Source organism: Trachypithecus francoisi, unplaced genomic scaffold (assembly GCF_009764315.1).
Source record: "Trachypithecus francoisi isolate TF-2019V2 unplaced genomic scaffold, Tfra_2.0 Lachesis_group3, whole genome shotgun sequence".
Classification (NCBI taxonomy): domain Eukaryota; kingdom Metazoa; phylum Chordata; class Mammalia; order Primates; family Cercopithecidae; genus Trachypithecus; species Trachypithecus francoisi.
The window spans coordinates 30,976,076-31,108,360 of NW_022681468.1; the positions used below are offsets into that span (position 1 = coordinate 30,976,076).

The 132,285-nt window shown below is 42.8% G+C and overlaps 1 protein-coding gene across 5 annotated transcripts; it reads right to left on the reverse strand.

The window, feature by feature from the left end:
* Positions 1-12,529: 12,529 nt before the first annotated feature.
* Positions 12,530-73,168, reverse strand: GPATCH2L (G-patch domain containing 2 like). Of its 5 annotated transcripts, XR_004431490.1 has the most exons (11): positions 73,051-73,168; positions 70,009-70,680; positions 57,758-57,822; positions 52,465-52,641; positions 50,895-50,974; positions 47,786-47,853; positions 46,444-46,498; positions 43,608-43,693; positions 28,491-28,585; positions 25,825-25,941; positions 22,578-22,713 (listed from the first exon to the last, which is right to left on the reverse strand). XR_004431490.1 is itself a non-coding variant. In XM_033187337.1 (10 exons), the coding sequence occupies exons 2-10, from the start codon at positions 70,668-70,670 to the stop codon at positions 22,556-22,558; spliced, it is 1,446 nt and encodes a 481-aa protein (XP_033043228.1). In that variant the 5' UTR covers positions 70,671-70,680; positions 73,051-73,168; the 3' UTR covers positions 12,530-22,555. The 5 variants fall into 5 exon arrangements, 4 of the variants coding, with proteins under 4 accessions (XP_033043228.1, XP_033043229.1, XP_033043232.1 ...); XM_033187337.1 differs by lacking the exon at positions 25,825-25,941 and having other exon boundaries at positions 12,530-22,713; XM_033187338.1 differs by lacking the exons at positions 25,825-25,941; positions 46,444-46,498 and adding an exon at positions 46,555-46,594 and having other exon boundaries at positions 12,530-22,713.
* Between the last annotated feature and the right edge of the window lie 59,117 nt (positions 73,169-132,285).

Below are 132,285 nucleotides of genomic sequence, written 5' to 3' on the forward strand. Positions count from 1 at the left end.
CTTTTTTATACTTTGATGTTTATTATGCAATCTATATGGACTTGGCTTTTTTCAAGCTGTGAAAACAGGGATCAAGATGTATATTACCTGTGGACATCCAACTGAGTCAGCACCATATATCGAACAGCTCACCCATTCCTTGCTGCACTACATCATTACCTTTGTCCTTAGTTAAGTGACTACGTGTCTGGATCAGCTTCTAGACTCTGTTCTGTTTCACTGTTGTTTGTTTATTCTTGCACCAATACCACATGGTATTAATTACTGTAACTTTATAAGACGTCTTGATAGCTAGCAGTATGTCTTCCAGCTGTGTTCTTTAAACACTCTCTTCCCTATTCTTGGTCTCTAATGTTTCCATATGTTTCAGAATCAGCTTAATTTCCCCCAAGAAATCTGCTGTGATTTGGACTGGACTTGCATTAACTCTGTAGACCAGTTTGAAAATAACTGACATCTTTACAATACTGAGGCTTTTAATTCATGAACACCGCAGATCTCTCCCTTTATTTAGACCTTATTTATTTTTCCTCTGTAATGCTTTCCATATAAAGATTTTTTTCTCTTTCATTAGATTTATTCTCAGTTTATGTCTTTGATGCTATTGTAAATATTTTAAAATTTCATTTTTGAACTGAATATTGCAGATATGTAAAAATATCATTGATTTTTATATAGTAAACTTGAATCCAGTAGCCTTGCTAAATTTACTTATTTCTAATAAATTTATTGACCATAGATTCTTTTGGATGTTCTACATAAACAATCATATGCTTTGCAGTCTGTAACTTTTTTTCCTTGCCTTATTGCAATGGTTAAGATCTCTAGTACAATGTTTAATAGAAATAGTATTAGGAAATATTCCTAATCTCAGGGTGAAAGCTTTTAATATTTCACTATTAACTATAATATTTCCTGTAAGATTTTTACTGATGATCTTTGCCAATTTAAAGATGTTTCCTTCCAGTCCTGGTGTGTTAAGTGTTAACTATGAATACGTATTTGATTTTATCAAATGCTTTTTCTGCATCATTCTATTGAGATATGTTTTCTGCCTTATGATGCTAATATAGTGAAATACACTAATATTTAAATGGAAACATAATTCATATATCTTAAAAATCATTTTAAAGAGTACAATTCAGTGGTTTTTAGTATATTCACAAAGTTGTGAACTATTACCATCATATAACTCCAGAACATTTTCATCACTCCAGAAAGAAACCTCATACCTACTAGCAGTCCTTCCCCATTCCCCTTTTCCCCTTGGCAGCTACTAATCTACTGTCTGTCTCCAATATCTATCTCTATGGATTTGCCTATTCTGAACATTTCATGTGAGTGGAATATGGCCTTTTGTGTCTGGCGGTTTTCAACTAGCATAATATTCTCAAAGTTAATCCATGTTACCACATGAATCAGTACTTCAGTTCTTTTCATGGCAGAATGATGTTTTACTGTACAGATATACCACATTTTGTTTACCATTCATCAGTTGATAGGTACTTGGGTTGTTTTCACTTTTAGTCTATTGTAAATAAAGCTATAATGAACATTTGTGTACAAGCTTTTGGGGGTACATAAGTTTTTAACTATCTAGGAGTGGGTGTAAAGTGGCATCTTGTAGTTCTAGTATTTCTTCAGTGACTAATGATGTTCAGCATCTTTTCATGTGCTTGTTGGCCATGCATACATCTTCTTTGGAGAAATGCTTACTCGAGTCTTTTTGCCCATTTTTAAATTGGATTGTTTACCTTTTGGTTGTTGAGTCATAAGAGTTCTTTATATATTCTGGATATCAGACCCTTATCTGATATATGATTTGCAAATATTTTCTCCCATTCTGTGGTCATTGTTTCATCTTCTTGACAGTGTCTTTTTGAAGGACAAAATTTTAAATTTTGACAAAGTCTTATTTATCTATTTTTTTTTCAATTGCCTGTGTGTGTGGTGTCATATCTAATAAACCGTTACCTCATCCAAGGTCATGAAGATTTATGTGTTTGTTTTCTTCTCAATGTTTTCTAGTTTTAGCCCTTACATGTAGGTCTTTGATATGTTTTGAGTTAATTATGCATATTGTATAAAGAGGGATCCAACTTCATTATTTTGCATGTGGATATCCAGTTGTCCCAGGTAGTTGTTGAAAATAAATCCAGTTGAATGGGTTTAAAACACTGATTTTGTGATGTTAAGCCAAAATCTTGCATTCCTAAAATAAATAGTTCACTTAACTTTACTTTCTAATATTTTCTTTAAAATATTTATAAGTATGTTCATTAGATATAGTGACCTATAATTTTCCTTTCTTGTAATGAACCTGCCACCCTTTGGTATTAAAATTATGGTAGCCTCAAAGTGAATTGGGAATTATTTTTCTTTTTCTATTATTTCAAACAGTTTGTATAAGACTAGTGTCAATTCTTTAAATGTTTAAAAGAATTTGCTGGTGAAGCAAAAATCTGGACTGGGGATTTGTTTATGGGAAAGTTATAGTTACAGATTCAACTTTTTTTTTTCTTTTTACTCTTTTTTCTCTGAAACACAGTCTCACTCTGTCGCCCAGGCTGGAGTGCAGTGGTGTGATCTCGGCTCACTGCAATCTTCACCTCCCAGGTTCAAGCGATTCTCATGCCTCAGCCTCCTGAGTAGCTAGGATTACAGGAGCATGCCACCACGACCAGCTAATTTTTGTATTTTAGTAGAGATGGGGTTTCACCATGTTGGCCAGGCTGGTCTTGAGCTCCTGACCTTAAGTGATCCACCTGTCTCAGCCTCCCAAAGTACTGGGATTACAAGGGTGGGCCACTGCACCCAGCCCAGATTCAACTTCTTAAACAGATATAGACAATTCAAATTTTCTATTTATTCTTTTGGGTGGTTGTTGTTGTTGTTTTTGTTACAGGGTCTCACTCTGGTTGCCCAGGCTGGAGTGCAGTGGCAGCATCTCAGCTTATTGCAGTCTCGACCTCCTGGGCTCAGGTGATTCTCCCACCTCAGCCTCCTGAGTAGCTGGGATCACAGGTGCACGCCACCACGCTCAGCTAATTATTTGTATTTTTAGTAGAGACGGGGTTTCACATATTGGCCAGGCTGGTCTTGAACTCCTGGACTTAAATGAGCCACCCACTTTGGCCTCCCAAAAAGCTGGGATTACAGGCATGAGCCACCATGCCCAGCCTTCTATTTACTCATGAGCTGGTAAACTGTATTTTCCTAGAAGTTCCATTTCATGTGGATTTTCTGATTTGCTGACATAAAGTTCTTCATATTATATTCTTAGAATACGAAGATTTGGGGTTTTTAAAAACCCCGGGCTTTTTCTAGGGTTTTATATTGGTAATTTGTGCCTTTTTTCTATTTTTAAAATAGAGTTTAGAGTAGTTTTAGATTCACAGCTAAATTGAGCAGAAGGTACAGAGAGTTCCCATATACCTTCTTCCCCCACACATGCACAGCCTTCCTCACCAGAGTGATACATTTGTTACAGTCAATACATTATCATAACACAGTGACACATCTTTATCATCCAAAGTCCATAGTTGATACGCTAACGTTCACTATTAGTGTTGTACATTCTATGGGTTTTGATAAATGTATAATGGCATTTATCCATTATTGTAGTATCATACAAAGTATTTTCACTGACCTAAAAGTCTTCTGTGCTCTGCTTATTCATCTCTCCTTCCCCTCTAACCCTTGGCAACAATTCATCTTTTTACTGTCCCTATAATTTTGCCTTTTCATATAGATGAAATCATACTATATGTCTCCTTTTCAGATTGGCTTCTTTCACTTAGCAATATGCATTTAAATTTCCTCTATGTCTTTTCATGGCTGGATAGATCATTTCTTTTTAGAGCTAAAAATAATATTCCATTGTCTGTATGTACCAGATTGTTTATCCATTTACCTGCTGAAAGACATCGTGGGCAATTACAAATAAGTCTGCTATAAACATCTGTCTGCAGTCTTTCTGTGGACATAAGTATTCAGCTCATTTGGATAAACACCAGGAAGCATGGTTGCTAGATTTTCTGGTAAGAGTATGCTTAGCTTTGCAAGAAACTGCCAAACTGTCTTTCATCATAGCTGTGCCATTTTTCATACCCATTAGCTAATTCCCATTAGCGTTCCTGTTGCTCCACATGCTCACCAGCATTCAGTGTTGTCAGTGTTTTGGAAAATCACCATTGTAATAGGTATCTCATGATATCTCGTTATTATTTTATTCTGCAGTTCCCTAATGACATGATGAGCATCTTTTCATATGCTTATTTTCCATCTGTATATCTTCTTTGGTGAGGTGTCTGTTCAGATCTTTTGTCCACTTTTTAATTGGGTGCTTTTTTTTTTTTCTTCTTATTGAGTTTTAAGAGTTCTTTTTACAGTTTGGATAACAGTCCTTTGTCAGATGTGTCTTTTGTAAACATTTTATCCCAGCCTGGGGCTTATGTTCTCATTTTTTTTTTTTTTTTAGATCAGTCTTGCTAGGGGTTTATCAATATTATTAGTCTTTTCAGAGAACCAATCTCTGGGTTTGTTGCTATCTTTTTTATACTTTTTGAGATGCGTACTTAGACTGCCTTTAGGCTTTTTAACACAAGTTTTGATGTCATTTAAAAATTGCCCTAGTTCAAAATACTGTCTAATATCTATTGTAATTTATTTTTGAACTGTCAGTTATTTAGAAGTATAATGCTTACTTTCTAAATATTTCAGGCTTTTCTGGGGTTTTTAAAAAATTGATTTTTAGAGTAATTTTACTTTGGTCAGAGAACATATTTTAGATGATTTACCCTTTGGAATTCGTTGGGACTTAAAGACCAGCATATGATAAATTTTGGTAAAAATTCAGTGGGTACTTGGAAAGAATACCTCTTCTGACACTGCTGGTTATAGTATTCTACAGATATCAGTTAGGTTAAATTTATTATTCATTTTGTTGTAATCGTCCATATTATTAATGACTACTTGTACTATCAGGTACTTCTAGGTCTGTAATTTTGTTTTCTATATTTGGAAGCTATATTATTAGTTGCATTAAAATACAAACTACATCTTTCTGGTAAATTTAGCTTTTTATCTCTATGAAATGTTCCTCTGTGTCCTTAGTAATGCTTCTTGACTTAGATTTATCTCAACTGATATTTGTATAGCTATATCAGCCTTTTTTGGTTGGTATGTTTTTATCGTCCTTTTACTTTCACATCTTTCTCTTAACACTCAAAGTATGCCCCTTGAAAGCCAGATATAGTTAGGTTTTTAAAATATTTACTCATGTGTTAGGCAGCCTCTAACCTCTAATAATGAGGTCATTAAGATGACCTCAAATGACCAACCTCTTGGTATTAAAGCCTTTTGTAATCGCCTTCCTTGTGTGAGGACTGAACCTGACTAGCCTCTAGTGAATTCTGATGGTTAGTTTTGCTCATGCAAAATGGAGTCACTTGTGTCAAACCCTGACAAAATGGAGCCAGGGAAGGCTATGAAAGGAGGGATTTTGTGCACGATTTGCCTGATAACAGAAGCGAATCAAAGCTTACCATTTAAGTCACACAAAGACAGCAGGACAGCTAATCACTTTTGTAAGAACACTTGCCCGACACACTGACTCGTATGCAAGGCCAATCGAACAAAATATAATTTTAAGATTACAAATTTCAGCCAACAACTGCGGCCACTGACAAATCACCACTTGCCAGCTCCCAAAAGACACTATCCCCAATGACTTTCTTTCAAAACGACTTGTATAACCTCCTCTTTTCCCCATAAAACCCTAACATTTTCCTTTCCTCTGGACATACTGGAGGACACCTTGGTCTGTATGTATGACCTGGTTTGCAATCCCACATCTTGTGTATTATTCCCCAATAAAACCTTTTTACTTAGAGATTCATCGTTCTATACATTTTTATGTTGACACACGTTATTTTGCATATATAGATACAATTCTATCTGTAGGACAAATTCCTAGGATTGATGGGTTTAAAAATGTAATGCACCTTTGTAATTTTAATAAGATACTGCCAACCCTTTATAGTTTGCACTAGTTTATACAATGTATGAGACAATCTAACTACACACTTGCCATTATAGTGTATTAACAAACTTTATTATTTTTGGTAGGTGAAAAGCTTCTATTATTAAGTATTTTAGTATGCTTTAAAGTCATTTGTATTTTCTCCTCTATTAAACATCTCTGTTCATCTCCTTTGCCCATTTTTATACTGGATTGCTCATCTGTTTTCTTTTTTATTGATAGGGACTCTTTCTATTTTAGATAACTTAGTCCCTCATCTTGGCAGAGTTACACATTTCTTGGCCAGGTTCTCATTTGCATTTGCTTATGGTGCTACTGTCACGATGAAATTTTTTATGTCTATGAAGTCTAATCTAGCAGTCTTTTCTTTTATGGCTTCTGGGTTTTGTGTCATACTTAGAAAGGCCTTCCCCACTCTTAGGTTATAAAATAACCTTCCTTTTTTTCTTTTTTACTTTTAGAAAAAGTATTTTTTTAATGTTTAAATCTTCAGACTGTCTGTAATTTGTCCTGGTATAAGAGGTGAAGTATAGATCCAACTTAATTATTTTCAACAGAGCCCTACCTAGTAGTTCCCACCCCACTTGCTGACTAATCTTTTTTCCACTGATTGAAAAGCCACCTTTATCATCTTCTCAATTCTCGTATTTAGATCTATTTCTGAACTGTTCTGTTCCACTCATCTGTATGACTACTCACAAATTACTACCACTGTTTTAATTGCTGTAGATGTATAAATTTTAATATCTAGTAGTCTCCCTCTATCACTATTGCTTTTGAATACGAACTTTAGAATCAATTTATGTGATTTTTTTCAATTCTATCGGTATTTTTATTGAAGATCACATTAGATTTGTAAATTGAGAGAAGTGGCATCTTTATGATGCTGCGTATTTCTATGCAAGAACGTGGTATATCTTCCCATTTGTTTGGGTCTTGTTTCATCTCTCATTAGCATTTTAACCTTTTCTACAAATAACATGTCTTGTGTTTATTCCTAAGTGTGTTATCATTTATGTTTTGTGCTGTTATAAAATGGGTCTTTTCTTCCCTTAGAGTTTGAAATTAGACATTGTATCTATAAAAGCTATTGATTTCTGAAAATTAATTTATTCTTATTTTGTAAGGTCTGGTTAGTCTTTAGTTTCTAAGTAAAAAACTCAGTATCATCTGAAAATTACAATTTTCTCTTCTCTTCTAATTTCTGTATCTTTCTTTCACTTGTCTAATTGTTTCGCCTACGTCCTACAGAACATTTTTAAATAATAGTGCTAATTAGTGGACATCTTTTTCTTGTTCCTGACTTTAATGAAATTGCTTCTGGTATTCTCAATTAAGCACGACGCAGGTTTTGGATTGAGATAAATATATTTTATCATATTAAGGAAACACCCAGCTATTCCTAATATTAAATGATCCTTGAATTCCTGAAATAAGCCTCATTTAGTCATGGTAAATTAGTCTTTCATCTAGAGCCAGCCTGACTGGGTTCAAATCCCGGCACCATTACTTCTTGGCTTTTTGTGTTCAAGCATAATACTTCACAACTTTATGACTCAGTTTCTTTGTCTCTTAAATGGGGATAAGAATATCTACTCATTAGGTTGCTGTGAAAATCAATTGACTATATGGAAAGTCGAGCATCTTTTCGTATGTTTGAGAGACATTTGCATTTTTTTCGGTGAACCGTCTGCTCATATCTCTTCCACAGTGGTCTACAGGAAATTCTCTATTTTTGTGTTATTTATAAATTAGGAGTATTAGCCTTTAATCTGTGATGTAAGTTGCAACCATGTTTCTGGGTTATCACTTGTATTTTAGTTTGCTTATTGTGTACATGCATACAAGATTTTTTTTAAACAGTCAAATATATCTTATTGCATCTAAATTTTTAGTAGTAAGTTAGTGTGGAAGAGTACATTATTGGTTCCAAAACTTTTCAGTTCCCTATATCCCCATCCTTTGCCATGTGGATTTACATTCCCTTCTACCAAAGAAGTGGAGTGTATTTTTGTACTGGTCCAAGGAGATGAGAGACACTTAGAGCAGATATACCCCAGCTGAGTTCAGTGGCATTATTATGCAATAGCTAACCCAGGTTACAAAGCAAGGGTCCACAGTCTTTTTTTAAATAAAAGTTTGGATAGTGAATATTTTAGAGTTTGCGACCGCATAAAGTCTTTGTTCCAAGGTCTCCTCTTTTTGTTATTGAACACTTTAAAGGTAGAAGAAAAAACAAAACAAAACACCATTCTTAGCTTGCAGCAGCCCAAAACTAGGCCTTGGGTCAGTCAGATTTGGCCTACAGGCTATGTAGCTTGCTGACCCCTGTCACAGAGGAATTCATCTTTTTTTTTTCTTCTAGTAGTTGTATAGTTTAAATTGTACAATTAAATCTCTCATCAATTTTAAAATTATCCTGGCATAGTGTGAGAAACAGATCCACTTTTTCCTGTATGGTTATATATTTATATGTAGCCATATAACTATATCCAGTTATCTCAACACCATTCATTTTTATAATCCATCTTTCCCCCCCCCACACTGACTTAGGGCACCACCTTTATTGTATCCTGAATTGTCGTATGTGATTGGGCCTGTTTCAGAATTTTCTATATTGTTCCACTGACCTATGCATGCACTTATACCACACTTTCAGAGTTGAGGCTTTATGTTTTAATACGTAGTGGGACTAGCCCTCCTCCTACCAAGTGCTCTCTTAAAAGGGTTTCCTTGGGCTGCTCTTGTGCATTTGTTCTTCTACATGAACTTTACAATCAATGTGTCAAGCTGCAGAAAAAAAACCGATGGCATTTTGGGGGTCCCACAACATCTTTCTGCAGAGTACACAGGCCCAGATTTTAAACTACTTACTAAATGTAATGTTAAAGAACTAATCAAGTTTTCTATTTCCCCTGAATGAGTTTTGTGAAATTATTTTCTCTAGGAATTTTGTCTAAGCTTTCAAATTTATTGGCTTAAGTTGTACATATTCATAACTTTATCTGTGAGAGTTCTTTGATAACTGGATTGAAGGTCCATTCCTCCAGAGAGAATTTGTGGTTGCTTCTAGTAGTTACCTGGGGTTACAATTGGCTTGGGTCTGCGGTAAATTAAATTTCCTCATGCAGTATTCTGCACCGTACAAGTAGTATAAATTTGAGCCCCAGCCCTCTATATAAGGGACAACTCGTTCAACAATTGTAGGTTGGTAGGTGAGGAACACCTTTTCCTTCACCCAGGGCCAAAGTCAGGAAAGTTTTGTCTTACTTGCTTTCCTAGGTTTAAGCTTTCATGTCATTTTTTACTTCTATAGATTTTTTTCATTTCTCATCATTCTTCTGGTTATTTAGAAACAATTTTTGTTTTTTGTGTTTGTTTTTCTAGAAGAGCAATGATAAAACTAACTTCAAAAGTAAAAGAATTCTGTAAGGATGCTCAGTACCTGGGTGACAGGTCATTCATACCCCAAACCTCAGCACCACGCAATATACCAGGTAACAAACCTGCACATGTACCCCTCAAATCTAAAATAAAAGCTAGAAAAAGAAAAAAAAAACCTTTTCCATGCATTTCATGGCTTTAGGGCTTAGATTATACTAAGCTAAGAAGATAAAAATTGACTGACCTTTGGCTGCAAAACAAAAAGAGTTTGCTACTGACTGCTATGGTATAAATGCTTGTGTCCCCCGAAAACAGTGGAAATCCTAATCCCCAAAGTGTTGGTATTGGAGACAGGGCCTTTGGGAGGTCATTAGATTAGGAGGGTGGAGCCCTACTGACTGGGATTTATGCCCTTATACAAGAGACCCCAGAGAGCTAACTAGTCCCCTTCACCATGTGAGGACACAACTAGAAGGTGACATCTATGAACCAGAAGGCAAGCTCTCACCAGACATTGAATCAGCCAGCACCTTGATCCTGGACTTCCCAGACTGTGAAATCATAAGAAATAAATTTCTGTTGTTTATTTTTAAAAAAAATTAAGTAAGGCAGCAAGATATATTAGCATACAAAATCAGTAGCTTTTATATAGAGAGCAATAACCAGTTAGAAGACAATAACGGCAGAGGAAATCTCACTTACTAGCAAATAAATTAAATACTTAGGGAAAAGCTTAGCCAGAAACGCACAAAACCTACACAAGGATAATTTTAAAACACTGCTGAAAAGGCACAAAATAGACTTGAATAAATGGAAATACATCCTCTGTTCTTGGATAGGATGACTCCACATTTTAAAGATGTTAGTTCTCCCTAAATCAGTTAATATCATATAATATCAATAAAATACCAATGTACCTTAAAAAATGAATTTAGACAAGTTGATACTAAAGTTCATATGGAAAAACAAACATGTTTGAATAGCTAGAAGCACAACAAATAGGAAAAATTATAAAGGGGACTAGCCTTGCCAGTCATTAAAACATACTATAAAGTCTCTATAATTAAAACAGTGTGGTACCATGCACAAGTAGACCAGTGGAATGGAACAGAAAACCCAGAAAGACCCAAGTACATATGGATCCTGGATTGAATACCAAACCAGAAAAACAACATTACTGAGAAAACTGCTATAATTCAAATAAAGTATGTAGTTAATAGGATTGTGCCAATGTTAATTTCCTAGTTTCAATAATTGTACCATTGGTATGTAAGTTAACATTAGGAGAAGCTGAGAGAAGGGCACACAGGAAGTCTATTTTTGCAGCTTTTCTGTTAAGTCTAATTTTTTTTTTTTAAAGGTTTTGGATCAAGAGCCCCTGAAAATGTGGAAAAGGAGCTCTGTGTCAGGCTAACATGGAACACCAGAGGGAAAAAATCACCACTGCTCACATTCCCTGAGTTGGTCTCACTTTATCTCTGGCTGGTCAGCTTTTGCTTGGATTCTATAAAATACATGTCTTTTCAATAAATTCCATGTCATGCTTTAAAATGTAAAATAAAAAATTGGTGTTATAAAAAGTTTTTAATCCTCCAAATGCATTTCTTTGTTTTCATTGGTAGGGTCTTTAAAAATACTTAGTCATGCTAATTGAAATTATCCATTTAATCCAAGTTTTTAAATTGTTTGCGTACAGTTGAGCAAAGTATATTTTATGGCTCTTATATATTATCTGGTAATTTTTATTTTGTGTTTGTCGTCTCTTGTAATGGTAGCTAAAATGTTACATATTTTACTACGTATTTTAAAAATTAGCTCTTTAATTCTGTTTCCCCATTTTTCTAATTAATTTTTCTGGATTCTTTTAGTCTGCTTTTAAAAGATTCCTTTTCCTAATATTTTGAGTTATACAACATTTATCTTAGTTTTTAATACACAAATTTTAGGGCAATGAATTTTCCTCTGAGCAGTTTTATGTGTATCTCAGAAGAACAAGTTTATAGTCTAGATATGAAATGCTTTTTTAACGCTTTGCATGTCCTAATCAACCCAAGAATAGTTGAAGAGCTTAAAAACATTTTAGATTGCAGATGAGCAATGTTTTCTGGCTTTAATTTATTGCATTCTTTTTTTTTCTGACCACTTATCCTCAAATTCTAAGTTTATTGCATTTTTTTCAGCAAATGCCATCTGTTGTTCCTTTCCTCTGTTGTGAAACTTATGTTTTCTGTATGCTCTAATACACAGTCAAATGGGTAAATGTTTTACGGGTAAAGTGTAGTTACCATTTTTAGGGTAAAGTCTAATATGTATCAACTAGATCTTCTGTATCTTATTTAAATCATCCCATGTCCTAGGTTTTATCCATTGATTTGTCATGAACTGACAGAATTGAATTAAAATATCCAACTAACACTGTATTTCTGTTTCTTCCTGTGTCTCCCATGGCTTCCAATACATAAATGGTTTTCCATTATTTGGTACAGATATCGAGAAAACATTATATCTCGTGAGTCACACCCTTTAGTATTATGTAGTGTTTTTCTTTTTCTTTCAATTCTTTTTCCCGAAGTTCAACCTTGCCTGATATGCAGACTACAACTCATTTTCTTGTTTGTGTTTGCTTGGTTTACTTTTGCTCAACCTTTCTGAATCTTATAACATGAAATTAGTGTTTGCTGACATTTGCCTTTTATCTACAGCTAAGTTTACTTTTATTAATATGACAGGTACATTTGTTCCTATTCTATTGTTTTAGAAATCTTTAATTTTTGTGATTTGTTTGGTTGTGCATACATGTTTTTTCTCATAATTAGCAGTCTGAATTTTTCTTCTAGTGATAATCTCTTTAATATTTTCATATGATCCCCATAATCCTCTATTTCATTAGTCAATATACCTTAATTCTCTAGTATGAGCAATGAAAAATTAGTATATTTACCTGTCCTCCCTATACTATTTTAATAATGGAACATAAAAGTCACTTTCTTATTTCTATGTACAAAAGCTAGACTATATCACCTAATTTAAAATGCTGGTCAGTCAGAAGCTGTTCAGGAAAAATGTTGGCCCAAAACTTGCAATTATTTCACTTTTATGCAGTTTCAAAAGGTTTAGCTAACTTTATTTATAGCATGGTATTAATGAGACCAAAATCATGGGATCAGAACTTAGTGTGAGCCAGCAGATTGGTTTTATCCCATGGGCACTTTCTGTAAGCTTAAAATATCAAAGATTGCTAAGGTGTTCAGTCCAAAAGGTGTAAACAGATCAACACAAATTTACTGTCACTACTGAGAAACAAAGCCCAAAAAACTTAACTGGCAGTTGAACAACTTTGTTGCTTAAGAACAGTACAAGGAACTAAGACCATCACATCGTGCATTAAACTCTACTAAGTTGGTGGTTCAAGGGGAATAACCTCAGACTGGTATCATGCTAGAACATGTAATGGAATCAGTCAGCCATGATTCCAAATAAAGCATTACTTCCAATTCAGTTTAACCTAGTTGTAACATGTCAGTAGCTCCTACCAATAAGTGGGCCTAGCTATATTTCCCACGGAAGGTGACCAAGGCAATGCAAACCTGTTCACATCTCAGTTCCAGCTTTGTATGCACAATGGGCCAGTTGCAGTAGGGTTTCCATGAACGCACCCTGAGCTTAGCAGAGGAATACGGCAATAGTTCTCCAACTCAACAAGTAAGCCAGTATACACAGGACCCTTCACTTCCTGTCTCCTGCCTTCCTCTCTCTGTTCCTCTATAAGCTTTATATGTGGGCCATACGAAAACACTTGCAGTGCTCTGAACAAACCATGCTCTTACCCTTGGAGAGCTTGATCCACTCTTCTTAACTCCTGCTCATCCTTCAGGATTTCGTTCTGTGTTTTTTTTTTACTTCTTCCACTGCCCAGTTTGAGTTAAAGTGCCCTCTTCCTTGCTGCCAAAATACCCTGTCATTCTTATCTCATTCTACACCGTAATACTTGCTTTTCTTGTCTCTTCCTCAGAAGACCATGAACATCACGAGAGCAGGAATGCCTTTCTTCTCTGTATACCCAGCTCCTAGCAGAGTGCTTGGCATAAAATGTGTTCTATACACATCTACTGAATGAAGGGACATTTCTAAAAGTCAAGACTGCTCAGGCAGCTTTTGCTAGCAGTCAAAGAAATGTTTACCAAGGTGTTGAAAACAGTCTATCACTAACATTATGATCTCATAACACAGATCCTCCTCGCTTAGGAATCAGTTGTGCCTTGGTACACAAAGGACAATACCTTTTTATTGCCATAGGTTTGCAAGATCTGCAAGATCTTGACTTTTCTCTCGCTCTGGTCACTCTCAAGAACAAAACTAGGTTGTTATAAGAGGATGTCACAGAAACCAGCTATCTCCATTCAATCATGTACGCACCGAGAAGGGATGAGCCCATTCAGTTGCCTGGTAGAGAAACAGCCCACCAAGAGAAACAATAAAGAGGTCTCATCAGACACTGGCCCAGGGCCTAGTGGCCCACAGCTTATGCATACGTACATGCCCTCTGACAGTTCAGTTTGTCAAAAGAGGCAGCAGAGGTATTGGTTGGGAACAGACACTCTTTAACATCAAATAGACTTGAATCTGAATCTTCACTGACGCTTAATAGATGTGACTTGAGCAAGTTTGTCTGTAAGTGTATTTCATTGTTTTAAAATGGAGATAAAAGTACCTACCCTTAGAGTTGTTGAGTGAGATGTTGTTTCCAAATGGCAGACCACTAAGTACATATTTGCCATTATTACTATTATTAGGTATTCTGGACAGGCGCCTAATAGTCTCAAGGATAGTATATCTAAGGCGCCCAGGAGTATCCTGCTTTAGGGCAGTTATCCTCTTCCCTAAGAGGTCCCTGAGGAAGACTTGGCTTAATCAGTGTTCAGTAAATGTTTGTTGAATCAGTAACTAAGGCAATGGCTCTGGTGGACCTTTGTCATTCTTATTGGCTGTCCAGCATCTGAAGTACCTTCCCACATGTGAGGAAGCTCAACTTTCCAGATAACCTCACTCTGACTTCCTAGCCAGGACACAGGCATATGACTATTAATCAGATCCATCTACCCCGTATTTTGAATCAGAAACTAGTGATTCAAAGACATCAGGAACACACAGCATCACTTCTGATGAAAGTGGAACCCATATATCCAGTTCCAGGGGCAGCATGCAATGGTAACAGTAGACTGGGAAATCAAATTTCACTGTATTCATAGGGCTAGTGCTGATGCCCCAATAAAAAGTTCCTTGATAAAGATCAACATGAAACTCAAGGTCAAAAAGGGATGAGGCAGCCCAATTAAAATCTTAACCAGCAACAGAAAGCCACAGATTGAAGACAGCATTAGGTGGAGGAGCCTCTTTTGGGCACGGGCCCCCTTACCAGGCCAAGACCCCGAAGAGGAGAAAGCAGAAGAGGGACCACAGTCCAGGTCATCTTTTCATAAACAGCAACTCATAAGTAAACAAGAGTGATCCACCTTAGAGTCTCACTAATCTAATCAGCAATTCCTCCTACCTCACTGGGCTTGGAGGAGGAACAAGGGAGGTAAAAGAAGGACCAGAGTCCTTTAGTATGCTTTCCTAGAAGCCTGCAGTGATTAGTGAATGTGAGCGCTTCCCTCTAATCTGTGCTTTTAAGTTGGTGCATTTAGGTGGTACGGCAACGGAACTCACTGGCACACAGGTGTTCACTTAAGTAACGGAGGTGGTGGCAGAGACTGGCATCCAGTCTGTGCTAGACTGACCTACCAAACAACCCAGAGAAACTGAGAAAGAGCGAAGAAGTGGGAGAAAAATCAGGAAAGCAGGGTCAGGAAAGGGAGCATTCCAAAGAAGGAAGTGGTTATATAGCATCAGTATCATAAAAATCAACCTATGGGCTAAATTTTGACAGCAGAAGTCACTGGTGAATCCAGCAAGAAGTTTTAATGGTAGCAAGGGTAGCAGCCAGGTTTTAGAGTGGTGGTTCTCAGCCTCAGCTACACTTCTTTTTAAAGACTGAAACCCGTCCCACCTCCCCATGCTGATTTAATGTGTCTGTCATCCAGTCCAGAATTAGGATGTTTTAAAGCTTCCCAGGTGATGCTAACATGCAGCCAGGGTTAAAATCCACTGCCTCAGTGGACTGCAGAATGGACAGAGTGCAGATAAGGGCAGTATACTTTAGTGGTAGTTAGGATTTCAAAGGGTTGAGGAAAGGTATTTTTGTTTGAAGCAGGAGTATCTGAACATGTTTAAATGCAAAGCTGTATGTGCCAGGAGTGTGAGGCTGTATCTAGATCAAGTCATTTATCAAGGGAGAGGGCTTAGGGCACATCTTGGGCAGGACAGGCACTGGCAAGAAGGTAAGGGTGTGTGTGAGGGTGTCTAAGCGGGAAGTTCTGCCCGAGGCTGTTACGTGGTGGGGGAGGGCTGAGATTAACTGCTGAGATTGAGAGGTGGGGGTAGAAAGGGTTTATAATAGCCAGTTTGCAGTAGGTGCTGACAACAGGAGGGAGTTTGAGATCAATATTGAGAGCAATTCAAATCGTTACTATGATTTTGGGGTGGCATCAGTTTGCATGGTCATGAGATTTTTTTTCATGGCCCGCTTGAGGAAGCAAGGTGTAAGACCTATACATGATGAAATGTGTTGATTTTGAGTCAAAGTCACAACGGCCATCTTTAAGTTCTCTGATATTTTCTTACCCCTTTCAATTAAAAACATTTGAATGAGAGGTCAGCAAGGGTCAGAACTTTCAGAGAAATAAAACATTAACTTATATAATTTACATCTTAAAGCCTTCTAACTTTTTAGTCTCACACCTTGATAATATCTAGTAACACTAACATTTGTGGCCAGAGGTAGTTTTAACTGGTCTTTAAGATGGAAAAGAAAAATTGTGTGGTGTTTTAAAAGACTGCAAAAATTGAAATGAGAGCTTAACAGCCTACACACATGAGCATCTGAGGAAATGAGAACTCCTAGTGTACCTTTGCAAATACAATGAACTCTTTAGCTATGCATACGCCCTGAAAAGACAGAACCTGGATTTCCGGGCTCTGGCAACCAATTAGGACCCAGCCCAATTAACACAAGTAAAATATAAAGAAAAAATGGCCACGGTTTTTTTTTTTTCAAAGCCTTAAGATTAGAGTACCATATTCTGAAATGCTGAATCCACGAGTCAGACAATAACAACAACAAAGCATGAGATTGCTATTGGTCTCCAACCCCTGCAGAATCGCTAGCTGAAATCTAAAAAAAAGAGAACATGGTGTGATTAAGTGGGATCACAGAAAATTGATTTTTACATGCTCTGAAGTACTGAGATTCAGTCCTAGCAAGAGATTACCAGTAACTCAACAGCTATTTATTACACACCTATGCACCCAAGGTGGTTTTTTCTTCCAATATATTTTTTTCATTTTTATGAGCCATACTTTAAATGATTCATCATTATCATGCTAGAAAATACATGATACTTTCCCTTGCAACTAAGATCTTATGAACAAATGTGGTAAACTCATACCTTAGACAAATCATATTTTTACTGCCAATTGTGAAAAATGACTTTCATAGACTAACAATTCATTGTTACATTTTTATCCATTTTTATTTGATTATTCATTTTTTTGATACAGGGTCTCGCTCTGTCACCCAGGCTGGAGTGCAGCGGCCAGATCATGGCTCACGGCACCCTCAACCTCCTGGGCTCGAGTGATCCTCTTGCCTCTGCCTCCCAAGCAGCTGGGACCACGGGCATGCACCACCACAGCCAGCTAATTTTTAGAAGTTTTTGTAGAGACAAGGTCTCACTATGCTGCATAGGCTGGTTTTCATATCCTGCGATAAAGCAATCCTCCTGCCCTGGCCTCCCAAAGTGTTGGGATTATGGGCGTGAGTCACCACACCCAGGCGTTATCCATTTTCAAGGTTATTTCCATCCATCTAAACATAGCCCTTGATAGCATCCTTTGTCAATTTTTCAAAAAGATCTTTCAGGAGCTTGTAGGGGAAAAAATATGAGAAATAAAGACATTAACAGTTTCTGCAAAGAATTATACAAAAAAAACCATCTCTTTACTTATGGCGGGAATATTAGCGCATCTCAGAGCTTAGAAGGAGATCAGTCCATTAAAACATCTTTTTAACTGTGGCAAAGTCTATGGTTCTCAAACTTGAGCATGCACCAGAGGCCCCTGGAGGGCTTATGGAAAGACTGCTGGGCCTTGCACTGGCAGTTTCTGATTCAGTAGGTCTGGTGTGGGCAAGGTGTGCTGGTGTTGTTGGCCTAGGGACCACACGCTGAGAATTCCTGCTGGGCAGCTCCCTTTCTCTCCACGTTGCTTCCCGCTTCTCCACCTTGCCAAGATTGCTTCTTTGCTGAATGTCTTCAGGATATGCCCCCATTCTTCAATACTGTACTTGAAAATTTTTTTATTCCCTAAATCTGGCAATTTTACCAAGCATTATGATGTCTACTTGCAGTGATAGAAAAATGTCTTCTTTTGGCCATAAGTTTGTTTTGCTGGACTTGTTAAAAACCCTGTAGTCCATACTCTTCAACAATACTTCTCATCTTTCTTCTTTTTGATGTTGCTGTTTCTGGGCATTTGATGTTCATCTTTTGGAGACGTTAACACAGGAGAAAGCGTCTCTGTGCCACTTGCATTTAGTTCTGAGTGATGGAATTCACCATTTTCCTCACCCTTTCCCTCTGTACCAGATTTCTTCTAAGGGGAGAAATTGCTGCCAGTGACAGTAACTCTGTGACCTTTCACAACAGGAGTGGGAGATAAGGAAACACTGACAGACAAAATTGGCAGCTCAAGCACTAGCAGAGGGAAGCAGCTGACAAGAGCTAACTGCTTTTACCATCCCTCCAACCATCGCATGAACCATGATGTCCTCCAAGCCATGCTTCCAACTAGACTGCATCCACAGCTGCTAGAGTGAGCCACTCTGCTCTCAGTCCAGCTCAGATAAGCTTCACAAGACATACAGGGCACTGAACACAGCTGCTAACGCTGAGGTTTTTACAGTCTTCTCCCCAGGGGGAGAAACCTGTGTGGCTCAGAACCACAGTAATGAAGCCAAAATGAAACAAAGGCCTGAAATGAATCATGTATCACCACCAGGAGCCTATGCCTGGAGCCAAAGTGGAGAACCCATCGCATCAGCAATGACTGTGCCAGCCTAGTTCCTTTGTCTCAACACTCCGTATCTTCTTCAATTCCAAGTGACTTTAATGATAACTCTGCAGCAACAGAACTTCCCAGGCTATATTACAGGTATATAGATACAGCTACAGTGTCTCTAACTCCAAAATGCAAGGCTCTATCAATTTATTTGGAAGTCATAACTAGTTTAGTTACTTGTCCTAGGTGTTGTGCTTTACTTAACAAAGGATGCTCTACAAGCATCACAGACTAAGAAGATTTATTTCAGCTTTTGGCCATTTTGCTACAAAAATAGCCCTGTTAGTAGCCTATTTCATAGCCCAGCAATGTCCTCTAAAATTTCGAATCGCATTTGATTTCTAAACAATTCAAGGCTAATGTGGCCTATTTTCCAACCACATACCACTCAGTAAAAACTATACTCAGCCCCCTCCAAATCCGGTACCAGGTAAACAAGCTACTAATTTCCTTTTATTAGTTCTTACCAAGAGGCAACACAAGGCTGGGCATGGTGGCTCACACCTATTACTACAACACTTAGGGAGGCCGAGGCAGGAAGATTGCTTGAGGTTAGGAGTTCAAGATCAGCATAGGCAACAGAGCAAGACCCCATCTCTACAAAAACTTAAAAAATTAGCCAGGTGTAATGGCACACTTCTGTAGTTCTCACGACTCAGGAGGCTGAGGCAGGAGGATGGCTTGAGCTTATGAGTTCAAGGTTACAGTGAGCTATGAACACATCACTTCACTCTAGCCTGAGTGACAGATCAAGAACCTGCCTCTAGGAAACAACAACAACAACAACAAAAGGCAACATGAGAGTTTTGTTCCTTTCAAATACTGCATCTGAAAAATCATCTAAAATTCCCTTAAACTTGTCATTAAAACCAACTTTTTATTAATGATCCTCACAGAAGCAGATAATGTTTTGACTTCTGCCCATCGTGGAAAACACACAAAATTAGGATTCAGACAAGCCATCTGTGTAGCCAGCTGGGAAAAATCAGAACCTTAAAATAAATAAAAACTGTTTAACTCAGCTTTAGTTATTACTTTTGAGCAGATCAAATACATGAGCTCAAGGATCATCCTCAAAGTAAGTCGTGTTTCCGAGTTTTTCAACACTGATTACAAAACCTGATTTTTGAAACTAGGTAATTTCTTTGAAAGATAATAGATTTTTCTTAACTTATGACATTATACACTGTGCCGCATATAAAGAAACTTTAAGTTTTAAGATTCAAAATACACTCATTTCTAAGGCTATCCTCTGGAACTGGTTAATACAGAAAGCAAGCAGAATACATTGATTAATAATTCCTTAAACATGCACATACAGCACCTTAAAATGAGGAGCACAATTTACAACCCTGTGTTGGAAAGTATTTGTGTGCTTAATATTCTATTCTCTCAGGCAACTAACTTTCTCCCCATTTATTACAGGTAGATGTTGCATTCTTGGGTAATCCCTGTTGAAAGTATTCAAAATGGGTAGAAAAGCATGCCCAAGAAGATAATAAATATTCACGGTATACTGTTTCATAAATAAGCATCTCAGACTGACTCAGGTCTATCACTGAAAAACAAGAGATTATAACCCAGGGCAGAAAAAATCTGAAAGTCTGGGATTCTAGTCCTGGCTTAGTTCTGTGATTTGGAGCAAGTCACTCAACTCTGTGACTGTTTTCATCTCCTTAAAATGGCATGACTTTGTAGAGATGTTTGAAATGTAAATAATGTTGTATATAAAAATTATTTTTAATCATAGGTAGAAAGGTGGACTATCAGGCAATAAGTTATATAGAAAAAATGTGGGAACACCTTGGCCACCTGACCTTTGGCGGTTTTCACTAATAGGCCATGATCATGGGACCAATCACTGCATGAGTCATACAGCTTGACACAAACAAAAAATTATGTCCACAGATTTCTCTCAAACCCAACCAAGTATGTTAAAAATATATGCCACAGGTCACTATAGTGACAATGCACATGACAACAAAATCTAACCTCATCATTAAAACAATTCAGTGGTACCAATTTATATGCAACAGACATATTTTCTATACTTCTGTGGGTGCAGCCCACAGGGAAAGGAAGTGCAGCCTGGGAAATCCCTGTAAGCACACACACTGCTGCATGAGAGCCACGGGTGACTCCGAGGTCTGCTGGGCCAGTTTCAGCATTCTCCCGTCCCATCATCTCCACTCCTGTTAAGCACACACACTGCTGCATGAGAACCAGAGGCAACTCAGGGGCATGCTGGGCCGGCTTCAGCACTCTCCCACACTGCTGCATGAGAACCAAGGGTGGAACACCCCTGTAAGCACACACACTGCTGCATGAGAACCAAGGGCGACTCAGAGGCATGCTGGGCTGGTTTCAACACTTTCCCGTCCCATCATCTCCACCTGCTCTCCCTCTACCATACTCCTGATTTGAACAACTGACATGTTCTCAGTCTTAAAGTGCCATGTAAACTTAGCTTCAAGTCCCCTTTTCCAACTAGATTCATGCCCACCCACCTCCCCACTTCATCGATAAAGAAATCTGGAGTTTCCATTGATAAGGACTATAATTGTTAAAAGGGAGTATGATAAAGCAACCCATCATTACACTTTGTATGGGAAACACAGGCAATGGCATTTTGGGGGAAGGAGGTGCTGCCCCATCCAGCACCTGTTTAAGACAGAAAATAAGCAGGTGCATGAGTGGGAGTCCCCCTACAATGTGACCAGAGCAGGCAGCAATTCACCAAGAGCTTCTGTGTATTTCAGAGTAAATGCACTCATTGGTATTAAAAAAAGTCCTTCTGTCAGCCAGGCCCCTGAATGAATGACAGACACTCTTGATAATACTTTTTAGAAAGCGTGGCTTCTCTCCAGCAGCTCCAGGTCATCACTTATTTCTCATTTTGACAAAGTAGCATCCAACTTCAGGCACGACTATATATATAACTCCACATGCAGCTAAGCCATCATAAACACGCCAAATATAAAGGCATGTCAAAAAGACATTTTACCTCCCCAAAGCATGGCCCCAAGAAGCCATTATTATAATAGAGTATGAATTTCTGCTGCAGGTTATTAACCTATAATACTAACAATAAAGTTCTGCTTAGGACATAAAGGCTTACACTGGGACATGAAGTAGTAAGACACAATTCACTGACTATTTTAAATTTGCTGTACACCTAAACCATCTTCTCCATTACACCAAGCTGTGCGTGTGCGTGTGCATGTATACACACGTCCTCTTTCAGTAGAACATAAACTCTGAAGATGAGGTAAAATACAATACAGCTGCTGCTGCTGATGAGCTGTCTGAGTTTCTGCAGACAATCTGCAAAAAAATGGAAGTTCTCAAGGCCCAGTTGCTGGTGTCTCTTTTGAGGCTCCAAAATGAGAACCTCGTTGATTTATCTTATTGGCACTCTGCGTGAATCAAGAGTAGGCTCAAAGGCAAGCCTTATCTCCTGCAAACAATTCCATATAGGCCTCAACTCAGTATTTAAATTTGTTTGGAACTGGCTACAAATTTGGAACTTCCTCAAATGATATTAAAAGCTCTACACAAAACGTATGCAGAAGCAGTTACTGATTTTTCAAGAACAAAGACAACTGCAAAAAAGCAACAGCTCTGTAAATGGAGCTGTAGTAAATGTTGAGACAGCAATAACAAGGTAACAAATAGAGCAGAGGATGACCTTTTTGTAAAAAATTGCTGCCTCAATATTTTACTATTAAAAAAAAAAGACTCCCACAACATGATCTTCTGAGAGAGAGTCCACTGCTGTGTTTGAAAGAGGAGTTGGTTCTGGTGGTGAAAGGACTGGGAATGTCGATTAAGATATGCAAGACTATCTAACACAAAGTCCAACATTTGCTTCAGCAACACCCAGTCAGCTCCTGGAGGGTGAAGTCTTGCTCTCTAGCTGTATCCAGGGCTCTTTTCTTGTGGCATTTTAAAAAATGTAGTAGTTGCATCTGTGGCTTTCTCTGCTGCAGAGGTCCTGACCAACCACTCAGAGCTGGGTGATTTGGGGGCTTGTGACGCTGGTGTGGTTGGCTCCACTGCATCCATGTGAACTAGTAAGGTTACAATAGAGGGGAGCAAAAACATCAAGGGGAGATAAATTAGAATAAGACAAATTAGAATGAAAGACACTTAGAAACAAAATTTTCTTAATCCTTATACTTCATGTCCTAGTAACCTAAGGGGTGGCCACATGAGGTATCTCTTTTTTCTCTACAAAAAAGTAAAGACAAGATTTAAGTAAGATAGTATTTCCTAATCTGAGAAAATGGGTTCAATTGAACAAATAAATAAATTCAGTAGCACGCATTCATAATGTAGTAAAAATCACTTATAAAGTACTTACGTGCCTATTGCTTAAACAATGAATACTCATGATCTTAATTGTTAATACAAACCCTTACTCATAGATACTCGTAGAGATGACTCATAGTGATCTCCACTTTCTAGATCAGGGAACTGAGGTATAGAGAGATCAGACAAATTGTTCAGGGATAAAACAGAGCTGGTTAAATATCAAGATTCAAACACAGATACTGGACTCTAAACCCCACGCTCTTCCTGCCACAACCCATGCCTCTGACAGGGCAGTGTTACCAATAAATATATACCATACAACAAGGAAAATGGCAGAAAAAGAGCACAATCAGGCCCAATATTTTTCAATAAGATCACTAAAGACATTCTGGACAGGAGACATGGCTTGTGCAGGGCTGTCCTGTATACTTCAGAACACTCACCGATCTGGATCCTATCTGCCAAATGCCAGGAACATTCCCCAGTCATTGTGACAAACAAACATTTACTTCACATTTCCAAACACCCCTGAGTGGAGTGGCACAAACCATCATCTCCACCCACTCTGCTAAGAACAAATATATACTAAAATATGGCAAAACCTAGGAAAGTTTGGATTTTACCCTGTCACCCAATAATTCCACTCCCAGAAATGTAACCTAGAACAGTAATTTTCAAATTGTGGGTCAAAAATTCAATTTAGTGGGTCATGACCATTACTTTTTTTTCTCAGTGAAAAAAATAGAAAGTATCAGCATGCACCCAGGATTTATTTCAGATTTACATGTGCAACCAACACACATATTCAAACATGAATTTCTTATTGTGAGCTAATGTAAAAATATCTTGAAAGCTGTTACTCTAGATACAAGAGTTTCTTGAGGGCAAAAGCTTTCAAACATTTTGGAACTTCACCAGAGCAGGAGGAAATACATTTGACAACTCAAATCTCTCTCTTTTTTTCTCTCATACACACACACACTCACAACAAACTCAGGCACACATACTCACTCATATTTAACTGGTAATAAGTTTCAAAAAACTATACCTACATGGTCACCAAACTGCAGTGAAAAAAGCACTACCCTAGAAAAACTTTTTTTTTGTGCTATTTTTTATTACAGTAAAATATATATAAAATTTGCTGTCTTACCCATTTTTAAGTGTACAGTTCAGTCGCATTAAGTACATTCACACTGCTGTGTAACTATCACAACTATTTATCACCAGGACTTTTTCATCATCTCAAATGGAAACTCCATACCCATTAAACAATAACTCTCCCCATTTCCCTCTTTCCCTGGCCCCTGGCAACCACTATTTGTCTTTCTGTTTCTATGAATTTGACTATTCTAGGCAGCTTATAAAAGTGGAATCATACAATATTTCTCCTTTTATGTCTCACTTATTTCACTTAGCAAATGTCTTCATCCAATTTGTAGCTTGTAGCAGTTTCATTCTGAATAAGAAAGACTTTCAAGCTACATAATATTCCATTGTATGTATACAGCACATTTTGTTCATTCAGCAATGGACATGTGAGTTGTTTCCATCTTGCCGATTGCAAATAATGTTGCTGTAAACAGAGGTGTGCAAAAAATCTATTTTGAGTCTCTGCTTTTCATTCTTTTGGGTATATGCACAGAAACAGAATTGCTGGATCATATGGTAGTTTTATGTTTAATTTTTTGAGGAATTTTTTTTTACATACTGTTTTCCACAGCAATGCACAATTTTACCTTCCCACAAGTACTGCACAAGGGTTCCAATTTCTCCACATCCTCACCAACACCTGATGCTCTCTGTTTTTGATACAGCCATCCTAACGAGCGGGAAGTGGCCTCAAAGAATGTTTGCACTTGTTCTCTCAGAGAACAGTGCAGTATTTTCCATAATAGCATAAAACAGGAATACGGTCCAAATGTCCATCAAGAACATTTAATTATAGTATATTAATCATATTCATACAATGGAATACCATATACATGGCAGCTGAAAAAGATTTTGGCAGGACAAAGCATGACTGAATCTCAAAAACAGAACCGGGTGAAAGCTGCAACATAAAATATGACATACTTTGATTCCATATATACAAGGGTTCAAAAACACAAAACTAGACAATATATTGCTTGAAGATACATATGTCTGCTAAAACTACTTGAAAAAAAACAAAAGAATGACAAACGATAAAAAACAATCAGAATAACTTTTACCTCTGAGGAGAGCAGGGAGAAGACTTTTAAAGAAGATTTTAACTTTTTAAAAAAGAAAATTTTAACTTTTTCTTAAAGTGAATGGTAGGTACATGGATATTTGCTGTATTTTCTTTACTCCTTACATATCTGCTATAAACGTTCTTTTATACCCATTCAATATTTACTAAGAAACATGTTTAATTTTAAAAAACATTTAAACTTTAAAAAGACACAGTGGGCAGTAAGAATTTGCCCTATGACTCCCGAGAAAAGGGACATCCTAAAATGGAACTACTGAATCCAACCATGTGGTTAGAGTACATCAGGAATCACTCTGTTTCAACTTTAAGATTCTAATAATTTATTCTTACAACAAATAACTAGTGGGTTTGTTCCATGGGCTAGGTATTCATTTAGATGCTAGGGGTGCAGTAGTGAGCAAAACAGATAAGCAGTTCTGCTCTTGTGAATGCATCTGACAATCCATTTGATAATTCACATCTCTCTCTCTCTTTCTTTCTCTTATGTCACTGACCTAGTATTTGAAACCGATATAACTAATTAGCAGATTAACTATTAGGTATCCTTCTGAATGATACTCTAAGCACACATATCCTATCCCAGAAAGAGAAAGGTCAGAAAAAGTTTTGGGGATAGCTAAAATATACTCACACAAATAGCTGGGTTCTCAACAGAATTTCTGATCACCTCAAATCCGCTTTATCAAAAGCCATGTGTTTACTTTTTGAAGGATTGGAATCTGCATGCCGACGGCTCTGATCTACCATTCTGATGAAGAAAATCATTTCAAGAAAACGAAGTCTGGTTTTCATCTGGGCTTATTATGTTTTTTACAGCTACTTAGTCTCAAATTTTGGAGAAGATAATCCATTTTTTTTTTCTTTTCTGAGTACATTCTTTAAGAGCATATTCAGCTAGTTCACTTCAGCATGAGGGAGACACTTGCGGGAAAAGCCCTGTTCTGGTGTATCAAGTCTCAGAAGCAGGTTAGCATGCTTGCTCACTAAGATCCAGGATGTGGTTCTGTGCACTAGACACCTGCAGGCTAGAAAGCCATAAGGAGGGGAGAATGAAGATACAAAGAAAATAAAGGTGCTACACTTTCAAAATGGGTCTATTTAACAACCCTATGGTCATTTACGGTCTTTTTCCTTGGCCTTTTGTTACTATTACCACAAAAAGACAAGGAAGACATACTGTTTCTTCCTGCTCTTCACCTCTCTACCCTTATTAATATCTTTAAATTCAGTCAATTTCAACTCAAAACTTTCTACCAGTGGGGGAGGGGGAAAAAGGGAAAAGATTTGTGGCTGCATGTTTAAGAAAGAAGCTGAATTCATCACAGTGACAGGGGAGAGTGTTGGCAGAGATCTGAGCTATTTATTCTTTTAGGAAAATCCTATAAAGAATGACACAAGGAAGCCTCTATCTGCAGTCTTGTTCATCACACTGGTGAAGAGTCCGATAACAGATGTATGCAGTAGCGTGATTTAGTGCCAGGAGCTGGCCCCTGATGTGTATTAATACAGCGGCAAAGCGGAACGCACCTCTCTTCATCACTCATTCCTATAAAAGAGGTGGAATCCGAGATGGCCCGATGTTAGGCAGAGCAAGCCCATTTGTTCTACTGACTGATGGCACAGACTCAGGCTATGTCCTTCACCTCCATGGGGCACTCAGGTTGTGGGTAGAAAAAAAAGAAAATGCTCAGTGAAGCAGGGCTTAGTCAACAAGTGAGAGGAGAGGAGCTGGGCTCAGGAGGGGAAATGTTTAATGCTCAAGTCTTGTTTAACACCCAACCCCACACACACACATTTCCCAACCTGAATATGGAATAAGGATTTTAAACTCTTCCCAATGGTTCGTTCCTCTCTTATAAGCAATTAAAAGCTAAAACTAGAAGCTAGATATTAAGGAGAAAAAAAAAGAACAGAAAGATAAAAGAAGGGTGGTTTTCTTTTAATGCTTCCAATACCACAGACTGAATGAGGATCTGAGTTTTAATGCGGGGTCACAGTCTGGACTTGATCCTGTTGTATACAAAAAGAAGAACACCTGCAGTGCTCGAAAGGACAGCTCTAGAGTCACAGGGAAACTGGTCTGATCTTGGCTCTGCAATTTATCAACCATGTGGCCTCAGGGAAGTGATTTAAGCCTTGGTTTTCTCATGTGTAAATTGGGAATAAAAACAGCGTCTACCTTACAAGGCTGTTGCAAAGATTAGGTGAAATAATGTTTACAAAGTGTTCAGCTCAGGGCCTGGCCATGTGGAAAGCACTAAAAAAAAAAAAAAAAAAAAAAAAGTACTATAATCATCAGACCTGTGATGAAGACTGTCCAGTATGAACCACCATCAAGCAGACATCACAAACAGAAGCTCAAAGAGGACAATTTCACAGTTCACCAAAATTTACTAAGTCAAGGTAGAGGATAGGGCTCCCTCCCCATCTGTCTGAGGTTTACTCTCTATTCAGCTATCAACTGCTCTGATCTATATAATAGTAGCATTTTCTAAAGAAAATAAAATATTCAATGACATATTCAATATCCAGTTTTCTCACTGAAATATTAATAAATACATAACTCTCCCCTTTTTTTCATTGAAGGATAACATACACACAGTGAAGGACATCAATCCTAAGTGCACAGCTCCAGATTCTACCTATGTAAGCAGCCATACACCACACCAAGTTCATCATATGCAGCACTGCCAACAGCCCAGAAGGCTTCTTTGTGCCCCTCTCTTGGTCACTGCCCCCCTCCTCCCACCAAAGATAAGCACTATTTTGGCTTCTACCAATTAGTGTTAGTTTTGTTAAAAAAAAAAAAAAAAAAAAAAAAAACTGAAAACTTTTAGCCTAAAAAATTGTTTTGAATTAGGAATGTCATGACCAGTAAAATATTAGCAGTCCACTTATAAAAGCAGTGAGAATGTACTGTACTGTATGCAAAATAAGAAAGTAAATAACCCCGTGTGACTGCCTGACTGCTGACTGAACTGCCACCTCACCTGGACTTTCATTAACATGGACCTAATTTCCTGTCTGTGCTAAAACAAAAGCTCAGATGACTGGAGATTGCTGATAGTGGAGTATAGGGTTTCAAACTCTAGACAGTCATGTAACAGTGAAAAAGCATAGACTTCAGAATCAGCGAGAACTAGGCTAATTATTTCTTGTAGTCTCAGTTTTCCCATGTAAAGTGGGAATAAAATGATCTACACTATCACAAACATTACATGAAAAGGTATACGAAACACATAATTTAGTGCCTGACACACGGTACATGCTCAATAAATGATAACTGCATGTAATCACCTGCACTGGGGCTAGACAAAGATGCTGTGGCCACTGGTTTCCTCTTCCTCTTGATGTCACGTGAACATGGTGGTCCCCAATGTACATTTGCCTGTCTGCAGATTAAGAAGAGAAAAAAGGTTTGAACTTTTTAATTCTTATTGTAAGACATTACATGTAGTCCAGTTTAAATCCTTAACCCATTACAGACATAAATAAAATGGGCACCATCTTTTGCCATTAAGCATTGGGACAACATTATTCAGAATTAATAATAACTCACTCTTTATCCACAATACACACCCATTCTAAACTTTTTACCTGATTTCAGCGTAGGAGATATTCAAGACTAATTTCAATAAATATGTGTTGCATTACATGCTTATTTTTATACAATTATTTTTCATAAAAACTACAACCACAATTGTTCTAAACTCACTAATGAAATACTCCCAAGAGGTAATACATTGAAAAGTTTAATGCTGCATGAACACAGATATTTGCACAGAATTTTAATAGGAAGTTTAACCTCCTGCCATGTAAATCTGAATTTTTAATACTGTCTACATCACAAGTTAAGTAAGTTTGGCTTCTGTGACTTTTAAAAATACTAATTATGTTTTTTATTTTACAGGCAAAAAAAGAAAATAAAAATATTTTCTTTTTTTTTCTAATTATGTGACAATATGTTCCTTCATCTGAATATTCAGCTTATTTTAAAAGCAAATGATTCTGTGAAAGACAATGGGCTTAACACTGAACTAGCTGGTATGCTATTTTAGTTCACCACTGTTCCCCAAGAATGTATTGTACTGTATGCAAATTAAGAAGTAAAATAAAAATCTTTATGTATGTTACAAAGTGTTTAGCTCAGGACCTGGCCATGCAGAAAGCACTAAAAAAACTCTTTATGTATGTAAAGATTTTGTCCCTCTCAAACTGGACAGATTCTGCCCCTGAATAAAGACCAAAATGAGTCTCACCTTTACACAAAGTGTTCCCTTGAACATTTGGGGCCTCATCTACCATGAAGCAATGTTTAACTGGTGTGCATATATCTTGCTTCTCTGATGAAACACGAAGGCTTAATCTCTTTAAGAACAGGGATCTAGAGAACAAACTTTATTTACACTTCTTTGATAATTTTCCAATGATCTACCAACTTTGGCTCAAGGCACACAGGCGATCCTCATCAGCTGTTGATTAAAACTGCTATGAATGAATACAAGTTCTAAAAATCAAATGGCCAACTGAACACTTAAAAGTGGTTAAAATAGTAAATTTTATATTATGTACATTTCACAATTTTAAAAAACTAGCCAAAGTAAATAACATATAAAATTATACCAGATAAACTCCTAATCAGTAGTCCCAGCTGAGGATCAAGACCCTTAGTAGTCTTAAAACTGGAACCTCAGACAAACCTAAGAAAACCTGGTTAGCAAGGCAACAAGACAGCTGTTGAATGGACAAATTTTTTGACTCAGAAAGCCCCCAAAATAACTTGCACAGTTGAAAGGGGTGCATGCATGCACCGCGCGCACACACACACACACACTCTTTCACTTCTCTAAATAGCAAAAGTTTAAGAGTCAATTCAATTTATAAATAGGAAAACATAAGAATTTGACTAAAATCCTAAGAAACTAGGAATGTGAAGAATGTTACAGGCTGAGATTTATAATACAAAGCCAGTGGTTTGGAAAATTCCATCCAAAGCACCTTTTATTGATCACTCTGTCCTGTACAGAAAATTAAGTCAAATACCTCATGAATAATTAATTCTGAAAGCCCAAATAGTTAATTCTAAACAGCTAATTATAAATGTGTAAAGTAGAGAAAACACTTCCTTTTTCATACCTTGCATAAATCCTGGGAATAAGTCTAGGCAGCATGCTGATTTAATAACAAATTAACATAGATGACAACATCAAAGGTAGACAGGACTTCAGTCTGAATGGAGTGGTGGTAATTCCCTTTGAAGTCCAGACACAAGCAGAAAATAAAGTTGACATGACAAAATTGTGTTTCTCCTCAAAACAGAGAAATGTGGAACACATACAGCATCCATCTTTTCCACAAACATGGGACTTGAGTACAGACCTAAACTGAGACTATCCAAGCACTCTGATCTTATTCAATCATCCTTATCCTCAGGCATGATTCAGAAGGAGAAACAAAGTCAAACAAAGGCTAACAGTGTATAGTCATACTTCTTTCCTCTTTATCTGAAGCTCATTAAAGGAACTTCCAAAGCTTTTCAGAAAAAATGTTGACACCATTGCTTCAAGCTAAACCATGTTACTGTTAGACATCAGGATGGTGACGCTCTACAGCAGTGGCGAGAGGAAGACAGGCAGAGAAAGAGGCACAGGGAGCTTCTGGGGTTCTTTCTGATAACGCTCTTTGTCTTCATCTGGATGCTTGTTACTTGACTGTAACTTTGTGACTGTTCATTGAGTGTATATTTCTTTGTACTCTTCCCTGTATGTTTATCCTTCAATAAAAAGTTAATTAAAAACATTGCCTCTTCAAGATCACAGTTTACAATATGCTGAGTTTCATGAGATAGATGCAAAATGAGAAGCATAAGTACTCAAGAAGTATATTAAGATATGAATTCTTGGAGTATCAACTTGAGCTACACAAATACTGCCTTTTATTTGCCCCCATCCATCATTTTTACCATTTTGTATGTTTGACATATGTCGGTAACACGGGAAAAGGCCCATATTATCAACTCTTTTATGGATCTAGTCAGTACTACTTATCTCACACACTACCAAAATGATAGTGTCATTTTGGAAGTAAAAAAAAATATGCACTAAAATGTTTAAGTTTTTAACAACTTTTAATGGAAATGCTTATTTACTTTAGCAAACTGAGAGTAAGTATTACTTACCTATTATTACACACACAGGTTATTACACTGCAACTCTTAGGGTGTTATTGTGGGTTCAATGGCTCAGGTGGTCCTTCCACCACCCTGCTCCTCTAGGCGATATTGTTTAGCCTTCAGGTCAATTGTCTCTACATTAAGTGATCCTTGACTGTTATGCCTCCAGCATATTACTTCTCTCTGTGGTAAATGGTCTACTTCTACCACCCCATTCCTAAATCTAACTGTCGTCTTGAATATCCTAAATCCTTCAGATTTTGTAAATTCCTCTGGTTATAACAGGAAAGAACTGAAGACTTTCTAAGGAAATCAAGTAATGAAGCTTGTTAAGTGAATTATTTTATTGTAAAAGTATATACTTTTGTGGACTATTTCCTTTCTACTTAGCAGTTTTGTTGCTTCTTTCATTGTTCACTAAATTTTTACTGAGCACCTACTCTTGCCAAGCACTGTACTAAACACTAGGAATATAGTGATAAACAAGAGACAATCTCTGCCTTGATGGATCTTATAGCCAAGTTCTACCTGCAGCTGTGCAGCTTTTCAGGTTACAGAATACAAATAACAAAGAAACTAGGGTATCAATAAAGAGAAGGTATGTTCATTTTTAAAACTCAGTTTAAATGATTCTTCCCTCTTAAAACATTTCTCTTAAGACACATTTCGAGGTTGGAGAGCTATTTCATAGGAGGTAGAATAACATCATATCTTAGCAGTCAGTATACGAGGACATTTTTCTCTATGTCCCTTCCTAGACAAGATTTGGGGAGGGAAGAAGAAAAACGATCAAACTGTTATAATAGTACAGTAAGACATTTTGCTTCTTTCTTGGTTTTAAGTGAACATTAGTACTGCTAGAGTTCACAGCTTGGGAAAATCTATTTTCTTATGTGAAAGCCCCATCTACTTGGAAAGAACCCTAGAGGACAAAGAAGGAAGAGGACCCAGAACAAGCCTGCTACACAATGGAATACTATTTAGGCATTAAAAAAAAAAAAAAAAAAAAGTAAATCCAGTCATTCACAGCCACATGGATGGAACCAGAGGATATTAGGTTAAGTGAAAACAAGCCAGGAACAGAAAGTTAAACACCATCAGTTCTCACTCATAAGGGGAAGCTTAAAAAAGGTGATCTCATAGAAGTAAAAAGTAGAACAGAGGATACTTCCGGCTGGGGTATGGGAAGGGAGGGATAGAAAAGGATTTGTTAAAAGATATAAACTTAGAGCTAGATAGGAGGAATAAATTCTAGCTCTGCAGTACTGTACGGTGACTACAGTTAACAATTATATATTACACAGTTTCAAATAGCTAGGAGGATATTGAATGCTTCTAACAAAAAGAAATGATAAATGTTTGAGCAGATGTATATGCTAATGACCCTGATTTGATCACTACATATTGTATGTATTGAAATGCCACTGTGTACCCCATAAATACGTACAACCATTATGTGTCAGTTTTTTTTAAATAAAATAAAAATTTAAAAAGAAGAACTAAAAAAAAGAACAAGTCTGGGGAAAAGAAGAAGGAAGTTGGGTGCTTAGAGCAAGAGGATTTAGAGGCAGGAAACAGAAGCTGTCATGCAGCATGGCACATCCAGAATATTAGCACAGCCCTGCTCAGGAATAAAGAATACTACTACGTGTGGGGCTGGCAGGGCCGCCTGTATTATTTTGGGGAACCTTAGCATGTGGCTAAGGCAACTGCTACAGCTTCAGCTTCCTATCGAAGAGGTAGTTCCAGTTTTTTGTTTATCCCCAAATAATTCCAGACCATCAAGGGTTGCAGACATAAAAAATTAAAGAAGGGAAGGAAAAATAAAGAGGTTGACCACCTCCCCAACCCCATTTTCATTTATGGGTACTTAACAACCAGTTGGCTCCTTTTCTTGTTAACGTGTTATTTATTTAATGTGTGTTATTTTACTTGGAAAGCATCACTGTTTACTCTCAAAATGGAAACTAAAAGAGGGACAAAAGCACAAATGCGGTAACAAAAAGGATAAAAGAGTCTAAGTTTCTCTTTCTCATCAACACAGAGACCCTTCCTGCAAGTAGAAAGGGTAAAAGATTAACGAGATATTTCAAAACTATTTTTCAAGAGTAGTATATGGTTGTTCTTGGGTTGCAAACCATGTAATACGCTAGGGGAAGTGATCTTTCAATTAGGCATAGTGTATAAAAGGCTAAGTATTAAGTTAAAGTCTCCACCAAGTTAAAACTTAATTCTCAACTGGAGTGGCAAATGGTTATCAGAATTATATAAGGAGCTTTTACTAAATACACATGTCCCTATCAAGATCCTAATTTAGTAGGCTGGGCAGGAGTGGGAGGAGAATCAGTAACATAGTTATTTTTAAATTTTTCCCTGGGTAATTCTGATAAGCACCTACCTACTTTGAAAATTACTGAGTTGAAAAATCTACCAAATTCCCAGAGTCAACCTAGTCAATAATACAGATCTAACTATTCAACCTAAAGAATAATAGAATGATTAAATTAATATACACTTAGATAAAAATACTATTCCCCAGTATATACGCAATTAGAGAAAAGACAGGCTATGCCTTTTCTGTTTCATCTGATCAGGGCCTCAGGGACAATCTTCACTCAGGCCAGTAAAACCTGGGGCATATGCTTCTTTCACAGTGTAAGTGTGGGATCAGTACTTCCCCTAAGAGTGTGATAGTTTCCCTACTGTGGTGGCATTTGCCAGGGCAGAGTTGGAAGAAAGAGCACTAAAAGCAAAAAGTACACTCTTTTTAAAAAAATTCTTATCGCAGAAAAAGTCACTAAATTCTTATTACAAGTGTGAAGGTGAATGCTGAAGATTAACAATTAATGGAAAGAGGATTCTTTCTATCCAAGCATAAACACAACATTTCTGTTTTCTTTTTTACTGCAGGTAACTGAAAGATCAGGTGAGCTGTTAAAACTGCAGTGTTACTTAGGAAACTGGGCAGATCACTATGTCCTTGGGGCAGGAATGTACTTTTAGGGAAAAAAAATACTTTGAGAAATACATGCATGTTTAATAGAACCAATGTTGGCAAAAAAATAACTGAAGTGACTGCTTTAGATTTGGAACAAAGATGTTTAGAGTCACTCCTATGGAGAGCAAACAGTCTGTCTGCCAATGGCAAAGCTAGTTTAAGGAATAGTTCACCTTCAAAAATCACTCATTTTTAAAGTTAATGAAAAGTTCTTTTTTTTATATAGAATAAAAATCCTCAAAAAACTGGGTATAGAAGGAACATACCTCAACATAATAAAAGTCATACATGACAGGCCCACAGCTAGTATCATACTGAATGGGGAAAAACTGAAAGTCTCTCTTCTAAGATTAGGAACATGGTAAGGATGCCCGCCTTCACCACTGTTATTCAATTTAGGACTGAAAGTCCTAGCTAGAGTAATCAGACAAGAAAAAGAACTAAAGGGCATCCAAACTGAAAAGGAAGGAGTCAAAGTATCCTTGTTTGTAGATGATACGAACTTATATTTGGAAAAACCTAAAGACTGTACCACAAAACTATTAGTAGTGATAAACAAGTTCAGTAAAGTTGCAAGATACAAGATCAACACAAAAAAATCAGTAGCATTTCTATACGCCAAGAGTGAACAATCTGAAAAAGAAATTTAAAAATTAACCCCATTTATAGTAGCCACAAATAAAATTAAATACCTAGAAATTAACTTAAAGTAAAAGATCTCTATAATGAACATATAAAACATAGATAAAAAAATTGAAGACACCAAAAAAATGGAAAGATACTCCATGTTCATGGATTGAAAGAATCAATACTTTTAAAATGTCCATACTACCCAAAACAATCTACAGATTCAATGCAATTCCTATCAAAATACCAATGACATTCTTCACAGAAATAGAAAAAGGAATCCTAAAATTTATATGGAACCACAAGAGACCCAGAATAGCCAAAGCTATCCTAAACAAAAAGAACAAAACTGAAGGAACCACATTACCTGGCTTCAAATTATACTACAGAGCTATAGTAACTGAAACAGCATTGTAATGGCATAAAAACAGACACACAGACCAATGGAACAGAACAGAGAACCCAGAAACAAATCCACACATGCAGAGTGAACTCATTTTCAACAAAGGTGCCAAGAACATACACTGGGGAAAAGACAGTCTCTTCAATAAATGGTGCAGGGAAAACTGGATATCCATATGCAGAAGAATGAAACTAGACCCCTATCTCTCAGCATATACAAAATCAAATCAAGTAGATTAAAGACTTAAATTTGAAATCTCAAACTACTATAAGAAAACACTGGGAAAAATCTCCAGGACATTGGTCTGGGCAAAAATTTTTTTAGTAATATCCCACAATCACAGCAACCAAGGCAAAAATGGACAAATGGGATCACATTGAGTTAAAAACCTTCTGCACAGCAAAGGAAACAATCAACAAAGTGAACAGACAACCCACAGAATGGGAGAAAATACCTGCAAACTACCCATCTGACAAAGCGTTAATAATGAGAATATATAAGAAGCTCAAACAACTCTATAGAAAAAAAATCTAATAATTCAATAAAAAAATGGGCAAAAGATTTGAACAGATATTTCTCAAAAGACATATAAGTGGCAAACAGGCATATGAAAAGGTGCTCAATATCAGTGATCATCAGAGAAATGCAAATCAAAACTATAATGAGATATCATCTCACCCCAGTTAAATTGGTTTACATCCAAAATAGAACTAATAATGCTGGTGAGGATGCGGTGAAAAGGTAACCTTTGTACACTGTTGGTGGGAATGTAAATTAGTACAACCACTATGGAGAACAGTTTGGAGGTTCCCCAAAAAAACTAAAAATAGAGTCTTTTTTGACTCTATTTTATGATCCAGCAATCCCACTACTGGGTAAATACCCAAAAGAAAGGAAATCAGTATATCAAAGAGATATCTGTACCCACAAGTTTGCTGCAGCCCTGTTCACAATAGCCAATATCTGGAAGCAACCTAAGTGTCCATCAACTGATGAATGGATAAAGAAAATGTGGTGTATATATACAATGCAGTACTATTCAGCCATAAAAAAAGAATGAGATCCTGTTATTTGCAACAACATGGGCGAAAATGGAGATAATTATAATAAGCAAAATAGACCAGGCACAGAAAGTCAAAAATTACATGTTCTCACTTATTTGTGGGATCTAAAAATCAAAACAATTGAACTAATGGAGATAGAGAGTAGAAGGATGGTTACCAGAGGCTGGGAAGGGTAATGAGGCTGGTGGGGAATGTAGATGGTTAATATGTACAAAAAAAAATTGAAAGAATGAATAAGATCTACTCTTTGATAGCACAACAGGGTGGTTATAGTCAATAATAATCTAACTGTACGTTTTAAAAGAGTAAAATTGGTTTGTTCGTAACACAAAGGATAAATGCTTGAGGGGATGGATATCCCATTCTCCATGATGTAATTATTATGCATTACATGCCTATATCAAACCGTCTCTTGTACCCCAGAAGTATATACACCTACTATGTACCCACAAAAATTAAAAATTAGAAAGTTAATAAATTTCAATGTAAAAAGGGTATTTGTTTTCTATACCTTTTCTTTAACACAAACAAGTAACACCAGGAAAAAATTTGATGTTTCTAGGGACCAAAGGTCATATATATCATATATTCCAATTATTCTCCTTAATTACTAATCTGTTCACCTCAGTTATTTTTAACAAAAATTTATGGAGGCCTACCCAATGTAACATACTATGCTGGATGTGCAGAGGAAGAAAAAAGATGACCGAGCTGAGGTCCCGTCCCCAGGAGCTCACAACACAGTAGGAAGGCCAATTTCTCAAGAAAGAATTAATACTCTGAGACACTGAGTTGTCATCAGAGAACAAGTCAGTGCTAGGGTAAAAGGAGAAAAAGGAGGATTAAATCTAGGGATTTAATCCCTAGATTAAATGTGAGACTCCTTTCTTACATGCGATTTTACCTTTAGGGTTTACTGACATTTATTAAGCAGTCAGAGGGGGAAATATTTTCACAGACTTGCACCTGGGAAAAGATCTAGGCCTATGGCACTAGGAGCAGCTAGGAAGAAAAAAAAAACCACTTCACAATTATCATAGGAAACAGAGGAGGCTTATCTAACAGGAAGCGATCCTAGCAATTCCACTAATGGTTTTCACTTAAATCTAACCCTCAGTAGTCTGTGACAAACTGCTCACTGGCACCTGAAAATTCTCCCTAATCTAATTCCCTTAGCTGGGCTAAGGTAGGCATATCATGAAGCTGTTTCATGCCACCCATAAGAGTCGAATCATTTCACATCAGTTGGAAAGATGGGTATGTTACAATGGAAAAACAGAGAGAGAGAAAAAATGCTTTCATCATTCCACTTAGGCAGTAAGATGCCAGCCAGCTGACAGCCACTGTCAATGAGACCCTCCAATAGAGGACAAAAGATTCAAGAACTGTGTACTATACCATGGGCAGTTCCAATAGGCTTGGGCAACCTTATAGACAATACTACAGCAGAAACACTGCTTCACACATGGCCAAAACTGAGGTACTAAAGAGGTGAGAAAGCAATACTGTACTTCACAGCATCAACAGATACAGGACTAATAAAAGGTTCCTTCCCCCAAGCCCTGAGGTAAAACCTCAGGCTGTTTATTATGGCTCCAAAGGTCAAAATTAATAGCATGAAGTGAGTCTTCTTCTTACTCTTTGAAACTCCTTGTCAAGTGGCACAGCCAGCTGGGCACACAACTCTGATATGTAGATCATAACGTTTGTGAACACATAAAATGAATTACAAATGAGCACAGCCTATCCTATTTCAACTCTCTAATGGGCAGGAAGGTCTCTCTGTCTCTCTTTTTTTTTTAATCCCAACTCTGTCCAAATGCCTCCTCTTATAGACCATTTGAGGCCATTTAAGCACCTCAAGAATCTGTATTACATCTAATTAGCAAATGACTCTGGAAGCCAACTCAAAGTTTTTAAAATTGCAGTTATCCTAAGGACGGGGTAGGGCAGTAACTACATAACAAAAATTTACCAGGATGCTAAATATTTACATATATTATTTCATTTTGATCCCCACTCAACCAATTTAAAAAGCATTGATATTTCCATTTTAAAGATGTAGAAACTGAGGTATGGGAAGATTAAGTCATTTGCCTGGGTAAAGCCAGGATTCTCACCCAGGTCTGCCTGACACTAATATCCACACACAGGTGGTAGGAGTACCACCTATGCCAATGGTCTATGAAGAAAGTAGAAGCTATGAAACTTTTCATCCATTCATTAAGAAACATGTACAATATTTGCATACCAGGCTGATATCTGCCATCCTTACTGCAACTAAAAATAAGATTTCTCAAAGAAAAAATAGTTTATTTACAAAGGAAGCTGACTATATGAAAAGAAGGTATCAGTACTTTACTATGTCAGAGCTTAAAGAAAGAATAAATTACAATGGTAATGCATGACCAAATTATCTTCCAAAATAAAGGAAAGGTCACTACAAGTTGATCTTTCCTTGGAGTTGGAGAAAACTAAAACACTGCCATGAAAAGTTTTTGCACTCAAAAACTGCAATTGGTGACTTATGCATCACACAGATGCAACTGACCTGTATGTAGCAATTGATAAATCCTACTTATCATTTTCTTTGGTAATAATAGTAAGAAAAACTATCCTTCACAATCAACAAATCTCTCATTTTGGGAAAAACTACTTGCAGCACTAGTCTCCTTATTACAAGTTTGTGACTGTGCCCTTAACAATACCACTGCCTCTACTAGAACGCCAATCACACCATCTGCTGTTTGAGCAGCAGCAATTCTTAACACCACTACCAACTATTACACCTTTAACAGCAAATCCCAATACTAGCAACCAAAACAACCAAACCAAAACAGTTGGTTTATGGATTTCATCCACACGGCCAGCCAACAATCCAACTATCCATACAGCCACCTGACAAAACTCTGCCCCTCCATTTATTAAGAACTATGTGCTGGGCACTGTGCAGATACTAACACTCTTCTTTACCTGCAGTAGGTTCTCCAAAACTAAGAGAAGTCCAGGGGTCTACCTCCTATAAGGAATGGTGCATACCATACCAAAGTACAGAGTTCATGCCAATTATGAAATGGGAGCCCCTATTAAGCAAATTACAAAGCACCAGTCACAAAACCATATGCATTTAGGACAACAGTTCTTAACCCTGGTTGCATATTAATCACCTAGAGAGCTTTAAAATAATGCCAATGTCTAGGCCTCATTCCAGACCAGTTAAATCAGAATCTCTGGAAGTAGGGCCCAGCATGGATATATTTTCTTAAAGCTTCTTAGGTGATTCCAACTTGCAGCCAGGGTTGAAAACCACCAAGTTAACTATTTCCAGAGTGGTATTCCTGAAATCCATAAATCTATTAGATGGTACAAAGACCACAAACCTTCCCATCCACTGCACCTGTCATGTGGGCTGTATTAAAACGATACATCAATAAAATGTTATTTTATGATTATGGTCCAATTATTTATTTGTTTATAGCAATGAAATACTAAACAAGAGAGGATTTTAGGTCATGCGCCATCCTCCCAACGCCCCCCGCCCCCACCTATTCTGAGAACCAGAAAAGCATACGGTTCTAGCAGGGAGGAAACTGTTGAAAAGCCCTTCCTCTTGCTTGGGAGAATGGAATTGGCAGTGTCCAGGCAAGAAGCAGCCTCAGCTCAGTAACCTGACAGGAGAGAACCTTCATAGTTCAGGCATGATTATCGAACTCTTTGTACTCTTAAAGGAGAGTAATTATAGGCATGTGAAAAAAGGGAAGCACTCCCTGAGGAACTCTTCCTCACATGCTTCCCAAGAGGCAGTAGGGCCATTAAAAATTCCATGATGAAGAGGAAAAACAGCCTGGGAACAGCCAGGAGGCAATATAGCAAATTAATACACCAGCCCTCCTCAGGGAAAGCTGTGATAAAACAGGAAACACTTCTCTTTGCAAAATAAAATTATACCACTAATGATAACATAGTCACCCCCCTCCCCCCCACACACACCATGCTAATGATGCATGTGAAATTTCCAATGCTGTCCAGATGCTTTGAAATAAATGTTTCCCTACTACAAATAAAATGGGACAAGAAAAAGATACAATTTCCATTCGAAACAGTTTTTAGTACAGTCATTCACCTGCTTCTTCTGCCACTTACTCCTTCACACTCCTCCTTGGTGCCAGGCTTTTGCTAAATGATCCAGTCTTTGCAAAGCCCACTGCCCTGTTCTGAATCCAGTCTCATCAGTCTGCCACACTGGAGCTAAACGGTTCCATCCTCACTAACCCCCTGCTGGGGAGGAACTATTACAAAGGAGTGACCAGTTACCCTGAGAGCTCAGTATGTCATCATTCACATTTTCTAAACATTGCATAGAAGTCACTTGCACTGATCATTTCCTGTGGAGCAGTGGTTGCCAAGTTTTATTGATGTGTACCCCTCAAGAGTAAAAAATCTGAAAAAACATGATATGTGTAGTACATACACATAAAATATAAATACATGCTACTAGACCCATATGTACAATTTAAAACAAAAAAAAATTTGAAGGATCAGCTATAAATAAATGTAAGTTTAAAAATGTACTTCCCCTGTCCCAAAAAACCTTCATGTATGCAACCCACTTGGTATCTATTGCCCTGGGTATGATGTCTAGAAGGACAAAGAGGATGTATGATTGTCCACATTCTCTCTCCTTTGCTTTCAGCAATGGTCCAAAACAATAAGCATTATTACCCTAGGGCTGAGTACATAGAAGCACAGTAGAGACTTCCTTAGGTTTCCAAGTTCAGCCACAAACACTGACAGGCAAGAGAGTGAAGACAGTGATACAGATAATGACACACACAAAGAAACAAGAAGCTAATGCCTAGTCCAGCTGCAGGATAAGGCTTTTAAAAGAAACAGGACGCCTAACAAAAGTACGAATACTGATCTCAGCACAGCACAGCTCTAGGTAGCAGAGGTAAAGAGAGGAGGGAAAGTAATCCACTTTCAGCATTCTGACATGGTATCATGCTACTCAAATCATTTTCCCAAACAGTATACACAGACATTATTTTATTTGGTATTAAGACAAACAGCTGAAGGACTGTTTTCCTACGGATTAAAATCTTGTTGTCTTCTCTGACAGCTTGAGCACAACCTCTAAAAAGATCTCCCTGAGCCTCGAAGTTAGGGGCCCCTCCTCTGTGCTTTTTCAAATCTTTATTGTAATTGTCAACTTCCATACCTGACTTTCCCATGAGAACGTAAGCTCCTTGAGGGTGGTATCTAAACAAAGAGGCTGGCTCACAGCAGGATCCCAGCAAATGCTGAATGAATTAATGATGAATAAACATCATGCTACCGAAGGAAAGGCCTTACTACTAATAGTTTATATCACTCCACAATTTTCCACATTCTTTTTTTTTTTTTTGAGACAGGGTCTCACTCTGTCATCCAGGCTAGAGTGCAGTGGCATCATCACAGCTCACTAAAACCTTGACCTCCTGAGCTCAAGCGATCATCCCACCTCAGCCTCCCAAGTAGCTGAGACTACAGGTGTATGTCACCAGACACAACGGATTTTTTTTTTTTTTTTTTTTGAGACGGAGTCTCGCTCTGTCGCCCAGGCTGGAGTGCAGTGGCCGGATCTCAGCTCACTGCAAGCTCCACCTCCCAGGTTCACGCCATTCTCCTGCCTCAGCCTCCCAAGTAGCTGGGACTACAGGTGCCCGCCACCTCGCCCAGCTAGTTTTTTGTATTTTTTTAGTAGAGACGGGGTTTCACCGTGTTAGCCAGGATGGTCTCGATCTCCTGACCTCGTGATCCGCCCGTCTCGGCCTCCCAAAGTGCTGGGATTACAGGCTTGAGCCACCGCGCCCGGCTGACACAACTGATTTTTTAAAAAATTTTCCATAGAAACAAGGTCTCACAATGTTATAGCCTAGACTGGTTCCACATTCTTAATAACACCATTTGTGATGGTCTCTCTTTTCAAAAGACATTCTGTACAGAAATACCAATATCTCAGTAGAAAGATCTGGCAGTAGGTTATGGTGCAAAATTTATTATTATAGCCCACAGTAGAAGTTCTAACTGTATCCACGAAGGAGTAACTTCTTTGTGCAGCCTGCACCTCAAAAACTATGAACATAACCATTTAAGAACTTATTAGGGAAAAAAAGAGTTATCAGAACCTTGGAAAGAAATTCTTTGTGACACCAGAAACAATAAAACTTCTAGGGTCCAGCCCATTAGCTACTCTTCTGCATAACGGCCCTGTAGGGGGTGCTACCATTAAAACCATATTTACTTCCCACGTCACCTAAAAGAATTTATATTTGTAAGGAGTCATTCGTTTGACTAATATATATTAATGCCTAACAAGTCCCAGATACTGTGTTAGGGAGTTATTGGGAACAAGACAACATCCCAGTACTCTGAAGCTTATATTCTAGTGGGAAAGACTGAGGGATAAAGTGAAAAAGAAAAAAAAGAAAAAGAAAAACCAAACCCACTAAAATAAACTAATAGGCAAATTCATTTCAGACTGTGATAGAGCAATAAAGGAAACAAACAGATAATGAGCAGGAAGTGCTAGAGGTGGCCCCTTAGACGGGATGGTCTGAGTGGTCTCCTTGACAAGCCTGAGCTGAGACAAGCAGCAGCTCAAAGACAGTTTTCCAGTCAAAGGGAAAAAGAGCAAAGGTTCAGAGGCAGGAAAGGACTGCTGCAATTTTTGAAGAACAAAACAGAGCTCCCTGGTAATGCTGGATCTCTCCCCGACAGGGGGAGAAAATTATACGACAGGAGGCTGTACATGTAGGAAGAAGTCAGATTATGCAGGGTTTTGCAGGGTCATGGCAAGGAACATTAATAATGTTCTTTGAAGATGGGGCTTTTAGCAGCAGAAATAAAATGAAATATGAGCCAGAAGACCTAGGTTAAAGTTGAGACTTAATCACATACTAGCCTTGGACCACAGGAAAGATACTTCACTGCTCTGCCTCAGTTTCTATATCTGTAAAACATCTATTCACCTCAAAAGATTCCTATGGATTAGGAGGATTGTCAGGATCAAATTGGATACTGTACACAAACATATTTTATAATTTCAGGAGTACCAGAAAGGAATATAGTATCGTCCAGAAGCAAATAACAGCTACTAAAAGACAATTACCTGGCAGAGCAGTGTGCTGGTGAACACCTTCGGTGAGAAGCATCGGCAAGAACGTCCAGTGAGTAAAGGGGAGACAGGGGATTGAACTGCAGGAATGAATAAGACTATTTTAGTAAGGCTTACATGAAACGGACTTGATCCTAAAGGGTAACCTACACTTTGATTACTTTTCCCCTTTGACTGTCCAACTCTTTTGTCATACCAAACACAGGCTCTGCTCAGTAAAGTCATGCATATTTAATAGTGTGCCTGTGAATGTACCCAACCTGATCTAGCACACCTCAAAAAAAAAAAACTAATCCTTATTAAACAACACTTTTTCAAAAACTTGACATACAACAGTCACTTAAATGGCAGAAGACAGTTTTTTCCACATGATGTAACAGGAACTTGTGCCTGCTGCTGATTATCAACTATGTATCAGCCCTTGTTTCCAAGATTAGCATGAAATTACCTTTTCATTTCCTTACCCTGGCAAATGTCTCCGAGGATAACTGGTTGGCACATAACAGCAGCATCGCATTGTGGAAAGAGAACTAGACTAAGAATTAGAACACCTTTTAGTTCCAATCTACCACTGATGTACTGGGTGTCAAAAATTACATAACCTCTGAGCTTTACTATCCTCATCTGTTAAATGAATATATCACTATCTGTCTTACCTAATTTTTTTTTTTTTTTGAGACAGACAGTCGCTCTATCACCCAGGCTGGAGTGCAGTAGTATGATCTCAGCTCACAGCAGCCCCCACCTCCCGAGTTCAAGCAATTCTCCTGTCTCAGTCGCCCACGTAGGTGAGATTACAGGCACCCACCACCAAGCCTTGCTAATTTTTGTTGTTGCTGTTGTTGTATTTTTAGCAGAGACAGGGTTTCGCCATGTTGGCCAGGCTGGTCTCGAACCCCTCACCTCAGGTGATCCACCTGCCTCAGCCTCCCAAAGTGCTGGGATTACAGGCGTGAGCCACTGCACCAGGCCTGCCCTACCTATTTTACTTTCATTGCTATCATATTGCTTTTAGAGTATAATTTCAGTTTCTCATCTGCAAAAACATCTATTTGACTTCAAAAGGTGGCTGTGAGGATCAAATGAGATCCCTCACTTTATGTTTGCTAGCTTTCTTTGGACTTTTTCCGCAACCAATAGTCCTCTCCAAAAAGTTTAGAACTTAATACCTTGTGACATACAAAGACTGGAAGACCCTGGAATGATAACTTCAAACGTGTTTTATGAGAATACAAACTAAGCAACTGTTCTATCTGCCACAGAGGTTCCAATCTTGGTTCTACTAGCTGTATGACTTTGGGCAAATAGTTTGAATCTTATAGATCTCCAGTTCATCATTTGCAAATAACAGATCTGGACCAGGTGACTGCCACAGGTCCCCTTCTGCCTTTAGATCCTCTGATGCAAACATGGTTAGTGCTCTAGCTTAGTGTTCCCCAAACTGCAGTCTCTCACATACCACCTTCATGATTTTCCTTAGCTGCCTAAAACCTGTATTACTGTTTACTTATTATTTTTCCTCATATCAATTATTTTTGCTCAGCTTTATCCTTACTACATTTCTGTGAAATAACAAGCTTGATATAATAATTACATCTTTTCCAATGTAAACTATAATACAAAACTTAAAAATTGTGCATCCATATGCCATCTAAAATCATCTCATACACATACACCAGTTATGTCTTCCACCACTCTAGTTCATTTTGAAACAGCAGATTCATAATGAAGATTCCAAGTCTAAAATGTGGATCATGTGTATCAACTCAATAAGCTACTAAGTAGTTAAAAAAAAAAAACACGACAAATAGGAAGACTACAACTTTTCACCTGCCAGTGTTCATCTATTTTACAACTAATCACCAAGATAAAGCAATCCTCCAAAAAAAATCACAAAGCTTCACACATAAAGAAACATATCAATAACTACTATGAATTAATTTTTAAATTGTGAGCCCTCCACATGGGCCTAAATATGCCAAGGGCCCCCCTCAGGGGGTTGGTAGGGAAAAGACTAAGAAAGAGAGGCTCTAAGGCAGGGGTCCCCAACCCCAGGGCCGCACAGCAGGAGGTGAGCTGTCGGCAAGCAGCTGCTTCCCATCGCTGGCATTACCGCCTGAGCTCTACCTCCTGTCAGATCAACAGCCACATTAGAGTCTTATAGGAGTACAAACCCTACTGTGAACTGAGCAAGCAAGGGACCTGGTTGTGGACTCCTTATGAAAGCCTAATGCCTGATGATCTGTCATTGTTTCCCATCACCCCTAGATGGGACTGTCTAGTTGCAGGAACACAAGCTAAGGGCTCCCATTGATTCTACATTATGGTCAGTTGTATAATTATTTCATTATATATTATAATGTAATAATAATATAAATATAGTACACAACAAATGTAATGCACTTGAATCATCCTGAAACCACCCTCCTCACCATGCCCCCAACCCGGGTCCATGGAAAAACTGTCTCCCACAAAACTTGTCCCTGGTGCCGTAAGGTTGGGGACCACTGCTCTAAGGCTTTGACCCCACTTCACCCAGAGCAGCTCTACTTTCTGCTTCATACGTTTAGGCTTCAACATAGTACTTCTCGATGCAGGATTCTCATGTTGAACTAAACCATATGCAAATGAGATTCATTCCACTTTCTTACTGCAAAGTTCAAAACTAAAATAAAAACGGGATTCCTATGAAATATATGCTACAAGAAACTAATGATCACAGTTGAACCTACAAAGAGGAATTAGCTGCAGTTTTTACCAGTAAGTATTGGTTACTCTTAGAAAACAGTTCTCCAAGAAAATCAAAATAACAAGAAAGAGGAAACCTTACCTCATGTGCACAAGCAGAAATGTGAGGAAAATCAGAAGCCAACGCTTTATTCTTTCTAAAGAAAAGGAAACCAAATGATAAAATAAAGATGACAAAGAAAAATGATCTTACCTGATTTCGTTCTCTTTTCCCAGCTGATGGTAACCAGAAACTAAAGAGAGGGAGAGAATAACAGGAAAGAAAACAATAAAAGAAGTGATAGGAAAATTACAGAAGGGAGAAGAAGATAAGATGTTGGAATAATGAAGTAAAGACAAAGCAGGGAATAGAGAAAAGATGCAATCAGAGGAGAAGACATTAAATGCATGTGAAGGTTCTGGAAAAAAAAAACAAAACCTCTTCAAAGGAAAAAGGCTTGTAATGGAATGTAAAAGACTGGACAATAGAAATAAACCCAAGATTACAGTGTGACACCAATACTCTCTCAGTTGTGCAGTGACAACAGAAGCCTCAACTCAACAAGGGCACAAACCACACCCACATCTTTATTTTCTATGTTAAAATTAGCCCAGGTTGGATGTGTATAGGATCATAACTGGGTACTGACCATGATGCATACAAGATATATGAAAGAACCAACCACTGTAGGGGACAAGGCTGTCACGAGAATTTGCAGAATTATTTTCCTGTAGCTACATACAGGCTTCCTACAGCACTCACCACAGTAATTAGAACAAGATATTTCACAGGTTGGGCGCAGTGGCTCACACCTGTAATCCCAACACTTTGGGAGGCCAAGGTGTGCAAATCGCTTGAGCCCAGGAGTTCAAGACCAGCCTGAACAACATGGCAAAACCCTGTCTCTACAAAAAAATACAAAAATTAGATAGGTGCAGTGGCACATGCCTGTAGTCCCAACTATTCAGGAGGCCAAAGTGGGAGGACTGTTTGAGCCTAGGAGGCATAGGTTGCAGTGAGCCATGACTCTACCACTGCACTCCAGCCTGGGTGACACAGTCAGACCCTGTCTCAAAAAAAAGATATTTCCCTATGAAAAGGTCTAAAAATGGGAAGAGAATATAGAAGGATAGAGGTAATCATCCATTTTGGAAAAAAAAAATTTAGAGATAGAAAAATTAGTTTAAAATAAACATCTTTACTGGAGGCTACTAATGCAGCATCTGCAGGTATAAAAAAACAATACAATGAAACTAGTCTAGAAAGGAAAAGAAAATCACTGTCACAGGTTTAGGATGTTGCCATCTTTAACTGTTATAAAGTACAAATCTTTAAGATCTCTTTGAGCTCTGAAGCCTGATTTCTAAGTTGCTCCATAAAACTCCCCTCTGCCTCCACCTCCAAGGAGCAGACTAGCACAGCCAGTAAATATGTAAGCACTTACTCTTTCTGCCGAGGGTCACTAATGATATGGCTTATCCTCTCAGTCCCCAAAGTGTTTATGCTGGTCTCCTAAAAAGACAAGGCAGACAAGAGTATCATCCAACCACAGAAACAAACATATAAAGTACAATATCAATCCTTCCCATAACTGTGCCAGCTAAAGCAACCTCAAAAGGCACATGTTAAAAATCAATCTTAAAATCAAACAGCAACTATATTTCTTTTTATTGGAATTCATCTTAAAAGTCTTACATGTTACCCTACATTTATTATTCTCCAGTGATCCAAAAATCTTTATCAACACTTTATAGACACTATTCACCATATATGGTATTTTAATAAGTACTATACCTCCTGGAACTACTGCAGTATATAGGAGTAAAAATCCTTTTTTAGAAAATTCAACAGTAGCCAATTTTTAACAGGCCAGCACACCAAGCTCCCTAGAGCTATGTGATTATAGTCCCAACAGCCTTCATCCTGGGACATTACTAAATCCTCACTGGTAAAAGTATCTGCTGACTAAATATAAATACATCAAAAGAGTTTTGTGACTTGCAAAAATTGTTACTCTGTACTTTGTCCCTCAAACATCATCTCAAGAAATAAAAATAGAAATTTGTATAAAATTGATTCCTAAATTCAGGGTTCTCAACATCATTAGTGTAAAAGCTTACCCATATCACCACAAATAGTTCAGAAGCCAACCATTTCCAAAAAATTGGAAAACGGCAATTCACTCTTCATTTGAGTACATTCCCAATGCTTACCTACCATGGCACCTGGGAAAGCATGCCAACACACATCTGAGTAATTGTTGTGTTGAGATAACACAAGTCACGGGCGTGACTGTCAAGAATGTCAAGGCTGTTCTTCAAACACATTTGTGTCTGGACAAATGTTATTACCTGTATTCATCTATATGTGTGGACTGTCCTAAACATCAGGCTACACATTTCAGCTGAACTGGCTATAGAAAAATTACTCTGAGGTCAGAATCTGGGCAGTAGTGGAGTTAAATGAGAAGTTTTCATATACTATATTCTTCACATTCTGCATTTCTTATAGCTATGCCTCCTGGTCACAGACACAGACATGGTAGGGGGGCCAAGGGAAAAGATGGTTGAAAAATGAGCTATTTGTTACAGCAGAAAAATTATTAACTGAAAGTGCCGTAATGTTTAAATTTACAGTTTATTACTGTGTAAATTACAAGCAGTACTTTGTGTAATTAGCAGCTCACTGGCAGGGAGCTGTGAATGAAACTCATTATTTATGATTACAATTTAGAAAAGCAGAAGCGAGATGGGGGAGGGGGAAGAAGGGGGGCAGAGCGGTGACCTCTGCTAGAAATGATAAATATCCCTTTGAGGTGATGAAGATGAATTAAACAAGTAAATATTATCCTACTCATTTGACATCATTAAAGGCACATCCAATAGGCCCTCATTCCCTTCCAGGCAAGCTAAAGGGAAACCTTCAAGACAAAGTGACTTGCCTCCATGGACGTGGATGGCTCTCATTTTATAAGAGCTGAAAGAAAGTAACATAGGTGGCAGGGGGAACATTATCTGTCAAGCCTAAACAATAAAAGTAAAATCCTCTCCTTCCTCCACCCCATGTGCTGCTATTTTGCTAGCTATCCCTGTTAACAATAAGCTCCCAGAGCAGCAAAAGCAGCATTTTGTCTGTAAAATGAGTAATTCAAAAGGTTTCAGTCTTCCAATAATTAAATGTCTTCTAATTCAAGACTTGAACTTGAGGCCGGGCACGGTGGCTCATGCCTATAATCCCAGCACTTTGGGAGGCCGAGGCAGGTGGATTACCTGAGGTCAGGGGTTCGAGACCAGCCTGGCCAACATGGTAAAACCCTGTCTGTACTAAAAATACAAAACAATTAGCCAGGCAAGGTGGTGGGTGCCTGTAATCCCAGCTACTGGGGAGGCTGAGGCAGGAGAATCGCTTGAACCTGGGAGGTGGGAAGTTACAGTGAGCCGAGATAATACCACTGCATTCCAGCCTAGGTCACAGAGCGAGATTTCGTCTCAAGAAAAGAAAAAAGATTTGAACTCGAATTGAAAGATAAAAAGAAATAAGTATCCTGGGCTCGTCTGGAAATAAACAGCCTCATTTTTTTTTGTATGCCTAAAACTTCAGAAAACTGTTCCCTAGTCAGGCTATAAAACAGTATCCCCTTAAGGGAAGCCAGACTGTGGCACACATTGTGCCATCTAGCAGGCATTCTAAATGCTTACCAAGTTACAACTTGTAACTTACCAAGTTTGTTCTTACCAAGAACAAACAATTAATGCTTCAATGCCGCTCCTTTCCTTATTCTTTGCCCACCACCATCTTCTCTGACTGAGGATGAGCCCCTGTCTTAATTTATTTCTCAATTGCAAAGTACAGTAAAAAATAAAATTCAATAAAAATGTAAAAAGACAAAAGTAGACCTGGGTTCAAATCTCTATTCCACCATTCCTATCCGGGTAACATGAGACATTCCTTAACTTCTTCGAACCTAAGTTTTCCTCATCTGCTGAAGGAGCTTGCCCTTTTTCTACAAAGTTGCGGGAAGGATTAAAAGAGCTGAGTCCCTGGCATCACCCCTGGCAAAGGCAGAACTGAATGAACAGCAGATAGTTCTCCCTCATGGCTGAGGGGCTCTTGAAACTCAGTAACAGTTTTTTTTTTTTTTCTTTTTTATGAATTATAGGATGAAAGACCAAAGTCAGGAAAGAACAAAGATGCATTCATGAATTCAAGAGGAGTCATAAAGAAGCCAAGAATATTTTAACTTACACAATAATAACATAACATTAATCAAAAGTTACAGAAGACACAGCTCAGGCTTGTAGGTTTATAGGCAACAGACATTGTAATGACAGTGTTTGCTTTGTCAGAACTTCTGTATGAATTACGTTTCATCTTTTATTTGTATATCCATTCACATCCTATATAATGTTCACTCTTGTAAACTCCCAACACATTCCAGTTGGTTCCATTAACTTCAGGGAATTCTGTAGCACCTCTGATTGTTAACAGGGTACACAACTCCCATAGGAAATATTATCTCCCCACTGAGCCCAGCAAACTGTGAGAGGTATCACCTTCCCAACCAGCCTTCTTCGCCCCTTTCTGAGGCACCGAGCTGCAGCTCCAGGCAGACGATTCAAGCGAGCATGATACCCTAAAAAAAGAAGGAAGGCCTCAGATACCGAATGCAGAAAATCCAAATGCAATCCTATGTTTCTAGTACACTGAAGGCTTAACCTCAGGATCTTACTAGATTGACCTTTAAACTAGTATCACAGAGCTATCTGCCGAGGATGTATTATTCCCAGGTCTTTGTCACTAGCAGTATGATCACAGGCATGCCATTTACCTTTGACCTAGGCATCCTCCATCTATAAAAGAGGGATAATCACTCAGTCCTACCTTACTGGGCTGTTTTGAAGACCCAATGAAATAGCAAGTAGAAGGGACTTTATAAACTGAAAACACCACACAAACATAAGGTACTATTAACAATTTTTAATTTAAAATTAAATGTTAGTTTCTATGTCAAAAACATTCTAATTCATGACATAATGGGGAAAATAGCACGCATCAGATAACCCAATTTTTCTCACTGCTACATGTGTTCTACACAAGGAAAGAACAACTGGAGGAAACCACACCAAAATGTTATTAATGAGATTGTCTCTGGATATGAGATTATAGGCCATTTTAAGTTTCTTCTTACTATTCTTGCTTATTTGTATATATTTTAAATGGTCCATTAGAAACTTTTAGAAATGTTCATCAAAATGTTCAATAAAGCAATGTGTGCCTCAGTCAGTCCTTACCAAGAACCAACTGCTGGTTCACCATGACAAAATCCTACATAATACGAGTTTACATCTTGTAGTGTGATTCTGATCACTAACAGATGTTCAACAAATTCTTGGCAACTGATTAACTGGTTGATTATGGGTTACTGGGAACCCTAGAATCATAAATTTATAGTGCTAAAAGAAATGGTTTTGTCCAATGTCACATATCTTAAGTGATGACCCTGTCATCCCAAGAAAATGAAGCAACTATCACAGAGCTTGGTAGACAGTACCAGAGTATTAATACCACATTTCCATTTTTCTGTCCTAGGTTCTTTCCACCCACTTTGCTACATCATAATTGAAGAAAAAGCAAAGGGAAAAGGAAATATATTTGTGTTAAAGTCCCCAATAATAGGGTCATTAAAATAGAACTAAATTATTTTAAAAGCATCCATTTTTAAAACACCATTATATGTGAATACTCTTACTGAAAATAAGAATGTGTATGTGAATGTTCTTATTGAAATCTGTTCTCTTCCAAAATCCAATAATCAATAACCTAACAGTTTCACATCAGGATAAGCAGCTGTCACTAAATCTGGCACAAACAGCAATGGCAAGCTGAAGGAATGCCCTGCTAATATATATGTCCCAAGAGTTTCCATGGATTAGTTTAGGAAGGAATGGAGAGAACCTTAAGCTTTGAGACTTACTTTGAATGCTCTAGAAAATCCCTGAGCTAGCTCCAAAATTCAGATAGTTAAATGTGTGATTGAAGACATGAGTATGCTTGCTAGGAGATGATTGTTCTGCCCAAGGAGAACCATAAAAGCATTAAGTTCTTGGTCTCCTCAGAACTCACCTCTTTGAGCTGGCCGAGAAGGTAAAAGGAATGTGGAATCTGAAAATTTATCCAATCCAGAATCCATTCTTTCTACTTCAGAACAATGATCAGGAGCCCACTTGGGCAGAAGATTAGCAACAGTGAATCCTGGGACACATTCTCCTTCATAGAACCAATCACTCTGCTCATCGTCACCTAAAGTAAAGAGATCATATCATAAGCTAGAATTTTAAACAAGGTCTGAGAAAAACAAATGAGAGGGATGATTTCTTAGTGCTATAGTTTTGATCATCCTTTTTTTTTCCTTTTTGAGACACAGTCTTGCTCTGTCACCCAGGCTGGAATGCAGTGGCATAATCACATGTTCAGGCAATCCTACCACCTCAGCCTCCCGAGTGGCTGGAACCACAGGCTCATGCCACTATGCCTGGTTATTATTATTATGAATTCTTGCTCTGTTGCCTAGGCTGGAGTGCAGTGGCATGATCTCAGCTCACTGCAACCTCTGCCTCCCCTCCCGAGTTCAAGCAATTCTCCCTGACTCAGCCTCCTGAGTAGCTGGCATTACAGGCGCCGATACCACGCCCGGCTAATTTTTGCATTTTTTAGTAGAGATGGGGTTTTTGCCATGTTGGCCACGCTGGTCTTGGACTCCTGAGCTCAACTGATCCGCCCGCCTCGGCCTCCCAAAGTGCTGGGATTACAGGCATGAGCCACCACACCCAGCCTTTTTTTTTTTTTTTTTTTTAATTCTTTGTAGAAACTGGATCTCCTTATGTTGCCCAGGCTGGTCTTGAACTCCTGGGCTCAAGCAATCCTTCCACCTCAGCCTCCCAAAGTGCTGGAATTACAGGCTGATTATACTTTTAAATACATCAAGGCACACAAAAAAGAAATTGCTCTGGTTCTTCTTGATTCATATTGCAATGAAAACTGAAACGTCAACCTGATTTCACATAACTGTCATACTGTGTTAAACTGGACTGCTTTAACAGTTAAAAATAAATAAATAAAGCTACCACTTACTAGGCCCTTACAACCTACCAGGATCCATGCTAAAAATCTGTAAATATGTCATCTCTTTCAAGCCCTACACTAACTCCAACTTACAAACAAGGCAACTAATGCCTAGAGAAGTCAAGGTCAATTTAGTAAACAACGAAGCCAGGATCTGAACCCAAAGCCTGACTAACTCAAAAGCCTGAGATCTTTATTACAAAAACAAACTGCCTCCCCTATACCATTCTCAGTGGTATAAATTTGGGGGTTCAAAGCCCATAAATGTTTCTCAATTCAAAGCTAGCTATTCCTGAGGGATTTCTTACTATATTTGCCTCTCTCATAAAAGGTGAATAAAGAATATACGTCCATACTTCATTTTATCCTTGGTATCTCATTAATGGGACAGAAATCATCTTGACACTAGCAATCCAAGCTACTGGGGGAAAAAAAAAACCACAGCAACAAATAATATAATTCCCTAAGACTTTTCAATAAGTTATACCATTTTTCCAAGACCATATTGTTAATTAACAGCAAAGTCACAACCAGATCCATATATCCAGACTGTCGGTAAAAACTTCTCTCTACTGGCTGCAATGATAGGATCTCAGTTTCCACTAGAGTTTATTCCTGCCAACAAAGAATAGATAATTTTATGTCTGCCACACCATACTCCTTTCAAAATAGCAAAGTTGAAGGAAACTATTACAAGAATATCTAAAAGAGTTCACAATGTAGTCATTCTCTAATGTACACTGGAATCCAGAGAAGTTGCTCAGAACATGTCAATCCCATGAAGTATGAGATCCATGGGTCATTAACACCCAGGATAGTAACTCTTAAATCACTGTGGAGATCTCCAAAATGGGGAATGAAAACTGCATTCTGGTAAAAAGCAGCAGATATTACAACTAAGAAAGTTACTCAAAGTGTTCCCTTATAAAAACACACCACAAACAGCTGTCTCTCTGATACAGTAGTTCTCAACTTTGAGCATGCATCAGAAGCACCAGAAGGGCTTGTTAAAACATGGACAGCTGAGACCTAACTCCAGAGTTTCTGATTCTAGTCTAGGCAAGACCAAAATTGTGTATTTCTAACAAGTTCCTTCATGATGCTAAGCTGGCCTGGGGACCACGTTTTGAGAACCACTACTCTAAAAGCATCTCACAAGATCAGATACATAGATGAACTGAAGACAGGCATTAGTGCAAAATAATTAGTTTCTCTGTACTTCAATATATCAATTCTTTTCTTATTCATAAGCATTCCTCAGGACATTTATTGAAATAGTATATTTAATTAGGTCATGTTTTCTGATGACAAATGGCAAACTATAATGGATTTTTTTTGGTTCTCAAGCATTCATTCAAGATTTTTAATAATACAAAAAGGGACTCTCTGAACTAGAAGGAACATTGTGAGATCATGTAGACCAGTAGTCTTCAATCAGGGTTCACTAAGACACCTGATAGAGGAGCTCCTTAAAAAAGTGCTGCCAGGGAATAAGCAAGAAGCTGGGTAGATCAGGTTCCTGACCTCTGGCTCCTCTAGAATTTTGCTTTAAACCAAATAGGCTTAGTTGTTTTACAATCTGAGAATCTATGTATGATTTTTTTGGGGGGAAAAAAAGGAGAGTTTTCCCCTTAATTGGATTATCAATAATTATTTATTAAGCATTTACTATATGCCAGAAACGTGCTAGGTACTGCAGTTGCACATAGTAACTCCTGCCTTGAAAAGCTTCAAGGGAAAAGACGTGTACCTACAAACAATAACATAATCTAGTGAGTACTAAAAGAAACAGTAAGTATAATACAAGGAGCCACAGAGAACAAAGGAGAAAGGGCTATTGGCCAGAACCCCCTCAGCAAACACATGGCACATTTAAATGGGGTCATTGCAGAGATGTAATGAAGTGACTGTTCACAAAGGTGTAGACAGTACTAACAAGGAACCCCACAAGGGATGGTGAAGCACATCAGGTAGAGCCAGCACAGCAGGAGGCCCTTACCATTCCTAGACCTGGAGTGGCAAGGGAAAGAATGGTTATCGGAGTCCAAAGAACTGCAGTTATAAAAGAAGGCTGCCAAACAAGAGTGGTGGCCCTCAGCAGAGGAACACAACCACTGCCAACCAGCAATCCAACAGAAAAGGTGTCAGGGAAAGCAATAATCTAATGTGGTAGACTGCATTAGCATTTCCAAGTCCTCTCCATAATAGAATCATTCATCCATGCCTTTTGCTCTTTGCCATTGGATTCCACAGTACCTTCCCTTTTAGGAAGAGCACACTTCCTCATTCTACTGACACTGGGCTTGGTCATATGACTTGCTTTACATAGTAGAAAATTAACAGACATGATTCAAGCAAAGGTTTTAAATATGTACATGTGGTCTAGCCTGGTCACCTGGCATTTACATCCTCTGCCACAGGAAGTCCATGCTGCCTATCACCATTGCTCCTCCACCCTAGGTCCCAAAATATAACACACTGAGCAGACGTAAACCTAACTTGAAGCCTGGAGACCAGTGGAGCCCTGATGAGATCAGTGGAACCATAGGCAACCCACAACCCCATAGCAAAAAATGAGTGTGGTAAACTGTGATAAGCCACTAAAATTTGGGGGCTCTTAAGCAGCATTACCACAATAAATACTTGACCAATATATCCAATATTATTCACCTCCCTCCCTTCGGTCTTCTGTTGATGTCTCCTATAGGCCAACTCCAACAAGAAATTGAAACCAAGAAGACCCACTGATATAGTTCATAAATATGCCCTTGCAGGGGCAAAAGGAAAACTGTTCTTGGTAAACGACCAGTCATTCAAGGAAGATGAGGATGAGATTTCAGGCAGAAAGATCAGCATAAACAAAGGCACAGAGGCAAGAAATTCCATAGCTTTACACTGAGAACGCTAAGCATCAATGTCACCAGAATGTGTGAAGTTGAAGCAGAGAAAAGAGAGGAAAGTTGAGTCTACAGAATATTCTATAATCTCTCATGATAAACTAAGGGATCCTTATCAGTGAAAAGGCTTTCCAAAGGCCCAAAAACTTAACTGCTGTAACAGGTCCACACTTTCTTCCATCTCTATAATTATGCATCATAACCTTTAAGAGATGCATTTTGATATTCCTAGAACTGTAGAAAAGCAAAGAAAAAGAGCAAATACTGGTAACTCTGAATAGTATATATAACTCATTCATGGAAAGACATCAGACTTTCCTGATATGAGATAATAAAATCAAAACTCTAGTTAGAGCCTACCTGTACACACACACACATAATCTCTAATGACACCTAATTCCCTCAGAATCTAAAAGATAGAAATGTACTCACAACAACCTCCATTACAGTAGGAAGCTCAACAACTCCAGGAGGATAAACTGCCTCTATGCCTACAACTTTAAGGCATGAACAAGATGCTGTCCCCACAGTCCTTCTCCAAAAATCAGGACTTGGATGTTAAGTCTCACAGCCCCAGTATCCCTTCAGTTACTGGGAAAGCTACTTGGATCAACCGAGACATGTAGCCAGTATGGCAGTCCTTTAATTGCTTAACCCATGGAGAAAAATTATTGGACTTTGGAGCTAGAAGGGACTTTAGAAATCCCTAAGTCCCCTACTTAGATTAAGAAAACCACAGTCCAAAAAGGCTACATAAAATTTTTATTGGCATGTGGCCCCACACAAGTTTAGAGGACAAACATTTTCTAAAATACCCTGATATACAGGCAAAGTTTTAAATTAGTGTTTAGGTAGTAAAAATAAAGAACTGGTAATTAACATATACCAGCCTTATTCACAGGACTCTATACTCCAGGAGTTTTACTTTGAGGAAGATGTTTTACATAATATATTCACCTAGAACACTATAATCATTATAAATAAGGCTATAAAAATGACAAGATTTTCTCTATATGAAAACAATGTCTTAACACCTAAAAAAAGACAGTAACACATGAAGCTATTTCTTGATTCTAATAAAAAGAAACTTCCCAATGTCCCAGGCTCGACACTCTAACCACCTAGACCAACGATTCCCAATGTCTGATCTACCGGCATAAGAATCAGTTCAGGTGCTTGTGAAAAATGCAGATTCCAGGGGCCAACTCTAGACCTATTTATTTCTAGGAGCTCAGGACTATGCGGTTTTAACAGTTCCCTAGGTGGCTCTCATATGCCTTAAAGTTTGAGAACCACTGCCATAGACAGTCACCATGTTCTCCACGAGTCACTCCTATGATTACTCAAACATTTCCATAAACATGGAACCAATATCCCAAAGCTGGGATCAACATTACCTTGTCGCCCTTCATCATTGGTAAAGAGCCCAGTGTCACTGCTGCTACACACACTGCTGGTTTCACTGTAAAAAGAGTAAAACACAAGAGAACTCATCAGCTCCAGTCAGTCAATAAGCACCGTATGTTTATTATGGTTTTCAAGCTTCCCTAATTTCACTCCAACCTATTAGCCAATCAGATACGTAAATTTCATTGGGAAGGTACAAAATTTTATTTTCCTCCCCAAACAAAAGAAATATAAGAGGAGAATTCTAAAATTTTCACTTATATTTTAAAGTACTAAAAAAAATCTAAAGTCACTTTGTTAGTTAAGGACTAGAAAGCTATTAAAGCTCAAAGACATAATCTCAACCTAGTTTGATATATTCAACAACACAAATTTACAAATTTACCAAACAATTTTATTCTTAAATATTGCCAACTATCAGTTTCCAATGAAGCTATGTAATTTTAAGACGTCTAGCATCTTTAAAGTTTTCCCCCATTTACAAAGAAGTAAACAAAACTCCATGAACAAGAAAAAAAATATGGCAAAACTTCTTTTCTGAATTTACTGTCCTCCTTCATATTGAGCAGATACACAAAACTCATTCTGAAAAAAGGAACTAAAGTTAAAAACAAAAATATAAAAACAAACTTCATTTGCACTCACTGAAATATAGCTTTTGTCCCATGAAATTCTGCCCAATCTGTTTCATTTTCTGAGCTATTGCTCACAGTTGATTCTGTTTCTTCTGATGGTGCGCTTCTAAATTTGATTTCTCTGGTTCAAGAACAACTTCTCAATCCTCTACAGTATTAGCTATTTCTTTGATTGGGAGTATTTCCTTCCAAGATAGTCAAAATTTTTTTTTCACCTACTCTAGAAGATGCAAGAAACCAAAGCAAGGAAGAAGCATTTTCACCATGCTATAGAAAACACAGGCTTGGCAAAATCCCAATCTATATTCCTGGATCAAAAATCTGAAAATATTTTGTATTTTACAACATTTCCAAACATCCTTCCAACACTAAATCTTAAAAATGCCAATTAAATTAAGGAGCAATGCTTTCCTTACTCAAGCTTGTCCCTGAATATCAGATGCAAAAGATCTGTCACAGAAATAGTCAACAAACAAACCCTATTTCTTTTCTTTTTTTTTTTTTTTAAAGTTCTGGGATACATGTGCAGAATGTGCAGGTTTGTCACATAGGTATACATGTGCCATGGTGGAACAAACCCTATTTCTTCTTTTTTTTTTTTTTGGAGATGAAGTTTCGCTCTTGTTGCCCAGGCTGGAGTGCAGTGGTGTGATCTCGACTCACTGCAACCTCCACCACGCAGGTTCAAGCAATTCTCCTGCCTCAGCCTCCCGAGTAGCTGGGATTACAGGAGCACACAACCACACCCAGCTAATTTTTGTGTTTTTAGTAGAAACAGGGTTTCACCATGTTGGTCAGGCTGGTCTTGAACTCCTGACCTCGTGATCCGCCCGCCACGGCCTCCCGAAGTGCTGAGCTACCGCTCCCGGCCCAAACCCTATTTCTTTATAGATTCTTTCATTTCATTTTCTTATGTACTTAGTATAAGCTGGGCCTCCAACTGTATTACCTAATTATTATAACATTGCTAGAAAAGCAACTGAACCACATCCAAGTGAAACAACAGAGTTAGTGTGAAGAAAGTCATCTTAACGTGCAGCTCCAAATGTTTCTGCTCTCAACGTTTTACTAGGAAATTTTTCATCACTTAGATTCTGCAAGTAACATTTTGCTTTCCTTGTTTTTTCACACATCTCTCTATCTAATCTTCCCACCAGAGAGTCTTTGAAAACAGAGGCACCCTAGGTAAGCCAGATGATTGGGCATGGCATCTACTTTCTGACAAGTATATTATCATAGGAATTTAGCCTAATAAAACACTATGGAGCCCTCTTGTCCACTGTTAACTAAACACTGTAAACTTGGTACTGACTTGAAAATGCTTTCATCTCAACTGCTTTTCTTTTCAAGTTCTGAAGACGAACTGTTTGCCTTTCAAGGTGCAATTAAAGGGTATGGTTTTCAAACTAGCAAAAATTCTTAGTTTTAAAACTGTAGATCAATAGTTTTTTATTCTATATTTTTTATATTTTTACATTTTATCTATAGATCAATGTTTTGGTTGTATTATGTTCTACAATTTGAAATTCATACTTATTGGTAAAAGCAGAGTCAATAAAGTAAAAACCCAATCTCAGTACCAGAAACATCAAGAACTATGGTTCTCAACTAGAGACAATTTTGCAGCCCCTCTCCCAATTTGGCAATATCCAAAAACATTTTTGATACACATGGCTTGAAGCAGAGAAGGAGGAGTTGGTGAACTACCGACATTTAGTGGGTGGAGGCCAGGGATGCTGCTCAACATCCTTCAATGCACAGCACAGCCCCACAACAGAGAATTATCTGGCCCAAAATGCCAGTAGTGCCTAAGTTGCAAACCCTGATCCACGGTGATGAACAAAGCAGAGGGCTGGAAGACGTAGGCTGCCCCGTTTAGGGAAACTACTTGAGAAGAGAGGAGCCTGTGCACGTTAGCTGGATGCAGTAGTCAACATCCCATAGAAGCAACAATACCACTTCCTTGCCACGGCTGGGCCCGGGCCTCAAATGATCTGAAGCCTCCAGATCCAGAAACAATCAGAAGGCAGCCAGACCTTCAGACAAACTGATAGAACTGAAATTACTCACAAGTCGTACAGTTCACCCTTCCTTGCCTAACTGGGGCAGAAAGAAGATCCTGTAACCATAGAAGAGAATGATCCATGGATCCAGGGAAAAAAAATATCTTGCTCATCTCAGTGTCCCCAATGTCTAGCACAGTGCCTGGCACATATCAGACATTCAGTAAATGTTATGTAAATGGAATGAACTTGTTCTAGACACCTCTGTTGCCTGCCCTTATACAGCCTTGTGGCATGTCACTTCAATTCTTAGTCCTATTTCCCTACATGTAAAATGTGGATGGATTATTAAGGATGTGACAGTATGAGGTATGTGGCCCTGCTTTGTGAACTCTAAAGCAATACACAAATGCAAACGATGAAAGATTAGAAAGCTACTTCTAGGGCACCAAGTCTGTGTCTAAGTATTATTTTAGAGGTTAATAGTAGTAATTTCCTCACTGACAATCTTCTCATTAGAACAGCACTCTACATTTTATAAGATGCAAACCTATTTTCATTTTAAATGGAAAAACAAAATATGGCCAATGAAATCTATTATTTTTCTTGCACTGGGTTTCATCCAAAAGAGAGGAGGCACTACTCTCAGCCAAGATCTACAAGTGCCTCAGGAAGGGGTTTGGTACTTGAACTGAGTTTATTCAGAAAATTATTAATATAGAAGGCTACTATTAATGATACCAAAAATATCATTCACTGAGTTCGACTGCAGGCCAGGTAATATACTAAGCACTTTTTATTAATTATTATGCTTCCTCTACCCCCAAACTCTACAAGGTAAATACATCAACCTCATGTTACAAATGGAAAGGGGCTTAGAGAAAGCATGCAAGTTATCCAAGATCGCACAGCAAGTAAGCATCAGAGCCAGGGCAGTGTATGTCTAAAGCCCATGTATTCACTGAATGGCCACTACAACACAGAAAGCACAGATACTCATCTCATTTACTAAAGTCAATTAAATGTTTCTCTATTCAGAAGATACCTCTGAATTTCAGGACTTTTCATTCTCCTGAAGATACAAACAGATTAACTGAGCTAAGGAAGAAGTATTTGTTTGCTTTTAGCTACTTAAAACTTTCAGGCACAGCTGAAAACTGCAGCTGTGCCTTGACTACTATCCCTTATCAGCAAATAATACATCATATATGCTGAACCCTAAGAAAACTAATTATAAACTCACTTTGGAAAGAAGCTCTCCTTCTTAATGCTGTATCTTGAATTCAATTAACACTCATTTTCGGTATGCTGACAAAATACACCAAAATATATTCTCAGGGACCCATACCTCACTTGCCTTTATGGTTCCTGAATGCTCTTCCTTTGAAATCAAAGTAAAAACATTCTCTTAATGAGTTCAGGGGAAATAGCAGAGTCTGAGAATGCTATTCCTGACTTTAGCATCACACAAGGCTAGGAAAACAATGTTTCAGGCCAGTAGTCATCTGCGGTAACCAGACTCCCAAGATGACTCCCAATTACCCAACCTCCTATTAATGCACACCCCGGTGTAGTACTTCTCACACTGCACAGGGTCTGGTCTGTATAACTGATCACACACAGCAGAAGCAATAGGTTGCCACTTCTGAGATTAGGTTATACAAGACTGTGGCTTTCATCGTGGGCTCTCTTTCTGACTCTCCCCATCCCTCTCAGATCACTTACTCAAGGGGAAGCCAACTATCATGTCCTGAGGATGCTGATGGGCATGCGGAGGGGCCCATGTGAAAACGGACTGAGACTCTAAGTCCAACAGCTTTATGAGGAAATGAGCTCTGCCAACAGTCATGTGAGTGAGCTTGGAAACAAATCCTTCAGCCCTAGTAGAGCCTTGATAGAACTGAGGTCCCTGCCAACAGTTAGACTATAATCTCTTGAGAAGACTCAACCAGAACCATCCAGCTAAGTCACTTTCAGATACCAAGTGATAAAATGTTCATTGTTTAGCGCTAGTAATTTTTTTTGTTTGTTTATTTTTTTTGAGATGGAGTCTCCCTCTGTCGCCCAGGGTGGAGTGCAGTCGCGCGATCTTGGCTTACTACAACCTCCACTTCCCAGGTTCAGGCAATTCTCCTGTATCAGTCTCCCGAGTAGCTAAGATTACAGGACTATGCTACCACGCCTGGCTAATTTTCATATTTTTAGTAGAAACAAGGTTTCACCATATTGGTCAGGCTGGTCTCAAACTCCTGATCTTAGGTGATGCACCCGCCTAAGCCTCCCAAAGTGCTGGGATTACAAGCATGAGCCACTGTGCCCAGCCTAGAGCTAATAAGTTTTAGGGCAAATTTTTCTGCAGCAACAGATAATACAGAATCTTTATAAACTCTTTGTTGAAACTAATTCCCTTCTTCCTAAACAGTAGCTTCTAGTTTCAACAAAACAAACCCCACCTCTGAATTCCCACTATTGCCGGGGGGAGCAGGGGGCAGAAAAAAGCAAGGCACACCCTCTGATCTGAGAGCTTGCTAATTCTTTCATACTACTAACCACAGAAGACTATAAAGTGAGAACTGAAAAAGTAACTTATACCTGTTCCAATTATAATAAGGAGCTACAGAATTAGTTTATCACCTATAATCAAAAGTTGGTGTTAATAAGTTACCATCTGGGTGTGTTTCTCCCCATTTAAGGGCTTATTAACCAAGTCGCTTAATAAGAGGTGTTTTTTGCATCTAATTAATAGATATCTTAAAATAAAGTTTATGGCTTACATCGTTTCTAAAAAACTTTTCTTAGTAAATAATAATGCGCTTAACAAAAATAAAAGTTGTTTCGGAATTTAGAAAAACGTGGGAAAAAGTCACTCTTAGATCTACTGCCCAAAGGTATTTTTGCTCTATTATTTTCCAGGGTAGAGGTGGCACATTGTAACCCTTTGTAATCAGACTTCTGAATCTAGTAGTAAACAAGACTTAGGGAGAGGTTATTCAGAGAAATATCTCACATCAGTTCCGAAATTATTCCTATAAGTAATGAGAATATATAATAGAAGCATTTGTTTTTCAGTTTCATTCAGACGGTGACACGAAAGGCAGCAACCTCCCCAGGTTGACAGGTTCGATACTATGACCTGTACAATCAGGTACACTTTCCAGATACAATTTTCCTCAGGACTCTGCTATTGAGCTGGGGGCTGTGCCTCAAGACACCCCTTTTCTTAGAGCTAAGTTATTTACCTTCAGGTAGATGAAACATCTTCTCAGAGTACATTTTTAAAGAGCATGGATTCTGGGGCCTGCATATCTAAGAATGTCTTTCTGCTGCCTTTCCATATAAAATATACCTTTACCGTATATAAAATGCAAGGTGAAGTGAGTCACTTTTTCCCTCTCAAAACTCTATGGGCAAATGTAGCCCTTAACACTTACTATTGTAGGGATGAATGTCAGTTTTATTTTCATGTCCCACCCCCAACTGTTTTTTTAAGAGACAGTATCCCACTCTGCCACCCAAGCTCTGGAGTGCAGTGTTGTAATCACAGCTCAGTGCAGTCCTGAACTCCTGGGCTCAAGGGATCCTCCCGCCTCAGCGTCCCAAAGTGTTAGGAATACGGGTCTGAGTCACTGCACCCAGCCTTCAATCCCTTTAAAGATTTTTCTTTCCTTAGTCCTGAGCATATGTGAAAAAAAGAAAAACTAAAATAAAATACTTTTTAAAAAGATCCATCTCAGTAGAAGTCTCTTTTCATTAATCTTCTCTTTTAATCTTTAGACTTAATTTTTCAACTCAAGAACACTTTTTTCTCTTCAGTTGTATCTTCTTCTTCTCCAGCAAGTTTCTTCCTTGGGAATATTTACACACTCACAGACTTGGCCTCTTTAGAGCTACTAAGTGTTAGGGTGATGTTTTTTCTGTAGCAATAGAGAATACAGATGGCCTATTGCCAAGGTTTCCTCAAACTACAAGGCTGATAGAACTGCACTCAACAATGAAATGGAGGCCCACATGAGAAGTGCTGGGCCTGCCCTGAAGGTAGACAGTAAGCCTCTGCATCCTTTCTCTACAGTCACCTTGAGGTTCAGAAATGCAAGGCCAGTTTCAGTCAGAAAATCAGGCAGCTACAGTTTGAGGCAGGCTGTGGTTCCATCCTTCTATTCTCAATGAGTATCTTTCAGTTTCTGGTTTATTTGTTTTTTTTGAGACAGAGTCTCACTCTGTCACCCAGGCTCCAGGGCAGTGGCGTGATCTCAGCTCATTGCAAGCTCCACCTCCCAGGTTCACACCATTCTCCTGCCTGAGCCTCCCGAGCAGCTGGGACTACAGGCGCCCACCACCGCACCCGGCTAATTTTTCTGTATTTTTAGTAGAGTCGGGGTTTCACCATGTTAGCCAGGATGGTCTTGATCTTCTGACCTTGTGATCCACCCGCCTTGGCTTCCCAAACTGCTGGGATTACAGGCGTGAGCCATCACATCTGGCCTGAGTATCTTTCAGTTTCTATTTGGTCACTCTAACTCCCAGAATACACTTAGATAGGGAAGCCTAGTGTTTTCTGTGTGTATCTGTGTTTGAGGGTAAGGAGCAGTTTTAGGGTATTGAGTCCTAGAAAGCACAGTCTTCAAGAACAAAGATTCCAGTTGAAATGGGTAGAGAAGTGCATTCTGGAGATAGTACATTCTGGGGACTGTTGTGTTTTCTACACCTTCATTTATGGCACACTCCTAGAATGGGGTCAGAATCAGGCAGTGAGGGTTGGATGATCCTATCTCAGCCCAGCATAGTTGTATGAGATAAAAGCTTCCCAGTAGCACCGGGAGCACTGGGCTAGGGGCTCTGCATATTCTCTTGGCCAGCTGTAGATCTGAGAATGGCATGTTACCTACGTCCATGAGAGTAGAAAAGGGGACCAATGGTAATCTATGCACCCTTGCTGGCAAATACCAAGAGGCCTTTGAACAAATTCTGCAAAATAAGAGAAAAGGGAATATCATTCTAAAAGTTCAGAGAAAGAACGAATCTTTGAAGATGACTGCCAGTGGAAACTACAAGAATTCAAGTGGGCAGTTGAGGCTACTTACCAGTTAAGATGTTACAATCGTGGGAGGTAGACTATGACTGAAAAGAATCATGGCATCTCAGTGTTACAAGGGATTTCAGAAGTCTTCCGTTCAACTCTCTCAACTCCATAGCAACTAGGTAAGCAGTCATCACGCCCACGTTTGAATCCCCCCGACTTATCTAGAAGTCATTACGCATTACATGGTGAAACAATTCACTTCATTTTTACAGAATCCTAATTTTTAGAATGCTATTTTTTATCCGCAGCAACATGTAACACTCTGTACTTTTTATTCCTGAGTTCTGTCCTGTGGAGCCACATGGAATAATCCCAATATTTCTTTTAAGAGGTAGACTCTTTCAAGAGATGGATGTTTCTTTCAAGATATAGACCTTCAAGTACAATAGTATCATATCTACCTCCCAAGGTGTGTTTTTTAGTTGTCCCTAAGGATACTAGCAGAACTGTGAATATATCCATATAAGCACACTACGCTAGATTCGAGAATCTCACATGCAATACTACCACTATTTACAATAGTAAATACACTCTTGGTCAGCATCCCTACTTACAGAATAGAAATCAGAACACCCCCACCTACCATACATATTCTTTTACACAGCTCCAGGAACCCCTGATTAATGACCTCCACTTGCAAAGGAGGCTACTTACCTTAACCATGAAATAATGAATGCTATTGATCCAACAAGCTACTGCTATAGAGTGTTATTGATCACCCAATCTTTGGTTAAAACGGTCCTCATTTAGCAATTTCACTGTCACAAACACCTGGAGCAAAGCACACTCATAATTAAAGAGTTTGGGGGAGTTAAAGTGAGAGGTGATGGACAGAGATCTCTGCTTTCTCCCATTTATTCTTGCTTCTGAGCTATTGTTTGTGTCAGAAGGGATATTGATTTTCTATAAAAATAAGAAAACAAGAGGCACCAAGGGGCCGCAGAAGGTCAGCCTGGGCTGGAGAAGGAGGGGGTAGGTTTAGCACTCTATCTCTGTCACTTGCCTTCCAAGAGAGGAGAATATTTTCTTTCCTGTGAGATCAGCCTCTAATACATCACCTTAGGAAGGCTCCTGAATGTGACTTCTGGCCATCACCCAACCAATTCACTTACGAAAAAAAAAGAAGCTAAACTATATTCAAGGGGAACAAACAAATGATGTGTTAGTAAAGAATAGAGCAAAGTTAGGCTACAGTCACCTAATAGCTAATAGCTATTAATAGCTGCTATATAGACAATTTAAATAAAGATCAGTAGAAAATAATTTTACAGTAATTGTTCTACTTTAGAATACTCACAAACACACATACACAGAAAAATATTAAAATAAGTTTGATCTCTATGCAAGCAGGAAAAAACTATTATACTATAACCATTTTTAGTTCCTCAAAACTTGTGAGGGATTGGCTGGTGTAATATTAAACGAAGACCAGAAACAGAAAAGCAAACAAATATTGATGAAGTCTATAACTACTCCATGTTTAGTTCACAAAGAGTGAGTTTAAGGAAATTAGAAATAGGCTGATTGTGACATACATTTTCAAATCCAAAACACCTAATACATGCTTAAAAAAAAAAACAAAAAAACTCTACCATTGACTAGGCTAAGCTAAGCTTAACAATCAACTTCATCTTAATAATCTTACAACGTGGATCATTACTCTGACAACTCTCAATATCACTGCTAAAAAGTAAAAGTCTACATTTTGATCTGTATGCGAACAGTGGCACATCCAAGTAGATTTATGAAAGGGTAACCAAGAAGATTCTTGAAAGTATTTCTTTTAAAAATGCAGGGGAAACAAAAAAGTAGAAAATTATTGACAGAATCAACTGACCAAGACAGTATAACATCCAAATCATAAACTATGATCTACTTACACTCTAATGCTAGCCCTTTTTAAAGGTGTGCCTAACAATTAAGGGAGACTTTAGTTCCACTCTCCTCTTGAAGAGAGGCTGAACACAACATGCAGTCAAAGAGTAAGAATTACCCCCTCTCCCACAGAATGGATTTAGAGGAAAAAAATACAAAGCACTTCTGTTTGTAACTACAGATGAATTGAGACAAGTCAAGGGGAATTTAGAACTCCTAAATAACTAGAAGATTTTAAAGAACTTTCCTCATGCCATGTGCGCCACCACTCCGCCCATTATTCCTTCACAGCTACAAGCCCTTTAGCATCTACATATTGAAAGAACTCTGAAGTGAGAGGCCAGGGTAATAGCCCAAATGGGTGAATGAGGTCTCCTCAATTTGAAAAGAGGAAGAATTTCACAAGAATTCCCATCCATTTAAGTTTATCCAGACTCTCAGGTAACGAGAATTTATATTATTACATCCTGACTAGAATGTGCAATAGATGTGTCTGGAGTAAGAGGGAACAGAAAAGAGTGAAGCATCTCATGCTAGATTATAGGCTCTGCATCTGGAGCCACACTTGAGCTGTTATCTCAGAGCAGACAGAGTTAACAGTCTCTCTTTCACATACAGTTATGTCGTAGTTTAACAAGAAATTATGGGGAAGAAACATACACAAAGCTATTATCCCAAAAGGCTATTTTTAAAATCACCATTCTCAATACTAAGAAGAATTCTATTTGGTATATATGCTCAATATTAAAACAAACTTGAATGTCTCAGTAGAGGGTTTCAATAGTGTGAAAGGCTACAAGTTGACTAAGCATTTCTTGTTTGATTAAAAATAGTCTGATGAGGAAAAAATACCTTTATAATCCAAATATACACATATAAATTCTGTAAATAGACCTTAGAAGGAATGAGGCATTAGAGGAAAATTAGGAAAGTCAAAATATGAGCCTATCACAATATAGTCTGCAGACTGGCAAATATAAACTTAGTAAGAAAAAGTTTAAAAGCTGGATAAAAACCATCCATGAAAGGTACAGGTACACAGACCTAAGCAGCTTTTCCTGTTACTGACACAGCCTCACCTCAGAGTTCCTAAGATTGATGTCTTTGTTTTTAAGATAAACTTCAGAAAGGTCATCTGTTCTGCAGCTGGGAAAGTTAAATTGAGACAGAACAACTCAAAGGGCAGCAGAACGTGGTGGTTACGAACGAGCTTTGGAATCAGGCTTGATTCCCCGTTTTGGCACTGGGTGACCTTAGGCAAATTATCTAAGCTCTTATAACCTCAGCTTCCCTTCTATAAATACAAATAGTGGTATCGACCATATAGTGGAATTGTGAACATTAAATAAGAGTATATGTTAAGTCCATAGTACAGTGCCTGGCCCATAGTTAAGTGCTTAATAAATGTCAACTAATATTAACAATAATAGAATACGCTGGTTCTCAACAGGGAGTACTCAATCCACCTAGGGATCACCCCTGGAGGCTTTTGGGTTGATACAATGAAAAGGGGGTGTGCGCATGTTCTCACTCATAGGTGGGAACTGAACAATGGGATCACTTGGACTCGGGAAGGGGAACATCACACACCGGGGCCTATCATGGGAAGGGGGGAGGGGGGAGGGATTGCATTGGGAGTTATACCTGATGTAAATGATGAATTGATGGGTGCTGACGAGTTGATGGGTGCAGCACACCAACATGGCACAAGTCTACATATGTAACAAACCTGCACGTTATGCACATGTACCCTAGAACTTAAAGTATAATAAAAAAAAAAAAAGGGGGGTGTGAACAATGTAGAGATGCTAAATATTCTGCAATGCACCATAAAGAATGGTCCCATCCAAAACACCAATGGCATCCTCACTATTAAGTAAAAGATAATCACAGATTAATATTAATAACATTAAAGTATCAAGCTGGGGGGTATCAATGTTCCTAGGATTATCTGAGATGTAAAAGCTAAAAAAAACTCACCAAAACTACACTTACATTTTTAAACACGTACCCATTAGAGACAAATTTTTCTAGCTTGATCACATCTAATGTAAGACTAATGGGACTCGGTACTGTTATTTTCAAAGCCCACCATGTGTTCAGACAATTTGAATGTCAGCCATAAAAAAATAAATTCAATATAGTCAAACCACGAGTAGCAGAAAACAGAATTATAGCCAAAAAGTATCTAAAGCCATGATTCTTAATGAGGACAGGCAACTTAATGGAACATTTATAAACTCCATATGCCTGGTGCTAACATTTTCTCTTTCTCACACACACATGCGCGCATACACACACACACACCAGCCTCTGCTGAGACCTGAGTTCTAAACAACAATATTTATGTACAAACTACATGGCATAATAAGCAACAAATTGTTTTTTAAAATTATTACTTGTGCATTTGAGGTACACGTTTTAAACAGTTTTTAGAAACAACTGTGTTTCTATAGCCTTCCTAACAGAGGGAAATAGACACTTGAATGGTACCTTAAAAAGCTAAACTACTGATTGATTCAAGGAAGTCTTCAAAGTCAATACCAGAGTGGCTAGTTTGAAAGAAGGCAGAACCCACCAAGACTGTGGATGTGTACTTTGGGAAACATTAACCAGGAAAATCTTTGACTTAGTAAGGGAGATCTCACCATTCTGACATGTTCTCATCAGAGCCCTGTTTTTGTTCATCTGTTTCACACTCCATCCTTTCTTTCCTTCCTGCTTTGCTTAGGAAAGTCCTGTTTTCTGCTGATTCACACAATCCGTGGCCTGATGAGGTCCAGGGAGTATTCTCCTTCCAGCGGGACAGACGCTGCTTCTTAGCAGATTTGAACCTGCAGCCTCTCTCATAGCTCCAATCTGACACCTTCAGCTTCTGCTGAAGGCTAGCAGCCACCTCTGATGTCACTCGCTTCACCTTCCGCCTGCGCCTGAGTGGTCGACAAGGTGCATTTTCAGTAAAGGAGTCAGATTCATGCCAAGAATGCTGCTTACTCTTAACAATGGCATTGAGAGCTGGGTGTCGTTTGGCCACCATTGTGTCATCAGAGTCACTAAAATTGGTCACGGGAGCCACTTCTCGACAGTCCTTAGTGGCCTCATCCAGACTTGACTCAGAAGCCTCGCTGTAGCAGCAGGTATGCTCTGCCAGGTGAGTGAAGTCAGAACGACGCTTCCGACCTCGGCGTTTCCGAAGCTGCCTCCTCTGCTGCCGGGGGCTCAGGGCCATCTCCTCCCACAGCTCACCAAGCTTATTCTGCTCAGACGTCTGCTCCAAGGCTGAGGCTAAGTCATGTACCAGCTCATCCATGAGGCCACATCTGCCAAAAGGAAGTTTGGTGGTGGGGGCGGGGAGGAGAAAGAAAAGAAAAAGAAAAAGAAAGCCTGAAAAGGATCTGTTGTTTTGGAATAATTTGATGAAACAGATCATGGTAGTCCATAGTTCTGCCTGTCTAAATGAAATAAGTCACCTTTCATCTGGCTACACTTAGATTCTGTTCCTACCACTTCCTAAAGCCACTAAAAATAGATGTTTTGTCCTTTGTTAAACGCCTGAAGTCAACATATTCTTAAGCACAAAAACCTACTCACCAGATGACAACTGGGACAGGACCCAAAACAAATTCGGGGGACTAGATCCTTCTCACTTTTCCCCAATTAAACTTGTCACTGAATTACCTAATGATGAGATCCAGAAAGATTAGAGACTGTCTCACTAGACAGGAGTAGAAAAACATACAACTTCAAAATGACACTAGAGTTGCAGAAACACAGAGCTGGACACGGTCTCATTGAGGTATTGAGAATGAATGAAAAACTGTTCTTTGGCCTGAGGTCACTGCTGACAATGACCATGGCAGAAAGAAACAAAGACAACTTAGTGATATCCTTTAAGGAAGAATGCAGTTTTCATGATTCAAGAAATTGTAGTGACCCAGGTTTGAAGTTAGAATGGAGAAGAGACTAAGTTTGCACCCATTCTGGTACCAACTATCACCTGAAAGCTACCAGGTACAGAACCTTATACAGTAGGTCATATATTTTTGAATAATTAACAATTTTTAAGCCCCTCTCCTACTCTTCAGAAAATAAATGTGCGTCCTAGTTATGTGCTTCAGTGCCACACAATCACACAAAAATAGGATACAATAGCAGCTGAAATGACGATAGGGTGAAGTTTCTAAGATTTCTGGCTGAACTGCTTTCCAAAATTTCTTATTTTTCTGTTTATCCTCAAACCAAACATCACACGTCAGGAGTCACTTCAGAGGCAAACATTTCAAGAAATGAGAGTAGTAGGAGCAATCTTCAAAATTCCCTCTTAAGGGGAAATGTTTAATTTGTATAGCAGCTAATTAAATACACATTAAACTTTTAGCACTTTTCCCTTGCCTCTATGCCCAAAGTATTTCAAGATCAGCTTAAAATTCTATGTGGTACCACTCTCTCACCATATTCCCATTCGTTCAGTTTTCACTTTGCAAAGGGCTTTCTAAAACCTGTTTTCATGCTGTGCTTATGCCAATGAATTTAAAGACAGGAAAACAGTCCTCCGGCTTATCTGCCACACCTGTAGGGGCAATGGTGCCACCTACTTCCAAAACTACCACACAAATGAAGCTTCTCAAAGTGTCCAAAGGCACATACGTTTAAACAAGACCAAGTTATTCTAAACATTAAGAAGTGATTTATTAACACCTGTGAAAAGAAGGGGAAAAAATGGAAAAAAAAAAAAAGTGGATTAAAATGCCACGATTGAGGTTTGGGAGACAACTGTCCCTAAGACCAAAATAAAGAAACAAGTGGGAACAGCATGCCTAAATCTACTTCCTTAATAAAGAATTACTGCTTTAAAAACTCAGGCAACTAAAATACAAAAAAACAAAAACAAAATAACAAATAAAAACCTCAGGCACAATAGCACAAACTTGAACACGGAACGAAGTCACCAAACAACTGGTAGTCGAATGCTTGTGCAGAATCCTTTCCTGCCTCAAAGCCTGTAATTCGAACAGTAGGTGACAGAAGAACCCTAGGGCTCCCCATCTCCAGTCGCGGGTGCACACTCTCGAGAGGACCCGGCGTCCAGGCACGCACCCGGGTAGAGATGAGGCTGAGTCACGCACAGGAAGGAACGGGTAGGGTAGCTGGTGGACAGCAAGTAAGAAGAGAAACAGGAGCAGGGTGGAAGTGAGGGGCGGAGTAGGAGGTGGGAGAGGCAGGAGGCAACTTCTCATTTGGGCTCACCAGGGGTGGGGGTCGGCTCTTCTAGGGCAGAAACTGAAAAACGCAAGTCGTGGCGACTGAGCTCCCTCCGGGATCAGGGGTCGCAACATGGCCACATATGTGAGAAAAACTGTGTTTCGAAGGACTCTCCACCTCGCCCCGGCCCGTCCCTGAGGGCTGGGGCGCCCATGGCTCGGGACACCAAGCCCTCACGCTGCCGCCAGCCCCAGAGAGGCAGAAACAAGAAAGAGGAAGAGGGGGCTGTGGCCCCGAAGACGGCCCGACCCACATCCCCAGGGATGGGGACAAGGGCCCTGAAAAGCAAGGCCCCACCACCCTCACCCTCCGGCCAGCTGCCGCAGCCCCAAGACGCCGTTAGCCGCTCAGCCGCGGCGTGGCGCTCCCATCCCCTCTGGTACTAGCCCCCAGGACCCCAACACTCTCAACCCACTCCTCCCCCTCACCAGCTGCCGTAGCCACCTCGAACGGCCGCCGCTTTTTGGGCCGACTCTCACCGCCAGGGCTTCCCTCTCTGACCTCATTTCCGGTCTCGGCCGGAGGGGCGGGGCGGCGGCAAGTGGGAGGGGCTGGTTGCAAGATTGGGCCCCTGACCCGTTGCTTCCGCCCGTGGCCACACCCACTTCCGCCCCGCGGTGGGCGGAGCCACAGAAAGCCAGGAGATGGGGCAGGGGACAAGGAGGGGTGCTGAGTAAGGTCTGGCCGGGAAAGAGTGTCTCACGGGTTGAGGTGCCCATGTGGGGAAAGACCCCTGCATGCTGGCCTCATCTGCCTTAGGGGCGTCCAGAAATTGGGCGCTAGGCAGGGGTGTCAGCTTCCCCCTTGCTTTCTGACCTTTTTAATGGGTCTGAGAAGTTGAGAAGGAAAGGATCTTAATGACGTCTGCCCTGTGAGCTGGCACAACCTTTGGGAGGGGCTGTTCTTCACTGAGTTACTCAGAACATTACAAATTGCCTTGAGCAATAAAACAAGTGATACTGGATTATAACTCAAAGTATAAAAGAAGTATTCATGAGCCCATACCGATATAAATAAGTGATTGAATAAATTAACGAATGAGGAAGAAGAGATAAATCCCCCACAGAAGAATCTCAAATAACTTGTGTAGACAGCCATCCTGGAGCATAACTTCCACCTCCTTAAATGTGGGCTGTGTGTAGTGACTTCCTTCCCAAAAGTACAACATCTGTAAAGGAGAAAATGAGTGATTTTACAGTGGGGAAACCTGGCAAACAGTAATTCAGCCAGGTGATCAAGACTATGTGCTAAATCATGTTGATAGTATGTGGACTGATATATGATGAGAATGGCACTTTATGCTACTTTCCTTCCAAATCTCATAACCCAGTCTAATTATAAGAAACAAATCAGACAAACCCGAATTGAGGGACATTCTGCAGAGTACATGACCAGTATTCTTCAAAATTGTTAAGATCAGCGAAGGCAAGGGAAGTATAAGAAACTCAGAGTCAGGAGGAGCCTGAGGAGGCATGACAATGTAATACGGTATCCTGGGTGTGACACTGCAATTAAAAAAAGAACATTAGGTAAAAACTAAGGAAATCTGGATAAAGTATCAACTTTAGTTAATAATAACGTATCGGGCCGGGCGAGGCGGCTCATGCCTGTAATCCCAGCACTTTGGGAGGCCAAGTCGGGCGGATCACCTGAGGTCGGGGGATTGAGACCATCCTGGCTAACATGGCGAAAACCCGTCTCTGCTAAAAATGCAAAAATTACACGGGCATGGTGGTGTGTGCCTGTAATCCCAGCTACTCGGGAGGCTGAGGCAGGAGAATTGCTTGAACCCTGGAGGCAGAAGTTGTAGTGAGCCCAGATCCCACTATTGCACCCCAGCCTGGGTCATGAGAGCAAAACTCCATCTCAAAATAATAATAATAATAATGTATCAATTTTGGTTGCAATCGTGACGTGTGTTATACTTCTGTAAGAGTGAATAGCCGGGTGCGGTGGCTCACACCTGTAATCCCAGCACTTTGGGAGGTTGAGGTGGGCACATCACCTGAGGTCAGGAGTTCGAGACCATCCTGGCCAACATGGTGAAAACCTGTCTCTACTAAAAATACAAAAAATTAGCCGGGCATGGTGGCACACGCCTGTAGTCCCAGTCCCTACTCGGGAGGCTAAGGCAAGAGAATCGCCTGAGTCCAGGAGGCAGAGGTTGCAGTGAGCAGAGATCAAGCCACTGCACTCCAGCCTGGGCGACAGAGCAAGACTCCATCACAAAAAAAAAAAAAGTGAATAATAGGGGAAATGCTGTGGATTATACAGAAACTGTAGTATCTATAATTTTTCTCTAAACCTAAAACTATCCTAAAATAAAAAGTTTATTTAAAAATATGCACATACCTTGGACCCAGAAATTTTGCCCCAAAGAACTGTATTCTAAGGAAAAATTGGAAATGGACACAAAAATGTCAAATATAGGTAAATCATCTCTGTAGCATTTCTGAGGGAGAGATGAGGAAACTAGAAAAAGCCAGAAGTTCCACAACAGGGGTTAGTTAACTAAATTATGGTACATCAATGGGTGGAATACCTTGCACTTTTTAAAATTGATGTTGCAAAAGAATATTTAATGACATGAAAAGCCATCGACTTATGATTGTGTATATTTCTGCATGACTGTTACACTTCAATAAAAAGATTGCTCTAAAAATGTAGAGTATGATTCCGTACAAAGGAAATTAAATCTGTACTCACATAAGAATATGACCAGAAGAATTCACTACACAATATCGGAAATGATTTCATTATTAATGATTATATCTCCTATCTGTTGTTTTTTGGTGGATTTTCAGAATTTTCTATAGGTGAAAAAAAGTCAATGTAGGAGACGAAGATAGTTGAGGTTTCGAGCTAGGGCGACTAAAACAATGGTCAGTGCCACCTGCATAGCTAGAGAATTCAAGAAGATAAACGGGTTTAGTGGAAAGACGATTAATTCCATTTTGGACATGCTGAATTTGTGACTCCCACAGGACAGAAATGTGGAAATGTTCAACAGGTGTCCACGGCCATCAGGCCTCTTTTCTGCATAAGTGAAAATTCTCTCCCACAAATCACATGTGTTCCCACGGTGTTGGTTGCCTGCATCAGCACTGAAAGCTCCCAAATTTCTTGAAATTCAACTTGTATTTTCATCTTTCTACTAGATATCTCCACTTGTTAACCTCACCAGCATTTCCAATTTAAAATGTCAAAATAGGCCAGGTGTAGTGGCTCACGCCTGTAATCCCAGCACTTTGGGAGGCTGAGGCGGGTGGATCATTTGAGGTCAGGAGTTTGAGACTAGCCTGGCCAACATGGTGAAACTCTGTCTTTACTAAAAATACAAAAAATTAGGCAGGTGTAGTGGCATGTGCCTGTAATCCCAGCTACTGGGAAGACTGAGGCAGGAGGATCACTTCAGTCCGGGAGGCAGAGGTTGTAGTGAGCTGAGAGCACACTGTTCCACTCCAGCCTAGTGACAGGAGTGAAACCCTGTGTCAAAAATAAATGAATGAATAAATAAAATAAAATGTCAAAAATAAAAATAAATCTTAGTTTCTTCCATAGTTTCTTCCTTTCTTCCCTCTCTCCATTCCTTTTTTTTTTTTTTCTTTTTCCCAGACAGGGTCTCTGTGAAATGGAAGACAAAGTGAGACACTGTCTCAAAAAAAAAAAAGGAAATGGTCTCAAAAATGTTAAATACAGGTTAAATTCTTCTCTACAGCATTTCTGAGGGAGGACTGAGGAAACTAGAAAAAGTCAGAAATTCTACAACAGGGAGTAGTTAAATAAATGATGATACACCTATGGACGGAACACCGTGACATGGTCATTACCTCACTGCAGCCTTTACCTCCTATGCTCAAGTAATCCTCCCACCTCAGCACCCTAAGTAGCTGGAACTACAGGCACACACCACCATGCCCAGCTAATTTTTAAATGTTTGGTAGAGAGATAGGATCTCCACTATGTTGCCCAGGCTGGTCTTGAACTCCTACCATCAAATGATCTTCCTGCCTCAGCCTCCTAGAGTGCTGGGATTACAGGTGTGAGCCATCTTGTCCAGCCTCTTCCATAGTTTCTGTCAAACCTGCTCCTTCTCCACTGATATTTCTTTGGGAAATATCACCACCATCATGCAGTTACCCAGGTGAGAAGCTTCAAACCCATTTTTTGTTCTTGTTTCTTCTTTTACCCCTTTATCTAGTAAAGTGCTAAGCCTCGTAGATTGCACTCCTGCAGTAGTCTTGCATCCGTCCTCCCTCATTGGTTTTTGCTCTGCCATTGGCCTCATCTGGGCAAGCAGCCACTCTTCTGGATGATGCAGCAGCTGCTGCCTTACTAGTCTTCCCACTTGCAGACTCTCCCCCCAAAATGTCATCCTCTACACAGGCACCACAGTGAGTTTCCTAAAACACAATTTTAATCGTGTCACTTCATCCATCTTCCACTACCTCCTGCAACATGCTTGAGCACACCATATCACTTGCTAGTTCTTGAACACCCTTGGGATCTGGGGTGATTTAAATGCTCAATTCCAATGTCACCTCAATAAAGACACTTACCCTTGCTTGCCCACTCCTTTGGCTCTCACTCTCAGTACTTGGCAGTACCTTTATGACTGCACTGTCTTCATTCAACCTGAACTAGAGCCAATTATGTGCAAGTTTGCCTCCCCAACTAAGTCACTCATTCAACAAATATTTACTAAGCATCTGCAGTATGCCTTGCCCTGTGCTTATACATATATAATTGTGTGAACAAAACCAAAGCCCTTTTTGCTTTGCCCTGAAGACCCTGTCCTATTCGTTGTATCTCATCAGTGCCTAGCACAGTGCCTTACACATGGTAGGTGCTCCATAGTTATTGTTGATTAAAAATTAAATGAATACTTGTTTACTAAATGCTGGGTCAGGGACATTAGAAGTGTTTGTCTCAGTCCCATGAGAAAATTGTAGTGAAACTTGCACCTTCATGGGATGGTGGAATCCAGGAGCAGAATCACATAATGAAAGAGGCTGGCGAGAGAAGTGGCCTGTTGGGGAAGAAGAGGACAGCTCCAAAGAGACTGAGAGCATCTGAAGAGGACCTGTGTCTAAAAGCCAGAGGAGAGAGAGCTTTAAGAAAATGAAGAACAAAAGGAAGTTTGAGGATGAACAGTTCTAAGGAAAGGCCACCACACTTGGCAACTGAGGAGGTCACTGATGGTAATAAGGTTTGAGCAGGCTGCGAGCAGGCTGCGAGCAGGCAGCAGTGGAGGAGGGGGAAGGAGGTGAAGGATGAAGCCCTAACTGCCTGACTGTGTCCAGAGCTAGCAGCTTCACCTCTTTGAGCCTTCGCTTCCCCATCTGCAATATGGAGACAATATTTGTACATACCTGTCTCTTGGATGGAGACGAAATGAAATAATGAATGTAAAGCATTTAGTATACAGCCCAACACAAATTAACTGCTCCAAAAGTATTAGTAGTTACTGAAAAGAGGGGAGTAGTCAACAGAAGTTTCCCTTTTTTGACCATCAAACGTAGTGAAATGAGGAAATTCTCAGCTGAAAAAGAACCTGCACTTGGAAGGAAATAATAGACTTCTCTCCTCTTTCCTCCCCACAAAAATGTATATATATATTTTGAAATAGGGTCTCACTCTGTTACCCAGGCTGGAGTGCAGTGGCATGATCATGGCTCACCGCAGCCTCGACTTCTCTGGGCTTAGGTCATCCTCCCGCCGCAGCCTCCTGAGTTGCTGGGACTACAGGTATGCGTAACCATGCCCGGCTAATTTTTGTACTTTTTGTTTGTTTACTTGTTTGGGGGTTGTTGTTTGTTTGTTTGTTTTGAGACAGAGTCTCATTCTGTCACCCAGGCTGGAGTGCAGTGGCGCTATCTCGGTCACCACAACCTCCACCTCCTGGGTTCAGGCGATTCTCGTGCCTCAGCCTCCCTAGTAGCTGGGATTACAGGCACACACCACCACACCCAGCTAATTTTTGTATTGTTCAGTAGAGATAGGGTTTTGCATATTGGCTAGGCTGGTCTCGAACTCCTGACCTCAAGTGATCTGCCCGCCTTGGCCTCCTACAGTGGTGGGATTATAGGCGTGAGCCACCAAACTTGGCCATTTTTGTACTTTTTGTAGAGACAGGGTTTCACCATGTTACCCAGGCTGGTCTCAAACTCCTGGGTTTAAGAGATTCGCCCACCTCAGCTGCCAAAGTGCTAGGATTACAGGCATGAGCCACTGTGACCAGCCCAATATATTTTTTAAACAAATAATTAATAATAAATGAAAATCTTCCACTGCTGATTTATTACATTCCCTGCACTTATAATAAAACTAAAGTCCTCACCGTGGCCTGCACAGCTAGGTGTGATGTGGGTCCTGCCTGCCTCTGGTCTTGACTCTCTTCCCTGTGCCCACAGTAGCAAACCACCATCCTCTTTTTCCACCTTCCCCAGGGCCTTGATATGCTGTCCTGCACCTGAGAGCATCATTGAGGCCTTGGCTAAAATATCACCTCCACAGAGAGGCCTTTTCTAATATGATCTAAAGTACTTTCTATGCCATCATCCATTTTGTGCAGCTATAACAAAATACCATAGACTGGGTGATTTATAAAGAATAAAAATGTAGGCCGGGCGTGGTGGCTCAAGCCTGTAATCCCAGCACTTTGGGAGGCCGAGATGGGCGGATCACGAGGTCAGGAGATCGAGACCATCCTGGTTAACACGGTGAAATCCCGTCTCTACTAAAAATACAAAAACTAGCCGGGCGAGGTGGCGGGTGCCTGTAGTCCCAGCTACTCGGGAGGCTGAGGCAGGAGAATGGCGTAAACCCGGGAGGCGGAGCTTGCAGTGAGCTGAGATCCGGCCACTGCACTCCAGTCCGGGCGACAGAGCGAGACTCCGCCTCAGAAAAAAAAAAAAAAAAAAGAATAAAAATGTATTTTCTCATAGTTTCTGGAGTCTAGGAAGTCCAAGATCAAGGCGCTGGCAGGTTTGGTGGTCTGATGAAGTTCACTCTTTCCTTCCAAGATGGTGCCCTGTTGCTGCATCCTTTGGAAGGGAGGAATGCTGTGTCCTCACATGATGAAAGGCAGAAGGGCAAGTGAGCTAACACTCTGTAAAACCTCTTTGATCTGAGCCTTAATTCCATTCATGAGGGGAGAAGCCCACATGACCTAATCACCTCTTAAAGACTCCACCTCTTAATAAAATCGCATTGGCCATTAAGTTCTAACACCTAAATTTTGGAAAGGACACATTTAAACCATAGCACCTTGTATATTTCCCTTATGGCACTTATTATTTGGTACTTATTTGTTTGTACTCTGTTGCCTCCCACCAGGACGTAAGTTTCATAAGAATAAGGACGGTATTTGTCCTTTCACGTTGTATCCCCCAGAACCTACAACAGTGCCTGTCACATAGTAGGTGCTCAATAAACATTTGATGAATGAATGTATTCCTCATCCTCTCTCCATAATTTATTTCCATTTTCCCCTTTTCCTGGCTCAGATCTTCTCTGAACAGATCCAAGACATCCTGGAAGCTTTCCAGAAAGTTTTTCCAGCAGCCACTGGAGAGATGTTACTAACAGAAACAGTGTCCACCAAGGAGGACAGGAAGTGTTAGCGTTTACTTGGAAAATGAGTGACATCTGGCAACTTGCCCTCTTCCCCTACCCCTGGTACTCCTGGTGCCTTCTCTTTGGGATTATAGGAACCTTCCCTGGAGACAGGAATGCAGGGATGGAGAGATGCTGAGCACTCCTTGGCAGCAGTGATAACAAACACATCTCCTATAAAGCACATCAAGAGAGAGGACAGTGAGGGGCTGTGCTGGGACCCAGGGCAGCAGCCAAGAAGCAGGTGGCAGTGGACAGAGGTTTGCCAACTCCTCCCTTGCCATGCCTCTCATGCTCTCTCACTTACCCTCCTCAACTCTGTTGAATTTGGGGGTTTTGTTGAAGTAACATTTACTAAAATCTTACTACAGGCCAAGAATCATGCTGAAGACTAGATTCAGTATTTCATTTAATCTTGTCAATAATCATTTTGACATTTGTGGCTATGGCACCTATAATAAAGGACAGATTAACAAAAGCAAAGCATACAAATGTATTTGAGATAAGTTTTACCTGACACAAGAGCATTCAGAAATGAAGACCTCACAAAACAGGGAAAACTGTATTTTTATGGACAGTCATTCAGATGTATGACTGGAGACAAAAGGATATGATCTAATGGTAATAAACTGGGGGAAACTTAGCAAAGCCCATTTGTTCAGATTCTTTTTGGTGTCTTTGCATCTTTGAGAATAAGGACATTCTTTTTCTCCGGGTATAGGGAGAATGCCTCTAGTATGAGGGTTCTATGACCTATTTTCAGGGAAGGTCAACTTGGGTTTATGGCCCACTACAGGGGAAAGGAAGTGAGAGAAATTCTTTTTAGTTTCTATGGCCTGTTTCTGCTATTTCTTCTATAGCAAAAGTGCTATATTTTGGAGTAGTGTGTCCTGAACGCCACCAGTTTTCATATGTTTTGCTTTTACATATGACAGAAATCCTGCAATACATTTATATTTCTTAAACAGTCAATTATTACTGAAAGAGATTTTTTTAAAGAAAATATATTTTAGTTTCATAAATACCACTTTTGGTGCTTTTCATTCTTTTGTTATCTTCTGATCTCTATTTGGTATTATTTTCCTTCTGTCTGAAACTTTTTTTAATGTTTCATATAGTTCTTGTACATTTGTGATGATTCTGTCAGCTTTGGTTTCTTGTAAAGTCTTTATAATTGTCTTCATTTTTGAAAGACGTCTTTGCTGGGTATAGAATTCTATGTTGACAATGTTTTTCTTTCAGGACAGTCATATGCTACATAATGACGTTTTGGTCAACGATGGACTGCATATACAATGGTGGTTTCATAAGATTATAATACGGCATTTTTATTGTATTTTTTCTGTATTTGGACATGGTTAGATACACAAACACCATTTTGTTACAACTGCCTACAGCGTTCAGTACAGTAACATGTTATACACGTTTTCAGCCTAGGAGGAGAGGCTATACGTTGATGTGTTGCAGGCTATACCACCTAGGCTTGTATTACTATATTCTATGATGTTTGTATAACAAAATCACCTAATGACGCATTTCTCAGAATCTGTCCCTATTGTTAAGCAACATGTGACTGCACTTTAAAGATGTTGCTCTGCTGTCTTCCGGCTCACATTATTACAAAGATTAAGCCTGTTTTTCTTCTTATCTTTGTTCCTCTATACATATTGTCATTGTATTCTTGCTGCTGTTAAGATTTCCTCTTTGGCCAGACATGGTGGCTCACGCCTGTAACCCCAACACTTTGGGAGGGGCCGAGGCAGGTGGATCACCTGAGGTCAAGAGTTCAAGACTGGGCCGGGCGCGGTGGCTCAAGCCTGTAATCCCAGCACTTTGGGAGGCCGAGACGGGCGGATCGCGAGGTCAGGAGATCGAGACCATCCTGGCTAATACGGTGAAACCCCGTCTCTACTAAAAATACAAAAACTAGCCGGGCGAGATGGCGGGCGCCTGTAGTCCCAGCTACTCGGGAGGCTGAGGCTGGAGAATGGCGTAAACCCGGGAGGGGGAGCTTGCAGTGAGCTGAGATCCGGCCACTGCACTCCAGTCCGGGCAACAGAGCGAGACTCCGCCTCAAAAAAAAAAAAAAAAAAAAAAAAAGAGTTCAAGACCAGCCTAGACAACATGGTGAAACCCCATCTCTATTAAAAAGATGAAAATTAGCTGGGCATGGTGGCACATGCTTGTAACCCCAGCTACTTGGAAGGCTGAGACAGGAGAATTGCTTGAACCCAGGAAGTGGAGGTTGCAGTGAGCCAAGATTGCACCATTGCACTCTAGCCTGGATAACAGAGCAAGACTCCATCTCAAAAGGAAAAAAAAAAAAAGATTTCCTCTTTATCACTAGCTTCAAGCAATTTGTTTATAATGTGTGTTGGAGTCATTTTCATAATGTTTCATTATGATTCTTGTCATTGGAATCATTGAGCTTTTTAATCTGTGTGTTTATAGTTTTCATACTTTTTGCTATTATTTCTTAAAATATTTTTCTTCTCCCACTTTTTATGTATGGGCATACCTCATTTTATTGTGCTTCACTCTTTTTTTTTTTTTTTTTTTTTTTACAAATTAAAGGTTGTGGCTACCCTGTAAACCCCGTATTGAGCAAGTCTATCAGCACTGCTTTTCCAACAGCATGTGCTCACTTTATGTCTCTGTATCACATTTTGGTGATTCTCACTATACTGCAAATGTTTCATTATTACATCTGTTGTGGTGATCTTTGATCAGTGGTCTTTGGTATAACTATTATAACTGTTTTGAGACACCATGAGTTGTGACCATGTAAGATGACAAACTTAATCAATAAATGTTGTTTCTGTTCTGACTGCTTCACTGCCTGGCCATTTCCCTATCTCTCTCCCCTTTCTCAAGCTTCCTAATATGGTTTGTATCTGGTTCTCTACCCAAGCTCATGTTCATTTGTAATCCTCAATGTTGAAAGTGAGCCCTACTTGGGGTGATTGGATCATGGGGGCAGTTTCTCATGGTTTAACACCATCCCCCTTGGAGCTGTTGTCATGATAGTGAGTTCTCATGAAATCTGGTTATTTTAAAGTGTATAGTACCTCCCTCCCCTGCCCCTCTCTTTCTCTCTCTTCCTTCCACTCTAGCCATGTGAAGTGCCTCCCTCCCCCTTTGCCTTCCACCATTGGAAGCTTCCTGAGGCCTCCCCAGAAGCAGAAGCCACCTTGCCTCCTGCACAGACTGCAGAATCATGGGCCAATTAAATCTCTTTTCTTTATAAATTACCCAGTCTCAGGTATTTCTTTATAGCAATGTGAGAACTGACTAATACACCTCCCTATTCCCACAGACACAACAATATTGAAATTTGGCCAATTAATTATCTTACAATGGTCTCTAAGTGTTCAAGTGAAAGGAAGAGTCATACAGCTCTCACCTTAAATCAAAAGCTAGAAATGATTAAGTTTAGTGTGGAAGGTATATCAAACGCCAAGACAAAATGAAAGCCAGGCCTCTTCCACCAAACAGCCAATTTTTGAATACAAAGGAAAAGTTCTTGAAGGAAATTAAAAGTGCTACTCTGGGCCGGGCGCGGTGGCTCAAGCCTGTAATCCCAGCACTTTGGGAGGCCGAGACGGGCGGATCACGAAGTCAGGAGATCGAGACCATCCTGGCTAACATGGTGAAACCCCGTCTCTACTAAAAAAAATACAAAAAACTAGCCGGGCGAGGTGGCAGGCGCCTGTAGTCCCAGCCACTCGGGAGGCTGAGGCAGGAGAATGGTGTAAAGACAGAGCAAGACTCCGTCTCAAAAAAAAAAAAAAAAAAAAGTGCTACTCTGGTGAGCAAATGAATGATAAGAAAGCAAAACAGCTTTATTGGTGATAGGGAGAAAGTTTTAGTGTTCTGCCTAGAAGATCAAACTAGCCATAACATTCTTTTAAGCCAAAGTCAAATCTAGAGCAAGGCCCTAACTCTCTTCAACTCTGTGAAGGCTGAGAGAGGTGAGGATACTGCAAAAGAAAAGCTGAAAGCCAACAGAGGTAGGTTCATGAGGTTTAGATAAAGAAGCCATCTCTAGAATGTAAAAATGCAAGGTGAAACAGTAAGTACTGATCTAGAGCAGCAAGTTATTCAGAAGATCTAGCTGAGATAATTGATGAAGGTGGTGCTAAATAATAGATACTCAATGTTAATAAAGCAGCCTTCTATTGGAAGAAGATGCCATTAAGGACTTTCATAGCTAGAGAGAAATCAATCCCTGGCTTCAGAACTTCAAAAGACAGGCTGACTCTCTCGTGAGGGGCTAATGCAGCTGTTGACTTTCAATGGAAGCCAATGCTCATATACCATTCTAAAAATCCTAGCGCCCTTAAGAATTATGCTAAATCTACTCTGCATGTGCTCTACATGTGGAACAGCAAAGCCTAGATGATAGCACATCTATTTTATAGCATGGTTTATTGAATATTTTAAGCCAACTGTTGAGACCTACTGCTCAGATTTTTAAAAATCCTTTTAAAATACTATTGCTCTGCTCTGACAATGCACCTGATCAACCAAGAGCATTGATGGACATTTACAAGAAGATTAATGTTGTTTGCATGCCTGCTAACACAACATCTATCCTGCAGCCCATAGATTAAGAAGTGATTTCAAGTGACATTCAAGTCTTATTATCTAAGCAGCATATTTTGTAAGGCTATAACTGCCGTAGATAGTAATTCCTCTGATGGATCTGGGCAAAGTCAATTGAGGACCTTCTGGAAATGATTCATCATTCTAGATGTCATTAAGAACATTTGTGATTCATGGGGGGAGGTAAAAACATCAACATTAACAGGAGTTTGGAAGAATTTTATTCCAACCCTCATAGATGACTTCGAGTGGTTCAAGACTTCAACAGAGGAAGTAATTGCAGATGTGGTGAAAATAGCAAGAGAACTAGCCTGAAAGTGTGACAGAATTGCCGCAATCTCATGAGAAAGCATGAATGGATGAGAAGTTGCTTCTTATGAATGAGCAAAGAAAGTGGTTTCTTGAGATAGAATCTACTACTGGTAACGACGCTGGTAACATTTTTGAGATAACAATGAAGGATTTAGAATATTACATAAACTCAGTTGATAAAGTAGTGGCAGGGCTTGAGAATTTTGACTCCAATTTTGAAAGAAGTTCTGCTGTGGTTAAAATGCTATCAAATAGCATCACCTCCTGCAGAGAAATTTTTTGTGAAAGGACAAGTTAATTGATGTGGTAAACTTCATTGTGGTACCTTATTTTAAGAAATTGCCACAGCCACCCCAGTCTTCAGGAACCCTCACCCTGATCAGTCAGCAGCCATCAACATTGAGGCAAGACCCTCCCCCAGCAAAAAGATTACAACTCCCTGAAGGTTCAGATAATCATTAACATTTTTTAGCAGTAAAGGTTTTGTGGTATTTTTCTGAGACAAAGTCTCACTATGTTGCCCAGGCTGGACTCAAACTCCTGGACTCAAGTGATCCTCCTGTCTTAGCCTCCTGAGTAGCTGGGATTTGAGGCATGCCCCACCACACCCAGCAGCAATAAAATATTTTATAATTAAGGTATGTACATTGCATTTTTAAATAATGCTGTTGCAAACTTAATAGACTACACTATAGTGTAAACAAAACTTTTTTAGCCAAGGTGCCTAGCCAACAAAACTTTTATATGCACGGCCAGGCACAGTGGCTCACGCCTTTAATCCCAGCACTTTGGTAGGCTGAGGTGAGCAGATTGAGCTCAGGTGTTCAAGACCAGCAAGCGCAACATGGTGAAACCCTGCCGCTACAAAACAGAAATAGTAGCCAGGCATGCTGGTACATGCCTGTGGCCTTAGCTACTCAGGAGGCTGAGGTGGGAGGATCTCTTGAGCCCAGGAGGCTGAGATGTGACCCTGCCACTGCACTCCAGTCTCAGAGACAGAGCGAGACCCTGTCTCAAAAAAACAAATAAAACAAAACAAAAACAAAAAAGCAAACAAACATTTATATGCACTGAGAGATCAAAAAAGCTATGTGACTCTACTGAAATATTAGTTTCATTGCAGTGGTCTGGAACTGAAACCACAATATCTCCAATGTATGGCTGTGCTTCTGGAACTCCAATTACACATATATTAGGTCACTTTAAGTTGTTCATCTGCCCTTCCTTGCTTCTTTCCTTCCTTCCTTATTGTCTTTTTTTTTTCTTTTTTGTTTTTTAGGGATTTTTCTTTTTCTCTGTTTCATTTTAGATAGTTTATACTGCTGTATCTTCAAAATCAAAATCACCAGCCTTTTCTTCCACAGTATATGACCTGTTATTTATCACATCCAATACGTTTTTCCATCTCAGACATTGTATTCATATAGAAGTTAGATTTGGAGTTTTTTTTTTTTGAGACAGAGTTTCACTCTTGTTGCCCAGGCTGGAGTGCAATGGCATGATCTCGGCTCACCACAACCTCCACTTCCCCAGTTCAAGTCATTCTCCTGCCTCAGCCTCCCGAGTAGCTGGAATTATAGGTGGGATTATAGGCAAGTACCACCAAGCCAGGCTAATTTTGTATTTTTAGTAGAGACAGAGTTTCTCCATGTTGGTCAGGCTGATATTGAACTCCTGACCTCAGATGATCCACCTGCCTCAGCACTCCCAAAGTGCTGGGATTATAGGCAGGAGCCATCGTGCCCAGGATTTGGAGCTTTTTTATATCTTCCCTGTCTCTCCTTAGTATGCTCATGGATTTTTCTACCTTATTAAACATATAAAATATAGTTATAATTGCTATAATTTAATTTTCTACAAGTCAATCATCTACTGTTCGTACTAATAGACTACTAATCTTGACTACTAGTTCTGTCATCTGTGTGATTTCTGGTTCAGTTTTATTGATTGATTTTTCTGTATAAGTGTATTTTCCTGCTTCTCTGTGTCCCATATTTTTTATGGTTTTCCATATATTATTAGTTTTCCTTGTAGGATGCTGGAAATTTTTGTATTCCTTTAATTGTTTAGGTGAGAGGGTAAACACAGTCCCTGTTATTCCATTAACGCCTAAAGTGAAAGTCTTAGGTCTTGTAGTACACTGAGAGTCTTTTACTGGCTGGAACAACTGGGGATAAGGATGGTGAAATTGCTCCAATTCGGCAAGTTCTGGGCCTTTTATATTCCCTCCTAATTATGTTAACGAACTGGTCATTTTCTTCTTCAGCTCATCTTTCTCCTAGTACCTTATCAAATTTGGTTAGTAAGAGCTATTTGATCCTTTCAGCCTTCTACCTGGAAATCTCATTGCTCAAATCTACAAGTTCATTAAGTAATTCTATCTTCTGAATTACCACAGACAACAGTTTTGCCTATTATTTTGTTAGACATAATATGGGTCACCTTCTTTTCTAGGCTACTATAGTAGTTTTCCTTCCTTCCTCCCTCCCTTCCTTCCTTTCTTTCTTCTTTCCTTCTTTTATTTCTTTTTCTTTCTTTCTTTCTTTCTTTCTGAGACAGGGTCTCACTCTATGAGTGACATGATCACAGTTCACTGCAGCCTTGACCTCCTGGGCTGAAGAGATCCTGCCACCTCAGCCTCCTGAGTAGAGTAGCTGGGACTACAGGTGTATACCACTGTGCCTGGCTGGCTAATTTTTTATTTATTTTAAAGGTGGGGTCTCACTCTGTTGTCCAGGCTGGTCTCAAACTCCTGGCCTCAAGCAATCCCCCCACCTCGGCGTCTCAAAGTATTGGGATTACAGGTGTGGGCCCCTGCACCTAGCCAGTTTCTTTATCATCTTTTCTAGACTCTACTTGCTTTCTAATCCCAAAGCTAGTACTATATGTGTTAGAGTTGATTTTGGTTTTGGTTTGGTTTATAGCAACGCCTGATTTTTAGGCATCAATTTAATGCTGCATAACAAGTCACCCTAAAATTTAGTTGCTTAAAAAAGCGCTCACTTACGACTTCTTGTAAGTTCATATACTGGCTGGGAAGTTCTGCTTATCTGGCCTAGGCTTGGCTGATCTTAGCTGGGCTTGCTCCTGCATCTGCAGTCAGCTGGGGACTGGATGTTCTAGGATGTCCTAGTCTGGGACAACTTAACTCTCTTCCTCATGTCTCCCACACGCCTGAGATAGATGGCATAGTCATTTTCTCATGACCAGAGGGCAGCCCTAGTATATTCTCACAACCGTTGTAGGATTCTAAGAGAGGAGGCAGAAACACACAGCACTTCTTCAAGTCTCTGCTTGAATCAACCTTGTAACTGACATTGGCCAAAGCAAGTCAAGTGGCCAAGCCCAGAGTCAGTATGGAAAGGCAGTAGCAAGGGGCATAGATACAGAGAGGCATGAAAAGTCAGGGACATTCACACAGTGTCTACTCCACCTGTGTAGTGGGTATTAGAATTATTATCATCATCCCCATTTTACAGATGGGAAACTGAGGCACCGCGAAGTTAAATGTCTTGCCCAAGATCTTACCAAAGGGGTAGCTTTGAACCCAGGTGATGTGGCTCTGGAGTCCCTGTGCTTTCAAGCACAGCGCTCTACCTCCCTCTAGGGACAGGCCCAGGGCATTCCAGGAGCCTCCAACCCATCTGGAAAATGGGTCATCCAGCCTCCTCTTGGAGCCCTCCAAGAAGGGCAAGCTCACCACCTGTCTGCCTCAGCCATTGACCTCGGAGACAAAAGCCAAAGACCGGCAAAGGCCCCTGCCAGTCCCTGCCTCCCAGCCTTAAGTACCTGTGGCCGAAAAGTGAAGCCTTTCAGGGGTTAAAGGCAAGAAAGAGAGAAACAAAAGAAGAAATAAAGTCAAGAAATGCGCCATGAAGCTTCTTGCCGCGCAAAGCAGAGAAAGTCATTTCCAACTTCTTTCATCTCGTAGATGAAGCCACTAAATAAAGGGGCAAAGCGGCGAACACAAGGGCTTTTAATCTGTCTCATCTCCTTCATAATAACTGCAAATTTTCCCTGGGCCCCTGGGAGTGAGCCTCTTCCCTGCGCTCTGCCTTATCTCCCCCTCCACATTTCGCCGGCGCCGCGCCGCCCCCCGCGCGCGCTGCCCGGGCCGTCCCGGCGAGGCCTGGGGGAGCCTGCGCTCCCCGCCGCATTGTTCGGGCCGGCCCGGGGCGCGGAGGAGGGATGAAGGCCAGTCAAAGGGAAGCGGGCGCGCCGCGGCTTCATTAACGTTGGCCTTTCAGCAGCGCGCATATCAGAGCTAGGCCTTTTCACAGGCACTAATTAGCAATTTGGAGCCTTCCCCCCTCTGGAGAGGCGCCTTCAATCTAACAAGTGGGAACGGCGCTGCGCTCCCTTTTTTCTTGCACTTAATATTTATTGTTTTCCATTTTCTCCCTCGCCCTCGCTTCCCCCTCCCACCCCTCCGCATTGTCCAGCTCACCGCCACCAGATAAGGCCTTGAGGAGGGGGCGGGGGGGGGGGGGAAGGGCGCATCATTAATCACTCTTTTAATTCTTGGCTAATGATAACTTTCTCGCACCGAGAGAAGTTAATCTTTCCTGGATGTGGAGAGGAAGGGAGAGTTGGGACGGAGCGGGGCTGGGTGAACACAGAAGGGTGGCGATGATGGAAGGGGCCACTCTAATTCTTCCTCCCCCCACCCCGTTCTCCAACTTTCCCCCCGACCTGTTGGCGTTACAACTAGATACGTCGTTCTTCCTGCCCCCTACCCAGCAGCAACCTTTTCCCAAAACCTGACTTATCCATCAAAGCTCAGCTCAGATACCACCTCCTCCGTGAAGCCGACCCTGATTGTCCGGGCTGAATCTCTCTAAAATCCCATAGCGCTCTTCACACACTGTGATTATGGCGAATTCTGCCCATGCTATGGTGGCTTATAAGTCAAGTGTAGAGACTACCAAATCTTTAAAACGTCTGTATCCTCCCTAGGACCGGTGTACAGTAAATGTTTGTGGAATCAATGGATCAACACATTTCTGACTACCACAAGAGTACAAGCTTTTTAAAAAAGGAAGAAAAAAAAAGGCTCACGCCTGTAATCCCAACACTTTGGGAGGCCGAGGCAGGTGGAACACGAGGTCGGGAGTTCAAGACAAGCCTGGGCGAGATGGTGAAAACCCCTTTCTACCAAAATTACAAAAAAATTAACCGGGCGCAGTGGCAGGCACCTGTAATCCCAGCTACTCAGGAGGCCGAGGCAGGAGAATCGCTCCAACCAGGAGGCAGAGATTGCAGTAAGCTGAGATCATGCCACCGCACCCCAGCCTAGGTGACAGAGTGAGACTCTATCTATCTATCTATCTATGTTTGCCAGACGTTTAAATAGCATTTGCCCTTGCTGCATGGCAGATATGTTCTAAGCACTTACTAATATTCACTCACTGAATCCTCGTAACAACCCTGCTGGGTAGATGTGGCTCCTGTTTTACTGATGAGGAAACCAAGACACAGAGAGGGTTAGCAACTTGCCTGTGATCACAGAGCTGCGAAGCAGCAGAGCTGCGATTCCAACTCAGGCTTTCGGGCTTCAGTGTCTGTGTTCTTAAGCCCACTTTGCTGGGATGCGATCTTGGCTTCCACACAGGACTCCGCTTCTCTACCTGGATGGTGGAGTGGGCTGGGAGGAAGGCCCATGCCAGGAGTGCAGGCTGGTGCTGAAGGGGTGGTAAAGATGGCAGAACAGCCAGGCCCTCACCTGGAAAGCCCACACAACAGTCAGACCTGACACCTGGTGTTTGGCACTTGGCCACAAAGACAGCCCTATCAATGGTGGCCTAAGCCCTGAGCTCAGACCATAGCCAAGACCCCCTGCATAACCTGATCTCCCTTCTCACCACAGGCCCACGCCACTCATTTCGAGGCAACAGGACCAAAATTCCCAACAAACTCTGGGTTCTGCTATGCAGAAGTGAGTTGAGTGGAGTGCCCTGGAGAGGGAGGGAGGGCAGGAGAGCCCCCGAAAATCCCCTCCGAATTATAAACATATCCTCTTTAAGTACATTTCTAAGGATAACATTTGTATTACTCTGTCCTGTGCCTGCAGATAGAGCCTGCTTATCTCCCGCATCTCGCTCCTTTCTCTTGACTCTGCTGGGAGCCGTCCCTATCTGAAGCCACGCTGGCAATCCGCTTCCCTGCAATTGTTTCGATCGAGGGGAAAAATTAATTTCTGCCTATCGTTAATTGAGAGAATTGTGTGGAGGGCGAGGGAAGGGGAGGGGGAAGGAGAGGAAGGAAGGAGGCGGAGGGGAGCAATCGTGTTATTAACCGTGTCCCTTTCATAAGCAAATATTCTGATTGCCATCAGTGAGATGAGAGGCTCATTAATGCAGGAAGCAGAGAGGTGATTAGAGAACTTTCAAGAGCTATTGAGCTAAGTGGGAGGGAGGGTTGCAGGGATCTGGAGGCTGTGGGAATTTGGGAAGGGCTGGGTTGGTGGAAAAGCCACTGGTCTTGTAGATGGGCTTTCCTGCCCCCTCTCAGCCCCTCTCCCCAGGACTCACTTTCAAACAGTCCCCAACACTAGCAACTAGAGTTGGGAAGAATGCAAAAAAGTGAGTGAAAACTTCGCAAAAGTCATTTCCCCTCCAGGTCAAATTTTCTAGCCCCCAAATATGTTTGTCTAAGAGACTGCACGTGTGGTTTTTAAAAGTAATTAATTTGATTGATTGATTTGTTAGAAATGGGGTCTCGCTGTGTTGCCCAGATTGGACTCAAACCCCTCCTGGGCTCAAGTCATCCTCCTGCCTCAGCCTCCTGAGGAACTGGAATTACGCGCGTGGGCCACCACCTCTGGCTCAGTGTGTTTATTTTAATTATGTGATTGTACTCCCTGATTTACCAGTCCCCACCAGTTCCTGTTTACTGCCCCCATCCTGCCTTACTTGTTTATGTCCCTGCCTGGTCTGTGATATCCTTTGTGCGTGCAGCTCGGTCAGGCTGGGGCTGCAGAGCTCAGAACTGCTGGAGGCGGTTGGGGATTGAGAGGGAGGACACAGTGAGAGGAGATGGGCACGTGGGATGGTACCAAGGGCGGATGTTGTTGGTACCCATCTCACATCCTCCCCACCCACTTGTGATTTCAGCTGTAGCTATGCTGGTCAGTGTCGTGGGAACATGTTCCAACCCAATTCGCCTCAAGCAGGACCTCATTTCTCTCAAGCTTTCTGCCCCAGGAACTTCTCCAAGGAGAAGGTGTTCAGCCCTCCAACACAGCCCCTTCCACACACACACACCAAGCACAGTGCAGAAGTCTGGGTGCATTTATGCCCCCTGAGCCAATCGGGGACAGACGTCTGTGAATAAATACCCTGGCAGGATAATTCTGGGGGCCTTTCTGTGTCCAGCTCAGAGGGCCTGGTGGAGTCGAGCCCCACTGCCTGCAGCAGCTCTCTTGGGAGCACACACTTTCACTGGCATCTGTATCGGTGTATCTCACTTACCCCACCCTCACTCCTGCTACCTGGTGTCACCTCTCAAACTATCTGTACCCAAGTCTGCTCAGTTCTGCTTTCAGGGAAACACAAACTGAGACACTGGCCATATGTGTCCCTAGTACAAAGGGCAGGAGATGGTCACAAGGGAAAGTGGCAAGCACTACATCAGAGAATGAATGGCTCTGGGCAGCAGCAGGTGCTAGAGACAAAGGCATATACCAGGGCAGAAGAGCCAAGATCAGGAGCCAAGGAGAATGGGGAAGCTACAGGTTGAGCTCAGGTGCTGAGACAAAACCACATGAGCCAGAGATGACGACTCCTGGAAACTGACACTCTGTTGTGGAAACTGACACTCTGTTAGGTGGCCCTGTGGTGGCATAGCCACAGCAGCATGGCCAGCTTCCTGGGATGTGGCCAGACACTGCACCTGGGCTCAGGGTGCTCCAGATATTAAATGGCCATCTCTAGGTGTTTCCAAATCCTCCTGACCTCCTCTCCCAACTGTGGACCTGAGACATCCTCCAAGACAAACGGAAACCATGCCCAGTTCTTCTTCACACCCAGCTCTTCTAGCTCCCAGAATACTTCCCAATGTCCGTTTTCAAAGTAAGATGCTCCCAGCTGGAGGCACAAAAGAGACAGAAGCAGAGGAATATGAGGGAAAGAGAGCTGGTGTAGGACTCAAGGGAAGGGGGCTGTGGTTATCCTGTCCCCAAACCTCACACCCAAAGGACAACTGAATTCTCCTCCAAGAACCAAATGTTCCCTCCCAATATATCCAGACTCCAAAAATAGGAGAGCCACCAGCAGAGACATCAAGACCAAATGGAGGCCTGGGAAAAATTAGGAAAGAAGAAAAGAAAGAAAGAAAGGGAAAAGAGGGAGAGAAAAGAGCGGGAGAGGCACTTGGACATTTTCAGAACAATCTCCATTCTTTACGGTGCTTTCTGTTTTAAAAAAATGAAAAAGGAATGATGGAGAAGGGGAGAGAGTCAGACAAGTTTAATGATGTGTGTTCAAAGCTCAGATTGGAAAAATGACAGAGAAAAGCAGCCTGTTTTGGCACTAATAAATTGTTCTCTGCCGTAAGAGGCGCCTGTCGCAGCATTAATACAGGCCCCTAATACACGGGTCAGGGTTAAGTAATTCTCTCCGGCAACTTAAGCGAATAATGAAGCTGGCAGCGGACGGTGGTGCGGTGGGAGAGATGGTCTATGCCGCCGGCACTTTGTCTTCATTTATTATGCCAGCGGCGGCACGGACGGGAAGCCTCCGCCGAGGAGATATCGCTTCATTTCGGCAAGGTAATGAAAGCCGGGTTGGGGGGAGGATAAACCAATTTGCTGGCTGACACTGGGAGAAGTGATTTGCGGACTCAAGAAGGGGAGAGGAGGGTCCATGCACAAGGAGGCACAAGGCTAAGCCATGGTGGGCCAAGGCCCTTCCACAGGCAGAGGCTGGGCTGGGGTACCCCAGTGGGGCGAGTGGAACAAAGCTAGGGGAAGAAGGGGGCAAAGTGGAAGACCCAGGTGAGTGGAAAAATGAACAAAGAACAGAGCAAAGGAAAGAAAGGTCACAGATATATGGTGTCTGGCTGAGGCTGGAAAAAGGGGCATTGTGGGAAAGAAAAGAAACTGAGGCAGGAGCTGAGAGTACAAGAAAAGGCCAAGGCTAGTGGAGCAAAGAAAGTTGGATGGGGATTGCGGGGAGAAAGTATAGGTTGGCTGGTAACAAGCTTGAAATATTTGGAGGTAAACTGTTTTTGAACGGGGAGTCTGAAGTTTGCTGAGAACATTCCAGTGGTCATACAGTTTGGCAATTATATCCTCTATGAACAGCTCTGGCCTGTTGGCCAGGCCATCAGAACCACCTCTGGCAACTTCTGTTCTCCACTGATGTCCTCAGGTGGCAACTTGAATTTGGGGGCAGATGGTCTGAGCTTGTGTTACTGGGGGAGCAAGTTGGAGGTGCAGTCTCTTCCTTCTGGGCTGCTCAGAATTGCTCATGGGAGGAGGTCCCCCAGTTATACCTTAAAAGTGGAAGGAAACCCTCTCCTGGGTCACCTGTCCAGGTGAGTCTCCCCTGCAGTTGAGTACCTCCCTCCAGCAGTCTGGCCTAATTAGTTGCCATTCTTTGTCCCAAGTCAAATTTCTTGTCCCAAGTAACAAGAAATAAGAGCAGGACTGGTGGCTCCTGCCAGTCCTCTCAGAATGTTGGTAACCAGGTCTTGTGTGCAACTCAAGGTCACATCTGGACCAGGTGCCACACCCATAGAGGCAGACATAACCCCAGCGAAGTAGATTAGGTTATGTAACAGCCCTGTTACTTTCTCCAGCACTGGCACCTTTCTTTCTTCCCTTCAGCACCAAGACTTTTGGACAGCTCCACCCAGAGAGCCAGCAAATTAAACATGATTTCTACCCTTATTATCACGTTTTCAAGTTCCCTAAGACCGATTCCTATCTCTTCCTCCTAAGATTAAGATGAGCAGATTCTCAGCACTCAGTAAATGGAGAAGAATCTCAACCTCCCCTTCCCCACCTTCCCCTTACTTCTCTCCTTCTTAGTCTACACCCAGCCCTGCACGTGTTTGTAAGCACATGCACACGTGTGCGCGTGCACGTGTGCGCACACACACAGACTCTCTCTCATTCCCAAGTAATACTGCCACTTTTCTCCCCTGATGTGGGTTAAGGATTTCCAATAAGGACCAAGTATTTGAAGCTTAACACTGCAGTCTCTAGAGGAGCCAGGCCAATTTCACACTAATCTAACCCATGAAGGGAGAGAGCATCGGAAGCAAAAATTACATCAAAGAGAAGTTAATGCTGAGAAGCAGGCGACATAAAAAGGAGCTGCTTTCAGTTTCAAATGACTACACCAATCTGGATTAAGAGATCAGCCTACCGAATGCCTGTCTCACCATTGCTGTGTCCGGGCACCAGGCAGAATGAAGTCAAGGCCTCAGGGGCCACTCTGAATGGGGGTCAGAGGAGAAAAATGAGGTTTCTACCCTGACCCCACATTCATTGACATAGTACATGGTCTGGACTGGGGGCTTTTGAGAAAATAAGTTAAAGAGATATAGGAGAAAAGTCAAGAAGGAAGCACATCAAAATATTAACTTTGTATTTAGGGGATTTCCCCCCCTCTCTATTGCTCTGTATTTTGTGGAATGAAGTTTTCTTACTTTCATGATGACAAAAATAAAATAGATGTTCAAACAGCAATGGGACCTCAATATGCTTTTCTCCATCTGGAATTTATATCTCTAGGCATTTTCCTTGGCACAACACTTAGCACAGTTATGTTTATAGGTGAAAAAGCACTTTATAAATGACTGTGCAGAGGATTATGATGGTGTGGTCAGTGATGGAAAGTGATGGGGGAGCTGCAGTTTCATTCACTAATTCTAAGACAGTGGCAGATGGCAACCTGTGAAGTTCTAATTGCTTTAATTCTCCCCCTTTTCAGGATGTGGAGGCTCAGTGCTGCTAAACCCCCAGCACTCTACTACAGCCCGACTGAATGCCATCTGTTGAATGAGCAAAGAAATGAATGAAAGAAAAAGCAACAATCTTTTCCATTTCATCTGACCACCGACAGTATTGCTCCAAAGTAGTTTGACTCCATCCTTCCTTTTGCACAAAGCCCCACTGCTCCCTCCCAAACTGATGACCTGGGGACCAGGAAAGAATTCTTGTCAAGCTCTCAGACAAAGGTTTCTCAAACAGCCAATACCCCTTGCCCCGAGAGACCACCAATCTGTCCCTATCTGCTGACTGCTGGGCTTCTTCCAACTCCTTGAGGCTGAAGTCCACTGACCTGGGGAAATGACCCACAGGACAGAGAGAAGTGGAGGGACATCAAGAGTGATGGGCCCAGGCTGTGGTGCCTCTGGGGAAGAGCCGCTTGTCATCCCATTTTAAGTGGAGCTGAAGTGAGACCGGCCTCCTGCCCACCCCTCCTCTTGCCCACCCGAGGCGGCAGCCTGACAAGTGTAAATCCCAGAATGAATGGAGGCGCCCGGCCCGTGGAGCCGGTGTCTCCGCGGGCATCTCCGTGCTGATTGACTTGTCGCCTCTGCGAGGCAGACTCTATCAGCTCCTCGGCTCCTCCAATTCCAGGTGTGATTTAGTTTGGAGATGAGAGGTGACAGTTAACATTGGTACTCGTCACTGTAGATCAGACGCAGTCACGCTGTCTTCCCCCTCCCCAGCCCGCCCCCTCCCTCCTCTGAGGCGCCATGGTCAGCGCTCCCGCCCAGCCCACCCACGGGCAAGCAAGACTCCCTTCCACCCTGTGCATTCCCCAGGGCTTCCTCAATGCCAACACCTTCCTCCGGCCTGACCCTCCCTGTTTCCCAAAAGCCCAGGCATCTTTGTCTTCCCTGGAATCCCTGGATGGTTTTTCTTTCTCCATCTTCTCTCTCCTGGTTAGCCTAGCCTCTGAGCAACTTCAGTCTCCGCTGGCTGCCTGCACAGGATCCCCTGCAGGAGCCAGAGGGATGTTCACTGGGCTAGTGCCTTCCTCAACGATGTTCATTGAGCTAGTGCCTTCCTCAACACCAGGGAACACTTGTTCATTGAGGTATAACCCACACAAAATGCACAATTCTTATGTGTACATTTCAATGGTATTTTATATACACACTCTGTGGCCATCACTTGAATCAAGATGTAAAACATTTCTAGCACCTCTAATTGCTTTCCGCTTTACCAGGGAGATGTTTAAGAACAACACCTCTTCTGGAAAGGAGACCTAGACCAGATGTTAGCTAAATCCTTCAGGTGGTGAAGTGCCTTCTGATCTTGTGCTTAGTAGTCACACACATATCCTCTGCTTTGGAGTAGTAGGGCCCCAGAAGCGGAGAAGAGTTCAAAAGGCTGCTTGGCCACCACCACCAAGCAGGTCCATAACCTGAAGCACACTGGCCTGGCCTGTTTCTGGAGGGTCACTCTTGTTTCAACAATGTGTGACCTTGTCAGTGGGGCAGTTTATTCTTCCTCCAAACCTACTCTTGCTTGCTACTCTCTCTCTCTCTCTCTCTCTCTCTCACACACACACACACACACACACACACACACACACATTTTCAGACAGGATTCTGCTCTGTGGCCCAAGCTGGAATGCAGTGCTGCAACCTCACTGCAGCCTAAACTTGACCTCCCAGGCTCAAACGAGCCTTAACTTTGACCTCACCTCAGTCTCCCAAACTGCTGGGATTATAGGCATGATTCACTATACCCAACCCACTTGCTACTCTTGAAGCCCATTTCACTCTTTCCACAGGCCTCTGTTCAGGGTCTGATGGATGTAAGCCCCACAGTCCCATCTATGCAGGGATAAATAAAACATGGTCCTTCTTAACCTCTAGTCTTGCAGGGGAAACAGACATGACCTCCTAACTCTATTAAACATGGCTAAGTGCTCTATAGAGAAACAGGCAAAGAGTTTGAGAGGAAACAGTAGTTAATTATATCTATTTTGTGGGTGAGGTGATGATAGATAGAATTTCAGGTGGTAGAGACTGAAAAAGGAACTAGTGTTCTCCAAATATGGAAGTTTAGTGGGGATAAGAAGCTATGCCAACCTTACAGTTCTAGGCTGCAGAGGCACCAATGGTGGGCATCCCCATGGGCAGCCTAGGCCCTCAGCAGCACAAACCTAGGCATGTCATGAATGAGCACACCTTTAGGATGGTCCATGCTTCCTTCGCATCACAGATATTCCTTTTTCATGCAATTGCTAATTATTGGGTAGTGAACGAGGCAGATGAGGCCCCTGCTCTCCCAGAACTGAGAGAAAGAAGGCAGACGATAAATAATTTTAGGTTGCAGCCATGGACCTTGCAGTCTGGAGATCCCAGATCTTTTTATTGAGGTACGATGTGCATGCAGAAAAGTATGCAAATATCGGTGCACAGCTTAATGAATAATTATATATGTGTATATCCAGCAGTGTGCTGGTAAATGTTTAACTGGCTCTTCATAGGGAAGAAAGCCCCAAATGTAACATTTGCCCATTTCCATGGTGTAGGTACTCCCATCATGGCTGATTCTAAACCTCAACATGGCCTCACCAAATGCAGAGTTTAGAAGAGATGTGAGTGGATGAAAACCAGGGTAAGCTGGATCCAGCACTGCTCTGTACATTGTAGAATAAACTTGTGCAACCACCACTCAGATCAAGATACAGAGCAGTTCCAACAACCCAGAAGTGTCCAGTGTCCAGGTGAGGCTTTTGAGGGTCAAAATCTCGTCAGACGAAGACCTGGGTGAGATACGAGCAAAACTTCTCAGGCCATGAAGGACCCAGAAGGTTGGTGGGAAAGGGGGAGAGTTCCTTGGATAATGAGCTATTCTTTTCTAGGCTTCTGGAAAGTGCACTGTTGAGTGAGAGGAGGGATTTTAGCCGTGCTACTGTTAGAGAGTTCTCTCGAGATGCTGCAGGGGTCACTGATGAGGGTCTCTAGGAGGTGGAGTGGGCAGCCTCCGTTGTTCCACCTATGTCTGTGTCGTTCACTGGGCTTCTCTGCAGGATTTTATTTGAAAGAAAAGTTCTGTGGTGGAAATACTCTCTGCTCTCCTTGTTGTGCCACATGGCCTCTGCAGCACTAACATGTGTGGATTGTGTGACCACTCTCTCTCACTGCAGACCCTTGTTCACTCCTTCCCACTTTCACTGAGCCTCACACAGTGCTGGGAATAAAGCTCTCACCTTCTCAACAGAGCACATTCTCTACTGCCAACCCACACACACTCCAGTTCTGACTCCAGGCCTATCTGCCTTGGAGCTGCTGAGACGAACCCAAATTCCTGCCCTTTGGGTTCCCTACCTCCTTGAAAAACTACTACTGGAGGGAGGGGTTGCTGGAGTTTTCCTGGGCACAGGTAGAAAAACAGAAGGGTGGGAACCTTGGTTAGGGTCATCCTCTTTGTTACAGTTTGAATGTGTCTTCTCCAAAATTCAGGTGTTGCCAATGTGACAGCATTAACTGGTGGGGCCTTTAAGGAGTGATTAGGCCAGGAGGGTTCCTGCCTTGTTAAGGGGATTAGCTGCCTTTATAAAGAGGCTTGGTGAAGGGAGTTGGTTTCTCTCTTGCCCCGCCCATCCGCCTTCTACCATGTGAGGACACAGCACGAAGGCCCTCACCAGACAGATGCTAATGCCTTGATCTGGGCCTTATCCTACAGCACTGTGAGAAATAAATGTCTGGCTGGCATTTAAGGCACCCAGGCCATGGCATTTTGTTATGGTAGCCCAAATGGGCTAAGACATCAGGCTTGTCTAATTTTGAGGTCTACGCTACAGAAAACCACAGTCCCTGGTTGATTTTTCCCATTTTAATATTAAAATTTAATTATAAAAGTAATAGTAAAAGAAATTATCATTTAAAAAATAAAACGTAAATAAACTGATAATGTTTGACCAACCTTAAGTCTTAGTCTCCTCCTGTTCTCCCAGAGGTTATCACTGTGAGCAAGTTGGTGCGTAACCTTCCAGTGATTTTTCTATGTCCTTACATACATATGTGCATACCCTTTAGGGAAAGACATATTATTGTGCTGCAGTGTCATTTTATTCTTATGTAAATGACTTTCTATGTGTTGTTTGACTTTCTTTCTTTTTTTTTTTTTTTGAGACGGAGTTTCACTCTGTCACCCAGGCTAGAGTGCAGTGGCACGATCTCGGCTGACTGCAACGTCTGCCTCCTGGGTTCAAGTGATTTTCCTGCCTCAGCTTCCCAAGTAGCTGGGATTACAGGTGCCACCACGCCCAGCTAATTTTTGTATTTTCAGTAGAGACAGGGTTTCGCCATGTTGGCCAGGCTAGTCTCAAACTCCTTACCTCAAGTGATCTTCCCTCCTCAGCCTCCCAAAGTGCTGGGATTACTGACGTGAGCCACTGCACCTGGCCTGCAACTGACTTTCTTCGTTCAGAATTCTGTTTACCACTACATGGTTTTCACTCCATTTGAGGCTAAGCCATCCCTATTAATGGACTTAGGCTGTTCCTGGTTTATTGCTATCACATCACAGTGCAGTGGCAACTATGATAGCAATAAAAATATCTGTGTTGTCTTGTGTGCTTGTGCATGTGGTTCTCTAGGATAGACACCCATAAGTGACATTGTTGGATCATAGGAATACACAGTTTTAACTTTAATTGTCCTTCCAAACAATCCCTTCAAAGAGGATTTACAGTTTACAGTACCACCAGCAACGTATGGAAAGTACTACTTCCTCACACTCTTGATAATACTTGATGATACCATAGTTTTTAAATTTTACTTACTTGATGAGTGGAAAATGGTGCCCACTTTAACTTTTCTGCTTTTTCTTCTCCTGTGATTACTTATGCAAAGGGGTCCCTAGTATAATTCCCATGGAAGAAAAGTGGAGAGAGACAGAGCAACCCCTGGCGTTTATTCAGGGAAACTGGGTAAAATCATAACAGCTGACATTTACTGAGCACAACCCTGTGTAGATGTTAAGCACATGTCTTGGGGGGCAGGTGTACTTGGGTTTGAATCTTGGTCTTGCCACTTTCTAACTGTGTGACACTGCGGGAATCATTAACCTTTATGAGTCCTGGCTCCCCTTCTATTAAATGAGGATGATAATAGTAGCCACCTTATAGGATCATTGGAAAAATTAAAGGAGTTAGTATTTGATACAGTTTGGCTATGTCCCCACCCAAATCTCATCTTGAATTGTAGATCACATGTTTTGGGAGGGACCTGGTGGGAGGTAATTGATTCATGAAGTCGTGTCTTTCCCATGCTGTTCTCATGATAGTGAGTAAGTCTCACAAGATCTGATGGTTTCATAAAGGGGAGCTCCCCTGCACACGCTTTCTTGCCTGCCACGTGTAGGAAGTGACTTTGCTCCTCATTCACCTTCCACCATGATTGTGAGGCCTCCCAAGCCATGTGGACCTGTGACTCAATTAAACCTCTTTCCTTTTTAAATTACTCAGTCTCAGGTATGACTCTATTAGCAGCATGAGCAGAGACTAATACAGTATTTGTCGAGTTTTCAAGTGCCCACTGTAATGGATATTCATATTTGTAGGTAACTACAGATATATGCCAGCATCTATGTTCTTTATGTATATTGATTCATTTGAGTCTCCCATCAGTTCTGGTGCAATAAATACTCTTGTTAATCCCACTTTATGGAAAAAGAAACTGGGGCAAAAAAAGGTTGAAAAACTAGTCTAAGGTCACACAACCATACAGGCAGACCTAGGATTTCAACTCAGGTCATTCAACACCATTTAATCACTGCACTATGTATTGTTAAAAGGGAGGGGAGGGGAGCTAGATTTCACATTTTGTGGTAACTGTGAAAAGTGGGATAAACCTCTTAGCTGGTTCAGAAAAGCACCAGGAAGAGGGCATCATAACCCCAGCCTTGTACAGCATGTCCCAGCCTTGGGACATACTTCCCTCCATTCTTGCTAGTCATGGAGTCCAGAGTCCAAAAGCCTTGTGTCTACACCCCAGCTCCACCACTTCATTGCTCTGTAAACTCAGGCAAGCCTCCCTGTCTTCCTTGGTTAAAATGCAGGCAGGGTCTCCTTGAGTGTTAAAAGCAACAATGCCTGCAAAAGCCCTGCATAGAACAGGGGCCCCCAAAACCCTTACTGTCTTTCTTACCTTGGACTTTGGGGCCATTTTCAGATTTGGCCTCGTCCCAATTCTCTCTTCTCAAAGCTCATATGGTCATGAGGAAGAACTAAGAACAGTGGTGTCCCAAGGGTGAAGCAGTGAGCACCGTCTGCCCCAGGATCTGGCAATAAGTGGGTCCATTGCCTTAAGGAACTTTAAAAAATTATAGTACTAACTGAAAGTCTGCTTTTTATTATTACCATTTGCTAGTAATTCTAAACCATGCCAGTGATAAAATTCTCCTCCCTGAAAAAATATTTTGTTACTCTAAGTTCTAAATGCCTGCAGTCACGGTAGACGATTAACCCCCAACTTATCCTTGGTACACCTCTAGGTGGGAGTTCTATTTGGTACAGGTACATCTACTCCAGAAAGGAGTCCTAGCCCTGGACCCTAGCAGGAGGCAAAGAACAGAGGGAGGAATGGGTCTAGGGACCACAGATAAGAGAACTCCATTACTGCATAGCAAACCTTCCCAAAACACATGGTTTACAACAACCGCCATTTTATTGCATATGATTCTGTGGGTTGGCAAGGCAGGGCAGGGCTCAGCTGGGATGGCTCATCTCTGCTCCATGCAGCTTGACTGGAGTTAGTGTGTGGCTTACAATTTGGGCTTGAAGATCCCCAGTGTCCTCCTTCTCATGCCTGCCCCCTTCCCTTGGGATGGCTGGAACACTAGGACTCCTCTTTCCTTGCAGTCTTTCATCCTCCAGGTCTTTTTTCACCACATGACTTCTCCAGCAGGATGACCCGGACCTCTTTATATGGAGGCTTAGAACTCCAAGAAAGAAAGCAGAAGTTGTAAGGTTTCTTCAGACCTAGACACCACCTTCAGACCTTACACAATCTCACTTTGGCTGCAAGTCATAGGTCAGTTCTGATTCACTGTGGGAGGAAACCACACGAAAGTGTAAAGTCAGAGAGGTGTGACCATCTGCCCCACCCAGCTACCTCCTGAGCTTGCCCCATCTCTGTCTTCCCCAATAATCTCCCTCAGATCTAATTGATAATTAACAGTAACAGCAGTAACCTGTGCTTCCTGTGTCTCAAGCTTTGTGCAGAGAGCTTTGGGAAACATCTCATTGTATGGAGGGTGCTGCTCTCCAGTGAGGCCACAGATGCTGCTGGGTCCCTTGGTGCTCTAACTTCACCTGTGATGCCCAGTACACAAAGCCCATTCCAGCAGGTCCTCGGCATCTCTCGGCATCACTGCCCTCCTCCTCTCTCTGAGCTGCACCCAAGTGTGTATATCTATTATAAGAAGGGGGAGAACAGCCCAGCAGTATGTCACAGGAGTGATAATTACATCCCAAACTCCCATCATGCCGTCTGCTGCTGACCTCTCACCCTTCCTCTCTTTTAATCACCCCTCAGCATCACTCACTCTGACAGAGCAGCAGCACAGGCCCTGTGACCTGTCAGCCCCGAGACATGACTTATAGGGCCTCGCAGGTGGACAAAGGGAAGGGAGATAGGCCACATAAATCTCCCGAGAGAATAAAAGAGAGTAATGGAGTGCGTTCCCCAGGCCTGTGCTAGCAGATTCCCGTGGTCTTGTTATTTGGCGCAGAGTTACGGTGATGAGGAAGTGGCCCAGGCTGACATGTGGGTCCCAATCAACCTTGCCAAAGCCGGCAGCCTCTATAGGAGTTCCAATGTCACGTCCACTCCAATGTCCCTGGGGAGGGTGGAATGGGGAAGGGCAGCAGGACTACAGATGCTGGCTCCTAGGCGGCTTTATTGTATCACAGAGGGGAGGGAAGGAAGAAGAACCAGCCTTATGCAAAGCAATCCCTGGCCTAGCCCCTCCTTGGATGGGGTTCTCTGAAGAGCTCAATCAGGAACTTCTTCCAAGTAGGAGACAGGGCAGGAGAATCAGGCATGGGTGTGATGCTTCCTACATGGTGAGAAGCCAGCTGGACAGAGGGCACTGATGAGGATGATGTCACAGGTTGTGTGCAGCACTCATCGGGGCCTTTCTCTAAGCTTCACTGATTACAATGAAGAGACCTGTCTCCACCAAGGTGCAAAGAATGGAATGTTGTTGGCCTGGAACCCTGGCCTGGGCAGTCATATCCCCCTCTGTGGGTGTACCCTTGAGTTGGCATGAGTTGATGATTATCCTTAAACACACTCGTTTGCAAGACACCAGCAGGCTTCCAAGTGCTTCTTTACCTACTCCCTGAGTCTAGCTTAGGAGGTGCAAACTAGGGCCCATAAGCCAAACATAGCCCCACAAGTGTCTGTCTATATTTGATCTGTAGTGGTTTTATCAGATTAGAATGAGCAGATACTCAGACAGGGCAAGTTTTCAACAATCCGTGCTCCACAGATACCTGCCATCTCACCCTCCCTCCAAGCTCTAGTCATTGACATCACTCACCTCTTCTCCACAAGAAGCATGACCCCAAGAAAGCCCCTGAAGCCCAGGTCTGACTTCTGGGTGGTCCCACTCAGCCCTTCATTCTTCTGGCATCTCCTTTTCCACCTCACTCCCTCTTGCCAGACTCTAACATCTGTCTGCCCATGCATTAACTTCCTCAAACCATTTACAGCTTCTACTACTTTTGAGTCTCACAATAACCCCCAGCAGACAGCACTCCCCTAACCTGGGCAGAGGGAGAGTGTGAGTCTGAAGGGTTAACTGACTTGCTTTAGCCCATGGAGCTGGCTAGTGAAAGAAAGGGATAGAACCCAGAGATTCTGATTCTAGATCTGTCTCTTTCCACCAGAACAGTCTAGGGAATCATGTTCCCCACCACACCTAGCTGCAAACTTACCGTTGAATCATCATAACTCAGAGTTCAAGGACCATAGGGTCCTATTCTCTACCTTACACACAAGTGACCTTCATGATAACCTCAATATGGGGTGTTGCAGCACCTGCTGGCGCTCTTTTCTTAGAAAACTCTTTCTCACCTCTCTGGAGCCCAATCCCTGAGGTTCCATCTCTGTTACCACTGGCTCTTGGGATCCACACGGACAAGTCTCATCCTGTGCAAGTCACTTCACTTTTAAGAATTTGAAGCCCTTTTGTCGGACCAGACAGGCCCAGCTGCTGTGCCAGTCAGAGTCACAGGGGCCAAAAGCCAACTCAAAAAAGGAACTCAGTGCTCACGAAACTGGGAAAATCCAGAGTTAGGGACTGTGGCATGCAAGGGTATAAACAACTTTTTCAGAAACCTGCTCCCCTTTCTTGGTCCCCACCCTCCTCTGCATTGACCCTATTCTCAGGCAGGCACTCCTAATGTGGTAGCCCTGGGAGACCCAGCCTAAATCCTGCCAGCTCACCAAACACAGCAGGAAGAGAACTCCTGTTTCCCAGTAAATCCAGCAGAAGCCACGGGTAGGGCTCTCTTTGGCTTGCCTTAGGTTACGTGTCTACCCCTGAACCAATCCCCGTGGCCAGGAAGTCACAAGTCTCGAGTAGCCAGGCCTGGGTCATGCGTCCATCCCCTGGGATTGACCACACTTATATGACATGGAACGAGGGCCGGAGTGGATCTCCTAAGGGAAGTCATACAGTTATTTCCAGAACAAAGGGGAATGGGGTTCGAGCCAAAACGACCACTGCCCATTGTAGTTCCCATGGTTTTGAGGCCTGTCCATCCTGGCGATTCTTTCTGACCACTCTCTAATGTGTTAGTCTTTATCTGTAGAGTGTAGTTCAGATACTGGAACCCAATATCTCATGTGTGCTGTCAACGGCAAAGACTGGGGGCTGGGTCTACCCACTCCACCCCCAGGCACCCCATTTCATCACAGAAACAGGTGTCCCATTTGATATGATGTGACTACACTGAAGCTTTGACTCCCTGAATCCACAGGCAACTAACACATCCACGTCTTCCTTCCTGTGTGCTGCAGTTAGCCACCATCTCCTTTTCTGTGTTTTTAAGGTAGGAATTTTTAAGCAAGGATGAATGGCTTTATATGTAACCCTAATTCAATTTCAGCTTGATGGTTTCAGCTGCCTCATTCCGGCCCACTGGAATCATCTAACACAGGACAGCATTGGCAGTCCTACAATTGTGATCAAAATGCCAGATGCTTACTATCCAAGTCTTTTATTTTATTTATTTTATTTTATTTTTGAGGCAGAGTCTCGCTCTGTCACCCAGTCTGGAGTGCAGTAGAGCAATCTTGGCTCACTGCAACCTCTGCCTCCTGGGTTCAAGTGATTCTCCTGGCTCAGCTCCAGGAAATCTGGGATTACAGGCGCGCACCATCATGCCCGGCTAATTTTTGTATTTTTAGTAGAGTCAGGATTTCACCATGTTGGCCAGGTTGGTCTCAAACTCCTGACCTCAGGTGATCCACCGGCCTCGGCCTCCCAGAGTGCTGGGTTTACAGGCATGAGCCACTATACCCAGCCCCAAGTCTTTGATTTTACAAATGGGTTGAACAGAACAGGGTTAAGAGCAGAGTCCTGTGGCTTGCCTCTAGACACTTCACCTAGGCTCACATCAATCCAATGATCAGCCCTCTTTAGTGAGAATAGTAATAGCACCTATCTCATAAGATGGACGTGACAATTAAATGAGTTAATATTTGTAAAGCTCTTAGGCCTAGCACACAGCAAGTAATATGAAAATATTTGGTAAACAAAATGGGATTTGATAGATCAAGAGCTGTGAACTGAGGCTGGGTGCAGCGGCTCACGCCTGTAATCCCAGCACTTTGGGAGGCCGAGGCAGGTGGATCACGAGGTCAGGGGATCAAGACCATCCTAGCCAACACAGTGAAACCCCGTCTCTACTAAAAATACAAAAATTAACTGGCGTGGTGGCAGGCGCCTGTAGTCCCAGCTACTCGGGAGGCTGAGGCAGGAGAATGGTGTGAACCCAGGAGATGGAGCTTGCAGTGAGCCAAGATTGTGCCACTGCACTCCAGCCTGGGTGACAGAGCAAGTCTCCATCTCAAAAATAAATAAATAAATAAAGAGCTGTGAACTGAAACTGTTATTATTTAACCCACGTTTCTGTATGAGGCCCCAAGTCCATTATGATAGGTTTTATCAAACACTCTAAAATATAAGAATGTGAAGTCTCTGACATTCCCCTTATCAATCTTCTGAAACAGGAAAGTGAGGCTTGGCTGGGATGAGCAATGCAGGCCCCTTTGACCCACATACTTTTCTATGAGCTCCAAAGCCATCTATCTGATAAGCACACTGTTCTGAAACTGCCTGCGGAGCATCAGTCTTACTGATCAAGAATATGTGGCACCACCTATTGGGAATTTGGAAAATCATAGTATTAGTGGCTCTCTCTTTGGGGTCAAAGTCATGACTCAATCAAAATGAGTAAATTCAGTTCTCTTAAGGCCGAAAGCAACATTCCCCAGTCAGGACCCTTCCCTAGATCACTCACCAAGCTGAGCCTTGGTCTCTAGCAGTATTTGAAGGGCCTGGTATCAGTTTACAATACTGTGACTTACTTGCAAGTAACAAGTACAAGTAGCACGGACTTAGCCATGGTGGCTCAACCATAAGGATTTGTGCAGCCTGAATACCAAGAAGTACAGAGGCAGCAGGTCTTAGGGTTGGTTTGGCAGTTCAAGCATATATCAAGGACCTTTGTGCTTGTCTCTGTTTTGCCATCCTAAGCAGCTGGTTTGTGCCCCATAGTCACAACTGCTGCAGGTCTAAGGCTCGTGGCCTTCCTTGAGGCACAAAGAAAGGGGAAAGATCAGAACCAGTGAATTCTTCTCTCTAAACTTTTCTGCTGGGAAACAAAATATCTTTTCTAGAAACCCCCAGTAGACTTACATCATTAGCTAATATATCATTAGCCAGAAGAAGTTCACACAACTTCCCCTAATTACTTGGGTGGCTAGAAACAAGAGTATCTAGGCTAATTTGTAAGTGGTGGCAAGGGAGAAATGGGCTAGGAATGGCTGCTAGATGGCCAACATGCAAGGCCCACTGCAGCATCCTTGGCAAGATTGCAGTCTTGGTCGGAGACCCAGCAAAGGCCAGCCGAGCTCCAGGGCTGAGGAAGCAGATGTTAGCCCTGGAAGTAACCTTGAATTCATCTTACCTAAGGCCCACATTTGGCCATGGTAAAACAGAGGCCTAAAGGGAAAAAGGCTTGTCCAAGGCCATACTGCTAGTTAGAGTTGAACATTGTCTTTACCTAGAAATGAGGATAATAATACGTATTAGTCAGGTGGGGATTCTTTAGAGAAACAGAACCAACAGGAGCTATCTATATCTATATCTACAGGGAGAGAGAGAGACAGAGAGAGAGAGAGAGAAAGGAGAGAGAGAGAGATTTTGATTGATTTTAAGGAATTAACTCATGCAATTGTGGGGGTTGGCAAGTCTGAAATCTGTAGGGCAGATTAGCAAGCTGGAGTTTCAGGTAAGAGTTGATGTTGCTGTCTTGAGTCCGAATTCTGCAGGGCAGCAGGCTGAAAACTCAGGCAGGATTTCTACATTGCAGTTTTGAGAGTTTCTTCTTCAGGAAACCACAGTCTTAAGGCCTTCACCTGATTGGATGAGGTCCATCTACATTAGAGATAGCAATCTGAGTTACTCAGAGTCCACTGATTTACATGTCAACCACATCTTAATACACAGCTTCACAGCAACATCCAGACTGGTGCTTGACCAAACAACTGGGTAGCATAGCCTTGCCAAGTTGACACATGAAGTTAACCATCACAGAGTAGTACTTGTCTCAGGAGGTTGTTATGATGATCAAATGAGTTAATGCTTGTACAGCTCTCAGAACAAGGCCTGGCACAGAATCAGTATTATTAAAGTGTTTCCTACATAAATAAATATGTCAACAAGCTAACAAAAGCAGGGACTGGAACCAGGCCTTCTACCACTATGGTTTCCAAACTAGGTACCAAGGTACCCTAGGCACTGCAGCACACACACAGAGATATTTAGAATGTCTTAAATTTTCCAGGCAAACACAGCAATACTCAACAGCCATTGAACACCACAGGCACTACTAGCTCAAGGTAGTTCACAAGTTAATATTAGATCTTGCCACATTTTTTTTTCAGTGATACCATATCTTCGAGAAGGTGGTTTTCTGGTGGCTGTTGTAATAGAAATCAACATGGAACCCAAAATGAGGGTGGCAGTGTCCAATCTGAGAGGCTGTGTCTCAACAGATTCACACGTCTCATTGCTATGTAATTACAGTAAAGAATAAAATTAGGGGCCAGGTGCGGTGGCTCACGCCTGTAATCCCAGCACTTTGGGAGGCCAAGGCAGGCGGATCACGAGGTCAGGAGATCGAGACCATCCTGGCTAACACGGTGAAACCCCGTCTCTACTAAAAATACAAAAAACACTAGCTGGGCGTGGAGGCAGGTGCCTGTAGTCCCAGCTACTCGGGAGGCTGGGGAAAAAGAATGGCGTGAACCCAGGAGGCAGAGCTTGCATTGAGCCGAGATTACACCACTGCACTCCAACCTGGGTGACAGAGGGAGACTCCGTATCAAAAAAAAAAAAATTAAATTAAATTAAATTAAATTTTTTTAAAAAAATCAAGCTCAGTTGAGCACAGCTGCTCATGCCTATAATCCCAGCACTTTGGGAGGCCAAGGTGGGTGGATCGCTTGAGCCCAGGAGTTCAAGACCAGCCTGGGCAGCATGGAGAAACTCTGTCTCTACTAAAAATACAAAAATTAGCTGGGTATGGTGGCACATGCCTGTAGTCCCCGCTACTCGGGAGGCTGAGGTAGGAGGATCACTTGAGCCTGGGAGGTCGAGGTTGCAGTGAGCCAAGCTGAGATCACAGCACTGCACTCCAGCCTGGGCAACAAAGTGAGACCCTGTCTCAAAAAAAAAAAAAAAAAAAATCAAACCCAAACCTGGGTGGTGGGGTCCCTTCCCCTCTCTGGGGCAAATGTGGATGCTGTTTTTTCAAAGGGCTAATTCGTTGTTATGAATACTTAAGTTGTTTGGACCTAGTTACTTAAAATAATAATACTAATAATAATGTTCAGGCATTTCTCTTATTTTTCTTTTTGTGACAGGGTCTTGCTCTGTCGCCCAGGCTGGAGTTGCAGCGACATAATCCTAGCTCACTGCAGCCTCCACCTCCCCAGTGCAAGCAATCCTCCCACCTTGGCCTCCCAAAGTGCTGGGATTACAGGTGTGAGCCACTACTCTCAGCCAGGAGTTTCTTTACACTTACGGCACCATGAAAAAATTACCACGATGCTAAGAACTGAGAAAGTTTGAGATCCCCTGTTGTTTCTTCTACTCTACAACACTTGTCCTTAAGGTATATAAACCCAGTCCACACCCAGACATCCTGAAAGACAACAGGAAGGGTAAGGTCAAAGGGGCTTCATTTATCCAGTGGTTGAACACAGGTCTGTGAGATACCTTTGTGCAGCAGACCCTGTTTTCTGTGCTTGGGACAGAGCAGTGAATGAGCCTGAAGTGGCATCCTTCTTCATGGAGCGTTCCTCAGTGGGATGGAAAGAACCAATCAGCCTTGGCTGGTTGGCATCCACATGTGCCCTAGCGAGGGGAAGGGAGCCCACTACCCAGGTTTGGGCTTGATTTTTTTTTTTTTTTTTTTGAGACAGGTCTCACTTTGTCACCCAGGCTGGAGTGCAATGGTATGATCTCAGTTCAGCTCACTGCAACCTCGACCAACCCAAGGCTGGTGGGGGCAGGTGTGGCACTACTTTAGATTGAGCTGAAACTGCAAGAGCCCTATGGAGGACAGAACATTCCAGGCAGAATAAAAGTCTGGCCTGCCTTTGGTGACATCAGGAGGAGTAGGGTCAGCAGGCCCAGGGAAGCAAGCTCCAACTCTGGGCTCCCTTGCCCTCTCTGGGGGAGCATGCAGAGGCCAAGCAGAGTCCCTTCCTGCACCCCTTTGCTGGCCCCAACCCTCACCCCAAACAGGGTCAGGCACAGCAGAAGCTCCATTCTGTCTGGGAAAGGGGGTGCCAGGCAGTCCTGAGGTAAGAGAGGGAGAGAGACAGCTCCTCCCTCCCCAGCCTCACCAGCTGGGCCTGTGCCTCTGCAAAGCTGCAGTGCGCAGCCCCCCTACTCTCCCCGCATCTGCCGTTTAACGATGATGGAAGTTGCTGTCAGTGCGTGGCGACAGTAATAAACACTCTTCTTAATAACACAGGGTGTACCTCTTATTAAAATGAATGGACTCCCACGGCGTAGCCTGGGGCCGCACGGCTGGCAGCCAGCCGGGGACAGCAGCCCTCGACTGGAGCAGTTTATCTGCTGTAATTACTGGCAGGACAACACAGTGGGGGCTTCTGGGGATGGGCTGAGAATGAGTCGAGGCCCAGAGCATGCTCAGAGACATACCCAAACATCTGGAGTTGCTCACACTGCTCCCCAGAAGGACCTCAGTATTGCCCCCAGACCTCAGACCAAGAACACACCTACCCATATCCACGAGGTATATACACACCTATCCAGACACACACACACACCACACACACACACACGTCTGGAGTTGACACGGGAATGCTCTGATGGGACTCATGTATGCCTGATGTGGCAAAAAAGCAGGAAGAGGAACAAGGCCCCTCGTGCTGCCATGCCCTCGAGGGTGGCCCAGTGCCATAGGTTATATGCATAAATGCAGGCAGTTGTGTGTGAGGGCAAGGGCCTAGAACTCAGAGAGCACAGGCAGAGGTGCCTGGGAAAGTGCCAGGAACAAGGTGACGATGCAGTCGACGGTATTGGCGATCTGGGAGACACAGTTCCTAGAAACCTTGTTTGCTTGTGACATCATAAAATGATGGGCAATTAGGTGCCCCCATTATATGGAATCAAGACACCATGGCATTTAACAAAATTACAATTCATCATTTTATGATTCCTTATTTAGTCTATGGAAGGAAGTTACAAATGGATGAGTGGGTGAATCAGTGAATTCACAAAAAGTCTTGCAGGGGAACATGATGAAGTGGGAGGGCCTTTCTGAGACATCTGAGATTCACACACAAACACACATACTCATGCACAGATATATACACATATACACACAAACACATGCACGTGTAGACATACACACAGTGCATGGATATACACATGCACAGCTGCACACACACACATGCACAGACATGCACACAGACACGCAATGCCCACAGCTCCCTGCACAGGCACATGCACGTTCATCCACCCACATCTGACAAACCCCTTTATCTGGCTGGCTTCGTCACGACGCTAGAAACACACTGGCCTCAGCTCCGGCAGGTGACCTGAGACTCACCGTCAGAGGCCTGCTTTTGAAGATGTGTTTCCTTTCTGGAAGTGAGGAAAGGTGTTTTGTGAGGACTCAGGACAAAGGAATACGGGGGACCCATGGCCCACTTTCCTTTTGGCTTCGATTCAGGCCTCTGGCTGCCCAGCCTGCCCATGATGATGTTGAGGCGTCTTCAGGCAGAGGCCCTACCTTGCCTTCCTGGAGCCCAGTGAATTGTGCCCACACGTGGCGTTTCCTTGTTCACAGGGAGCCAGAGATTCTTCAGGACTCTCCATGAGGAGGGGCCTCCCACAGGGCAAGGGTTTCCAGCTCCCTCCATGGAACCCAGAGTTTTCCAGAATTCCTGTCTGAAGAGGCAGAGTGTGTGTGTGCTGTGCGTGCACATGCATGTGCATGTGTGTGTGCATGCATGTGTGTGTGTGCGTGCATGTGCATGTGTGTGTGCGTGCATGTGTGTGCATGCATGTGCGCGCGTGTGTGCATGCATGTGTGTGCGCATGCATGTGTGTGTGTGCATGCATGTGCGTGTGTGTGCATGCATGTGCGTGTGTGTGTGTGCATGCATGTGCGTGTGTGCATGCATACATATGCAATGGGGACAGGGCTGGGCTCCTTGCTCCCCAGTTGTGCAGCTCTCCTTTTCCAACCCAACACTGGAGCTGTGCAAAAAGAATTTACCAAAGGGTGCCACTGCTTAAAAATATATAAAAATTGAAAAACACCAGACTAGCTGGAGAACAACCCCAAGGCACATCTTGCTCATCTCAGTCCATGCTAGGCAACATCAGAAGCCAGGGAGAGGAGATTTTTGACCCATGAAATGCTAACAAAATCTCTGATCGCAAGCTATCACTAAGCACTTGCTCTGTGCCAAACCTGGGCTATGTTCTTTAAAGAGGTCATGTCATCTAATGCTCACATCAGCCCTATTACAATTTCCACTTTATAAAGGAACTCAGGCAAGCTAGGCACTTTGCCTAAGGCCACATAGAGAGTAATTAATAGCACCAGGATTCACACCCAGGCCATCTGACCCTGGAGGCCAAGTTCCTCATCAGTACATAACACTGTCCTTGGAGGTAGCAAATGCATGAACTTGACCTCATGAACCCAACCTATAGCCTGCAACCTGTTGAGTTCACTAGCCTGGTATTCTTGGAAATTATTGCTTAAAACTGAAGTTGTCGAGTGGGAGGGATGCTCTCACACTGACCTCCTAGCATGTGATGGACGCAATGGCAGGCGAGCTAGTCCCACGCCTTCCTGACCATCGGGGCTGGACTTCTGCTTCCATCTATGATCACTAGTTTGTATCTGGCCAACCAAGCCTCCAGGAGCAACTAGTAAAGGTGATCTAAAACCAGAAAATATGCAGCATGGATAAAATTTGAGGATATTGGGCTAAGTGAAATAAGCCAGTCACAAAAAGATAAATACAATACTGTATTATTCGATTTATGTGAGATATGTACAGTAGTCAAATTTACAGAGTTTCTGTTTCGCAAGATGAAAAAGTTCTGGAGATTGGTTGTACAACAATGTGAATATACTTAATATAACTGAATTGTACACTTAAAAATGGGTAAGATGATAAATTTTATGTTATGTATTTTGTCAAAGTTAAAAAAAAAAGAAGACAAGAAAACCTGAAAACAAACAAAAAAAAGCAACACCCACTTGAAGGCAACAGAGAGCTACTATAGGAGCAAGAACTGGAAGGGTCAAGGCCCCAGAGCAAAAGGAAGCACAGAGGGGCGAGCCGGACGTTTGGATCTGCTCTTCCACTCAGGCATTTGCTGATTCACAAGCAGGCTGTTTCCTGAAGGGGCTGAGTTCACCCATTGCACCTGCTCATGAGCAAATGGAAGGAAGGGGTTTGAAACAGGCCTCCAGGAAGTGTCCCCAGAGGGTTTTAGAGCTGCTGGGGTGAGCGATCTGAATGACAAGGCCCCAACACCCCTCTGCATCTCTGCTGCAGCCACCACACACCCTGCAGCCTTACCCAGCACGCCGGGCCCTCCCCAGACTCCCCATACCCACGCCTGTGACGGAAGATGGAACTGCGTTCACCATTCCCCTTGTCCTCTTCTTCTTCCCTCCTTCTGCCTTCCCCACCATTTCTCGGGAGGGGCTCACCCTTCTCATGAGCCACAGCTCTGGTTCCTCTGGCTTCGTACTTCTGCTACTCTTGACCCCAAACCACATGAAGCTCTCAGCTCCAAGTCAGCGCAGGATCAGCTCAAACACGCAATTCCATCATAGCTCAGGTGGGTCCAGCACCAGGCTTTGTGGCTAGGTGATGAGGGGGCAGGAGACGTGCTGTGGAGACACTCTAATAATCATAAAATGACGCACGGTTGGCGCACACAGTGTGAGAAGGATTTTATGTCCATTATCTCATTTCATGCTCACAACATTAGGGTGGTAGAGTGTTGCCCCAGTTTACAGATGAGGAAACTGAGGCCCTGAAAGAGTTCACGAGTTGCCCAAGGTCTCAAGATGGTAACCATGAGCCATGCTGCTTCCACCGCTGCTGGAGGAGCTTGCTTCTGATCCCCTAGGGTTCCCTCCCATGAGAAAATAGGAGAGCAAGTGGCTCCTTTTGGGATGAGGGATAGGGACTCTAGTGACCTCTGTTGTACCTTCAGGCAGCTGTGATGGATGGAGTGGTGAAGTGGCTGGGCAACACCACTGCCATCCCAACTTCCTAGATGAGAGCCCAAACAACTGGGCCCATTGGGTCAGCGGGAGCAATGTCTGCTTCTAGAGATGTCCAGTGGATGGTTTGGCCACTGGGCCATCTGTGATGGCCCCCACTTTGGGCTCCTCCAATATTTGTGTTCCGGCGCCTTCCAGGGAAACCTTGAATGACACAGTTTTGAAGGAGGATATGGGCCATGGTCAAGAAAGAGATGGTCTCACCTATGTTGCATTGACGACCATGATAATAATAACCAAAGGCACTGCCTGCTGAGTACCCACTATGAACCAGGTACCTGCTATGATCTCTTATATTCTTTGTTGCTAGAATTGAGAATCACCGACCAGCAACATCAACATCACCTGGGAGCTCATTAGAAATGCAGGACCTCAGGCTCCACCCAAGACCTGTTGAGTCAGAATCTGCATTTTTACAAGATCCCTGTTGATTCGCTAGCATGGTGTGGTTGGAGAAGTACGGCTTTCCAGCTTGTTTCTATCAGTCCTTAGTACAACATTCCCAGGAAGTGGTTTTCTTTCCTTTCGATTTTACAACCAACAAAACAGACCCAGAGAGGTAGAATTGGTTGTTGAAGATCACACAGGCAGGAAATGACCGTGTTGGGAGTATTGGCATTCAAACCCAGGGCAGTATGGCTTCCAAACCAAAAGAAGCACTGGCAGCATATGAGCTGAGTTTCGGATTCTAAGCTTTTGCTTGCATTTTTTGCTGTCTCCTCCCTCAGGCTACTCTCTGGAAGACACCTGAAGCTCCCTTGGGGATAGAACAAGAATAAGGGTGGAAGGACCCCAGCTCATTTGGGCACTGCAGCCCCTTGTGGGAGGTGCTGGGAGAGCAGCCACTCAGGATGCCCCCCAAAGAAAGACTCTCTTGCTGCCCTCTCCTGCAGCTCCCCAGTCTGGGCCTCCGACATGATCCCAGACAGCCAGGGAGCACCCAAGAACCTCCTGGGGAAAGCCAGCTCCCATCAAGCCAGAGGCATCTGCGTACCTGCCCAGGGACTGGGGCGGGAATGTGTCCCGCAGCCCCTCCCTCGGGAAGCAAGGAAGGTGTGCTATTCTCTGCCAGCAGCATCTCTGCCCGTGGGGCTGCAGCACACGACGTGTCTCATTCCGAACTCCTCAATCTTTCCCATTAACTGAGATTGCAGGTTCAGAGCACAAACATCGTCGCCTGTCACTGCCGATGCACGTCAGCCATCAGCCAGGAATGGTCTCGTCTCCTTCAATCCATCATGCAGGGTTTCTATCGCTCTTGCTCTAAGACCACTCCGTGAGCCCTTCCCCCAGCCGCAGGCCCAGGGGACGTGCTGCATCACGAGGTGGCAGAGATGAGGAGGCAGGAGCGAGGGGTAGAGCGCTGTGACTGTCACCTGGAGCAGAGGCCTCTCAGGAGGTGAGCCCCTGAAGAGCCCACGCTAGACCACAGAGCAGGCCTGCTGCAATATTCCAGAGGAAGCAGATGAGGAAGAGGGAGCCGAGGCCCCCACCCTCCCAAGGCCTGCGGTCTATGCCTGCTGCCTCTGAAGATATATTAATGCTATGGGATCTCTGGGGTGTCGATTTTTCTGACAGGAAACCTCTGTGGCTGTGACGCCTTTGCCTGAGTTCTTGTCCTGTGTCCAGGAAGAATGAGGTGATACGCAGACAAGCAAAGGGTGAAGAAGGAGTTTTATGTAGTGTTAGAACAGCTCAGAGGAGTGGGTAGCTCCTCTCCATAGGCAGGTTGTCCAATCAAGTGTTCAGCTCTTAGCAGAGAGAAGGCTCTGGAGAGGGTGGCTCCTCTCTGCAGGCAAGTCATTTGGATGTCTCTGAAGGCCTCTGAAGCTCTCAGCAGAGAGGGTAGCTCCTCTCTGCTGGTGGGTTGTCCCTGCAGCTCTCACTGGGGAGGGTACCCCTCTCTGCAGCTGGCCAACTCATCCCGTCATCTCTGTGCTCTTCATCCTCTGGCCATCCCCTGCCCTGCTCTGGCTGAGCCCAGGGCTTTTATGGACCTCAGAGGGGAGGAATGATGTGCCAGTTGGTCCATTGACAGCCATGATTGAGCCAGAAGAGGCACCACGAGCCCCCACCCCAGTCCACGGGATGTTGACAGCCCGGCCCCCAGTCTTCAGGCCCTCCCTGGCCTGAAGGTGGGGCCTTACTGGGGACCCATCCCCTTCCACCCAGGAATCAATCTGCCTCCTGCTGCCATTCATGGCCACCCGAGCTTGGCCCCAACCCCTGCTCCAAGATTGGAGCAGAGGCCAGGAGTGGAGAGAGGCCAGGCAGCAGGAAAAGACATCCCTGAGCCTGCAGGGATTGGGAGTGTCCTTTCTGGGGTCCCCAGGGTACACCTGCGTCCTGCACCTGGGAGGGTGGCCACAGCTGGGCTCTGGAACTCCCGCCTCACCAACTTGGAAGGGGCAGGGCTCCCACTTGTCCCTGGCCCCTGCCTGCTTTCTGGAGCAGGAAGCCCAGGTCTGCAGCCACCACTACTGCACCCAGGAAGGCAGATCCTGCCTGTTCACGGCTCCCCAAAGAGCACACAAAGGCTGGGATCCACAGCTGCAGTTTGGGCAGCTGTAGCCCCACCCAGGAGGGCGGGGCTCCTTCTTGCTCTGCAACAGCGGTTTGGGCGGCTGCAGCACCACAGGGACCTCCCATCCCAACTCGGAAGGGGTGAGGTTCCCACCGGCTCCATGGAGTGTGCAGCTCCAGCCGCACAGCTGGGCGTGATGGCAGCAGTCACTGCCATCGTTAATGTTATTATTTTTAGAATTGCAGATCCCAGGGCTTCACCCCTGACCATTCTGACTCGGTGGCAGCTAGGGTGGGACCTGGGAATCTCCATTTTTTGAGACTGACTCTCGCTCTGTTGCCCAGGCTGGAGTGCAGTGGTGCAATCTCGGCTCACTACAAGTGAATCTCCTGCCTCAGCCTCCCGGGTAGCTGGGATTGCAAGCACCCACCGCCACGCCTGGTTAATGTTTGTTTTTAGTAGAAATGGGATTTCACCATGTTGGCCAGGCTGGTCTCAAACTCCTGACCTCAAAAGATCAGCCCGCCCTGGCCTCTCAAAGTGCAGGGATTACAGGCATGAGCCACTGCACCTGGCCAGAATCTGCATTTTAACAAGGCTCCAGGAGATTCTCAGGCAGTTGGTCCCTGAACCCCAAAGTTGAAGAATTTTGCTGATGGAGCACTGGATCAGTTAGGTTAGGCTAAGTGGTGCTGTCATAACAAACAGCCTCCAAATCTCAGTGGCTTACAACAGTCACCATTCATTTATGTTCAGGCCCCAAGGCCAATGCAAGGAGGGTCTGTTCACTATAGTTACTCAGAGACCCCCAGCTGATAGCACTCCGTCTTGACCACAAGTCGGTGATGGTTGGCTATCGAGGAGCAGAGCTAGAGGGCCTCACATCAGCAAATAAAGACACCAACCTGGAAGCCACCTGAGCACTTCTGCCCGCAACCCACCAGCTGGAACTAATCACAGGACTCGCCTAACTTCGAGGGGCTGGAGAAAGACTATCTTCCCATAGGCCAGGAAAGAGAGAGGGATGGGATATGGGTGAACGGCTGGAATGCCTACTGCACACACCAAGGCCACAGGCCACCCTGTGCCTGGTGAAACCCAACCCACTGGCTGTGGAAGGCGGAAACACAGTGGCAGTCCAGCCCACTCTCCGCTTCACAGCACTGGATAGGCTTCTGAGCTCATTCACATACATTAGCTCGGTACCGATTCTCACTGCAGTAAAATTGTTTACAAATGTACATTACTTAGACTATATTCACTTAGCTTTCAGGGCAGCTAAGTGGACACCAGCCCACGGCCACACAGTGAGTTAAAAGGAAAGACTGACTTAGTACCCAGGCGTTTGGGCTCTGATTCCAGGGCTTCTCCAGTTAGGTTCAGGCCAAGGCAGGGCCAGGACAGCTGGTTGCCTTGAATTTGTGTTTGTGACCTTGGGCTGGGCTTTCCCTGGTGAGCTGGGTCCTTGTGCCCTTAAAAGTCTTGCATTTGGTGTGTGCAGGTACAACCCTATGCTTTGAATCCTATGATGCTGGAGGCAGCCCAAGAGATACTTGGCCTTTCTTTCTCCTTCACCTACCAAGAAAAGGGAGAGTCCATCAGTCCCCAGCCACTAGTGATCTCTCCATCAGGACTTAGCCCACCTCCCCGAGGCTGCAGGCAGGACACATGCCAAGATTCGATTTCAAGGGCAGTGGGGAACACAGGTGAAGCAAATGAGTGATGTGTCTGGGCTTAAGTGGGCTGTGGGGTGTCAGGGAAGGGCACTGGAAAGAGGCTGGGGCTGGGGACAGGGACTTTTTCAACCTTTGGGAAGTGAAAGGATGAAAAGTTAGTCTAAGTTGATTCTACTTTTACCTTGTGGTTGCATAACGTAGGCTAGAAGGGACTGGTGAAAACAGGACAATCTGGTTACACGGTGCACATTCTCGAGTGTTGCTAGGGCTCCAGGAAACTGCTGAGGCCCTCTTCATGCAGGGCTGAGCTAGGCAGGCTGCCCCGGGCCTGGAGTGGGGCTGCAAATAGGCATGAACTGGGGCACTCACCACCCTGCCTGCACAGTGAGGAGGCTCTTATGAACACACGCAGTGGAATGTGGTCACTTTTGTAGTTTTCATCTTAAAAGAGGTTTGCACTCCCCAACACATGCTTTTTATTTCCTCCTAGAAAAATGCAATGCAGAGACTCTGGGGTTTCCAAATCCACAGAGAAGCGTGGACTATCCCTAGCCACTCATGCCCTTCAACCCCAAATGGAATTTCCCCTTTTCTGCCCTTACTGGGTACCCCCACTCCCACCTGATTGTGAGGCTGGGCCTGCTGACCCCACATCAAGGTACTCACAGGGTGTCTGGCCTCAGGTCATGTAACTGCACAGAGACTGGACAGAGTGCATGCTATTTGTCGTCTCAAAAGCTCATGTTGAAATCTGACCCCCAATGTTGGAGCTGGGGCTAATGGGAGGTGTTTGGTTAATCAGGGTGCGTCCCTCATGAATGGATTGGTGCTGGTTCTCCATAACATTTCTTGCCAGAGCTCCCCCGAGGAGAACTGGTTGTTAAAAAAAAAAAAAGAGCCTGGCAACTCTCCCCTTTCTCTCTTGCTTCCTCCATCTCTGCACACACTGGCTCCCCTTCCCCTTCTGCCATGAGTGGAAGCAGCCTGAGGCCCTTATCAGAAGTAGATCCTGACACCATCCTGCCTGTACAGCCTGCCAAACTGTGAGCCAAATAAATCTCCTTTTTTTTCTCTTTTATCACTGCTTCAGTCAAGGGAAACCTCTTTTTCTAATAAATTACCCAGTCTCAGGTATTCTTTTATAGCAACACAAATGGACCATGACAGTGAGGGTACAGATTTCTAGTCCAGAGACCTGGGGTAGCGTCCCTGGCATAACTATTTCCTACTTATGAAGTCCTTGTAAATCTGTTATTCTCACTGATGTCCTTATCTATAAAGTAGAACAAAACTCTATCTTCTAAGCCTTTTCAGTTCATTCCTCCAACAGATACTTACTGAGCACCTAGTATGTGCCAGACACAATTCTAGGGGGTGGGAACACAAGATGGGGCAGGACAGACAGGACTTCAGTTCTTGTGTTCAAAGGGCTTTAGTAATGAGTAGACAATAGCCAAGTAAACAAAGGGATAATTACAGTCATGGTAGGTGCCATGAGGAGACAACCATGATGACAAAATAAAGGGTAAGGAGTTGGAGCTGGGAGGTGGCTCATCTAAATTAAGAGGTCAGAGAATCTCTCTCTGAGGTGGCAAGATCTGTGCTCCAACTAAAGGTGCCTGTGAAGATCAGGGGCAGTGCCTTCAGGCCAAGGGAAGTGCAAAGTCCCTGTGGCAGGAAAGGGCTTGGCAGGCACAGTAGGTGGTCAATGGGATTGGGAGAAAGAGAATGCTGAGTGAGACCACCCCAGGAGGGAGGTGAGCCCTGATCCAACACAGGTCACACAGAGTTGGCTTAGGAACTAGTAGGTGGAAATTGGGGGCTCCTGCCCTCAAACCTGCTCCTTTGCCCCTGCAGCTGGCTCAGGAGGAAGCTGGAAGTGTTAAGTAGAGCTCCTGGGATGGCCAGGCTGCCCCGGGACCACAGGAACCCTGGAACCCTGCCACCTTCACCCAGGCAAGCTCAGATGCTTGGTCTGATGTGGCTCATAGGAAGGGAACAGCTCAGCCCCCTTGGCTCTCACCTGAACCCCACAGTAGGAGATACCTGGGGTCCCGACACCCACTTGAGCAGCCTCATTTCTACCCTCCCGACTACACACACAGACAAAGGTGACCTCTGGTGAGGGATGCCCTGCAGAGAGATGCCAATGGGCCTCTGCTTCAGAAACCCAAAGTAAGCAAAGCCAAAGCAAGGTGGGGCAAAGTGGCATGGGAACTGGGAGAAGTGCAGGGTCAGGTACAGCAGGGTGACCCGTGCACTAAGAGGTGTGGGAAACAGCCTAGAGCCCAGGCGCTGCCTCCAACAAGCCAGGGGACTAGGATAGTGGAAATTCTCTGAGCCTCTGCTTCCCTTTCTAGGCTTTTCAGGGTCTCCTTGGAGTCTCACGTCAAGACTCTGAGATACAGATTGTGATATCTGTACCCCAATTCTCCTCTAGGAAACATAGCCCTCCCCCACTCTCCGGCTCTGTGCGTGGAGGGCACCAACTCCAGCTCTGAGCAGTTCATCTAGGCTCACTGACGCTGACCCCAGCATCCATCACCCTGGACCCAATGATTGATTCTTCAATAGGCACATGGCCCAGTAGGAGCCAATAGAACACAATGAGTCTATTTGCGGAAATCCTAAAAATGAGGTTCTTCCCAGTGGATCTGAGGATTTAGAGCTGGAGCTGCTGCAGCCGCCTGGAGATGGAAGGAGCAGGGGCTACAGCACATTAGCAAGCACTGAAATGACCGTGCTTGTTCATCCCAGAAGGATCTCACTGTCCTACCTCTGTGTATCTTGGGGCATGGGCTTGTGGGGTGGTCTGCTCCCACACCCAGACTACCTTCTTTCTCAGCCACTTGCTCTGGATCCTGTGGCTCCCAGCTCTGGTATCCGCTTCCCAGGTCACTCTCTTCATGACCATTCTCTGAAGCCATTTCCCTCCTATGGTGGGCAGGAACACCAGATCCCTTCCGTGCTCAGGAGCAGAGCTTCCAGATCAAAAGCCAGGCCTGCATCTGGCCAGCCTGGGTGCCCTAACACACAGCGGATGGGATCAAGTGTTTGCAATCCATACTTTCTGGGAAGATCTGGGAAACACTTTGTCTACAAAGGGAGCAGGGCCCCGATTAAAGACAAAGCCTGAGCATGGCCCTGGCCCCTAGGTGAGGAGGATGGTTCTGTGCATTGAAGGGCCAGCCAGCACAGGCCCAGGTGCCAGCCTCCCAGATTACCATTGCCCAGTCATCATTCTTGGCCCTGGAGGTCAGAGAGGCAGGCCGGAGAAGAGATCGGAGGTGAGGTGCAGTGGGACCTGGAGGAGGTCTTTGATGGGCAGTTCCCCCTCCCCCATCCTAGGGGCCCATACCCTGAGAAGGGCAGTCTGACCTGGGGGTGACCAGGCTCTTTCCTCTGCAACTCTTGCCACTCTGTTGGGATTTCTGCAGCCCTGAATGTCCTCTACAAGCTTGGCCTTGATCTTTCCCTTACCCTAACTCTGGTTCTGATTTGTAGGGTCTTCTAGAGTGGAGACTAAATCTTACAGTACTTCTAGGTCTCTTTGGGGCCTTCCACAGTGCCGGGCATGCTGACATCAGCCGCCAACCCCTGTGCAGCAACAGGGAGGATTCTCTTGGGCTGGTCAAGTCAGGGGAGACGGTGGTTGCTGTGATTGTATTTTGGGAAGGGAGGGGGGGCAATTGATGAAAACTCTAACATTTCTGGGGCTTGAAAACATGACAAAATGTCTTCTGAGTGATTTTTAAGTTGGAAACATCTTCCACCCCAGTTGACAACGACGAGGATGCCAGGGAATGAGGCATATGTCAGGCCATTCCCAGGCTGGAAGCTCAAGCTACTGTTCATTCATGCAACAAATTTGTATCTAGCACCTACCGTATGCACTTCCAGGGACAGCGAGATAGAGTGAACAGAACAGACAAAGATGCCTGTTCTTACGAGGATTATATTCTACTGGCGGAGTCAACTAATAAATAAAAAGGAAAATATTCAGTAACAATAGGTGTTATACAAAAGTTTTTAATAGAATGAGGTGACAGTGTGGTCAGGGAATCTGAAGGAAAAAAAGTGGGCCTTAGGAAAGCCAAGAGAATAACATTCCAGATAAAGGAATGGGCTAGTGCAAAGGCCCTGGGGTGGGAAGGTGCTTGGCATGTTGGAGAAACAGATGTCAAGCAACAATGTCTTGTATTTCTTGATTGCTTATGATGTGCCAGGCAACGTCCTAAGCCCTTTCCATCTCATTTAATCTTCCTAACAACCCTACAGAGTAGGGGCTTTATCATCCCCATTTCATAGATGGCAAGAATGAGACAGAGAAAGGTTGTCTGAAGTCACACAACTGATAAATGGCAGAGCTGAGATTCAGAGGCTATGCTCTTGACCACCATGTAGGGCAGCCCAAGGTGAGAGCAGCCCTGCAGAAATAGATTTGGGATTCTTCAGTATAGATGGTATTGGAAGTGCCAGGACTGGACCAGGAGAGGTTCAGGTTGATGTACAGAGAGAGGAGGGAGAAGAGAGAGCTGCAGTCTGAACCCTGGGCATCCCAGCATTCAGACATGGAGCAGAGCCTGCAAAGGAGCAGCCAAGGAGAGGGAGGGAAACCACAGCGGGGGTTGTCACGGAAATCAAGGTGAAGGCCATTTCGGGAAGAAGGGGAGGTCAGTGGTCACCTGTGTCAAATGCTACAGAGAATTAGCTGGGTGTGGCGGCATGTGCCTATGGTCACAGCTATCTGGGAGGCTGAGGTGGGAAGATCACTTGGGCCCAGGAGTTCAAGGCTGCAGTGAGCCAAGATTGCACCCCTGCACTGCAGCCTGCATGACAGAACGAGACCCTGTCTCAGACAACAACAACAACAACAAATGCTGCAGAGAGGCAAGATAAGGTGGAAACAGAGAAGTGACCATTGGACTTGGCATCAAGGGGATCACTAGTGACCTAGAGGAGAGCAGCTTCAATGGAATGGTGGGGTCAGAAACGCCACTGGAATGGGCTGACAGAAGAATGTGAGAAAAGCATGTGGAGACAGCAATTGCAGCTGGCTCTGAGGTGGAGTGAAAGGAACACTACTGGACCAGGAGTCCAGAGACTTCCCCATGCACTAGCTCTGCGGTCTGAGTCTCAGCTTCCTCATCTGTACAGTGGGGCTGATGGTCACACCTACTTCACAGGACTACAAGGAGGAAACAAGTCAAAGAGGAAAATGTTTTGATAACCCCAAATCTCTGCAAAGACACAAGATATTTTAGGGCTCTCGAATGACTTCCTTCACATAGGAGTCACGATTCGCTCCCCTCCCTCTTCTCTGCTTTAACCATCTGTCTCTCCAATCTGAAATCTGTTCCATCTGACCCCTAGCTGACCAGAGCCTTCCCTCTCCCTCTGTCCTGCCGCAGCCTCCTCCTCCCAACCCTGGCTTGGCTCTGGGGGGCTCAGTGGAATATGCAAATGTCTCCCCAACCAGCTGGTGTCTGCCTCCCAGAAACACATGTTCCTAAGCCTCTCTGCCTCACCAGGGAGGGGGGGCCAGAGCCTCTGCCCATGCCACAGCCCAGAGAGGACATATTACCGAGCAAGGAACAACACAGCAAGCAGATGGGGAAGGACTGCTAGGCGCCAGGGAGGAGGGCAGGAGAGGAGCAGGTGAGCGGGTGTGGGGCGGGGGGATGTGCATGAGGGTCTGGAGCGTCAGGCAGTGCCTGCACGCTACAGGGCACACTGTCCACCAGGATGCGTTCATCTCTACCGGTCCATCTTTGGGGCTTCTTGGTACAATTTTGAGACCCTTGCCTCCAAAATCTATTAGGTTTACAAAATTAGCCTTGCCTACATCAAAAATATTTCTATTATAAAATACTTAAGACCTATAAAAAGGTTTCTAGAATAATATGAAGGACTCACACATTCACCCTCCAGAATACATTCTTTCCCCAAATTCAGGTGAAGGACATTGTGTGTCCCTCTCGAGGTCAGTCCCCTCGCCTCTACCTGGGGAAAGCACTACCCCGAATTCACAAATTCAGTGTTCATCATCCCTATATAGTTCTTTTTTTAATTTTTTAATTTTTATTTATTTATTTATTTGAGACATAGTCTCGCTCTTTCACCCAGGCTGGAGTGCAGTGACGTGATCTCAGCTTGCTGCAATCTCCGCCTTCTGGGTTCAAGTGATTCTCCTGCCTCAGCCTTCTGAATAGCTGGGATTACACGTGCCCGCTATCACACCTGGCTAATTTTTTAATTTTAGTAGAGATGGGGTTTCACCATGTTGGCTAGGTTGGTCTCGAACTCCTAACCTCAAGTGATCTGCTGGCCTTAGCCTCTCAAAGTGCTGGGATTACAGGTGTGAGCCACCGTGCCTGGCCCGTTCCTGTATATTTCTTTAGACTTTTACCATCTAGGAATGTATCCTAAACAATACATGGAATTGTCTGGCATGTTTCGTGGTTTATCTTCTTTTGCAACTTGCTTTCTTAGCTCCCTGTTGTATTTACAGGATTCAAGTGCGTTGACAGTTCACTCATTTTCACTGCCATCTTGCCCTTACTTTTCACAGCACCTCTTTCCCCAGACAGAGAGCACTTAGCCTGTGGCCTTGACCTTTTAATCCCCCTGACCCTCAGCCCAGCCACAGATTCCAGGGGAAATTTGGAACAAAATCTCAGGTTAAGACTCAGCCTTATAAAATTTTTTTTGGCAGCTGATGGTCCCATGAAGGCCCTTGGGCCCTTGGGATCTCTGTGCAGGGAGGTCCAGTAGAAACCTCTGCTTCTGCTCAGTAGGCCTGAAATAATAAGCTGGCTAGAATAGGACTTTTAATAATAGTCATCATCCTCACCATCGTCATCATGATCGTCGTCACTCATAGAGCACATGCTGTGTGCCAGGTGCCTCTCCAAGCACTTCGCGTGCATTGACCCATTTCATGCTCACACAATCCCATGGGGTAGAGGCTATTATTTTAGTCATTTTCCAAGTGAGAAAACTGAGGCACAGATTGTTGAAGTGACTCACCCAAGTCAGCAGTTACCCAGAGCCAGGACTTGAACCTGCTTTCACCAAAACAGTGTGACCCCTGGGCACACCCCCAAGTTTCACCACGTCCTGCTCCAATCACCCAGGTAGTGGTCACCTCTGGACCCTGGTATGGGTGCCTCCTGCAGGCTGTGGGCTTCCAAGCCTGAGCACATGGGTGGCTTGGTGCCACAGGAGTCCCATAAGAGCCTCAGGAACAGACAACAACAGAGCAAAGATGTAGAGGTACAAAGTCTTTCATCCCAGCCCCAGGGCAGGCTGCTGTGAGCTCGGCTTCCAGAGAGCAGTGCAGGACAGGGAGGAGGCTGGGAGGGGGATGGGGATCTGAGGGTAACCCAGGAATGGAGCTGTTTAGATGCAATGGGTCTAATTGCTTTTTGGGGGAAATAGATGGATAGAATGGGAGGGAATTGAAATTTTCAGACTGGATGGTGCCTGAAATCTCTTCCATCTCTCAAGTTATGTGACCCTAAAGCAGAGGTTGGTAAATGCTTTCTATGAAAGCCCAGAAAAGGCATTATTTAGGTATTGAGGATTCTGCAGTCTCTGTCATGACTGCTCAGCTCTGCCGTTGTGGCACGAAAGCCCGTGGACCAAAGGTAAACCAATGGGTGAGGCTGTGTGCCAATAAAGCTCTACTATGAAATGTGAATGTCATGTAATTTTACTTGTCATGAAATATTATTTTTTTATTTTTTCCCCAATCATTGAAAAGTGTGAGCCTTTGTCAGCTCACAGGCCACATGAAGATGGGCAGTGGGCCAGATTTGGCCCATGGGCTGTAGTTTGCCAGCCCCTGTTCTAGAAGGAAAGGCTTGGATGGAGAGTCTAGAAGCCCTGGGTTACAGCTCTGCCATTTTTAAGCTGTGCATTTGTGAGCAAGAACTTAACCTCTCTAAACCCCATTTTCTCTCTGTACAGTGGAGATACCACCATTTACTTCCCCTTCCTCCCACACTAGCATGGAGGAACTAAAATGAAAAGATTTGAGAGCATATCCATCAGCTCTTGGCAGCAGAGGCAGTTCTCCGGAATGTTAGCAGCTCGTGATTTCCCAGCCCACTGCCCGCCCCCGCACCCATCCCCCGTCACCCACAAAGCCCTTGCAAACTGAAAAGTCCAGGACTCTGTTTATCCCCTTTCCATCCTTTGCTGCTGTGCTTCTCCTCTGTCCCCAGCCCGGGGGTACCTCTGCTCCCCAGAGTCTGCTCCTCTGATGGTCTAAGCCATCCACCTACAAGAGCCCAGGAGCAGCGTTCTCCACCGGCCACCTGGAACCTTGTGACCATAGGCCTTGCCCTGAAAGGGGTGTGTGGCCTGTGCCAAGGCCTTAGGTAGGGAGGAAGTCACACCGTGCACACCAGACATCCAGACTTTGAAAAGCTGTTCATTCATGCCCCCTTTCTATAGTTCTTTGTTCAGAAATATTCCTGACTGGATGGTTCCCAGATTCCAAGTCCCTGGTTGCCAGGATTCTGGCTTCTGCAAGGATTGAGAGCCCCCTTGTGTCACCAAGGCAGGACACTTTTTCTCATCAATGGTGAAAGGGGAAGAGGCTTAAGAATGGAAGGAAGAGATGGAAGTTGGGCATCACAGGGCTGCGAGCACCCCATGACCAGGGCCTGGTGGTGGGCAGCCCTGGGCCTTGGAGAAAGAGCCACGGGTAAAGACCAGCATGCGAGTTCCCTTCCCCGGGTCATTCAGGCTCTGGCCCCACCAGGAAGGGAAGCAGCTAGGGTCCCTCTCTTTGGTGCATTTCAAGCACACATTATGCATGTCCATACAAGAGAGGGAAGGGCTTGCAGGGCAAGAGGCATCCCAGGCCAGTGTCTCCCTGCCTCTCATTCTCTGTACTAGTTTGTAGGGCTGCCCGAACAAAGCACCACGGATGGGTCCCTTAACAACAGATACGTATTTTCTCACAGCTCTGAAGGCTAGAGGTCCAAGATCAAGGTGTTAACAGGGCTGGTTTCTCCTGAAACCTCTCTTGGCTTGCAGACGGCCGCCTTCTCACCGTGTGCTCACATGGTCTTTCCTCTGTGTACACGCGGCCCTCGTGTCTCTGTGGGTATGTGAATTTCCTCTTCTTATAAGGACATCAGTCAGATTGGATGAGGGCCCATCTCCATGACCTCATTTTAACTTAATTACTTCTTTAAAGGCCCTGTCTCCAAATATAGTCACATTCTGGGGTACTGGGGGTTAGAGCATCAACAATGTGAATTACAGGGGAGGGGGCGCAATTCAGTCTGTAACACCATCTCTCCACCTCCAAGACAGCCCCCCACCCTGTGATGATGTGTCGGGGGAGCCCTTGAGATCTCAGTTCCGTGGGGTCTTGCAGACAGAAAGGGGCAGCATCCTAAGGGAAGGGGGGAATGTTTTCGGTGGTTGAGAGAGTGCGGCTCTAGGTGCGCTTAGTGCAGGGGGTCGGCGGGAGAGTGGGGGTGTGTCTGTGTAAAAGTGGCACACTCCTTAAGGACCCAAGCATGAGTATCAGTGATTCTGGGGAATAGTAGGCTACAGGGCTCCCATGAAGCACCTATGAAAGCACGCAAGCCCATAGCCTGGAAGCTGCAGCTACACTCTGCGGAGCAGCCCCCCTCCACCCTAGCTCTGGGGCCGGCATTACTGAGTAGTGGCAGTGCTCCAAGCTCTTGATCCAGAGAGTCTCTCTGTAGCATGTCTGAAATCACGGCATCCATCTCCTGGGCTCCTGCCGCCTCACGCCACAGTCACCCTCAGCTCCCATGGGGTATGTGCATGGAGACAAGTAGCAGGTGTGCAGAGTACAGGGGGTGAGGGCACCCAACACGAAGGTTTCTCACATCACCTTCATCTCAGCTAGCAACTTGGCCCACCCCAGCCCACAACCCCTCTCCTGCCCCTGCCACGTGGAGATAACTTTCTCCAACTTGTGTGCCTCCTCCCTCTACCCGCCCCTGCCCGCCCCTCACATGTTCCTTCTTCCCTCCTCAGCAGACCCAGGGAGGGTGCGGGCAGGCTGGGAGCTGGCTCACATGCCACCTCTCCCTTTGTGCGTACCTCCTGGTATGATTATTAAACGCAAATTACAAAAGACGTGACCCAACCGATCTTTATTTCTTCTTTCAACAAGTGTTGCCTGCGGGGCCCTGATTCCAAATTCCGTTTCAATTATCCTGGCCATTTTAGACACAAAGCGCCTGGTGTTTGTAATTACTAGCGAAAAAGAAGGTAGAGAGAGGAAGTCCAGCAGCCCCAGCTCGGGCTGTTTTCCTCTCCAGTCTGAACTTTTATTGGCAGCGATTAAAGACACCCAAAGCAAAAGATGAGAAGCTTGAACATGCCCATTACCATGTTACCAGATGCTCGTGGGGACCAGGTTACAGACTCGCAAGCCCTGGGCTCTCCATCCCACAAAACACAAATCCCCAGGACTCCCCTAGTGCCAGAATGAGACAAGCCCCCTGCCCTGCTCCTTCTCCAAGTTGGGGCACCCTGGCTGTTCCCAGAGAGGCAAAAAAAGCAAGAGCATGGATTTCCTCACTTCTGATCAGTGGTTCTGGGGAGAAGGAGCCACAAGTGTCTTCCCCTTGTCCACGGGCTGTGGGGACAAAGGCAGGAGGAGCTTCATGAAGTAGAGAAGGAAATCAACACCATGCCCATCTGGAGCATGGAGCTGACATCTTGCTTCCCATTGTGCCCAGCCTGGTGCCAGCCACACAGGGTATGGGATGCAAAGCCCAAATTTGAGAGTCCGGGAGGTCCTCCGTAGACTCAGCCTGCCACTTAGTAGTCAGGTGACCTTGGCAAGTTATGTGACCTTGTTAAGCCTTCCTCAGGGTTGTCATCTGTGAAACAGGAGTAGTCATGGTGCCTACACCTCACAGGCTGCTGTGAGGATTACATCACATGTGCTGCGGAGCCTCAGCACAGTGCCTGGCACATGGTGGTGTGCAGGAAATGTTAGCTGCTGGAGTTATGGCCCGATCAATGAAGATGGCCCAGCTGCTCCAGCCAAAGCCACAGGTGCCCCTCGCCTCCCACCCAGCCCCCTCACTCCCTCCTGGATACCAGGACCTTGGGAGAGGCCTTGGGGGCTGGCCAAATGCTAGGTCTAAGGCCCACTGCTGGCCGCCTCACCCCCATGGAGGGGCTGCTGAGCACAGCCCCTGGCCATGCCAGGCCAACGGGAGGGGCAATTTACAGCCGCGCTTAGCAAGGGCCGGGCGAGCCATTTGTCACGCCGAGCTCGGGCACCTTGTTCTACCTGTGTTGAGTGTGTTTTATTGGTGTTGAGCAGAGTGAGGCCGGAGCAGAGTCGGGGATAGGAAACCCACTCAAGTGAAAAATGAGGAAAGCCAAATGGGATAGAGAAGAGTGAAAGGGGGAGAGACAGCAGGGAAGGAGGTGAAGGGGCGGATTGTAAAACACAAGACAAATGTGTGCAGCAGCCCTGGGGTTACCGGAGAGAGGGGCTGACAGCTGCTGCACCCCCGGGGCTTTGTTGCTGCACCCTACTGAGGGCTCCTGGAGGTGTGTGCGGCTGCCATGGCAGGTAGGTAGGAAAGCATCCAGGAAGCCATGGCGCTGTGGGCCCCAGGCCGGGGTAGCCCCTGTTCCTCCAGGCAGTGGGGTCAAAAGAAAAAGCATTTTAAAAGAAAAGCAAAGCCATGACTGGGCCTTCTGCTCACCTCATCTTGCCCCCTTTATCTTTCTCTCCCCGGCTTACTCCGGAACAAGGAGACCAGAGCGGATCTGCTGAGGATTTCACACACTTCCCTTATCGTCCCTCAGCACAGAAGTTTCAGGTCTAAACTCAGAAAACGAGACTGTAGTGAGGCAGATATAGAGATCTCCCTATTAGAAAAAAGAAAAGAAAGAGAGAAAGGGGAGAAGCCAAGGAAGAGAGAGAGGGAGAGAGAAAGGGGAGGAGAGAGGCAGATAGAGAGATAGACACTCGGCTTTGTGCTGGCAACAAGCCACTAAAGGTGCATTTTAAATTAAATTTATACAAAATGTGTCAGTTTTATCTCTAGGTTTCAAACCTGACTCTTTTCTATCAAAGAGAGGTATTGATCTCCATTGCCCCGGAGCTACCTGACTGAATTAAACAGAATAAATAGGAGGAGGAAGCCTGAAAGGGCTCAGAAACAACTGCAGAGAGGCAAAATCTAATGGCTGTGCAGTCATTTGCTGCAATTAAAAAACAAAACCATTTAGATGGCCTGTTAACACCTTGGAGTCAGAAAACTCTCGCTTAAAAAAAAAAAAAAAAAAAAAAAAAAGAGGCTCCAAACAGCTCCCAGGCAAAACATTTTAATTGCTATAAATCCTTCCATCTTTGGCTGGCACTTGGGTTTCTCCACATTTTCCTGCAGCACCCAGGTGCACAGGCACACAGCTCCCATCCCATGGCGCCCCCATCTGGGTCAGTCTGGAGCTCTCTGGTCCTTTGTACTGACCTCCGGGCCCAGACAGCGTTTCCCAGCTCCAGATACATGCTTGGGCTTAATGCGTTGGCTTTCTCACTCACTAGGCAAGTCACTGTGCTTCTCTCTGCCTCAGTTTCCTCATCTGCACAAGGGAGAAAATAATACACACTTCACAGGGCTTTTGCAAGGATGAAGTGTTCTATTAAAGGGCTTTGTGCAGTGTCTGGAACAGAGTAAATGCGCAGTAAATGGCAGTTTAAAGAAATAAACTTCCATTCACAGAGTCTGATTCTGTTCTCCTGAAGGTGGTTGACTTTGTGTGAGTGATGACCGTGGTACCTGTCCCTGGATCGTGCCAGCAGCTCCTCTGAGGATTTTACCCAGT

Excerpts from the sequence above, each read along its gene's own strand:
- GPATCH2L (XM_033187337.1), bottom strand. The coding sequence starts at position 70,670 with ATGGATGAGCTGGTACATGACTTAGCCTCAGCCTTGGAGCAGACGTCT. Across the intron at positions 57,823-70,008 it reads GATGAGAACATGTCAGAATG|TGAAACCAGCAGTGTGTGTA; the intron begins GTGAGATCTCCC and ends CTCTTTTTACAG. Across the intron at positions 43,694-46,443 it reads TTTCTGCTTGTGCACATGAG|TTCAATCCCCTGTCTCCCCT; the intron begins GTAAGGTTTCCT and ends TCATTCCTGCAG.